Raw genomic sequence first — 126,055 nt, 5'->3', positions numbered from 1 at the left:
GTTAAAAGAAATTAAGAATTGAAATTCTTGAGACTGTAATATTGATATATATATGAATAGAATATGATAAATTCAACAGGATTTTGTTGAAATACTCAAAAATTTATGTTCAGGGATTTGATGTATTTACTGATAATAATGAAATATTGTAAATAGCTTAAATGCCTAACAGTGAAGACTGATTAAATTATGGTAAATCTATATGATGAAATACTACTTAATTATTTAAAAGCTCCTTATAACTAGAAGACTATATACCAAACTCTTAGGGGAAGTATAGTTATAGGACAATTTTACTAAGTAACGCAAAGAACAAAATACAATTTTCGTAATTTAAAAAATGTTTTAAATTATACGTTAATAAAGACATGGATATGTTTATTTATTAATTACCCAAATACTTCATTAATTTTCTAAGAAATATATTGAGTTTTAAGTTGACCATGCCTTGACTTATAGTTCACATGGCTGTGAATGTATATTTTTACAATTCCCTCACCCTAATCATGCTTTTCATATTTTAGAAGATTATTTGATGATAGAGGAAAAGGTAGATATAAAATGAGAAAAACAAGTATCAAAGTAGCATTCATAGCATACAAAACAACCCTAATTTTATATGTACAAAATGAATTGTACATACTATACATATAATCACATATATGTTGGAAGGCTGTAAACAAATGTTAACAATGGTTATCTCTGTATATTAGAATTAATTACTAGAGGTGATTAAGATATATAAATATACATTCTTTATACTCTTCTGAATGTTTCCAGCTTTCTATAATAAATCATAATGTATGTGATGAGGGCCCTGAGGGGAAGGGAGACATCAAGGTGGTTTAATGACAAGCCTTATAAGGACTTTTGTGAAGAGTTGGGGATGACCCTATAATCTGTTTTCATCTTTGCTCTGTATTATTCTGCTTATATCACTGTGTTATGCTGTTTATTTACTCCATTTATTTGGATTTGAAGTCTTTTTTTCTCATAATAATATATAAGATAGAGTGTAAACAGTACTAACCCCATTCTTATGTGTACTATTACTACCAAAAAACAAGCTTATTTCCCCCATTAAAAGATTAAGTGCTCAATTTTAAATGCTTCATTATAATATTACCTTTGTCAATAAGTATATACTTAATAGCATGCCAAAATCCAAGAGCTTAATAATACAGACATTGGTGAAGAGAAATGTAATACTAGTCAAAAAGCCACAATGGCAATGTCATTTTATGAATTCTTAAGAAAAGTTAACAAGAGCAATGTCATATTTAAAGTTTGTATTGAAGACCATTTTAAGAAAAGGAATAGAAGTTAATGAATGAATGAATTAAAGAATAGAAATAAATGAATTTAAAAAGATATGGACATTAAACTCATGAGAGTTTTGGTATACCTTTTGCCTCAATTTGTAGGTTTATTTTCCCAAATACAAAACTTCATATGTAATCAGACTGTTTTTTTAAAAAGTCATGAAACCACCTATGAATGCAAATGCTATCTGTTCTTATATTTAGTTGATATCTTTAGCACTTCATTATTCTAATTGTTGTATTATCAATGAGGAAATGCATGAGATGGTGTCTAAACTATGAAGCACTATTGAATTATTATTTCTATGAATAAAGAAAGCTCGATGAGGAAATCAGTATTAAAGCAAGAGTAAACTAAAACTAAGCTAAATACTAACTTTCAACATGAAACTCTGTTGTTTAACATTTCTAAAGAGAATTATACTGCAATTACAATTAATCTCCTAGTTAAAACATAAATTGTTTTTTAACCCAACAAAGTAAGTAAATGTTATCAAGACGCTAATTATGAAGGTGACTTTAAATGACCAGTTAATGCTGATGTTAGAATCTATGAGGATATAGAGATACTGGTTGCATAATATGATTTTTATTGCTGAGTAAGTGATGTTTTGTTTTTCCTGACATTCGATAGTTCCAAAATGTCATCCTTTTCCTTTGCCCTCTCCTTTCCTACCATAGAGGCCCAGGAGACCCATGATGTAATCTTCAGGGAAAACAAACAAACAAACAAACAACAGGAGAAAACGTCCAGAGAAAGAAAAAGGCAATCCAAGACCTGCATATGGGAACAGCTAAGGGAAATAGGTTTGTCTCCATGATGCTAAGAGTGTTTCTCATGTACTGAAGATGTCAAATTGTAGGAGATTTCTTAGTAATATGCCTTTTCATAGATGACTAAATAAAAGAGGTACCAAGTATCAGTACATTCTTAGAGGTTTTTTTTTTTTTTTTTCCTGCTGTATGTTTTGCTTATTCTTCACTGTAAATATGACAGCAACGAAAACCATAGATTTAGGTCAAAAAAAAAATCATAGCTGAAAATTTAGAAAGGTATTAAAAGCTTAATTTTGACTACAGAAGAAGTTGGGTCTGAGACTTCCTCAGTAACTTCCTAAAAGTAATACAGGGTTTTACCTCCCATTCCTTCTTCTTATTTCTTAAGTTAATTTTTCAACTCAGGAATTTTGTAATAAAAATATACTTTATTTCTCTTTTTCTTTCTGTTTCCATATTTTAAATCACCTCTGTGACTCATCAAAACTAATATCAGGCCAAAATCACCCATAGGAAATGATGAACTTTCATTGTTAAATGTTAAATTATGATCTAACTTGCATTATAGTATTTATAGAGATTGATAGTCTGAATTTTCTAAAGGAATACCAAAAAGCAACTCCCCAATTAATGTCTTCCTACTTTAGACAGTTTAACTTCTGTGGTAAGTCTCTCAAATCACCATCAGTATACAAAAAGGCCAGTGTAAAAGATGGTATTGAGTTCATAGGAGGAGAAGACTAAATACTACCCCTGAGATGATGAGACTCCAAGTAATTGTACTTATTTATTCCCCAAATTTTAATAAGTGTTACTGTGTATAACATTGTGCTAGCTGCTGGATACACAATGGTGAGAGAAACACATTGTTCTTGCTGCCTTGTGGGACCTATAGGCTAATAGAAGAGATACACAGTATCCAAGTAAACAGACAAATATAGAGAGAAAAATTTTAATACATAACTCAAAGGGTAAAAGCAAGATGTCACAACAGATGATAATAGTGTGGTGATAAAGGCATTTCTTTAGATAGTGTGGTCAGAGAAGCCTATTCCTGGTGGTGATATTTAAGGTGAGACCTGAAAGGTGAGACGAATAGCCCTGTGAAAAGCAGGGGAAGAGCCTCACCAGTAGTGGATATAGTATGTGTGAAGTCCCTAAGAAGAAAATAGCCTACCTAGCATGTCCCAGGAATTGAAAAAAGACCAAACCAACCATTTTTACTGAATTGACAATGTTTATAAAGTGATTTATGATTCAGTATTGCTGTTACCTGAATGTCAACTGTGAGCATGATTACCTAGCTCCATTTTTCTTCCTGTTTCCTCTGTGTTCTTTATTGTGCTACATTAAAGCTCACCATGGATAGCTCATGTCACATGGTTACATGGTATCCCCCATGGTCAGGTGTTTAGTTCTAAGAGGGTAGTAGCAAGCCAGAACTATTTCTCAAAAGGATGATATTTATCAATAGAAGAGAATGGACTTTTTTTTTAAAATCGAAACCCTAGAAGTATTGCCATGACATTAAAACAAACAAACAAACAAACAAACAAAACCTGCTTCCATTGAGTGTCCTAGGTCATGTGGCTCAAGATTGGCTTGCAAGGAAGCTGTAGGGTCCATTCGAAACTATGAGTTGCTCAGTAAATTACTCAAACTAGAACATTCAAATTGAGTATATCTTTCCTCTTGAATCCAAAGTGACCCATGTATCTCTTTCTCAGTGCTGGAGTGTACAGGATGAAACAACTTGCCCTTCACCTTGGTACAAATATTGTGACTCTTACAAACTTCACTATTGTGACAGGCTCCTGAATGTTTTAAGGGTTTATCTTCCATCTTCTGTCATGTATGTATTCTACCAAGGCATGTAGAGTATTTGCTTCTTCTTACACATAGAATCAAATACCTCAAAGGAAAAAAGGACTAAAACTTTCATTATATACTCATAGACTCCTATATTTTTTCCTTCTAGCATATATCAAATGTAATTAACAATTGTCTAATTAGTTGAATATTTTTTCTTGCTATAGAATGTAAACTCCACAAGGAATGGAACCCTATTTGTCCTGTGCAATGCTATGTTCCTGTACCTTGCCTTGCATTAGTGGGCTCTCAATTAATAGTTAAAGGAATTGGTAAATGGATAAAAGGAAAGGATGGGGAAAAAATAGGAAAGGAGAGAGAGAAAAGCCAACATGTAGTATAGGTGTAATAAAGAAGCATTAGTGGAAGTCACCTAGGAATTTAATCAGGGGCCTAATCATGAGCAAACTTGAAGCCATATTTTTGCAGCCGAAATTTTCCTGAAAGGTTGCAGGGAGCCATTGAACAGGTTTATGCTTCTTTGTTTAAATTCTACTCATTCTTCATGCATGCTCTCATTACTTTATACTTTGTTTCATTATACATGCATACATAAATGAGCATGCACATCTATATACATACATACTTTTGAGTTTAATCACGTAATAAAATGAGAGAATCCATTTCACTCTTTGTTTTTCTAGTACCTGGCATATTACCTAAACATAGTAAGCCCTTTAGCATTTGTCAAATGAATAAATAAACGTCCAATTAAAATGCCACCTCTACCATGAAGCCTTTGATCACCCCAGCTGGAAATGTTCTCCTACATTATTGAACTCCACTGTAGTCTGTATAGTCTTTGCTTAGCACTTTTCAAATAGTTTTTTTTATAGTTATTTATGTAAATCTTTTACTAAGTTGGAAGGCGTTGTCATCTTCATTATTGTATCCCAGCAACAGAGTATAATTTCTTCTGTGAGAAACACATTAAGTATACATTAATTGAATGGAAAAGAAGATATTTACTCTTTCAATGTTAAAGTTATAGATAGCGGGAAATTATACAATGGGCATCATAATTATTAAAGTTTATTATTCAGTTGTTTTAATTTCCATAGATACATTTTATTCTATAATTGGTGTAATTTTCACAAACTGGATGTGCATGATACAGAAAAACTTTTGGGAAAGTTACAAATCATGCAAGTCTTTTTTAAAACCATTTTTATTTGAGATATTCACATAATATAAAATTCACCCGTTAAAAGTATAAAATTTAGTTGTTTTTAGTTGTTTAAAATGTTATACAACTATTACCGCTATCTAATTCCAGGACATCTAATTCCACTGAATCTGGTTCTGATACTAGCTTTGTCATTCTGATTCTGTCATGTGTTTTTTTCTTTCCTTTTAGCATGTCTTGTAATCTTTTGTTGAAAATTGGACATAATATATAGGATAATAAAAACTGAGGTAAATAGGTCTTTAGTGAAAGGTTTTATTTTTATTTGGTTAGGAGCTTGGCTGTGTGTAATGTCTGTTATAGCTGCTGGTACCACAGGATTCAGTTTCCTCAGGTGTACTTATATTTTTTCCTTCTGTTTCTTAGATTTTCCTAAAAATTCCGTCTTAAATAGAAACTGTAACTTGTTACTCTTTCACTTGTAATTCACTGTTATTATACTAGAGTTCCTGTTGATACAGTGGTAAGGTATTGCAGGAAAAGAATTGTTCAATAATTTTATGATTAACTCTGAATCTTTTAGTGGGCTTGAGTCCTTGGACTGTGATCTTCACAAGTGCTTCTTGGCTCTCTTCTTCTTTTAGAAGAGGTAAGGAAGATAGATGGATGAGAGATGGGCTGGAGTTGTCTAATTGCCCTTCTCTTCTTGGTCATATAAGGTTCCAGTAACATCCTTTCACTTGAAGCGATGACCCTTAGCACAGAGAATATTTTAGGTGTATTTCAAAATGGTTACTTAACCCATACTCTGACTAAAATGGGAGAGTATTTGGGGGGAGGGTCATCACTGTGAGCACATAGACGGGTTCCTTGAGGTAAATCCCGTAAAAAGTGTTTGGATTTCCCTAAGATTGGGCCCCCAAGAAATTTCTCAGTCTTGAGCTAGTCCCCACTTAGCCTCCAGAAATTCAAGATTATCACTTCAGTGTTCGTAACAGTTTAAGGCTTTAGCATCTTTTGCTCCAAATAAGCAGATTTTAGCTGCGATCCTCTGTACTTGCCTTCCTCTCAAATTCCGGGTAACAGTTTTCTTTGTGATCTTAATTCCATAAAGGGCCTAAGAAAAGTCTTTTATTTCAGTTCATTTACCTTTTGGCTTCTTGTAAGGATGGGAGTGAAGACTCAAGTTCTTTACATGTTCTAGCTAAAACCAGAAGTCTTCCAAACTTTTATTATAAAGGGCTAAATAGGACATATTTTAGACTTTGCGGGTTATATGATCTCTATTTTGATGACTCAGCTCTACTATTGTAGCATGAAAACAGACATAAGTAATACATAAATGAATGGGAATCTATATTTTTCTATTATTTCATTTATTTCTACTTTAATTTTTCCTTTTTTCTTCTTTCTGCTTACTTTGGGTTTAGTTTTATCTACTTCTTCTAGTTTCTTAAAGTGGAAGGATAGGTTATAGATTTGGGATCTTGCTTTTTTATACAGATATGTACAGTTATACATTTCCCTCTAAGCACTGTTTTGGCTGAATCCTATAAGTTTTGGTATGTTGTGTTTTTATTTTCATTCATCCCAAGATATTTTTTACTTTCCCTTATGATATTTCCTTTGACATATTTGTTATTTGAGAGTGTGCTGTTTAATTTCCACATATTGTGAATTTCCCTAATTTCTCTGTGTTATTTATATCTTATTTTATTATTTTGGTCAGAAAACATATTTTTTATGATTTCAATAGTTTTAACTTTATCGAGGCCTCTTTTATGGCCTAATATATGGCCTATTTTGAAGAATGTTCCATGTGCTGTTGAGAAGAATATGTATTCTACTGTCGTTAGGTTGAGTGTTCTACAGATGTTCAGTTGCTTTATAGTGCGCAAGTCTTCTATTTCCTTGTTGATCTTTCTAGCTTTTTTCATTATCGAAAGTGGGATATTGGATTCTCCAACTACTATTATTGCTGAGTTGTCAATTTCTCTTTTTAATTCTGTCAGTTTTGCCTCATATTTTTGGGGGCTTTATTCATAAGTGCATATATGTTTATAATTGTTATATCTTCTTTATGAATCAATCCTTTTATCATTGTAAAATATCCTTTTTTGTCTCTAGTAACAAATTTTGTCTCAAAGTATATAATTTTCTGATATTGGTGTATAGCCACTCTATTTCTCTTTTGGATACAATTTGTGTGTTGCATCTTTTCCCCATCCTTTTCCTTACAAGCTATTTATGTTTTTGAATCTAAAGTATGTGTCTTGTAGACAGTATGTAGTTGGTTTGTGTCTTTATAAAAAAATAAAATTTATACTTCCAATCACCAACTTTTAATTAAAGATATTAATCTAATTGCTTTAATATAATTACTGATAAGGAATGATTCATATCTGTATTTTGCTATTTTTTCTATATGTCTGATTCTTTTTATTCTTTTATTCATCCATTACTGGCTTCTAATTGTATTAAATATCTTTTAGTACATCATTTTAATTACCTTGTCATTTTTATTTATTTATTTTTTAATTTGCAGTTTTATTTCAATGTTTGGTTTTTGGTATGTTTTGGGTTCCCTAGGGATTACAATTAAAATCTAACCTTAACAATCTAGTTCAAAATAAAAACAACTTAATTACAATAGTATGCAAAAACTTCAGTCTCATATATCTCCATTCCATCCTTCCCCGTTTGTGCTGTTACAGTCATACATATTACGTCTTTATATAGTCTATGCCCATTGACACTGCTCATAATAATTTTTATGCAGTTATTTTAAAAATGAGATAGGAGATATAATAAAGTTTTTAATGGAAAAGATACATTTATACTGCTTGTTAAATTTACCTATTTAGTTACTTTTACTAGTGCTCTTCATTTCTTCACATGAACTTGAGTTACTGTCTAGTGTCCTTTCATTTCAGCCTCAAGAAATCCCTTTAATATATCTCGTATGGCAGGTTTGCTTGTGACAAATTCAGTTTTTTTAATCTGAGAATGTCTTTTATTATTCCTTCATTTTAAAGGGTAGTTTTTCCAGATGTAGAATTCTTGCTCGATAATCTTTTTCTTTCAGTATTTTGGATATGTCATCCTATGGTGTCTAACCTCTATGTTTTTTGATAAAAAATTGATTTTTTAATTTTATTGAGATTCTATTGTATATAATGAGATGCTTCTCTTCTGCTGCCCTCCAGTTTTTCTCTGTTCTTTTGACAATTTGATTATAATATGTCTGGTTGTGGTTCTCTTTGAATTAATCCAACTTGAAATTTTGTTAAGATTCTTGCATGTATTAATAATTTCTATGAAATTTGAGAAGTTTTGCAGTCGATATTTCTTCAAATATTCTGTCTTCATGTTTCTCGCCTTTTCTTCTAAATCACTCTTCAGCAATGCTTAATATGCTTAGAATTTCATTTTTTATTTTTAAAAGATATTTTACAAATATACAATATTTCTTTTTAGCGTTACCTGTTTCTCTCAGAAACTTTCAGAGTCATCTTTTTATTTGTTTAAATAGAATAACCATTGTTATTTTATAATTATATGTAGTATTTCCAATATCTGAAGTCTTTGCATATCTATTTTGTTAAATTGTTGTTTTGGTTATTTCATTACTGTGTCCTTGTGTGCTTATTATCCCTGGAAAAAAATATATTTGGGGGGGATTCTTTAAAGCCTGGGATAAAGATTTCTTTCTCATGGAAGGATTTACTTTTTGCTTCTTCCAGGTGCCTGAATGTGATAAACCTTTAAAAAAAATCTATCTTAGGGCTATCGCTTGGCTTCAAGTAGGAGTGAGAGAGGTAGGAGTGCCTTTATGTATGCTTCATCTGTCTTTCTAATTAGTTTGTTTCTTTGAATTCCTGTTTGATTCCTCATTGGATTGGCTCCAGGCCTTGACATCTGTTTCTGTTGCCTGTGAGGCTGCCCACACCAAAAGACATTTACCTGGATCAGTAAATGTCCTCAGGACAAACATGACTCACGACTTCTGATGTTCTACTTAGCTCTCTGGGTTTCTCTTTCTCTTAGATTTTGACCTGTTTATTTCTAGTCTCTTGACAGCTCTTTAATGCTTCGAGGAGATTTTTTAAACTTTAACATTTTAGTTGTTTTCTAGTGGAAAATTAGATTGAGCAATCTAGCCTACCACATTAGAAATAGAAGTCTGCAAAGTTTCTTTAAGGATAAACCTATAATAATACTATCTGAAATCTTCTCTTATTATATGTCATAAGAGACAAAGATTAGCATGGGAAGTTAGAAAGACATTTTTTAGATTTTTGACTTAATCACCAAAAAGTCTTTCACTTACAAGTATCTGTTGAACTACTTGCTGTTTTACAGAAGACTGGGTATTGGAAGGGTACAAAGTTTTAAACAGTACAAATATTTTCATTAGGCATTTTTTTTTATTCCAGTAATTCTCAAAATGTAATGTCTCTTTAAATTACCTTTTACATTTACAGGAACGGTTATGCTATCTAGTCTCCTTAAAATCTCAAGGTGCTGGACCTGCTCTTAAAGGGATCTGTGGTAGAGGGTTGCATAATTATACTTATTTAAATGGGTTATTTTATTTAAAGAGTGGATTACTTAAAAGTATTAATTATTAAGCAGTATTTCATTTAAATACAAAATTTATTTATTGTTACTTTAAGATGGCTATAAATCAAGTTTCTTTAAAGTTTTGGTTTTGCATTATGTATAAGGAATTGACTTTTTTATTATGTTTTTTTAGGATAATATTGGTTAATACAATTATATAATTTTCAGGTGTACATTATAATTTGACATCTATATATTCTGTTATGCGTTTACCACCCAAAGTCCAGTTTCCTTCAGGTACCATATATTTGATCCCCTTTACCCACTTTACTCTTCCCGTACCCCCTTATATTTGATCCCCTTTAACCATCTACCTACCCCTTCTTCCTTCATCCCCTACCCTCTGGTAACCACTAGTCCATGTCCATGAGTCTCTGTTTGTTTGTCCTGTTCATTTGTGGCTTTTAGGTTTATATCCCACATGTAAGTGATATCATGTGATTTTCAACTTTTCCTATCTGGCTTATTTTGCTTAGCATTATTATCTCGAAGTCCATCCCATGTTGTCGCAAATGAGAGTATTTCATCTCTTCTTATGGCTGAGTAATATTCCATTGTATATATGTACCCCAGCTTCTTTAGCCAACCATCTATTGTAGGACACTTCAGTTGCTTCCATGTCCTGGCCACCATGAATAATGATGCTATGAACACTGGTGTGCAAATACCTTTTTGGATATGGGTTTTCAAGCCTTTAGAGTAAATACCCAGTAGAGACATTGCTGGATCATGTGGTAGATCAATTCTTAGTTTTTTGAGGAACCTCCATACTGTTTTCCATAGTGACTGTACCAATTTGCAGTCCCACTAGCAATATATGAGGGGTCCTTTTTCTCTGTATCCTCTCCAACATTTGTTATTACTTGTTCTGTTGATTATAGCTATTTTAACAGGTGCGAGATGTTATCTCATTGTGGTTTTGATTTACATTTCCCTAATAGCTAGCGATGTTGAGCATCTTTTCAAATATAGGAATCAACTTTTTACATGTTTTTAACTGACCCTACATCTTCTAGACAGAAGTAATGTTTTGGTTTCTTTGCTGGTCTTTACCCTCTTGTATGTTTGCCAAATTTATGAAGTCCTGTTGTCATTCAGCACAATGGTTCATTTGAAGTGTACATGAAAAAGAAACTTGGCATAAAGCCACAAATCACTAGTGGACAGATTTTCAACTTTAAGAAGAAAGATGTTTAACTCTAGGAAACCTCAACATATACCACGTTAAGACAGCAGAGATTTCTATCTATAATTCATACAGAGCCATTACCAAGGTGTTTTTTGATTAATTAAATATAATTCACCAATCACAAACTAAACACAAGTTGATTTTTATGTGTGCATTATGACAGCATATTTTATTTCCCAAAAAGATGTTCCATTCTTAACAAAGGATTATGCAAAAATCTTGGGCAAAATTAATAATGTTTCTTTGCTGTATAATTTAATAAATATAAGCAATGATTTAGCACTTGTAGAGTTTTTAAGCCAAGTAACTATTTATTATCTATCAATAACATATTATAAGAAGGAATAGTAATTCATTTATGTTCTTAAAATGTGTTGAAATATTTCATTTAAAGTATAATGAATCATTTAAAGGAAACTGAAATGTAGAATTCTGAGATTCTTATTCTCTTATTTCATTTTAGGCTGAATGACAAAAATTATCATCAATATAAGCAATGTTATTGGATGTTTTTAATTACACCATTTTGTTAATTTACTAAAATGATTATTTTATAGAAATCTAATTCATATGAGATGTATCATAAGATAGATTTTGAAGACATTCTTAACATTCTATTTTCTGTTTTATAAAAGCCTATATTTTCACCATGCTAAGTTGTATTATACAGTTATGGTTCCTTAGTGTTATAAAGAATGTAGTGAGGCTTAGCTGTCATATGGTGGCTTGGTGAAAATGGCAACATGGAAATGGTGTCAACATGGTTCTCAAATGAATAAGAGAAAAGGAACAGACAAAACTTTTCATAAGCCTATAGAATATTTTTCAATTATAGTTTACTGGAGAAATTCCATAATTTCTATAGTTATAATAATCAGGAATTATAAATATTTAATACAGTATGATTTTTCAAAAACTTTTCCATTTGTTATCTACTTGATAGCAAGGAAATGAATGTTGATATAAATACATAAGCTATTGTGTTCATGTGTATCTTATATTTTTAATATAAGATGAAAAGCTGGCTTACAGCTCCTTTTAATGCACAAAATAGTCTTAATGAATTCTAACAAAATCTTACAGTTTAATGAGTATCATTTGCTTGAAAACCTTCCTATATTTTGTAAACTCTAGACAAAATGACTTTATGTTACTTTAGCAAATTTAATCCTGTGCTAATATGTTCTTTATATGAAAGATTAAATTAAATATAAAAATGTATATCAGTTAAGATGGTTTTTTTATTCTATCATGAATTTTTTGACAAGATTTAATTTTAACCAAGAGTATTACTGTCCACATTACACTTCAGGACCCCCTAGTAGTCTACATTCATTTGTACCTGTGTCAGAGTAAGTTAGGTTTGTCATTGCCTTTAATAGCATATATTTGAGCCAACAGACCCTACCCCAATAATAGCACCAAGTAATATAAGCTATCTTTTAAGCATTTTTAACCATATTTTACATTGTTGAAATCTTTATGTAAGTCCACGAGACATTGCCAACTCAATACTACCAACATAGAGAAAAGATTGGCTCTTTATGACTGGCTGTAATAGGTGACAGTGCTCTTCATTTCAACAGGAAAACATTTCATAAATATGCATTTTCTTTCAGGAAAAAATGAGTGAAGCCATTTTAGAAATTAATTTTGTGTTCTCTTTAAACTGTAAAAAATAATTAGTTATCTAGAGAGAGTCACTTCGACTAGTGATATATCTAAATTGTAGAATTAATTTTAATGTAATTTTATATAATTTAAGTACTCTAGTTCATAGCTAGAACTATTAAGTAATATATTTACCTTGATGCAATATAAAGATGAGGTTCATTTATTGTTAGTAGCATCCACCTTTACACAATATATTTGATGAAGTATTTTAATTGAACAAACATTTATTTGGTATCTCCAAATATATGGCATGTCCAAAGAGGTGACAAAGATGACCAAAGCGTAGACCTAGTCTCAAGAAATTTGTTTTCTAAATCAGATGTAACTTGTTTAAACAAATTATATTTCAGATTTTTATTTCAGAAATTATATTTGGAACAATCCAAACTGCTCCCTAACACCTTTGTGATTATGTAAAGAAGACCTTTTCATTTTTAATTATAAACAACAATTAGAACTCAATTCCATACATTTTAATTTGTTTTTAGAGGAATTAATTGTATGTTATTAGCAGCCAAATGTAGATTTAAAATTAAGATAGCCTTTTTTAAAAAAATTAGGGTTTTATAAGTAAGCTCTCAGTCCATTCCTGTATATTTGCTTTTTAAGACAAGAACTTTTGTTAATAGAATATGTTATTTTCTATCCTAGGATATTTCAAGCTTTCAAAAACTGATAGAGGAGAAAGTTTCAAAACAATTTACATTATTCTAGATAGTTGTTTGCTTATAGATATGACATTGCAAACCATGAATTTTCTGGATAGGGAAAACATTCTCTTGAATTCTTAAATTTTTCCCTTTTCTAATGCATTTATATGGACTCTGCTACAATAAAAAGGTTGGAACTGACAAGCCCCATGTAGTATTTTGGGGCATCATTTCTGTGTATGTGTGTGTTTTAAGATCACTCATACAGGAAATAAGTCTGTTTCATGCCACTGGCCTTCATTCTTCCACGCTTGAATATGGAGAGAGAGTGGAAAGGGAAATTAGAGTTGAAAGTGTTTCTTTCTACATTCTATTTATTTAATTTTTCTTTTTGTTTCTAAAGTTTTCATACAAAACAGGCTATGCAAACACAAAACTGACAAAAACACAAAGTGAAGGCATGGGAAAATTTAATGAGCTGTTTTAAATAATAATCTTTATTTTTTCAGGTATTTGACCAAATAATTTAGTGGTGGTTATTGGATCTTCACATACATTAGGTTTTCAAATTCATGTATTAATTCGACAAATATTTGTTGAGCACCTGCTATGTTCCAGCCACCATTTTAGGGACTGGGGAAATATTTTAAAGGAACATAAAACAGAAAGCTGGGAACATAGTTCTTTGGAGCACAGAGTCTTTTAAGTTTTCTCACTTCAAAGTTTCTTCATTACTCTATTAGATACTCTCTACCTTTTTTTCACATTGATTCAGTTTATTTGTATCCACTTTCCCTTGTTAGGAGCCAATATAATTTTGTAGACAACATACAGTTGGGTCTTTTTATTCATTCTGACGGCTTCTGTTTTTTAATTGTATTTAGACCATTGAGCTTTAAAGTAATTATTGATATGGTTAGATTAATATCTACAATGTTTGTTATTGTTATTGTTTTCTAGTCATTGTTTTTTGGTTTTTTTTTTTTTTGCTCTTTTTTTGTCTTCTCTGATTTTAATGGAATATTTTATATAATTTGATTTTCTCTTCTCTCTTAGCATATTTTGCTAGGGCTGCCATAACAAAATGCCGCAGACTTGGAAACTTAAACAACAGAAATTTATTTTCTCACATTGGAGGCTAGGTCAAGATTTTGGCAGGTTTGGTTTTGTTCTAAGGCCTCTCTCCTTGACTTGCAGATGGCTGTCTTCTCGCTGTGTCCTTACATAGCCTTTTCTCTGTACGTGTATATCCTCATGTCTCTGTTTATTTTTCAAACTGGTATCTCTTTGTATGTGCAGATTTTCTCTTCTTAAAAGAACACCAGTCAGATTGAATTAGATCCTACCCTAACAGCCTCATTTTAACTTAATCACCTCTTTAAAGGCCTTATCTCCAAATATAGTCACATTCTGAGGTACGAGGGGTTAGGGATTCAACATATGAATCTGAATGGGGCATGGTACACAATTCAGCTCATAACAGGTATCAATTATACTTTTTTAAAAACTTTGTTCTGATGGCTTTATTAGATTTTACAATATATAATTACAACTAATCCAAGTTCACTTTCAAATAACACTATACTGCTTCAAGGGTAGTACAAGTACCTCATAACAGTGTATTCTCAATTCTCTCCTGTCCCTTGCAACATTGATGTTATTCATTTCACTTATCCATAAGTGATAATCAGCAGTATATTAACTATTGATATTATTGTTTTGAACAAATTGTTATTTGTTATCTCAAGTAGGAATTAGAGAAACAAAATTTTTTAATTTACTCTTATTATTATCTAAGGCTCATCCTTCTTTATGTAGATCTGAGTTTCTGACCTATATCATTATTCTTCTCTTTGAAGAACATTTTTTAACTTGACAAATTACCTCAATATCTGTTTATCTGAGAAAGTCTTTATTTCTCCTTCACTTCTGAAAGATAATTTCACCAGAAACAGAATTCTAGGTCAGTGGTATTTTCTTTCAACACCCGAAACATTTCATTTCACTCTCTTCTTGCTTCATGGTTTCCAAAGAGTAGTCCAATGTAATCCTATCTTTGCTTCTCTATAGGTAAGGTGGGTTTTTTTTTTTTTCCTCTGGCTTCTTTCAAGATTTTCTCTTTGTCTTTGATTTGCTGAAGTGTGAATGTGTTATACACATTGTGTGTGTGTGTGTGTTTCTGTGCGTATGTTTACATTTATCCTGCCTAGTGTTCTCTAAACTTCCTAGATCCTCTTTCTCCTCTTCCTGATAGTCCCATGGTGTGTATACTATTCCTTTTGTAGTTGTCTCAGATTCAACATAACATTCTAATATTTTGAAATGTTTAAAAAATACTTTTTCTCAAGAATAAAGGAAAATCAAAAGCTGGATTTAGGAACTTTGGTTCTAACTCATTTGTTTTTTCCTTTACTGATTCATTCAACATGTATTTTTATTGAATGCTTACTTATGTCACCTCTCTAAGTATCTTCCTTTCATGACATGGCCTTATATGCATTAAGTTCCTTAAGTATTTCCTAGCAGTGACAACTTCATGCAGTGACAACTGCATAGAGTACTTAGCACAATACCAGACTTAATACATGTTAATTACTCTCATTTGCCACATAGTTTGAAGTGAAAAATACAGACTGTAGAAAGTATTATCCCATTAGTATTTAACAATATGTATGAAATATATTTTTCTACTTTTATTTGTTTAGATTATAAAGCAACAACTTCTAATGGTACATATAAAATCAAATAAACTAGCACAGAAACTTTTAAATTCAAAGTAAAATCCCCTGCTAACAACATAGATAAATCTTGAACACATTTTGCTAAGTGAAAGAAGCCAGCTACAAAGGACTACATATTATGCGATTTCATTTATATCAAATATGTCCAAAGTACAGAAATCTGTATAGATGGGAAGTAGATTAGTGGTTGCCTAGAGTTGGGGAGGAGATAAGTGGGGTTAGAGGGTGATAACTAAAGGGCACAGGGTTTCTTTTTAGGGTGATGAAATGTTCTAAAATTGTGGTGATGATTGCACAACTCTGAAAGTATACTAAAATCCATTGATTTATATTCTTAAAAGGGTGAATTACATGGCATGTGAATTATATCCCAGTAAAGGTATATATTTTTTAAAAGTTGCATTTCTATGTACTAAAAATAAGTTTAAGAAAAGAAATAAAGAAAACAACTTCATTTATAATAACAACAAAAAAGTACTTAAGAATTTAATGAGGAAGATAAAAGATCTGTACACTGAAAACTATGACACTGATGAAAGGAATTAAAGAATATGCAAATAAATAGAAAGCTATCCTATGCTCATGGATTGGAAGAATTAATATTGTCAAATTGCCAATACTGCCCCCAAATTAATCCACAGATTCACTGTAATCCCTATCAAGATTCTACTGGTATTTTTTACAGAAATAGAAAAAACAATTCTAAAATTTCTGTGGAAACAAAAGACTTTGAATAGCCAAGCAATCCTGAGAAAGAATAACAGAGCCAGAGGCATCATATTTCCTGTTTTCAAACTATATTACAAAGCTATATTACAAAGTAACCAAAAAAGTCTGATACTGGTATAAAAACAAACAGAACAAGGGAACAGAATCAAGGGCCAAGAAATAAAACCATGCATATATGGTTAACTAATATTTGACCAAGCAGTCAAAAATACTAAATGGAGAAAAGATATAGTCTCTTCAATAAATAGTGTTGGGAAAACTGGATATTCACATGCAAAAGAATGAAACTGGACTTCTGTGTTATACCAATTATAAAAATTAACTAAATGGATTAAAGACAAATGTAAAATCTGAACCCATTAAAATCCTAGAAGAAAGCATAAGAGCAAAGCTCCTAGACATTGGTCTTGGCAATGATTTTCTGGATATGAAATACAAAGCAGCAAAAAGCAAAAATAAACAAGTGGGACTCCATAAGCAAAAGAAATGATCAACGAAATGAACAGGCAACCTACGGAATGAGAAAAAAATATTTGCGAACCACATATTTGATAAGAGGTTAATATCTTAAATATATAAGGAACTTATACAGTTCAATAGCAAAAAAACTAACAATTCAATTTTTTTTAAAAAAGGGGAAAGGACCTAAATAGACTTTTTTCCAAAAGAAGATGTTCAACCGATACACAAAAAGGTGCTCGACTTTACCAATTATCAAGAAAATGTAAACCAAAACCTTACTGAAATATCATCTCAAACCTGGTATAATGGCTGTTATCAAAAAGACAAGAGATAAGTATGGACAGGATGTGGAGGAAAGGTACCTTTGTGCACTGTTGGTAGAAATGTAAATTAATATAGCCACTGTGGAAAACAGTATTGAGGCTCCTCAAAAAATTAAAAATAGGGCTACCATATGATCCAGTAAAATCTGCTTCTAGGTACACATCTAAAGGAAATGAAATCACTGTCTTGAAGAGATATTTGCAGTCCTTTGTTTATTGCAGCATTCTTTATGATAGCCAAGATATAGAAACAACCTAAGTATCTATTGATATATGAATAAAGGAAATGTTACACACTCACACACACACTGGAATATTATTCAGACACAAAAAAGAAAGAAATCCTGCCATTAGTGACAATGTGGATGGACCTTGAGAGCATTATGCTAAGTGAAATAAGTCAGACAGAGAAAGAAAAATACTGTATTATTTCACTTATATGTGGAATCTAAAAACATCAAGCTCAGAAACAGAACAGTGGTTGACAAGTGGGGAAATGGATGAAGGTGGCCAAAGAGTATAGACTTAGAGTTATAAGCATGGTGAGTATAGTTAACAATACTGTACTGTATATTTGAAAGTAACTAAGAGAGTAGATTTTAAAAGTTCTCACCATACGAAAACAAAAATTGTAACTAAGTGAGATGATGGATGTGTTAACCTTATCGTGGTAATCAATTCACAGTATATACATATATAAAATCATTACATCATATACCTTAAGCTTACACAATGTTATATGTCAATTATATCTCAATAAAGCTACAAAAATATATTAAAAATGCACACAAAACAAACAAACAAAAGTAAAATCTGCCAATCTATATTCCAGTTCCATTCCCAGGCCCACTTCTCATAAGTATCCATTTTAGTTGTTCTGGAGATTTAGTTCTTCTTGATGTTTTTAACTTTAGATGGCATCTGTTGACCCTCTGTGAAAATGCTTTCTCTTATATACAATTTCTGTCCCTGGCTCCTCTTCCTGATATATTTTAATATTTTTATTTCTTTTCATGCCAGACTTCTTCCCCTCTCTTTTCTTTTCCCTCTCCATACATATAACACACACATATAAAAAAAAGTCTGAAAAGATTCATGTACTTCAAAATGTTGAAAGCATTTATCTCTGGGTGGAGAGTTGTAGATAATTATTTTCCTTTTATTTCTCTGTATTTTCTAATTTTTCAATACTGATTAGATATTGTGTAATTAAACAATTAAATTAAAATCTTAAGGATAAAGATTATTTTTAAAACTTGCCTTCCTTATTAGGTAAAATTCTTAGCATATTTCTTCTTTTCTTGATGATGTTGATTATGCAGGTCCTACCTCCAGGTTAAGTGTCCTGCTGACCTCTACACATCTTTCAAAATGAATTTTCAAATACGCACAAATGATAATGTAAATTCTGTTTATCAACTTTCAGTTACTCTTTATCACCCACTAAAGAAAAATACAGATTCTTGCTCATAACACAGAAGGCTTCAGTAGTCTGACCCAGCTTACCTTTACTGGACTTAATGTTAGATCCTATGCTAAGATTGCAAAGAGGAATACAAATTTGATCTTACAACTTTGAGGTGAAAACAAATTGTGAACTGGTGCTACTGCTCAGTATCTGTAATGGTCTAGTTAGAGCATAAGCAAGATTCACCATGGCATTTCAGAATCTTGGGTAATTATGTCCAATAAACAAACCTATTTCAGTCAAAATAAGAAAGCCTAGAATTTCCCTGGGAAGAGGACATGGGCGTCAAAAAATAAGCCTTGAAAAATAGCAGGAGGAGGAGGAGGAGGAGGCTCTGCTGATAGTAATGCCACTCCTATGTTTAGAGGCAGAGTGATGAATAATTGTATATATAAAATTGGGGGAGGGGGTTGAGTTTGTGAAAGGCTTTTTATGCAAAAATTCCATCTCTTACCCATCTATTTTATTTAGCCCTCAAAACAAATCTGTGAGATCTTATTAGTATCCTCAATTCACAGATAAGGAACAAGATACAAAGAGATGAAATCATTGATTTAAAATTACATGGGAAATTCAGACTTCTTCTTGTCTCCAGATTCTGTGATCATCATGGATAAAACATTAGGGTTTACTCTCTGATCTAAGAGCAAGGGAGTAGACAGAAGTGGGATTGCAGGTTCCGGAGCTGGTCTCTTCTTGGGCCACTGTGAAGCAGCCTCTTGGAGTCACTTGTGTTTCTTATTGTGAAAAAAAAAAAAAGCAAGAGATCTTTACTATGTTTACCTTGTACGTGGCAATGTGCTAAATGCTTTACGTATATTATTGCATTTAATCCTCAGCAACTCTATGAGGTAGCTGCTTTATTTTTCTCCATTGACTAGATGAGGAAAATGGGGCTTTAGATAAGTGGCTTAAATGAAGTCACACAATGAGTTAGTAGCAGAGCTGGGACTAGAACGCAGGTCACCTTCATGACAGAGCCCACATTCTTCTGTTGAGCTTTACAACCCAGTGCATGTCTTCCTCTAAGAGAATAGTTAGAAGATTTTTTTTTTTAATGTAGGATAGCTTTTTCTAGATTTTTGAGTGTCATACATCAGCTTATTACAAGGTGCTTCCTCTTCCCTCTTTGGCTCAAAGCCATGTTGATTAAATGAAAGGGTATGATGACAACTTGTTTTTTCTGTGATTCTCTTCCTTTCCTCAACCTATTTTCTTAGTGTTCTAATATTACCAAGCAATGCAATTGTTTCAAGTCAGCTTGTTATTTAGCCTTAGTATAAAATCCTAGAAAATTAGTAAATGGATCAGTGGAGTAGAAGCAACACCAAAATTAGAATCCGAAAACCTGATCTCCAGTCCTGATTCTGCTCCTTTCTGTGTGTTTTTGATTAAGGCTTTTCAATTTTTTAAAGGTGTCTAATTTTCTTAACTTTGAATTGTCAGTAAGAGTTTCCCCTGTGCCCCTCCTCACAGAACACATGGGAGATTAAACTGATCAGTTTAGTCAGCAATTCAGTAAAAAATAAAAAACAAAACACTTTTAAATCAACTTCAAAAAAAAAACCCTTAGAGTCCTATGCAAGAACATTTTAAGAATTTCACTGATTTATGTCAGGACTATCAAGCCCAACTGATACCTCAATTTTTTGATCTCCAGTTTTCAATTTGCAATGGAAGATAGTTTTTCTTTAAATAATGGTAAATGTACAAATCTCTTTATGTAAAAAGCAGATATTTAAGACATACTCAGAGGTAGTGACTCTTGAATACCTTTTTCTTCCCTTTTAGTTCATGGATTATGTCAGTTAAGTAGATGTATATTCTTTAGTAATTATGAAAGCTCCAATTGCTGATTTGAGAAGAAGCCGTGAATATTTTCATTCCTCAGCCTTCCCCACAGTTCTTTATTTTATGGTTCTAAAGAGTATCCATGTTTGTTGCAGCTGAAGATTATAGCTGGAATTACCATGACCTTGGCTAGAACAAACCAAAGATTAGTGAAATAGAGCTGACCTCTAACTTCTGAATGCCAGAGCCAGCACTACATTTACAACATTCACCTTTCTGTCAGTCCTTTTGCCCTGGATCTCAATTCTTTCCTCCCGACTCTGACTTTCTCCTACTTGTCCTGGGCTGGGAGGATTCCTTTACATTTTGGCCTGGAAATCTGGGTTTGGTGGCCATTAGTGTGGATGCAGTAGCTGTGAGTGATGATGTCAGCTAGGGGGAGGGAATAAATGTAAAAGAGAAGAATGCCATCAATAGGACAATGCCCTGCATCAAAGATGTCATTTATCACGCCAGCTTTAATATACTACCCCAGATTTTCTTGTTGATAATCGAAATGTTTTTATTAGCTAAATATATAATTATACACATAAATAAAATCTGACATTTACCATGTAATCAATGGCTTAGATCTTTGAAAAGAATGGGTGGATATACCTGATCTTAGAGTGGGAGGGCTCTTCCTAAACATGTCACCCAAGACAGAAAACATAAAAAAGTAAGGTTGAAAGACAAAAAATTAAATTAGAAAAGTAAAATAAGAAAAAGACTTGGTAATCGATATGACATATAATAAATATTCCTAACATATAAATAGCTCATATATCAATAGGCAAATTGGAAACAATACAATAACTGTCCAAGAAACATGTTGAGTATTATTGTTCAAAAGGGAAATATTTTTTAAAAGAGGAAAATGTATTATTGTTTAGTTATTATTGTTAAAGTGTATTTAATTGGTAACTAAAATTAAAATGTTATACAAAAACATATAAAGCATTTATTGTTACAATTCAAATTAATGGAGCTGATGGTCCAGCTAGATGAAACTGTGTGGATTCTGCTCAGTGGCATCAGTTGTTCCTCAAACTAATGATATTATAATAGAAAATACACAAGTAAACAAGTCAAAGAGTAACTGGAACTGAAGCAATGTGTAATCTAACTTATTATACCTTATGGAAGGTCTGGGAACAAGTTTGGGAGAGATCTGGGACATAGATTATAATATGAAATTACAAGGGAATGGTCTTGGGTTGTCAGTAAAATGTATAGATTATAATATGAAATTACAAGGGAATGGTCTTGGGTTGTCAGTAAAATGTAAGAACCTCCTTGGGAGCTGCAGTCCTATTCTCCTGCTAATGAAGATGTGGTTAGTACAAATAATGGATGTTTTGTGGATTCATATTGCCTTACCTGTTCTACAGAGCATTCAGTGTGCTTGGATGAAATTTATGGATTTAGGAACTGTAGAGGGAATTGTCCTAGAGTGGTGGCTCTTGAAAACTAGCTTAAGATTTTAATAATGTTATCAGCCTGCAACTTGGATTCTTTTTCCTTTATTTTTCTTTTCTTTTTTGCTGTGACCAAGAAGGGTTGAGCCCACCCAAAGGATTTAAAAAAGATAGAATAGAGAGTTTACAGAACATTTGAGATGCTAATGCAAATGAGTAGTCAAAACAATGCAATTTTAAATAATAATTGTCAAATATATGTGTATATATGTATATATATACACATACATATATGTATTTAATGTTAATACTCAGTATTATCAGATACTATTGATTGTCTACCAAAATCTACCCCACCTCAACTTCTTCCTTACTGGCACAATCCCCATGTTTACTCTAGGGTAAAATATAGATTAGTTTAAGGCTTAACTATAAACTCTTTCTGATAGTTTCATTCTTTTTATCAGTGACTGGTTTAAAAGAGGGCATGTCACCCATTTGCAATGAATTAGACCCAAGGGAAGTCTGCTATTGGGCTTCTGGGAAAGATATGATCCTTTATTACCTCTGGTTATAGTTTTGCTGGGATGTTCATCCCAGAACTGCTTTGACTATTTCATAACCCTGTGAACAAAGCAGAGAGAAGAAGAATGACATTATTGAGTCATTGAGTCAAGCAATCTTGAAAAGTGTTCTACCATTGGTCTTTTGTTAAATGAGATAGTTTCATTATTAGCCAATCTTCTAGGTTTTCTGTTCCTATTAGCTGAATGCAATCTTATGTATTGTAAGTACATAAGAATTTTAGTTTGCTGCCAACAGAGAATAAATTGACTTATTATTTTCAGAGGGAAATTTGATCAAAGATCTTGATCTAGAAAAGTCACTTGAGTAAGTAATAATTATATATTAACTTTGAATTTATATCTAGTAATCATGCTTATAATAAACATGGTAAAAACTAAATTTCCAATAGTAAGGGACAATAAATAGATTTTAGAATATTCAAACAGTGCCATACTCTTTTTCACTAAATTAAAAATTTCAAAACCAAGTAACTTCTTTATTATGGCTATAATAATCGTATGCTCATGTAAGAAAAGCTATTACCACAAAGGAAATATGGTTTTAGTTGATCATAAATATATTTTCCATTTATTCATCAAACATTTTTTGAGTGTTAACAATATGCCAAGCATTCTACTAGACGCTGTAGACACAGTGGTTCAATGAAAAGTAAGTCACGGGACTCATAGGAATTAAGTTCTTGAGAGGAAGGCAATAAACAAGTAGATAAAGAACTAAGGAAGGTACCTTTGGTTTTCCTACAAAGGAAAACAATAGGGTTGTGTGATGGGGTGTAAATAGGTTGGTGGTTTAGGGTCAACTTAGGGTAGCTGAGATGGGACATGATACATGAAGTTCTGTCCATGCAAAAAGTGAGGATAAGACTGATTGAGGAGGTAGAACAGCAAACACAAAAGTTCTGCTGTGGAAAAGAACTCAGCATGCTATAGAAGCAGAAATGATGCCAGTGTGGTCGGTGCAGTGATGGAAGGGAAGAGTGGTACCAAATGGAGGTGGAGGGGTAAACAGGATCACATTCATGTGTAAAGCCTTGTAAGCTGCAGAAGTCGTGATTTTATTCTGAGCCACAAGAAGCCAATAAATTATTTTAAGTTGGAATATGATGTGATCCTACTATCACTTCCTATTTGCTTTTGTAGACTGGATTGTAGTAGAAGCAGGCAGATCAGTTTAGAATCTATTGTCAGACATGGCAATAATGGCAGTAATTTGGAGAAAAATGGACCGAATCAAGATATATTTTGGACGTAGAATGAATGAGTTTTTCTAATGGACTGTATGCTGGTGATGTGGTAATAAGAGAAATAGCCAAACAATTATAAACCTCAAAATAGATCATTACATATGTAAGTCTAAAGTTCAGAGATAAAAGTCTAAGCTAGACATTGTATCCAGAAGATGGTGCAAAACATTGATTTACTTTCCCCACTGATTTACCTACCATTCTACTTAGAGTTTTTCTTAGATGCACATCAAGGATCAATTTTTGTTTTCCTCATTGTACCCCCTGACCTTTTCCTATTACTCTATCTTTTTCTCAAGGTCTCTGATCCTAGAGAGGCTGAGTCACATTCTTCAGATTCTGTGTATCACTGGTCTTTGGGATGCTTTGTGAAGAAAATTTTATGAGAAATGAACCTTCCTTTTAGCAAAACTCTGGTGCATTATTTTGTTAACAGTTGACAAGAGAGAAAAGAAAGAAAAGCCAACAATGGGGAAAATGGCCTCCTTAAGTATAATACTTATACAAAGAGAATATGGAAAATGAACACACTCATGCGCTGCTGGAGGAAATATAAATTCTTATTAACCTTTCTGAAGGGCTATTTGGTACAGAGATCAAAAGTCATAAAGATGTGCTTAGCTTTTTATTCATAAATTCAATTTTTGAATTTTTTCATGTAGCAATCATCATGTAGGCATGAAAACATTTAGTTACAGGATGTTAATGACAGCATTTCTTATGAAAAGTAGGAAACAATAAACATTTAACAATAGGGAACACTGTATGATTGCTGAAACAATGAAGTGTTCTGTCATTAACTTTTAATTATTGAATGTTAACATGTATGTTAACATATTACTGAGTAAAAAACATTACAAAATGGTGTGTATATTGTGATTACATTACAACAACAAAAAGACTGGAAAGTTTTTCCACCAAAATATTAAGTGGTATTGGTATTATGATCCTTCTTTCTTTCCCTCTTTTCATTCCCTCCTCTCTCTTTTTCTTCCTCAATTCTTTTTTTATTTCCCTTCTTTCTTATTTTCTACAATACACATACGATTTTTTAAAACCTTAAGAAAAAAGTAGCTGCTACTTGAATGATATATTGCTAATTGACAGATTTGGGAGCTCTATTACAGATGATGACATGATTATTAACAATCATGATTAATATCAAATAAAGGACTGGCAATGCAAAGAAAGAAGTAGACATTCATATTTAGCAAATAATTGTCTTACCTAACGTTTCCTCTGAAAATATTTGTTGACATATTTAGGTCTCAAATGATTGAAAATGGACATCTAGACTGACTCAAGGTCGCACTTAGGGTTAAATGTGACTGTGGTTCTTGTGCAATGGGAATGAAGGAGAACAACATCCAGATGTGGATGTCTTGGGAGTTCAGTGGAGCCTGTATGTGGATGTTGCTTATCTTCTTAATGCAAGAGAACCCCAAATAAATAGTCTTAAAAAGTTTTCCTCAGAGAAAAGCTAGTTACTTCAGAGTCTTTCCTTCCACTAATCTCTCTGATTGTAGAAGCTGGAAGTCTGCATTTGAAATTAGATGTAAACCATATGGCACATTTTGAAGGCCTGTGAGATTCACAATATTGCTCTGTGTGTTTCTGTCTCACCTTTGTTATACTACTTTCTCTGCTTATATTCCGTTTCTACCCTAAATGGTACCTAGACCCAACTTAAGAAATACTACCATAAGCAGTCATCTATAAATTCTAGCCTTGGACAGAAGAGAAAAATCTTTATATTCATCTCTGAAATATGTAACCCCTATCTATCCAATCTGAGAAGTGGGACGTATATATGACCATTGTATTACCAATGTCAGTTGTAAGCTCAGGCTGATGGAAACACCAGATACATGCTCCCTGGGTAGTTCGAATGAGATTTAAATATCTAAATGATATAAAAGGAAACACATTACAGAGGTTAGCAACATCATTCGGGACAGATGGAGGTTCCAGCTTCTGAAATCCTCACCACTGCAAAATTATGGATGATAACATCTGAGTAAGGGTTATATCAGTCTTTCTGGAGATTTAGTGGTCTTTATCTTTACATCTAAATTTAAATACACAAAACTGGACCAATTCTCCAAGTAGACTAGCCACTTCTTAAGAGCCAAGAGCACCTCCTTAAATCCAGCTTTATGCTACGAACAAACTAAACGAGGACCAACCAAATGAGAAGATGCAAAGGCTATTTATTCAGACCTTGCTATAGTAAGGGGGTCAACTACCATTGCTTGAGTTTGGGCAGGGATTCAAAGGCTCTTAGAGGAGTGGAAAAAAGAGAAGTCTTCAGGTATACCATGATTGGAGCCTGTTGACGTGAAGAAATAGTGGGTAGGCTAGGGACAGAAATTAGGAAAGCTGTCAGTTTTAATCAAGTCCTGGCCATTTGAGGTTTATCATTGTATGGTTTTTGTTTAACTTTATGACCATCACTAGAGATAGCAATCTAACTTTCTACAATTCTGACAAAGCAGGCTAGATTCTTGGGCTGGTTGACTTCCTGAACAAGTTATTGTAGGTTATGGGTCAGACTTCTATGATCTGGTCTGGTCATTGTTATTTGTATATTCGATCTCTCAGTACAACACATGTTATGATTATAGTGGACAGTACAATACTGTAAATCTGAGCATGAATAGTCCCCATTCATCCTTCTTGATTTCTTCAGACTGCTGCATCCTGATCCAAGTACATTATATTCTTAAATAGCACTGCAGAGCCAGAATAAAGGTTACTTTCCCAGAAGCCTCTGGGAGTCATGCTTACAAACCCTTAGATAAGCTATAAAGTGTAGCCTGCAATTGAGAAAATAATATGGGCAGGAAATGGAAGCCAAACAGAAGCTATGACTGTTCCCGCCGCCCCCCCCCCCCCCAAACCACTTTCATGGCCATCATGTTTTATCCATAAATCTTAATGCTACTACTGAATGGGTCTCTGAAATTGTTTCCCACTACTCTTTCTTGGATTTAGGAGATTTAGGACTGTGTCATCTAGACAGCGCTATTCATATACACTTGTAGTGACAAATAGGCTAGGCTTGTCGAAAGACTTGAAGATGATATATCCTAACAGCCAAATTGCCTGTGGACAGAATACCATGTCAGGTGCTCAGAGATTCATTCTGGGAATTGTGGAAGTACTGCTATACCCCTGGCATGGGAGTTTAGATTAGAAGGAAGCAAAGACCCTGGAAAGTAAACCAACCAATCTTTCTTCCTTGGGTTTTGTTTGAACAGGAAGAGAGGTTGATTGTCAGCTAAGGACTGGTTTTTGTATATATATTTAAAAAATGTAGCACTTAGATGGCTCTCAGCAAAGAGTAATAAACAATAATGATACTTACACAGTACTTTCTTACCATTCATTTAAAAACACTTCTGCTTGTACTACCAGAGGCAATAATGCTTTAACTCCCCTACCCCAAGTTGTCTGAGATGTTATATGAATCCCATGTCTCAAATAATTTCAAATGAGATTGAAGAACAAAGTAATTTAAACTCAGTCAATCAAATAAGCACTTGTTGATGGCATACTTTGTCATGTAAGCACTGTTATCTTACCTTATGTCAAAAGGTGACATTTCACTTCTGATTTTGAAAAATAGGGGAAATATAGGTTAAAGAATATGTTGGAAAAGCTTCATAGGAACCATGGGTAAAATTAAAAATAGAATGTGTACTTTTTGAAATCAATGAAAAATGTAATAGCAAGTAGGGCATAGTCCATAGACAGAAATAAAAAGAAAGGAAGAAAACATTGAAAAGAAGGGGGAGAAAAGGTAATGTAACTAGATAAAAAAAAGTTATGATAAGAAAATTGTTTTAAGTCCCTTTGGAAAAGCAAAGATTAACTATATTCTGACTATAAATGAACCCAATAATGTTAATGTTAGGTGCTAAGAATAGAAAGACGGGTGAAAATTCACCAGGAAAACACAAATAACCATAGTAGATGTTGCAATACCAATATCAAACTAGTACAAAGTCGAAAGAATTAAAATGGAACACAGGACATAGTTTTATAATAATGAAAAGAATAATCAAAATGTCCTCTTTTTAGCAGAGATTATCAGAACTAGGTTTATTGGAGAGCATAAATTAGCAGACTCATTTCAGCCCTCCTTTTCTACTTATGTCATTCATAAGGGGCCGCCCGATACCATTCACCTCACCTTCCCAGTCTATTAGGGATACTTTCTGTACCTCAAGATGTGCCTCATCATCTTTATGAATGTTTTTTTTTTAAATGGTACTTTCTGAAATATCACTTATTTTAGTTTTCTATTGTTATATAACAAATTACTACAAATTTAATGGCTTCAAACAACACTTATTAGTTTCTGGTTTTATAGGTCAGAAGTCGGGGCAAGCTTCAGTGGGTTCTCTGATTAGGATCTCACAGGCTGAGATCAAGGTTTTAGCTGGACTGGGCTCTTACCTGGAGTTTCTGGGGGAAGCAATCACTTCCAAGCTTATTCTGATTGTTTGCAGAATTCATTTCCTTGTAGTTGTAGGACTGACATCTCCATTTTCCTACTAGCTGTCAGCTACGGATCACCCTTACAGCTCCTAGAGGCCACTCTCCCACTCCTAATGTGAACCTTCCATTTTCAAAGCTAACAATGACACCTTAGATCTTTCTGTTTCAGGTCTCTGACTTTCACTTTTGCCACTAGCCAAGAGAAAACTCTCTGCTTTCAAAGGTCTTGTGATTAGATTAGGCCCACTGGATAATCTCCTTTTTGATTAACTCAAAGTCAACTGATCGGTGATTGCATCCACAAAATTCCATTTGTCATGTAATGTAAAACCGTAGGTGAGATACCGCATTCATCATTTCATACTTCCTATGATTAAAGCAGGAAACTTCGGTAGGGGGAGGGGCAGGGATTTTAGCGTTCTGCATACCACGTCGCTCTTAGGCTTCTCTCCACTTACTATCATGTGAATCCTAAAGGCTCAGTAGCCTTTACAAATATTTTGGAGTCTCTCTCTTAATTTTACCAAAATTTGAATTCCCCTCCCCGCACCCCACATTTCGGGTGGCTTTCAGATTTCTATGGTGAGAGGGAAACTACTGATTAATACATTCACATTCACACTGAAAATGTCTCTGATCACTTTTTATAGTGATTTATCCCTTGGTCATAATGTTTTATGATTTCAAGATTTCTTTCTTTAGAATTTCCATTTAGAGTTTTCTCGCATGCTCTATCTTATAATTTAAACAGCTGAGTTGGGTGGTGGTAGGGGACCCACATCTGTTCTTTGTTGTTTCGCTCATCCTAGCTTATTTCCTTCTATGTTTGCCAGTAGTTTCTTATGAGTTCACATTTGTTGAATTTAATCTGGGGGAATCCTGAGAGTTTAAATTGGGGATATTTTGCTTCAGAGAGGATTTGTATTTTCAAAGGCTCCTGGCTTAATGCAGGAGACTTGATATATTAACTCTCCATCCTTGCCAGATATCCAAAGCTAAGTCTCCAGATGATAGTTCTGATCTAATATTAGTGTCAGGGCATGCATGTATTTTGGATTTGTTTATTTTTCCCTGACCTGGTTTCACTTCGTCTGTATTATAACCCTCCCCGCCCCCGCCACCTCACTTCCTACCTCTCTTCCTTTCTCCTATCCTTTCTTATTTCTTTCCTCCCTGTTTAGGTTATGCAAATAAAAACACAAAATCAAATGTATGGGACACAGTAGCCCCACTGTATTGGGCTTTGGTCAGAGTGACTGACTGTGCTCTTTTCTGAGAAGTGTTTTTCAAGGGGATCATGATCAAAGTGATACTCATCCGGAGGTGTCAGCCATAATGAAGAACAGTTCTGGGAAAACAGAACTCATGTCAACCTTCTTCGAATATCTGAAAGGATCTCATGGTACGGGGAAATAAGACATCTTTTATCTTCCAGAAACAGAACAAACAAGTTCATCAAGAAAGAAGGTTCACGTAAGCTCAACATAAAATGGAATTTATGGTTACACTTTTACTCAATTGGAACAGGACACCTTTATGAAAAGTGAGCCTTTTTCTCTGAGCTCATAAAAGGTAGGAGAAGAAACCCAGCAGTATTTTAGAGTCTAGGGTTCCATTTCTACTTTGGCTAAGATACTACACCAAGTAACAGTTACTCTCCCTCCTAGAGAGCTCAGATTTTAGGCTTGTTTATTCCATGACTCTTATGAATTTAGATAGAAAATAAGCAAGTATAGCCATCTAGAAAACGTTCTGACTATAATGGAAGGAAATTTTGTGCCACAGTGTTGAGGAAACCTTCCAAATTGGTGAATCAGAGTAATCATTAATATTTTATTTCTAAAATAGTCTTTCTTGTAATGTGCCAAGAAAAAATAGGCAATTAATTTTTACACAAAATGTTCTCATGCATATCCATACTGAGAGAAAATACAATGCATTTTTTTCAATAATCATAAGATTCAGTCAGAAATAGAAACTTAGTTCATCTTAAACCACATAGAATAGACAATGGTAAATGAGAAGCAATGACACAGAATGAGCTATATAATTAAATTTAAAATATGTTTCCTTTAATATTAAAACTGTAATTCTTGACAGAACTGGATACAGGCTTTTTGAACATTTTAGAGTATATTGAGATGTTGGCAATTTTTTTCCTTACAATTTTATATGAAAATAAAATCACACTTGTTCTAAAATCGTATCTTTGGGTAAAAACAAAGCATTTAATCTTCTACTGTGGAATAAAAATTTACATTAAAATGTTTTAGAAATCTAGATACCTTTTTTCATTTTTGGAATCTAGAGTAATGAGAGAATTCTGAGGAAGAAAGATTCAAGTCCTCTAGTCCTCTCATGGGCCATGTGCATACCACAGCGGGATGGGGTTCTTTGAGAAAGGAAAATCAGTCCAAACACAGAAAGGATGAAAGCAAAAGAGGCAAAGTGTGAGCCAGATGTTCTTCAGAAAAGCTGATTCAAGTGACAAGGCAAAGGGACAAGAGACACAAATAATTTGATCATATTTTATGACAAACCCTGGGGTATTGAATTGTATAATTTCAGAGGAAATTAACAAAGGAGGACTTTGTAAACTTACTACTAATCAATCTAACATGCATCTACCTAATGCTTTAGTCATAACATACCTAGAGGAGAATATATATGTATGTATATATATATACATATATATGTATATATATATAATATATATATAATAAAATAAGGAATAAGACTGGCTTCTGATTTTGCATCTTACTAAATATGTGATTCAGTTTACTTATTTCAGAAAAAGAAATGACAATGTATATGCCACATAATTTTTGTAAGGGCCGAGTAAGAGAGTATATGTAGACATATTTATAAAATGTTATGTGGATGAATGTCTTATTGTTAGTATCTATAGTAGGTTTCTGTTGTTTTAGTCTACCAGGCATACTTTTCTCTTATTTTGGAAGTAGCATCCTATTTTTCTCTTTAATCTAATCCCATATTTTCAGTCTAAATTGCTCAATAGGGTCACTCTCATCCCTGGAGAGAAGTTCATGACAAAGACCAAGCTGAGGAGAGTACCATATCACCAATGGGCCTGGCTATGAATTTTTGAGAAGAGTCATATGAGTCAAGTCAGATCAATTGGTGTCTAGGACTTTTGTTGGAACTAGAGGAAAGAGGAACACTTTATGTTGTAAGAAAGTGGGGGAAGTGTAAGTTGGCGGCTTTTTGGGGAGAGCGTGCCTAAAAATAAGCTAACCCAAGAAAGAAAGCAGAATAATGAAATAGAGAAATAGTATCCCAAAGACAAGCCCTGGAGTTCAGATGTACTTGAAACCTGAAGTGTCCCTGGAACTTCCAATTACATGAGTCCAGAAATTCCTCTTTTTATCCTAACTGGTTTGATTTGGCTTTCTGTCATTTGTCATCAACATTGCACTTAGCCGAAGCCCCCATAATTAAGGAAAATTTAACTAGAAATTGTTAGTGTTACTTAGAAAATTACTGAACCTGGTTTATACTAAAGCAATTATGTGACTACATCAAATTCAAACCTTAAAAGCAGGGAAGTATTCATTTCCTTCTGTACATTTTTCCTTCTCAGACTTCATCTTTCAGAGTTAGTATAATAGGAAGGTCCTAAAGACATAATACATTTTCCTTTCGGTCAAATTCTAATGCTTCTTTCCAAATAGTTTGAATACCATAATTTCAGCCTATCTTCTATTAATACTAATCTGTCATAATATTTTTGGTTGATTAATGTTAATTTGTCTTCATAATATTTTGTTATTATTTATTTAAATTTTCATTCATCGAACATATATTCAAAGTCCTCTAAGCCAGGCCTTAATCTTTATTACTTTTTCTCTTGGTAGGAAAAAAGTAGATGCAGGAACAAATGTACAGCAGACTTTAAAAAAAAAAAACAAGTAACTGAGACTATAGCTAATATTAATAAATTATTTATATGTTTTAAAATCAAAACCAGGGGTTCTTAATTTATTTCAATATGTATGAAATGGACCTTTTGAGCATATATTGAAGTCTATGGACTCCTTTTTCGAATAATGATTTTTAAATGCATAAAACAACAGAATTACAAAGGGAACTAATCATTGTAACATGTAAATGCTAAAAAAGACAAATTTATGATATGTTTTTATAGGTGCTTTTTAAAAATTCATGCATTAGTTAAAAAGATCCAGCATGGATCTAATAACTAACAGGATTTCAAAGTAGTATGAGCGTAAATGTTATTTTGGGATATTTGCAACAGCAATAATATAATAGAAAGATACCTATGATTGCTATCTGTAACAAAGTCACAATTATCGCTAATGCCATTGTGGTCTGTTACCTACATTTGTAATTGGAGAAAATGTAAATCTCAATTAGAAATAAGAGAAAATAAAGCTATAATTTTTTTTGGATTCAGTTACGAATTCTGCGTTAATAAAAGCTATTCTAAATATTTTCATGTAAATGACACATGTTAAATAAAATGTTTGAAATAAACTTGGACTAAAAATTTATATTTTATATTATCGGTCAGATGATATTTAGAGGAAATTTTAAATTTACTTTGAATTAATTTAATTAATTTTTAATTAATTAGAAAATAAGCCACAACTTTAACTATAATTTTATTACACCGGGAGACACTATTGAGCAAAGATGGTTTTGTGAGACCAACTGTCCGCATTCAAATCTAATCTTTATTAGTTAGTAGCTGTATAATTTCAGAAAGTCATTTGAATTAAATAAGCCCTATTTTTTCATCTTTAAAAGAGTTCTAAAATAGTTCCAACTTCATAAGGCTGCCGTGAAAATTAAATGAGATAATTATATATGTTGGAATGCTTAGTATAGTGCGTAGCAACTAGAAAGTGCTAAATGAATGCTGGCTTTGCTTTTTCTTGATTAGCATCCAAGTTTTATGCATTGCGCTACATAGTGGGGATGCCAAAATGATGGTGTCCTCAAGTCACTCAAGCTGGGAAGATAGAGATATAAATAATTAGCTGGGAAGATAGAGATATAAATAATTAACTTTTGTACAATATGATGGGTGACATCATAAAACTTGTTCAAGATGCTGCAGGAGCAGAGAGAAGGGAGTGGTCAGTTCTAGCTGGAGAACGTGGTGTAGGCAGTATGGAGGTGGAGACACACCTTCATAGGGGAGTTGATGCTTGTGCTGAGTGTTGAGGGTGAAGTGCCAGACCAGCTTGGTTCATTTTGTTAATGATCCATCATCACGCAACCTCAGTTTGTATACATGAGACTGGTAGAGGGGAGGGAGAGCAGTAGTGAGAACTTCTTCAGAGAGGGTTGGCGTAATGCTGTAGTCTCCTCTTATCTTTTCCCCTTTTTCATTCAAGTGAGAGTGGTTTTAAAATACTCTCAGAGAGGTTGACATGCACTCCAGGGATTTGGAGCACTTGGTGAGTGGTGCCTATTTCTACTCTAGAAATGTTGAAAGGTCAGAGGCCTCCTGGAGCTACATAAAATGGCAGAGACAGGAGAGAAGCAGCCTGTGCTTCCAGGGTTTGGAGGACACGAAAAGTGCTGAGTGTTTCCTGTGGGCAGGAATGGACATTGGGGAGATTAGCTGGGCATGAGCCAATTTCAAAGGACTCTGCCCAAGAAGCATGACTGCTAGGGTGGGGTGACTTCGACAATAAGGGCGACACACAGCTTGCTCTTATCAATGACGGAGTCTTCTCGGGGGACCCTTGAGAAACTTGAAAAAGCTCCCTATGAGCAACATTGGGCATTGTCACCCAGACGGCCTTGACGCCAGATTCCAAATTCATCAAAGAAGACCTTCCCCCCATCCCCATTACCTTTCTTCCCTTCCACAATCCTAGCAGGGCCAGAAACTGCATAGTGAGCCCAGGAGGAAGACAATAGTAGTTAAGGTGGGGGAATAACAAAGCAGCTGACCCTGCTTCTCATTCTTCTAGGGGGTGGGCTCCATGGTGGGCTCACCTTTATAGCCTGCTCAGCAGTTTCTCAAAAACCCTCCTCTTCTGGCAAACACTATTTGTTGTACAGTACCCTTAGCTTCCTATGAAAAGAACCATTTCAATTCTTTTCCTCCACTTGAACCATGTTCCAAATTGTAAAGAATATACTAATTACTCATGGAATGGGTGACAAGAAAGTAAATGAACACTTGATGTTGCATATCTTTATATCCTATGTCTAAGTCTCTATTTCAATTATTTTTTAAAAAATGTTATCATACTTAACTTGCTTTAGCCCCCTCCTGGCTCTTCATAAGATGATCCATCTCCTAAAATTGCTTGAACTTCCCCACTTTAAAGCAACCTGAACACAATGCTATAGAAAGATATTTAATTAACAGAGGAAACAGCACCACAAGTTTGGCATATGCCAACTAAGTATGGTAAACTCAAAATCATGCAAAGCTCAGTCTTCCCTCAAGATTCAGAAAATTTTCTAGCTGCTTCCAGCTCCCCACCTCTACCCCAGACTGGGACTCTGGGCACCCTCAGTTACGTGCTTAGCTTAGTCAGCCAGAAATCTCTTGCATATACCTGACTTTCTGGGAGAAGCCTTTTGGTCAGTTCTTTATCAGCCTGCTCACCATGCACTGGAGGTGGGTCTTGGGTAGAATATGGGAAAATGTCCACCATCACCAGAGCAGGAAGGAGTCCAAATCCAACCTTTTTTCTCTGAGCTTCTTCCCTTTTATGCAGGTTAAAGACCATGAGGAACAAAGAAAGCCATAACAATATTGAATTCAATTTCAAGCACAAACTCCTTTCATGAGAACTGTTAACTGGTTGCAAAATTGTCTCATTCTTGTTGCTAATGAAAGTGAAGGTGTCAAAAAAAAATAAACAAACAAAACAAAACAAAGCAGTACATGGGAGAAAAGAAAATGATCCAAGGGCTTAGATCATTTCGAAAATGGATATTTAGTCTTTGACTAATTAAGGAAATCTGATTTTCAGATAGTAAAGAAATTCCTAATCTACATTTATGTTAGAACATGTCATTACTAATCCATGTTAAATTTTTATCATAATAGTTATGGACAATTCTGCCAAAGAATTTTACTTATTGGCTAGATTAGATATCAAAATAAGAGAAATGCTGAATTATAGAGTACTATACATTGAATATTTAATAAATTAACCTCCAATGCTGATAGTAGGAGTCACAGAAATAATGCCTGCTGTGTGACAGCACTTAATCAGTACTAGTTAATAAAAATGGCTCGAGAAAAGTTGAAGCTTAATAGGTTTGCAATCCAAATTAGAAGAACAGAGGAATCATTCTCAAGGTTAAAATCATTCTAAAAAAGATCATTGGTAGTTATGAATAGCTAAAGGAAAAGAAAGAAGATTGAAGCCTTTGCCAGAGTTGACTTCCTTTAAGAGTTCCTGGGTCATTAAACATGAGTTTATTCATACAAATTTTGGCCCCGGTTTCTAGATCTTATTTTTCTTTCATATTTTTTATATAACTTTGAATTATACCAGAATTTCAGCAACAGATTCTAACTGAAAAATACAAGTCACTTCTCAAAGGAGGAGGAAGAGGAGGAGGAACTAGATGGAGAGAAGGAAGGAAGAGGAAGAAGGAGAGGAAAAAAGAGAGGAAGTAGGGCATGGAAGAAGAAGGGATAACCAGACATTTCTCATTCATTTTGACATAACAGGTGGATGCTAACGTTTTTACATATAATAGTCAAAAGTGAACACCTAGATATATATATGATGGGTAATAGGCAGCCCCTATTCCTGGGGAACTAAAAAATAAAAAATAAATACTATACAGTCCCTGATTAGGATATAAGTACTTAGTTTTAAATTTAAATACAATATTTCAATATATTTAAACTGGATTCAACAGGGATAATACAAATTAATTTACTTACGTAATTTAAAATTTTGTCTCTCAGCTTAAATAAATGACATTACTAGTAGAGAGAAGAAATAGAACATACTGATGGTAACTTTGTAAGGTTTCTAAGCAGGGGCTTTTCTGGGAGATGAGCAGACTAATTATTAAGACACGAAGGGAAAAGAGATGAAGAGGTTTGCCTCTGTGGTCATTTACATCTGGTTTGTTTATATCTGTTTTAGGGTTGCTTTCCTGCTCAGACAGCAAACCTCTTTAAGTATCTGATAATGCTAATAAATACATGACTAGGCTCGGATGACAAATTCCCAAATTGGTTTGCTTGCATTTATCCTATAGAAAAGTCCTGTTCGAGTCACCTGAGCTGTAACTTTCTTACCACAAAGCTATTACAGTGAAAAAAAATTAATATAAATAGAAGGCATTGCTTAAGCCATACACTTCATTGGTTTGATGAAATCTGAGAAAAACAGGAATAAGTCATGTGTTGAGGCTCAGTGATTTCACATTTTTAAAGCATAAAGCTTATTAAAGTTTTGGAGTGAAACTATTCCATATGAATACATAACCATTGTTGTCACTGGTAATACACCAGGATATCTTGCCAGCATTTTTCTGATTCAGACTATAATGTTTAATATTAAAATATGACTTTAAAAAGATAGTCATTAAAAAGAACTTATAAATACACAAAGCTTGAAAAACAATAGCTATACTTAGGAAATTTCACACAAACAGTAGTTACATTTTAAGATGTTTTTCCCAAATGATAAGGACAAAGTTAGGAAGTAATAATAGCAGTATAGTTGAAATTTAATTGATGATTGACCATCTATGAGACAATGGTCCGCCTGCTTTCAATGTAGTTATTATCTTATGTAATTCTCATAAGTTCTCCTGAGATAAATACTGTTTTATTCCTATTTTATCGATAAGAAATCAACAAACCAAAAATTCTACAGAATGTACTAGTGTATACAAAAAGAATAAAAAGCATCTAAATTTGAGGGTGTCAGAGAGTGAATCTCCTACATCTCAACATGAGGACGTTGAAAAGTATTTAATAGACACAAGACAATAAAGCTTATAAAGTTCTTATAAAGAGGAAAGAGAATAGTATAACAAAAAAGGATATTCGTATATTAAAATAGGTTGTTAGCTTGGCGTAAAGAACTCTAAAATAACAAGCTATCTTTTTCTTATTTTTTAAACTTATTGCTACCTGGTGTGCTGAAAAGTTTTCAAATATCTGTAGCACCATAGCACCACAGAAATGTCTTGGGTCTGGGCAACTGCTGTCTCTGTGTCAAATTAGATGCACAGACTTGATATCTTGGTTGCACATGTATTAAGTTGCCAACACTTTAAGCATAAGTAAAAGAAACACACAAACCAACTGATGATAGAATGATGGTAAAATTTGGATCAATAGCAATATGCTATATTTTGTACGGAACTGAGCTTAACACAGATCTTATTTACCTTTTCAAAGTTAATTTCTATTTTTCTTTTCATTTCTTCAAGAAGGAAAGGGCTAAATAGCATTCAGCACTTTACTAACATTTAGCTGGTTTGGTTTCAAATAACGTGGCTTAACTGCAGTGTAATAGAGGTCTTAGGTACCACAGGCCACAGAGAAGCACTCAGTAGTTGTGTATAATCAAATTTGTGAAAATGATCCAGAAGAGCACCTCAGTATCAAGAAGAGTACTATAATAAATCTTTTGCAAACTAGAAAATCTATTTGTAATGTGAAATATCTCTTAATTTGTTTTTAAATTTGAATTTTTGTGTGCACACATGGTCCTCTTAAAGTAAGATACCTCTGGAAGTTATGGAATGCAGATAAATCTAAAACAATCTAAGGTAATATTTATTTATTCGCTCATTCAATACTCTGAGATGAAGCCATGTACTAAAAGCACTTTGCCCATAAGAATTGCCATGAGTAAGTCCATCAATTCCCTTAAGGTGTTCAGCTGAGGTCAGGGAGAATTCTTTACTTGGAAAGTCAAAAATAAAATAAGCATTTTTCTTCTATAAGACAGCTGTCCAACGATTTCTGGAAGGCAATGCTATAATCTTTTTGAAATCCTTTTCACATGACTCACAACACAGAAATGTGATGAATTTGTGTTGTTACAAAATATCAAATATTTAAATGATAAGAACTTGGCAAGTCTTAAGGAGCTGAATGCCCTGGAGCCCTAAACTGTACCCATGTGAAGCGACTTCAGATTCTTGTTTCCACCCCCCACATCCCGCCCCCAGTCCCACTCTCTCCTTGATTTTTCAGAGAAAGAAACTCGTGCTCAGAAAGGTTGAAATAGAAGCTGAAACTAGAAGCAGCCAGACCTTTTCATCCTCAGGCTTTCTAGCTGATTTGCAGAATGATTCTGCTCCTCCTCTTTCTTCTTAGAAAAGCTATATAGATAGAAATGAGATAATTTAGGGTTTGATGGGTGTTCTCTTGCTCCCTTTCGGTCAAACTTGTAAGCAGAAGGTGTGATGGCAACAGGTAGATGATGGATGGTAAGAACCTGCAAGGGTAGCGGAAAAGACCCCTCTCCCGGCTCAGGTCTCATTGCCCTTAACTGACCAGCGACTACCCCTTAACTCTGCTCCCAGCCGCTCCGGGGATTTGGCCGGTGGGCGGGCGAAACTACAGGTCCCAAGATGCAGATCTCTCTCCCTCCTGCTATGAAGTCCCAACACGCCCTGCATTGCATTCTGGGAAATGCGGTCTCCTTTGAATCAGCAGCCGTACTGTCTAGGAAACCAAAGTAATTAAGTTTGAGGGATCCGCCCCTCCATTGACCCCGCCCTAGGTTGCTTAGGAGATGAGAGACGCCGAGTCTTGGTGGACGTCGGCGCTGCGCAGAACAAGTGAAGGGGGAAATCCTCTGAGGTGTGTACCTCGAGGATGGCCATGGACGGCTCCTGCCAGGATATGTGCAGCAGTGGGCAATACCGGTATGAGCTCGGACCTACGGATTTGCTGGAGCGCAAGGGCTCTCTGACCCTCCGCTCCCATCACAAGATATACTCGAAGCCGGTGTTGGTGTATTCCTGGTGAGCAAGTTCTCCAAATTTCCCCATTTCCCTGTGCTGGGACGGGGAGAAGGGGAGGAATGGGAGAAAGAGGGAATGAGAGTAACAGAGAGAGGACGAGGTGGAGAGGAGAGAATAAACAGAAGAATGAAAATAGAGGAAAGGAGCAGAGAAATAGGGAAAGAAGGAAGAGGTGAAAAAGAAAGACGAAAGAGAAGTGGGAGAGCAGAGGAGAGGGAGAAAAGAAAGGGAAACATCTTCAAAAGAGAGACGGAGAGGGTAGGAGTGCAAGTCGGGGAAACGGGGAGGGCACAGGAGAGCCCCTCAAGAGTTGCTGCCCAGAACTGAGACCTGCTGCAGCCAGCTTCCTGGCCACCAGAGGTCATAGATCACGCACATGCAGGATATTTAGGAGGGTGTTTTCAGAGCCTGGAAATCACATTTCTGGGATAAGTACTCATAAAAGACAGGGTCCATTAGGAGGTCAAGGCCACAACAGGAGGGAGGTATTTTTCAGAGGATGGGCTCCAAGACTGCCTTTTCTTGGGGTCAGTGAGGCACATTGAATAATTTGAAAGAAGTCTCTAAACATCCCTTAGACTACTAGGACTTTCTGGTCAGAAATTGCAAACTGGTATTTCTCACTGGGTAAGGCCAACAGTTTTTGGCATGTACTGTGTTTCCATTTCCTTTTTGCTTTTAAATTAATTGCCCACATATAAAATCAGAAGATCACACATAAAAATCAAGGATTATGTCTTTTTTTTATTCCTCCTGGCAATTATGAATGTACTGGAGCTGAGTATTGGCTACTCAAGATGAGAGTTCTCTCTGGTAACATAACTCCTACACATTCTTACCTGGGCCCTAAGGCGTTTGCTTTACTTCCTCTGCTTTAAACCTTGGACTTGGAATTCACTTAGAGATTATCTTGTTTTATTAAAGATTGCACTAACCAATATCAAAACCATGACATATCACTGGGAGAAAAATGGGAACTTTTAGGGCAATTAGGATTCCGTCCTTTGGGTCAATTTTGCTGGCTATGCTGTTGACAATACTTTTGGAGTATTTAGAATATTCTGGGGAAGAGAGCAGAATGAGAGAAATGAGAAGAGATCTCAAATCTTGTGGACTTTAATCTTTTGTCATTGAAAGATGATGAATGATTTTGACTCTATCCCTAAGGTTAAGCCCTCCTTAATCCCATTTATTTATGAGAGCTCTGCAGTTTCTTGCAAACTTTCTATAGCCTACTTTCCCACTAGCCTACTCCCTTACTTTTACTTCTCATCCCTAAAACTGACTGCTTTGAATTCAGCATGAGAGGTTATATAAATTTGAAATCCAAAGTTATATTGAGAAACAGAAAATCCTTTAGCCTCATATAAGGCTTGCCTAATGGGCTCTCAAGCAAAACACTTAGATCTTCCATGATTCTGTTACTCCATAAGGATTCATGTCATAATATAAATCACTACTAGAAATTATTGTTAAAGAGAAAGATCTTTTTCAAGTGGATCGTGCTTCTGTTCTTTTCTCCATTGCTTTGAAAGTTGCCTTGTGAGTATTGCTGACATCAATAGCAAAACCACAGAAGAACATAAATGAGAAGGAGGTGAGGAACTTGGTTGGGGAGAAGGGCGGTGTAACATTGAAAGTCATTCTGGCTGCTGCTGGAAATGTATAAAGTGTTCGTGCTTAGTTTTAGAAAGAAGGTTTGGGAGCACGAAGAAATAAATTTAATCCAACTAACATTTGTGTGTCACACACTTTACCACGTGTTGGAGACACAGAGAGGGATGAAGGGGATTCAATGAAATAATTTGTGTAAATTATCTCACCATTTAGCACCATGCCTGGCACATAATAAGCAGTCAATAATATGTGGTACCTAATACTATTTCTTTAGGATAACATAATGGTTAAAAGGTTGGGCTCTAGGTTTGACATCAGCTCTGCAGCTTGTGATATGGCAAGTGACATGACTGGTCTGGGCCTCTGTCTCTGAAACTGTAAAATGGGAACAATAGGATTACTATAAGATTAAACAAGGTATTGTATGTGAAACACCTTTTAACATACAGCCTGACACAGGGTAATCATAATAACGGTTATATATGTATATAGAACATGGTTATTGACTTCAAGGAGTTTCATAGACCAGTAAAAGAGAATGTCAATAATCTGGTTTGTGCAGATAGAGATGAGTATAAGAGGCCAACGGGAACGGGAAGAGGAGGGGTGTGTATGTGTGTGATTTTCTGAGAAGGATTTAAAAAGAAGAAAAGGAGCTTCATAGGTATACAAAAGAGAATAGGCAAGTACAATTGAATAGTAGGAAGCAGCATCATAAGGAAATAAAAGTAGTTCTCTATAGATGGCAAATACAGTTGATTCTCATTATTTGTGGGTTGTGTATTTACGAATTCGTCTACTTGCTAAAATTTATTTGTAACCCCAAATCAATACTTGCAACACTTTCATGGTCATTTATGGACATATGCAGAAAGGCAAACATATTTCTAGTTGAGGTCAGACAGTTACATGCTGTCTTCATTTCAGTGCTCATACTGCGAACAAGTATTATTTTCAAAGTCTATTAGTGCCGCTTTTTTGTTTTGTTTTGCATTTTTGTGCTTTTTGCTGGTGATTGCATTGTAAAAATGGCCCTACCTTTAATAACTCAGGCTCTTAATCAAAAACTTATTAACTCTTATTTTGTGCACATTTTAAATAAGTTTGGTAATGTGGTTTCCATGTACACAGCATAGAATTTGCAGCAGGGACAGAAGAGACTTTAAAGGGGCTTTTTTGGGTCAATAATGAGAAGTGAGAAGAATAAACCTCAAAACAAGTGGTAAGAACAGAGTGGATGCTCAATTGATGTTTATCAAAGAAACGAACAAATGAGAGGGTAGAAAGAACACACACAGAAACCCAAAAGGTAATGCAGGCTGGGGCCCTCTATTTTATACTTTAAAAAGGCGCCGAGGCAAAAGACTACAGGATAGCATGAATATTTTATTATCCATAATAAAAGCAGAGTTGATTCTCAGAGCCATAATCCTGATGCAATAGAATGACATCAAAACATGCTTGGTCACCGCTGTATAAGTGAACTTAGGTATAATGCATTGGACTTCCAATTAGAATGGTAAAGAATTTAAAATGGGAGCTAAGCTATTCTCTTCCTAGTTGTAGTGCATGACTTACAAGGGATCAACAAGTACTAAGGAGATTTTGAGTTAATATAGGGACAAATGATATTTGTCCTTTAAAGAGAACTTTTTTCCTTAACTCATACTTTAAAAAAAAAATCTAAATTATAATATGTGACCATTTAAGATGATGTAATAGTAGACCAAAGACATGGAAATATATTCACTATCTAGTGGGTAGCAGAATAGAAATTTTCATACAACTTAGATGCACATATAAAATTTATTTTCTAAAACTGATCCTTATGGCTTTTCAACTCTTGTTTACTAGACAAAAATTCAAACATGCCATTAAAGGACATCTCTGTCTCTTTGAGTTAGATTGAAATAGTCTCTTTCAGAACAGCACCCACTTTTTCTCTACTTCCCCCAGTGGCAGCTGTGTATGTATGAGGTACTGAGGTTATGTGATACTTTGGTGGTGATGGAGTGAGGCCCTCGGATCCATGTGTAGGACCTTGTTCTTCCTCTCCTCATCCTTTCTTCAACTTGTGTGCCCGCTGCTGGTGAATTTGTAACTAATCCACTTGGTTTGTTGAAGACCTGATATCTCTGCTTATGGACTCAGTTCCACTTTGGCTCTTGCTGACACTACAGATCCCCATGCCAGGCTTGTTCTTCCCCAGCCACTGAGTTAGGCTGGTCACCCCACAGCCACTGTGGTAGATGCACCTCCATCCCTCAACATGACAGTCCTGCAACTGGTCCACCGACACTCAACTCAGCTTCCATCAAATGCTCTGTAGAGAGGGTGTATGTATACTGTGGTTTGCTCCCATTGGCCTGAGATTTATGAAGAGTTCTTTCGTTTTCTAAAGTGATCTGCTTTAAAACATAAATTTTAAGATCACCCTATCTGTCCCATGTTCGGGAGCTTCTGGGTCTTGTTGTTAATAGAAACTTAAGAAATTTAAATCTTTTATTTCTCAACAATGCCTGACTTTCAAGAAAAATATCTCCCTCAGCACTGAAAAAGTCCATGTTGTTAGTCAGAAGTTAATCAGCAACACATTATTTTTCTTCATACTCCTGGCACAACCGTCCTAGATCTTCCCAAGGCAAATGTGGATGCCTCTGGTTCGTTAGAGCAAATGTTATTTTAAAGTTAAGCAAAAACAGTACAAAGATTAAGATTTAAAAGTATAACCTCACGATAAGTGAGAAAAAAAAGGCAGTGTGTAACATTCTTTTGTTAAAAAATATGTCTATGCATTGAAAAGAGACTGAAATATTATTCACCATATAATGCAAAATATTTACTACTGAATGGTAGATTTACGAATTATTTGTCCTTTTCTTTTTTCCTCTTTGCCACTTTTACATTTTGTACAATTAACATGTATTATTTTCATAATAAGAATAAAATTACTTTAAAAAATTGATATCATTTTCTATAACTTTCCCCTGAAGCAAACATTCTCTAAATGATCAGAATTTAGACACAATACTTCATTGCTTTCAGAGTCTGAGTCATTCTTCACGGTTTATTGTGAGTCTTTTTAAAATATCTTTTTAATTGCTAGTTTATGTTGGATAAAAAGGATGTTGCTATTCACATTCATTTGGTTTAACCACCCTTTCATTCTGTCTGTGTTCTATAATGGTAGATCCTACGCCATGGTTATTTTTAATCTAGTCCTACGTTCTTATTCCTCAACATACGCACATACCCACAAATGCTTTTGAATGTAGTAGTTTTGGAGAAGACGTTCCTTATTTTTTGTTTTTCAAGATGACATCCAAGAGATTCTGCATCCTTTTGCCCTGACTACTTTTTTCTTTCAATGCTATTTTCTTTTATAAAGTTCCATTCAAATTATTATTTTGAATATGTGTGATTACAGAATTGTTGTACTTAGACATTTGTGTGAGGTTTTGCTCAAATTAACTGGCATTGGCCGAAATAAAACAGTTTTGCTTATAAGGTGAACCCTTGTAAGGCAGAGTATTCCAGAACATGTGGGTGCACTTCGATTAGGAAAGTCATTGCTGTATACAAGTACCTCTGCCTGAGCCAAACCCCTACACTTGGGACCATTTCTTACCAGGACCACAGGAGCCTCTAAAGCCCCTTCCTCATTGTAATTCTCCTTTATTTTTTCCTTCACAGACAATCACAAGTACTTTTGCACCAAGCTTTCCCTATCTTACCATGCTGATGATCCCTTTCTACTTAAGGGTGTGAGGTTTGCAGTGGGATGTAAGAAGAAGATGGGGCTTAGTGACATTTTGATAAGGAGAGGTTTGGCCTATGAACACCAGGATACTCAGACTCCAGATTTTTAATAGCACCAGAACTAATATTCTTAGATAAATTTTTCTGAGTTGGCATGGGAAGCCACCTAGTGCTACCATTTTCTGTGTGTGCTGGTCAGTCTTTTGGTTGCAAGCAACATGCTCAGTTTGCAGTAGTCTAAGAAAAGCAAGAGATTAAATTAGCTCACGATATTCATAAATGGCTGATCATCAGATAGGAGGGCAGGGGTGCAGCTCAACCTTGGGGATAGCTGGAGCAAGGAATGCAAATGCATCCAGATCTTGCTTTATTTTTCCTTTCTCCTCTGTGTGTTTGCTTCATCTTATCATTGAAAACTATGGGAAAATGGCTGCTGCACTTCTGGAATTTATACTTGACATCCTTATCCCACAAAGAAAGGTTGGTTTTAAGGTATTTTTGGTTCCGAATCCAAAAATTCCAGGCCAGACATCCATTCCTGGCCCAGATATCTGCTTGGGCTCATCTGATTGGGCAAGGTTAGATAGAAATATGGTAGCTCTCCAATAGCCATGGGGCGAGGTGGATCAATCCAGGAGAAAGAAGAGCTAGGCTGGCAATCCTATAGATATCTACTATATTCCATCTTAGCCAATAGTAGATATCTACAACATCTACTATAGAAAGAGATCACTACTATAGTGGAGAATGAATTCTAAATTCCAAAAACTCAATTTTACAGTAAAAGTTTAGAATACAACCCATTAATATATTGAGCATTTTCTACATTTGCTGTTATTTTGACTTCAAACTACATTCCACCAACCCCTACCACTCATGCCCCAAACAAATATCAACCCAATTCAGTTTTTAAAAATTGACCTTAGATGTAATGAGCAGGAAACAGATATCTTGTGTAGAGATTAGATGAACAGATCTTTGTGATGCTTCAGAAAAGTCAATTCTGAATAAATTTGAATATTATGTTACTGTTTTTGATAGACACTAATTTTTTATTACTATTTGCTTTATTCTACTTGAAATACAAATTCATTTTAATTGTTATTAGTCATACAGTGTATTTTATTTTTGATTTAACTGAGTTTTCATGCATTAACAAAAAAATTAATTGGCAGAAAAATTGTTTCTTTTTTAAGATGTTAGATTCCCAATCAGGTTGTTCCAGGTTTAATCAATGGAATAATTAATATAATTTTATTTATTTATTGCAAAGAATTTAGTCTCCTTTTATAGAAATTATTAGGAAAAGTGTTTTGAAATTAAAATATATGAATGACTTGTCACAAGTTTTTAAACACTTGGAAAAACACAGATGCTCAGCCAGAAGCCAGAAATATTAATTGAGCTTTTACAATAGAATAAAATCAAATACAATATAAAATCACTTTTAAAAAGTTTGTGCTAAAGAAAGAACTCTTTTTTGAATACTATTTGTTAAAAAGAAATTATTGAATCATTGTCATGTTACAGGAACTCTGCTGGGCATCCTCCCTGCCCTAGGGGGTCATGATTACAGTGAGAAGGAAGTGAGGAAGGCTAATGGGGCAATCACTATGCCACTATGCTCTGTGATATGTGCTAGGATTAGGGTAAGCAGGGTGCTCTGGGAACATTCAAGAGGCACAGTTAGGTCTGTTGGACCAGGCAAAGTTTTCTAGAGGAGGTTATCTTAGCTCCTAGGATTCACATTAAGAATAAAGGTGTCGTATTAGTCTTTAACTGAGGGCCTTACTATCCCTTTCCCCAGAATGTTCGAAAATATGTGTGGGCATTTTTGATAAGTCATTCATACATTATAATTTCAAGATATTCTTCCTAGTGCTTTCTGTAAAAGGAGATTAAATTCTTTGCAATAAATAAATAGCATGTATATTATGGGAATTATTAGAAAAATTTAGTCTAGATAGATTGTATGATTTTTACTGGATTTTTTTGTGTGTATTAAACCATCCTATAATAAATAAAAATTATTTGAAAAGGCTATACCTCCAGTTAGTTTACACTCATGTTAAAGTTAGTGTAGTGAATGTAATGTGATCCACTATGGGTCTTACTATCCCCACTCATGCCTGCATACCCCTGACAGGTGAGCAGGTCAAGGCACGCCAAATGTCCTGCAAACATTCAGGCACAAGTAAGATATTTCCTCCCACAATAAAAACACCTGGGCCTAGTACTATTTTGAGGGGGGTAACTCTTTTTTCTTTGACAACTTCCTCCGTTTCTTCTTTGGAAATTGTCTGTTTAGACTTTTGTTTCTACTGGGGACAATTTTGGTAAATTGTTTCTTAGAAAGTTCGCGTGTCATCTAGCATTCCAAATATATTTGCATAGAGTTAGGGAAAGTAGTTTCATTATTTAAAATTTTTTCTTCTATTTTGAGGGTTATATCCTTTTAGGGGGGGGGATGTCATTGAAATATAATAGACAATTACTTGCTCGTATTTACATTATACAATTCAATGAGTTTTTTTTTTCCAATTATAGTTGGCATACAATAATATACTAGTTTCAATTGTACAGTGTGGTGAGTGGTTATATCTTATTTTTAACAACTTTATCAAGATACAGTTCACATGTTATACAAATCACCTTTTTAAAGTGTATTGGCTTTTAGTAGAGTTGTACACCTATCAACACAATTGATTTTAGGACATTTTCATTAACCCCAAAAGAAGTGCTGTTTCTTTTAGCTATTGCTCCCAAACAACTACTAATCTACTTTCTATCTCTGTAGATTTGGCTATACTAGCCATTTAATATGGGTGAAATTGTGTAATATATGATAGTATATGATCCTATGTGGCTGGCTTCTTTTACTTGGCATAATATAATGTTCATCCATGTTGTAGCATACCTGAGTACTTCATTTATTTTAATTGCCTAGTAATATTCTTTGGTATGGATATTATACCCCTCTATTGCCCTTTTTTCTTGATTTTTCAAATAGGGGTTTATCTCTTTTGTTTACATACTCATTTGTTCTGTCTTCTACTTCATTTCATTCTGCTTTTATCTTGTATCATTCTATCATTCTGATTTCTTTTGGCTTGCTTATTCTTTTTCTGTTTTTAAATTAGATGTTTTATTTATTTATTTCTATTGTTTCATTTTTATTGATATAAGTACTTAGAAGATTTGGATTTTTCTCTAGGTACTGCTTTAGCTATATTCTACGGATTCTTATAAGTAGCATTTCTATTTATTGGAATTTTTGAGAAATTCAGCTATTTAAGTTTATATTGATCTTTAAGAGTTGTTTGATAAAGTATTTAAATATTTCTAGACTGAAGACAGATTTCTTTAAAAATGTGTTATGGATTTCTGGATTATTATGGATACTATGGATTATTGCATTGTTATTTGTATCTTTTAAACAGATTGAAATATTTTTTTCTTAATTTCTGTGAAAGTTCCATGTGCACTTGAAGATGTACCCTTAGGCAGGTCACCATATTTTGGTCTCACTCTTCACACATGAAGACCATGTTCACCCAGTTAATTAAGGAAAATGACCCAGATTCCATCCAGTCACAGGCCAAAAGTCCAAAATCTCCACACGTTATGCTGTATGGTCTTTCTACTAAATCTAGCTGTGGCATCTCATCGGTGCAAAAACCTATAAAGCAACAATATACAATGATGGGACGGGGAAAAGATAACTTCAGTAAGTATTCCTGCTTAGAAAGAGGAAGGATGGAAGTGGCAGGACTGTGATTTGTCCGCAGACCTTCTTAAATCCTGTCAGGCAAACTTTGTTAGGGAACCCTACACTGATGCCAGCAATGTTCTTTGACTAGTTCCTTATTCTGTTTTCTGTCAGTGGCTTCTCTTTCCTTCCTATTTCTCTCTGTGGCCCTTGGCTCTATCCTTGTGATCTTTTCTATTACTCTCCTTGACCACACCTGCAAAGGGTGTTATGGAATATACCCTCCTGTGGGTTGTTTGGCTGTCTCAGTTCATTTTCTGTTTGCAGAAGTTTGGGGGGCCAAAAGATATTTTAAATGTTGAACGGATAAAGGATTTTAAAATGTAAACTCTTGGTTCTTTTGGAAGGATGAGTCTTAAAACTTAGTTTCTTATTTGTTTGAACCCAGTTAATTCCAATTGCTAGTAACCTCACTCTCAATTCTTTCTAGACAAACTTCTCAGACTTGTTGTATTTCTTTATTTTTTCTCCTCATAACATTTTAAATGTCACTTCGAGACTGTTGTAATTACAGAAATCAGAAACCCTGGGAATTTCCATTTGACCAACTCCTTAAGCTGATATCTACTTTAATGTAACTTAATTTACTGGGAAGCTCTGGCAATAAGAAGAACCTTGCTATAAGCATAAGCTTTAATGGAACTCTGTCTCAAAAAGTCTTTCTCAGTTTTCTCTCTTACTGTATGAGACCTAAAGTTCGTTGGCTTTTCTAACATTTCAAGGATCCAAATTTCTGGATTCTCTCATTTCCCTTTATCTTGTCAACCAGCCAGTTTCTGAATTTATCTCCCTCTCTCTCTCCCTTTTTTAAATATTTTGGCAAAATCAGTTGTCAATAGCAATTCACACACAGAACTGTTTTCTAATTCTTTCCCGTTCTTGCTAGGTACATGATTTGACTTTTCATCTACTGTGGCTATCAAATGTTTAGTCTTTCCAGCCTGTGAAATCAGTTTCCAATTTCCTGTTCTGCCTGGCTTTTCGCCAATGTCGTATATTTTAGATTTTATTAAGATAGCACCCATCCCATTTCCAGTACTAATTTCTATGTTAGAATAGGCTAGGCTTAATCTATGATAACAAATAGCTCTAAAAAATCTCAGTGGCTTAATACATAAAGGTTTATTTCCTGCTCACACAAAGTCTGTTATAGGTTTTTAGTGGTGGGTGGGCATGACTCCACAGAGATGCTCTGGACAGGGGTCCCCAACTCCCAGGCTGTGGACTGGACAGGTCTATGGCCTGTTAGAAACTGTGCCACACAGCAGAAGATGAGTGGCAGGTGAAGCTTCAGCTGTATTTTCAGCTGCTCCCTGGCGCTAGCATCACTGCTCCGCCTCAGATCATCAAGCATTAGATTCTCATGGGAGCATGGGTCCTTGATGCCAAAAAGGTTGGGGACTGCTGCTCTGGGATGCAGGCCAACTGAGGCTCCATCATCCAGAAAGTCATCAATTGCTCTGGTAGGGGAAGAAAAAGTTAAGAATTGTACAGGTGCTTTCACTGTCTTAGCCCAGAAATGGCACATTATCATTTCTGGTCATATTTATTTTGTTGGCCAGAATTAGGCAAGAGACCACACTGACTTCATGGGATCTGGGAATTTTAACCTCTTGCATTCCCAGGAAAGAAGGAGAAATAGTATCTGAGAGCACAATGTATATGATCTATGAAAGACTTCTTGTGAAACTCCCTCCCATGTGGGCTCTAGGACTAGACTTTTGTTTCTCTAGCCCTGAAGCCATTGCTCTAGTACAATGTTGACAAACACCCTGAGAGCACCAGTAGATTTGGTATTTGGGGATTCTACTTATTCCACTGTTTACAGGCTTTCATCCAAAATTGGCCTAGAAATTTCCATTGGATTTTCTGCTCTTAAATACTTTCAATGTGTTGAAATTAAAATACATATATATTTTTTTATCTAACATTTTCCATTGTGTTCAGTGAAAGAGTTTATCTGCATAATCACAGAAATGTAGTTTGGTTGGTATTGTGAGAGTTCCTACCTCTGGCAATCTCATTACTGAGAGTGCCTGCTAATACCTCTTATCTCCATTTCTTCTAGTTGTCTTAGAGAGGAACTTAGCTGCTTGTGGTAACCCTTGCACATGATGTAATCTGGGGATTATAACTTCTGATTTTACCAAAAATTTAGTTTTCTTACTATTTCTTTCATTTCCTTTGCTGCTTTTGAGTGATTTCTAGGAAGAAAATGGAAAAATATTTATTTGTGTTAAGAGAAGAGAGGAGGCATCTGAAAAATGCAAAGGGAAGGGCTTGCAGAAATGACCAACTAAGCCAGTTGTAGATTAGCCACATCCTGTAAATCTCTAAATGGCCTTCTGGAAACTCTTGCAACATCTACAAGACAGGCGACCTGTAAATAGATAAGACCAGTGGTCTGGAAATTCCTTACCCTTTGTATCCCTCCCCCCAAAACTCCCCCTCCCCATCCTGAGTCAAGAGGTACACTTAAAACCTCAGACAAAGGAATCACACATCCCTTGCATGAACACTACAAAGGTATATAAACTAAGAAATTTAACCAAGGTGAGCTCTTGCTCTGGTGCTGTTAAGCCCCAGGCACTTCTCTGGCTAATAAATTCTCCTTCCTCTAACAAAGTTGTCTGAGCTCTGATTACCTCTGTAGGGTGTAACTTTCTGCAACAGTGTAGCTATGTTTGTAATGGAAGTCTGTTTTAACTCTAGATTCTATTCATGAAGAAAGGCTTGTTCATTTGTTTCTAATGTGAATGAAATGCTTAACTTTGAAAACAAAGAAGTTTGCATTATTTATTTAATATGCAGTTGTTCCTGCATTTACAGAAGTGTGCATTAAAATGGGCCTTAAACTCATGTAATATAATCCTTCAATGTTATTCCAGAGTAACTAATTCAAATTATTTAAGCCAGTAATATTAAGACTATAGAGATAGGAGCTTACACAGGTAATCAAGTGTTTGCTTTTTGTTTTGGAGTGGGGCAAACTGGTCTTCATGTCACTCATGCTGGATATACTGTCAAGGTATTCTTGAGACTACAATAATTACTAATATATAATACACTTAAAAATTCTGACTCTCAAGATCCATTCATGTTGTTGCAAATGGCAATATTTTATCTTTCCTTATGGCTGAAGTAGTATTCCATTGTATACATGTGTCATGTCTTCCCAGTGAAATGTCATGTGGAAAAGAATCAGAACCATATGATTTCACTCATATGTGGCATATAAAACAGAAAGCAACAAACAAACAAAACAAACAAAACAACAAAAAAACTAATAAACACAGGCAATAGTATGGTGGTTACCAGAGGGGGAAGCGGGAGGTAAAAGAAGGTAAAATATATATGGTGACAAATATATGGTGTCAAATATATGGTGACAATAGGAGACTTGACTTTGGGAGTGAACACATAATGCAATATATAAATGATGTATTATAGAATTATACACTTGAAACTTTATATAATCTTATTAACCAATATCATCCCAAAACATTTAATAAAATTTTTAAAAAATGTTGAATCTCTTTAGTCCAACTCTTCCATCACTCAGAGTTTCTTTGATCAGTTAATATAAGCTGTTTCTGGATAGGGGGTGGGATCAAAGAAACCCTAAGAAGTATCCTAGGATTTGAAGATAATTGAGATCCAGTTGTCTGAAGATAGGATAAGAAAGTTTTGATGCTGGTTTGACAAGAACAGTCCAAGTTTTTACCACTGCAAGCTTACTTAGTACCTCATTTTCCTCTAAAAGTGTGGGATAATCAATTATAGTATCACCCTATTTAATATATGTCTGTTCAGTTGATTTCATAGTCATGTCTTTGGCAGTTAATCAGACTGAACATTTATTTAATGTTTAAACTATTAAGATAGGGGTAGACTCCAACTGCAGAATTTCTTTTGTTTCTTTCCAATATTCTCCACAGAGCCTTCTGTTTTTGATGATTGTGTGTGTGTGTGTGTGTGTGTGTGTGTGTGTGTGTGTGTGTGTGTAGAAAATTCATAATAATGATGAGTCTTATTTACATGCCACTCAATATATGTTGAGAGAAGAAAATGACTTGACTTATCTGCCTCCATCAAATGGTCTTTCTTTTGAGTGCATTTTAAGCTTCAAATTCTGTGGTTTCATGGTTATAGATGCACAAAACATATACACCATGAGAAACACTGAGAACGAAATATGTCTTCATAACTTGGAAATGTTGCAGTTATCTCCCAAGGACATAAGATTTTCCTTATAATTCTGCAAGTTCATCTAAAAGTCTTCATTTGTCAGTTTGATGAATGTGCCACCAGATAACACTACTTTAGGATGGAAATCAATTGTCTATGAAATCTTTAAAGAAGATTGCCAAACGTTTCTTTGCAGTCTTTGATTTTATTGGTTTTGTGCTCTAACGTATCAGGAAATATAGCTGATTCTTGAGGGTAATTTTCTTTGAAGTACTAGATGGATAATTATAAAACCTAATAGAAAAGGTATCTTTCTATTCTCATTTGAGTTAGATTTACATCAGAGAGTATAATGGCTGAGAGTAGTTGTGAACTAAATTAATAATTCTGAAATTTAAAATTAATGTATTCTGCCATCTGGAGTCTTAACTAAACATTTTTTCACATCTTTGAAATTCACAAAGAAAATGTATCTCTTGTCAAGAAACCAGAAGCTAGAATTCAGCTTGGATTTTTATTGTTCTTATGTCAGATATTGCTCAAATTCAAACCCCCTTTGCAATAAATGTTATGCATATGTATGTTGACAGTTTTCCCATTCAGCAAGTAGATTTATAATTCCTCCTGAGACAAGTTTTTGCTGCAAAGGACTAGCATTTCTATATGCATAATCATTCCCTCTTTATGTGTGCTTTTGCAGAGTGAGCTGGGATACTCGTTATTTTTATGAACACGTTTGAAAGCTGTTGCTCTCAGCATTTATATTAAGATGACAGTAACAAAATGTAAGAACATTCATTCAATCAATCAATCATTTAAGATTTAATAAGCATTTACAATGTGTTAGACTATGCTAGGCATTGAGATCACAAAGATGAATAGAAAAGAAACCCTGTGTCTAAGAAGCTCTTAGCTAATGAGAAGGCAGATTCATTAATGGATAATTATAAAACAATGTGAAATGCAGAGCAGTAATAAAGATATTGGTTTCTTTGCAACCTCTCACCTTGCCTCCCCTACATAGACATGGGGCCACAAGAACCTTAGAGTGTAACTTGGGTCCCTTTCCTTTGAGAAGTATCCTATGGCCTAACCCCACCCTGTCCTCCACTGACTGCTGGGGAAGCCTCAGGGAAACTGAAGATCCCTGCCTGAGTACACTATGGACTCAAATTTGTTCAGCCCTGCAACTCACTTGAGGACTTGAATGTATTTATTCAAAGGGGACTTATAGATCTGATTTGATGTGGAATCATTCAACTCTTATGGTAGGAAACTCAAGCTTCCAAAGGACCCCAGAAATAGACCCAGAAGGTCCACTTGACAAGGCATGACTTAGGAATATGTTAAGCCTGAAGAGATAGGAAGAACACAATCTAGGGGTTTGAGGTGATTGTAAAGTTGGTGGCAGGAAGTTATATATCAACTGGATATGTTGGGCATTGGTCCAGAATGTGACCCACTCAAGCTTTCTTTGCCCTACTAGATTCTAGTGACCTTGATCCTCTTTACATCGATCTAAATGGCATTTTTGGCAACAGGGTCATGATTCCAAGCTCCTTTTTTATACAGTTGGCAGCTCTGATCCCATTCAGTCAGCCCTTTCCCTATTCCTAATTCTATTCCTATTCATACTATTATTCACACAGTAGAGAAAGCAAATTTCATCTGTTGTAAGTTAAGATGTCTTTCATAGAGATTTATAATATGAAAATAGAGCATTCAGCTCTGGGCTTGATAGAGCAAAGTTCTCAGCAGACGCAAAGCTGCTTGTTAAGAAAGATTCTGACCCTGCTGGCAGGAAGACCTGTGAGCCCTCCTCCCAGCAAGAATGTCAGCCTGTACCCAAATACCTGGCATCAAAGACATAGTTCTTCATTCAGTCACCAGCATGCTATACCCATATTCGAGCTACATTGGCCTTGAACTGACTACTGACCAGTTCCTGTCAAATTCATGTCTGGGCAAATTAACATCTGCAGAAGCCAGTCTGTAGACTAGACCAGTGCTGGTCAACAATGACCTTTTTACTAATCCAAAGTGATGTACAAGCTGTAAAGACAATGTAGCAAATTTTTTGTATAGCTAAATTTATTTCTTTTAGTGGACTCAGATTGTTTTTACTTATCTTTGGCATTAGAAGTCTTTTTCTTAAAGGTGATAGATGGTTATTTTATTTTTAATGTTTCTGTCAAGACAAAAAGTTGGCAATTTTTTTTTGGTTCTACAAATTTTGAGGGAAAGTTTTGCTGCTACATGAAACACTCAGGTTTGGGAACCACTGACCTAAGAGTCTGGTATGCAACCGTTCTCTAGAGCTTTCTCAACTTTAGCACTATTGACATTTTAGGTTCAATATTTCTTTGTTGTAGGGGCTGTCCTGTGCATTGTAGGGTGCTAGCAGCATCACTTGCCTTTACCTACTAGATGCCAGTAACAACCCACCCGCCCCACCCAGGTACAACAACAGACATTTTTAGTTGTTGCATCTGGGAGTGGCGGATTATTACACTGGCAGTGTCTTAGGTTGGGTAGATGTGGGTAAGGGGGGGCTGTGATCAAAAAGTTTGAAAGTTACTGTTCCAGAGACATTGTAAATTTCATCTTATTATATTTGTTTTTTCCTCATAAAAATTTGTATTGCAATAAATGACATCATAGCAAGTTGTATGGTGACTGTAAATAAATGCAGGTAGCAAGGAGAACAAGGCTATATAAAGTATGTATTTATTATACCTTGATTATTTTTATCTCACAAAGATGCTGTGAAGTTAATTAGTATTGACAAAGTATTAAAAATACCCCCAAAAAGCATTTGCAGACAGGCACAATATTATTACACAATAAGATTTTGCATGTATATGTCACTTTTCACTTGAGACCCTCAATCCATTGATTCATTTGTTTCCTCAGTGTATGATTTTCAGTTCATCTTGGGGAAATTGAGGCACAATGTTCACTTGATATAAAGTCAGGAAATTAATTAGGTCACCATGTGCTTTATAGTACCCTAGTCATTTTTACTATATTTTTATATGCAGTAAATATACATGTAGTATATGGTAAATGTGTTATATTTAAAAATACAAAATATAAAAATTATTTAGTATATAGTAAAATTTGTATATTTTATATATTACTCTATATATTTAAGAAACTTTAAACATGTTCGTTTATCTATGCTAGGCTGGTAGCCTCTTAGATGTTCGGGCAGATCTTCAGTGGGATATCTCTCAGAGCCTGCAGACTGTGGGCATGTCATCTGTGGATGGCCTACAGGCATTGGGGAATGCCAGTTGCATTAGCTCAGTCCTCCAAAGAAACATTTTCATTATAGATTCATGTTTTCAATGCTGCGCTTTTGGCTGCTATCTGAGATTGCTATAAGAAAAAAAGACATATCTGTATCCTTTTTAATAATGTGGTTATAAAATAACTTAAAATACATGGTGGGGTAGTCAGAGCTGCAATCTGACTCCCATGGGTACTAATTATCTTTGCCTTTATGGCCCCCTCCCTCCATTGAAAAAAAAGGTTAAAAATGACAGTTTATGACTGTTTTGGTATAAAGAAAAATATAATCCTAGATAAATTATATTCTTCTTTTTCCGAAAATACGCTTCCAGCCCATTAGAATATCACGAGCCCTGGGCTCTGTGCCTATAGTGCCCAATAAAGAGGCGAGCCCCGGGGATAAAGCACTGAAATGTTAACTGGTGTTCTTCTTCATCGTTATGCTCTTAAGGAGATATTCTGATTTTATTGCCTCAGGGAAGAATTACCTAGCAGGCAACAGGAGCCATATTCTTGGCTTTGGGATTCAAAAGTTTGGACCTTAAGATGACACCATAGATTTGGAAGAACAGATAAAGAGCAGGGCTACCACAGAAGAAGAGTTCATGGACTGAAGATGGAGGAGGCCAGAAAAGTTGAGAATATGTGGATTTGACCAGGATCCCAAATTTGAATTAAGACTATGGAAATCCTAGAGTAGATGGTACCTATCACTCACTGCCTAGCCCTCTATTTCCTGGGTAATGTCTGTGGAGCTGTTGAAGGGCAAGGGCCCCTATGTGTCCCCCAAATCTGGTATGATGAGGATATGAAACACACGTCTACTCGATGGGCCAGGCAAATAGCCCAGGGACAGCACCTGGGTTTTCAGGAACCCTGGGCTATTTGGCTTCTTGTGTTCACAAGAAGATTTTTGGTGGGCTAGAGAGTGGCACCCTTGTGGCGCCCCGCAGTCTACACAAGCATATGTGCGGCAGGACCAGGAGAGAATAGCAGAGATCTGCATAGGTTCGCAGTGGGAAAACCACAATGGAAAACCACAAGGGAATGAAAATGTTTCCCAGGATGCCACCACAGAAAGACGACAACAATAGATTCTTGTCATTGCGGCACCACACAAACCCTTCACAGCTGGAAGGAATCGAGAATTGACCACGGTTAAGGTTTTTCTACCTGGAAAATGAGAACTTGGAAAAAATTAAGTTAAATAATAGAAAAATTGTTACAATTCTTGTATACCAGAATTTTTTGAAGCCCAATTAGTATTCAGTATATACAGATGTTTATGGTGCTTTACAGTACTTGAAGGAACTTCTGCCTCTATTTTTTTTTTTCATTTTAATTCTTATATATCTCTTATTTTACACACGTGAAAATGGAAGCACAGAAAGGTTAAATAACATGCCTACGGTCACACAACTAGCACTTGGCTTAGCAATGACTCAAACCGATGGCCTTATTCATTCTACCACTTCTGGTTCTTGATATTGTTCAGTATCCCCGCCAAGGACTTAAGTGAGAGCTTCCTGTCAGAGTCTCAAAAGAGGCTGGTATGGTACCAAAATGTTTTTGGTGTTTTGAAATTTAGTGCTCTGACGTGAGGAAGGCAAGAGGGCTCCAGTGCCGGAACTCTGCCGCTCCACCCTCCACTCCCTAGCTGCGGTGTTGTGTGCAGAGCTCCGCTCCCATGCTCAGAGGTGGGGAGGCCAGGGTGCAACCTGAATGCAGCGCAGGGGCCAAGATGAGGTAGTGAGGCGTCAGGTCCTAAAGAGCCACCTAACTTGGACAATGGGTGCCCCATCCAGGTGAACGGTGGTGGTTCTGCCTCCATCACCCTGTGACCACAACCAGCATGTTGTATATTTTTCTCATTTAATTGTGTCTCTTGTCACACCGTAAACAACTGAAGGTAGGGGACAGCATTAGGCTTGCTCCCCATTGCATCCCTTGCACCTAGCAAAATGCTTGGCATACAGTAGGTACTTAAAAATACACATGAAGGGACAGATGGACAGATGGATTCTTGGGTATTTCAGTGTCTCTTACACAATCCTAGCCCCATATGCCTTAATAGCAAGGCCCGTTCTGAGGGATGCTTGGGTTCGGCTTCTTTTATGTCACCCAAGAAAGCTTTATGAAAAATAGCTACTCCTGCCGCAGGCTACCTCACCTCCTTTTCCCTTCCCTATCCCCAAATGCCTCTTTTATTATTATTCTAACCAGTCTTTTAGTCAAGATGTTTGGAATATTTTTTTTCTCTTCCATCTACATGTTTTAAGAACTGGGTTTTTTTTTTTCCAGCTTATGTTTAATTGTCAATTTTCTTTAGACCCTCTTTAGAAGCAAGAACACATGTTATAAATTCATGAGCAAATACTGCTGCTCTCTCATTTTGAAAAAAAAATATAATTAAAATTCATGATAGAAAAAAATTTATAAAGTGGCAAGTTGCCTTTCTAAGATATTACCATGTCTTATTTTAGAATTTACTTTCAGTAACTAATCATTATTAAATAAGATTCACTCCATTGAAATCATTGAATAATTGCTGTTTTTACTTTGTTTCTGTGATATTATTAGTTTTACCGCTTGTGCCAAGTTGTTTTTAGGAAGTAGCCTCAGCCATTAGTCAAAAAGAGATGGAAATATGTTATATGTCACAAATTCAGTAAATTTATTATTAAAATAATGTCACAAATATAGTAAAATGTCATTGTAATTAAAAAAATTAAAAGCAACGCATGATAAATAAGCTTTATCTCTTAACGATTTCTTAATTTTTTCTTAAGGCACCATGACAGAGAAGCTTATCCCAAAGATTATGATATAGGGAGTCCTGAGAAAGTAAAAAAACTGTGTTATTCTACATATCGGAGACTTGGAACTGATGAACCCCCAGTAAGTAGTTGCTACTAATTTCTTTAAGTCTGGAATCTTCTTCCTTGTGAAAATGAAAAGGCAAAAAGGAGGAGCACTTTGTCAGTGCCTCCCCTCTTAGCTCCTAGCGACTTCGCTAGGCAGATGACTTAGGTATTGTGGCCTTCAGCAACCTTGCTTGTACAATGTACACACTTTATAAAGTCATCAGGAAAAATAAATGAGATAAAGCAAGTAAAGTGCTTAACTCAGTGCCTGGCACATAGCAAGTGCTCAAGAAATTATTACTATTGTTAGGATGCTGTTGCTGCAGCTGCAGCATCTTGCTAGATGTCTCCTTTAACCTTCACAACAACCCTGTGAAGTAGGTATTATTATCTCTACTTTATAGATGGGTAGAAGCTCCTAGAGGTTAAGCAACTTAAAATCATACAGCTTAGGAATGGGGGAGTGAGCAGGTCTTTGATTTCAAGTCTTTTGTACTTGTCTTAAGGTGGTAGAATTGTAAGTAATTAAAACATGCTACTAATAACTTCATAACACTTGGATGACCCAGTTACAAAAATAATATTGATTGCATAATTCAAATTCCTATCCTTGGATTCCACTTGGTTATTTAGTTTCCTTCCCAATCAGGAGGAGGTAGGAATTCAACTCTCCAAAGACCTCCAAATTATGTCCTAATTTGTTAAGAGCTTTAGGACTAGTTTGAAGACTCACTTCAGCCTTATAGGATGGCCTTGGGACCTGAGGAACTAGTAATTTGACAAAGGCATATATGAATGTGTTTGTATCACATTCTGCCCCCAAAGATCCATAATTTTATATTAAAAATGGATCTGGATCTAGAAGAGTCTCCATTCTCCAGGGTGATGGGGATAAATTAGTTTAGTAGGGCCTGTTCCATTTCCTTTCTTCCTCTTGTAGTTGCAATAGTCAGAAAGAAATAAGGGTAGTCTGAAAAATAGGGATTTATTATAAAGATACAGCTGCCTGGATATGGAACCAAGAAACTTATAAGAACCAAAACAGCAAGGTGATTCTCTCTCTCTCTCTCTCTCTCTCTCTCTCTCTCTCCTCTCTCTCTCTCTCTGACACACACACACACACACACACACACACACACACACACACACACAGAGTCTCTCTTGGCATCTCTATTTGCTTTTGCTTAGTTACTCTCTTGCCCCATAGCTTAAATCTCAGGGGTATTCTGATAGTTTCCTCAGTTTCCACCCTACCCTCTTGGCTCTATACCAAGCATCCTCATTGGTCATTAGCCAGCACATGACGGAGCTCTCAAGTCTGATGCCCAACTCAACCAATAGTCACCGTGCCCCACTACCCCAAATCTAGCTTAACCTTTCTGTCTTGAGCACAGGGCTGTGGTCAGGACAAGAACAAGTTAGGCAAGGCAGGAATTACCTGGCATGCCCTTAGAGTTTTTGCTCCTTAAAAAATATTCATTTTTTAATTCCTAAATGAAAATATTCTTGGTCTCTGTGTTGTTAGAGGAGTGAGATGAAGTGAAATATGAGGTGTAGGAACCTCAAACATTTGTTTCTTATGTTCTATGCATTACAGTAGCCAAGCCTCAGATTTAATAGAGGTTGTATAAATAAGACATAAGCTTCTCTATGACTTTTGTTCATGGTCATTGAAATCTTGTCCTTCCTCTACTAGGTTTGCAGTATGTATTAGATAGGAAGGAAAATAGACCAAGGGTTACTATTTCAGATGAAACTGCTATTCTCATATCTTAGTAGTAAGTTACATTTTTCTCTATAGATTTTGTGTGTGTGTGTGTGTGTGTGTGTGTGTGTGTGTGTGTGTGTGTGTGTGTAAAGCGTTCGTTTATCCATCTTTTTTCTTGCTCCTTCAACCAAGTTTTAAATTTGTCAGGAAAGATACCATCCCAGTTCTAAACTTAGATGCACTTATTTTAAATGACTCACTCAAGGTCCCAGGTGTAAAAAGGAGAGAATATAGGAGCCTCCATACCTTCATATATCAGGTGGGATGCTGGATGTGGCAGGAGGATGGATGCATCTCCTTGTTATAACAGTTTTGATAGAGGCCTAAATACTAGAACACCCTTGCTATTTGGAAAGAACCATATGTCCTAAAGCAAGTTACTGGACCATCTAAGCAGGACCTGCAAGAGATTCTAAACTAGGTACAAGTGGTTATGTTCTTGAAGACCAGAGTTGAAAGATGATTTATTTAGTTGTGGGCTGCATGTCCCTCCTTCCGTAGTTGAGAAGCATTTCAAAGGAACCACTCAGAGAGCTTAATAGGTGTGCCCTTGAATTTAGAGAGCATAGGGTCCAGGTATATGACACGTGCCTGAGAACCTAAAGGTGAGAGGTCATGCCTGGTATGGCAAAGCAGAGAGGGAGAGGGAACAAGCAGCCTGTGGAGGAGGGATGGTGGTCAGGGTGTATGAGTGTGTGTGTTTACCTGTGGACCCACTGGAGAGAATTTGCTGGAGCACTCTTAAAACGGCTACCTAGGGTAGGAGCAGAGGGTAAAGAGACCTAGCATGGGAGACCCACTAGATACCCACAGCTGAGGAAGAGGTGTTACAATCAACCAGGAAGAGAAGCTTTGCCTGCTTCTAGCAAGCTGCAGTAGAAGGTCCTTGTAAGACAGTCTCTAGAAATAATTACAAGTGTGGCCCATGAGAAAAGTCAATTTTGAATGTCCTTCAAGCCCAAGGCTGCCAGCAGAGGTCAAGAGAATAAGGGCCAGTTAACACTATGCCTCTTCACCCGATCTCTCCCCATCAGCCAGACCTGGGAGGGGCCTGTGGGTTGGGGGAAGTAGAAGAGAGAGAGGCCTGGAAGGGAAACAGCAGCAGAGCAAGGTCCAACCCACTGCGGGCTTCCAGGCCTAAAGCAGCACTAAACGGGAAAGGTGAGAACCTTGAATCTTATACAGTCAGAGGTTTTGATTTCTTCACTGGACTGGAACGTTTCATAACTAAAATGAAATCGTTCTTGAAATTGAGAGCCCCAGAAAAAAACTAGGGGACTTGCTTAAAATTTCAATTAAGCCAAAGGAAAAAACTAGCCTTGCATGTGGCATGGAACAGACAGCTTGATTAAAATAAAGTTGCTTCACGATGCACACTATTGATGAAATAGGATCAGTTCAATAGGACAGTTACGTGAACAGTACCTCATTTCATCCTCTAGACAATTCTCCTGGCAGGTATCACATGTGACCCACATTGTACAGATGAGGACACTGAGGTCAAGTGAAGCTTTATCAAACAAGTTGAAAGTGTATTAACAATTAAAATTTACTTATCTCCACTGGTTTTAAAGTTTAAGATCTTAAATAATTTCCCAAACTGCCTCTTGGAGTGCCAAGTTGCTCCACTCTTAGTCCAGTGGTCTTTTAAACATCCAACATTGCATCCTCCTTGCAGGAAGTTAGCTTGATTATTATTAGGATTTATTATTATTTGCTCTGGCTTGGGTATTGTATACATTTCACTGGATATGTCTTGGGCCTTTGATTTCTTATGTCTTAGCTAACCTTTGTCCCGTTTCCCAAATTATGTCCACACATGTGTTAGTAGGTCCTATTCCCATGTGTTTCTCCTCCTGAATGCCTTCTTAGCATTTTTTTTTTCTGTAAGATTACTGCTAAGTGGTTCCTTGTTAGGACTACCAGCATTTCTATTTAGCTGACTGAAATTTTCCTTGCCCTTATATACTGCTGCTGGGGCTAATGTAATCATTGTTTATTTGTAAAGAGATTTAAGATGGGACTCGCTTTGTCTACATTTTGGCTAGGAATCCAAAAAGTCAAGAATAAAACCATAGTCTCAGGTGCCAAAATGAAATCTTAGGCCACTATGTGAGACCCTTAAAGAAAATGATACTCTTAGGCCAACATGCAGGCTATAAGAGGACTGATATCCAAGAAGCCAAATGAGGAATCTGAGAGCAAAGACAGGGTTTTGGAAAAGGTGTGCTATAAGTCTCATCTGCATATCCCTTGGGTGCCTGCTGAAGTTACAGATATGAGAGGCCCTAGGGGTCTGTTTGAAGCAGCAGAGCAGAAAGATGTGGCACAGGGCCAGATGCGGCTTTTGGAGATCAGGTGTTGGCCATGTGGAACAGAAAGATGACATGAGACATTTCTGAGCCTGCCTAAGAGCACCTCATGTTGGGTTGGAGGCAGGGACTGGCTGAATATTGCAGGGGCTGAAGCGGGATTTTTAAGTCCACCCAGTGGGATCCTGTGTTATGGTACATCCAGTTGAATGTTGCCAGAAAGGATCTCAGCATCTACTAGAACACCCCAAGAAGGTCAGCTGCGAACGTCCACCAATGCCAGAGAGGAGCAAAAATAGACACGCCCAGAGGAAACCAAACCAAGATCCCTGTGATACTGTGATTTATAAGAAAAATATATATGTTGTCATTTGGATGACCAAAATATCTTTCTCATATATATTTGGTCTTCATGGATCCTGCCTCACAGTTCCCAAAACCTTTGGAATTTCCTACGTGTCAAGATTAATAAAGGTGTCTTTTCTAATATTAATGAAGTGATTTTTAGAAACACCTAAGGATGGGGGCTGGTTGCTAGTGGACCCAACCATGTGATTAGAAGTTTGAAACATTAATATCCCTTCCCACCACCACCTCTTCGGAAGGCAGAGGTGTTGAAGATTGAGTTCAGTTACCCATGGTCAATAATTTAACTAATCACGTGTATGTAATGAAGCCTCCATAAAACCCAAAAGGACAGGATTCGGAGAACTTCTAGGATGGCAAACACATGGAGGAGTAAGGGGTCTGGTGCACTTGAAGAAGGCATGAAAGTTCCACACCCTTTTCTCATACCCTGCCCTAAGCATCTCTTCCATCTCACTGTTCCAGAGTTATATCCTCTTGATAATAAACCAGTAATCTATCTAGTAAGCAAAATGTTTCTCACAGTTCTTTGAACTACTCTTAGCAAATTAATGGAATCCAAGGAGGAGGTCATGGGGATCTCTGATCTATAAGCTAGTTAGTCAGAAGCACAGGTAATAACCTGGGCTTGCAACTGCCATCCGAAGTTGTTGGGGTGGGAACAGTGGTGTGGAACTGAGTCCTTCACCTGTAGAATTCAATGCTATCTCCCAGTAAATAGTGTCAGAATTGAGTTAAATTGCAGGACACCCAATTGGTGTCCAGAGAATTGCTTGATGGTGTGGTGAGCCCCAACACCTGGAATTGGGTGAGCAGAACATCAAAGAATTACACTTGTGCCTTTACTGCATTTACCATTGTTCTTCCTCATATCCCCATACTCAGGGAAGAAATCCAAGGGGTACAAGGGAGAAGAAGCCAACTATGCCTCATTTTTCCATGGAGGCCAAAGCAGGCCCAAGGTGAAGGAGTGAAAATCTTACATTTTAGATGAAGTGTGAAATTTTGACTAGTACATGGGACTTATTTAGTTGTTACTTGTCTGTCTCCCCCTAATAGTATACAAGCTTCATGACAGAAGGGACTTTGGTTTGTTTTATTTTCTACTATATCTCTAGTTCCTAGAATGGTGCCTGGTACATAGCGAGTGCTCAACAAATGTTTGTTGAAAGAAGAATGAGAGGAAGGATAGAAAGAAGAGAGGAAGGGAGAGAAGGAGGGAGGAAAAATGGAAGAAAGGAAGAAAGGATAAAAGTAAAAGAAAAAGAAAAAAAAGGAAGTAAAGAATAAAGGAAGGGAGGAAGGAAGAAAGGGAGGACTACATTCGATAAATGTATGTTGAGGACCTATTATTTTGCCAAATGCTGGGGTAAGAAACATTATGCCAAGTTATTATGTTAAATGCTAGGGCAAGAAACATAATAATTCAAAACAATATCCCTGTATATAAGGAACTCAAAGGCTCGTGGGGGAAGTGGGGTGAACAACCACAGTGGCAAAGTGTATGATGGATTCCATGACAAGGAGGAGAAGAGGATGCCGTGAGAGGCATCCAAACTGAAATGGGTTGAGTAGAGGGAAGACATAGCTTCCTACTGGAAGTGGCCGCTTTGAAGCTCCTGAGCAGATTTTTAAAGGAATAATCTCTTGAAGGAATCTGGAAACATACCACTCAGGTTTCAGTGGTGGCATGATGGATTTCCTATCCTGGTGGTCCCTCAGGCTCCAGGAGAATGACTGAATGAGGCCATGGGTGATCCAAATTCACAGGGGAGCAGTAATTCAAGCCACTGGAATTTCTATGGTTGTGTTATTAGTCTAAGTGTCTATGGGAAATAGCATTTTAAACTACAGTATTTTTTAAGTAAAATTATTGAAGTGACATTGGTTAATAAAATCAAATAGATTTCAAGTGTATAATTCAATAATGTCATATGTATATTGCATTATGTGTTCACCATCCAAAGTTAAGTTTCCTTCTGTGACCAAATATTTGACTCCTTTACCCCATCTACCTCCTCCGTCACTTGTTTTATATCCCACATATGAGTGAAATCATATGGTTCTCAGCTTTTTCTGTCTGACTTATTTCACTTAGCATGGTTATCTCAAGATCCATCCATGTTGTCACAAATGGCAGTATTTCATCTTTTCTTATGGCTGAGTAATATTCCATTGTATATATGTACTATATCTTCTTTATACAATCATCTATCAATGGACACTTTGGTTGTTTCCATGTTTGGCCACTGTGAACAATGGTGCTATGAACAATGGGGTGCATATATCTTTGAGGATAAATGTTTTCAAGTTTTTTGGGTAAGCACCCAAAAGAGGGATTGTTTTAAATTTTTATTTGAACTTTATTCAGGGGTTACTTAGGTATACTAGAGTGAGTCCCAGGCAAATTAAAATGATCAGGAGTACGTCTATTATTTTTTGTGCATTTGTAAAGTCTCTCACCCAAGGATCCTCACCAAACTACAAAAGGCCTTATCATAATCACAATCACAATCACTTCTGAGGAAGTGATACATGCTGAATCCTATAAACTTAGGAGGGTTAAGTACAGAGCACATTTGATGCTGTACTATAGAGGGTGAGAAATTTACAGACATAAAAGAACAAAGAAAAGAGAGTCATTTTATTTAACAGATTTTTCTTATACAGCTAATGAATCAATGCCAAGACATTTTTGGAACTAAGAGGACATTATTGATGAGCAAATTAGGCTAATATTAGTATTAACAGCATCACAGTAATTTTAGACTTTAAAATGGCAAATGAATAATACAAAAGTTTTCTAATATTCATTTTATGAATAGATGAAGAAGAGCTAAGTAGGCTTCATAGATGATCTGTTAGTGGATGAAAATATGATTTTTAAGTTAATGACCATAAAGGGGATATAAAGGGATATAATTATATCAGATCTGAGAAATTCAATTATCATTTACTTACTTGGTTCAAGTATTTTCTTTCTTTGTTTGACATAGTAAAATGGTATTTTGATCACTATAGTCTTAGAGAGACTTCTTGCATTCAGATCTAAGTACCTGAAAGAGGCATATAGATCAAATTTTTGTAAATGGAATTATTTTAAATGCCATCATAGGAGAACCACTTAAACCAGGAAAAAGGAAGGTGTTTGGGGGTAGTGGACTGTTGAGTCAGGGCCCCCTCATGCTTTCTGTCTCCATAATCTCTGAGCTTGGAGTTGATGCCATCAGTTCCAGCATCCTCTCCTGGTACTACTTTGGATCATATTTTCCAATATTAGCACAATCGAGTCCACCTTTCCAGGTTGAGGAATTGAGTATAAATTTTGGCCCACTAAGTGTACCTTCCTTGTTTTGTGCTGTAGCTATGGTTTTATTCTAGCAAATAACATCTCTGTCATCTCTAGGAATTTGGGACAGGAATGGAAGTAGGCATCTGCCATTTTGATTCCATCACTGTCTTTTGCAACTCCTTCTATATCAATAATTAGGCCCTAAATTTAAATTTTAGAGAAACTTGATTTTAATTTTTCATGTATATCAGTTTACATAAGCAAGCGCAACTGTTATTGTTGAACTAATGGAACTCACAATGAGCAATCACACACACACACACACACACACACACCCCCCTACACACCCCTATATTCTTGGCCTCTACTGTCTATTTGATCTGCTTTGTAGAGTTAATTCTTTCTTTACTCTTGGATAAAATCTTGTGTAGTTTCCAATATTTTTATGGTCACTCTCAGATAATGAAAAGTCTATCAGTTTCATTTCAATAATTAAAATATCTCATCAAAATTATGAATTTTATTTAAGATTAAAGCTCTTCCCCTCCCCCAGTTAGAGTTTGCTCCAGGCCAGAGAAGTCAGCAGTTGAAAGTATATGAGGTGTATGGGGATTAGCTAATTTTCTATTTCTTCACTTGCTCTGCTCCTCCTTTCCCTCAGACAACTAGACAGTTGAAAAGCTGTCTTGTGATTATTTTATTAATATTAATTATTTGCCTGAGATTGTTTTTGTTTCTGTGACATGCCTATTTTGTTATCTGAAAATGATCAGAAAAAATATAATACTCGTCCAAGATTTATTTCTTGTAGGACTGAGGAATGAACTACCCCACAAAGGCTCGCATAGATAGGCAGTGGAGAAAAACAACAAAACTGTTTTTCTGATTGTACCCCATGAGTCCCAGTTGTTCAAAATAATAATGGAAACAGGTCTCTGCTTCTCTGGCACTACTGTAAATAATCTGTATATGGCACTACTGAGTTCAACTAGACATGAAAACAGCCATAATTTTCAAGGGGAAAACTACTGCTGAGAAATTAGCATAGCTTTTTGGATGATTTTAGAAGATAAAGATGTTTAACAAAGTCTCAGTATTTACTTGTTGATGATAATGACTTTTTTGGCAATGGTGCATAAAAGCTACAGTTGATAGGGGAGTGCTGTTTGACAGGTTAAAATAAAACTCTTCCTCAGTTACAATTGAAAATAATGGATGCCAACTTCTTCGTTACAAAGTGAGGTGCCGAATCACTCATGCAGCATGTGCAAAGCATTTAAGCAGTAACTGATTTTGAGCCTCTTGGTTTCTCATCCCCCTTAAAAATTAAAAAAAAAAAAAAAAGTTGAAATTGAAGAGACTTGGCCAAGAGTATTTGAAATTTGGAGGAGTCATTTGGAGATGGTATGCATGCCGAGTCCCATCCCTTTTTTCCCCAAGGGGTAAGGGTCCTAAGTATCTCCTGTTCACTTCAAGCCTTTGAGTAAGGCCTCAAAGATACTAGGCAGGGAACTTGATTAGTGTTTTCTTGAAGGCGGGGAGCACAATGGACTGGAGTCCGACTCATTCCTGAAGCAGCCCGTGGCAAGAGGAGAAAGTTGACTTGGAAAATACCTGTACTTCCTTCAGTATAGGTCAGAGGAGTATACTTTCTGGGGACCTCATGAGAAACCCAAGAAATAAATGTCAATTGAGTATTATCTTAAATGACTCTTGCCAAGAGAGATTCTACCAGGGGGTAAGTCATCCTCAAAAGAAAGAGGCTGGTTACCCTCCAATGTGGAATTTCAGAGTAAGTCTTAAGTGACCTGCTTGCTCCCTGTACCAGTCACCCAGGTTATATGTCTTCTGGGTTTTCTTGAATGCAGCACATATGGGAAGAGTTTGTCTTGGAAGATTGGAAATGAGGACTTAAAAAAGAACTGATGCTAAGGAATACAAGGAACAAGAATGATATTATGAAGTGATCTTCCTGTATACATGCTAGATATTTTTTATATTACCATTTGACTCAAGCTAGATTTTATTATGCAAATTAAATGGAAATTTTAGTGATTATCCTGAGTTTGTGCTGTGTTAATTTAGCTATCATACCAAATTGCCAATCTCCAGTTCATGATATAACATATATATTATATATAAAGCCCAAAACATATGGAAGTGCCTTTATAAAATTACTCCTCCTTATGTCAGGTTATGAACATTTCTATACCAAAGTGATTTTTCACATTAAGATGGTGTTGGATTAGATTTGCCTACATGCAACAGAAACCACAAATCAACAGTGGCTGTTCACATAAGATTTTATTCTTTTATGTAAAAAGTCTGAAGGATAGCAAGCCAGGACTGGTATGGAAGGTCCACAAATTATCAGAGACCTACTCCTTCCAGCTTTCTGCATTTCCATCTTTTGGGTATGACCCAAGACAGCTGCTGGAACTCTGTCATGTCTGCATTCCATGAAGCAAGAAAAAAAAAAATAGAAGAGGGACCTTTCCCAGAGTTTGTATAAATTACTTCCACTTATGTCCCTCTGTCCAGAACTGGTCACTGGCCATATCTAGGTATAAGGGAGACTAGAAAATATAATCTGAAACAATATGAGTCTAGCTAAAATTTGCGGTTCTATTACTGTTAAAGATGGGAGGTCTAATATTGGGGGATAACATCTGCCTCTGAAAATGCAGAAATTAAGAGCAGGCTCTAGGGTCAGATGGCTTCTCTTTGATTCTTGGCTCCACTACTTATCAGGTTGTAACTTTGGTCAAGAGTCTAAAGCATTCCACATCTATTTCCTCAGGTATAAAGTGAGAATAGTAGAGTTTTCATGAACATTTAATGTGAAGATATTTTGAGTGGTGTCTGGCCATGTGCTATTGTTATTACCATTATCCCCATGATTACTGTAACTCACTAAGCTACAGTCCGTATAGCCTCTGGATTTTACTACTCTAGCCATAGAACGTAGTAGGATGCCTGGAATTTCATGGACATGAATGGATGAATGAATGAATAAGTCAGACTGAATGAGTTTTGAATTGTAGAACTTCTACTTTCTCATGGCTTACATGAGCATGAATTAATCCCTTTCAACATTATTTTCCCTTTAAAATGAAAATAAACTATTCCAAGTGTTAGTTCTTTCTCCTTTAAGATCCATTTTCCACCTCCTCAACCTTGCTCTTTGCCAAGGAAGCCGATTTTTCTGGGTTACATCAGTGAGCTCCCTTACCCTCTGGCTTCCCGTTGAGATTGGCCAGTGGAAGGCACTGACAGGCAATCGGAGGTGGGAGGAGAGTTAGCTTGGACATTTATTTCTATGGTTTCTCCCTGCAGGGCCATGGCTTGGCAGTGGCTGTGTGCTATAGACTAAAAGTTTGAGTTGCCCCCAAAATTATAATTCTGAAATCCTAACCCCTCAGTGTGGTGGTATTAAGAAATGGGTCATTTGGGAGCCCTCATAAATGGGATTAGCGCCCTTATAAAAGATTTCAGAGAGCTCCCTCCTTTTTCTGCCATGTGAGGAGAGGGTGGAAAATAGCCTTTACCAAACATGGAATCTATTGGCACCTTGATCTTGGCCTTCTCAGCTTCCAAAACTATGAGAAATAAATTTCTGTTGTTTATAAGCCACCTAATTTGTAGTATTTGTAACCAGCAATGGACTAAGACACTGTGCGTCTGTTCTGACAGCCACAGCTATCAAGTGGCCCTCTCTTTGCAGCTGTAGGTCTTTTAGGGTTCCAGTAGCTGCTCCTACCTTATGGCTTCGCACTATTGCTTTCCTCATGGCATTTCAATATTGTTTGTGATTTTCTGAATGCTGGCTACACTTTTATAAGTGCATCCTTCATTGAACTTTCTTCATTTCCCCCATTTGATCTTTTCATTCTGTGACCATGATTGATACACAACTCGCATTAGGTTGCTTTGAATATTTAATGAAATAGTGCATACAAGATGTTTGAAGCAGTGTCTGACACAGAATAAGCACTCAACAAACTTAAGTTCCACTAATGCTAATATTATCTGTTCTCTTTCACTTCTCATTATTTCATGTTTGGCAATATTTTTGTTTCATATAATTTTCAAAGGCGTTTATTGATTTGTTAAAGTATTTTACTACCAAAAATGATCAGAACATTCCTGAGGTTAATTTTAGGGTCAAACTTACACCTTAAAATAAAATGTGGCTAGTAGTTTTCCCCCCAAAAGATATGTCTTCTTTTTTGTTAACATATAAAATGCGTAGCCCAATACTGTGTCCTCTCCCATTGACTTGAGAACTTGGGAATCTAAGAAGAGTAGTAGTTGAGCTAAAGGTATAGGAATCAGAGCTGGGAAATTGGGCTGAGAGACTGGTGATTTAAGAGGTTGAGGTCTTAAGGACTAGTAATGAGAGAAGCCAAGGCTCTATTTAGCCATGGAGTAGACTGGAAAAGTAGGACCACAGACCATAGTTAAAATTACTTTGAGCAGGGTAGATTCCTAGTTATTACAGAGCCTTATTATACTGAACCAAAGGGGAACAAAGGCATATGACTGTAGCTATGATACTCTTGCAGTTGAAGTCTCCAAATTTCTAAACAGTGATTTCTCATTTTTAAAGGAAAATTTAATGGGATTAATATGAGCTGGGGCTTCGTTGCATGTGTTGGGGAACCTAATCTTCAGGCCTAGGGAAAATAATGGGTTCTTTTGGTGATGGTGAGTTCTGGTTTTCTGCTGTTAACCTCCACATTCATGATCTCCTAGAGTTTTGTATGAAACTATTCAATCCTTAGCATCCATTTTTGTTTCTAAGATCCCCTAGGTGTTACCCCATGATGCATCTGCAATTGATTTGAGTACATTTTGCAATCTTCAGATTTTCCTCATAATAATTACTTGATTGAATTATCATATAATAGAGAATAAATGATGATGATGCCATTGATGGTGATGATGATTGCATCTGAAGTCTAATATGATTTACAAAGTGGTCGCTACAAAAATTTTCTTACTCATGGAAGTTAAAATGTATTAACCTTGAGAAGAAAATAGAAAGAAGATATAATTAGTATTTAATGGAATGCAACACTTTCTAGTTCATAGAAACAATAATTTGATTTTTACTTTCCAATAACGCATAGTAAGGAATTGCCATTTTTACATATTTATGATGAAATAGTTAACTGCTATGAGATATCACTTATTTTTTAATGCCAATGGAATCAATAATTGAAATCAGAATGTACTTCAATAGAAACATATTTTAGTAACTCATCATTTCTTATAATTAATTTATTTTTCTTATATATGACTTCTATTTTTCTAGATCTGGATATCAGAAACACATGAACAAATGGCACAAGTTTTTTTGAACACAGAATTGGCTGAAATAAAAAGCAAACCTTTATTGAATGCGGAAACAATGAGCTCTGGGATTATTGAAAGGTATTCTCAATATTTTCCTTTGCTTACAGAACAGGCACATGCAGGAAAGGATGTATTTAAGTACTGAAGAGGTATAGTGACCCCAGCTGCACATTACAGGAAACATCAAGCACAGAAACACATTAAGCTTCCATGCTTTCTGCTGACGCCATTCCCTTTGTTTGAAATTCCCTTCCCTCACTTGTTTGCCAGTCAGCACTACTTAGTCTGGGGCCAGTTAAAATGTCATTTCCTCTTTACATGTTTTTCCTGTAGGAGTTCTGACCATCTAGGTTTGAATCCCAGCTCCATGATTTACTTGTGAAAGTTATTTGGTGTCTATAAGCCTCAGGTTGTTCACCTGTAAAATGGGAATTATAAAAGTATCTGCCTCATAGAGTTTTTCTGAAGTTTGGAGGAAATAAAGTATGTAATGTGCATAGAAATATTGCCTGAAGTGCATTAAGAATCAGGTAGGTGGTTATTAATCAGAATTAATTGTTCTTGTATCCTTGCCCTCTGAACATTTTATGTTACACATAACAGTTGTACATATGTACATCTCGTTATTTTTATGTATGTATGTTTCCCCTGAGATAGAGTTCCTTGAGGGTAGGAACTACTTCTTAGTTATATCTGTAGTCCTGCTACCTGATACAGTACCTTCCTGTGGAGGTGTGACTTTGTCTTATATTGTAATTATTGGAAAATGCAGTCAAAGTAATGACAAAATACTGAACTTTCCATTTATGCATTAGAACATTTTATTTTGGAAAGTGCATAAAAGTCACAAGCATGAAAATTCTTTAAAAGTAATTATCATGAAAATACAGCCCCAAGTAAGTTTTCTATGGCTTCGATAGTTTATAAATGTCAGTCTGACATGTTTCTAAAAATTGATATCTTGTTTCCAGGGACACTGGATTGCCTGTGACAGGCTTTGGAGCTCTCTTTGCTAGACACCCACCAGATCGGCGCAAAATGTGAGTACTCCTTAAACTGCTGCAGATTGCACAAAATGTTTTGTAATGATTCAGGAGGTTTGTTTGCAGGGATGCTTAAAGTGCTGTCTAATGTTCCTAAGCAGCCCTATGGAGAAAATTTGTGTGTGAGATATGCTTCCTTCAAGTATAAGTTATAGGACTGTTGGCTATTTTGTAGAATCTGCCTGAGGTGGGGACGGGGGGTGCAGGGGGTGGCTGCCCTAAATGATAATGCCCTACCTCATTTCACAATCACCTGTTATAATTCTGGCCAGGTAGTATAACCCTCCAGGTCTTAGCCTTGATTGTTTCAGCAAGGCTGGCCTGGCCTTCATCCCCCACAGCCTTACTGTATTACCTCTGAGTTGGCTGGAAGGTCCACAGGGAACATCCCCAGGCTGGTCCTTAAGGAGGTTGGGCTTCTGGCTTCCATCAAGGTGATGAACTAAAAACATTCCACTGGCTCCCTTGCCTGTGCGAAAATCTAGAATTTCCAGCAAAGACATGGAAAGGCAGAATGAATCCAGAGGCAGACTTTGAAAACTGTATCAAAATTCTGAGAAACTCCAAACAAAATAAAGGGCTAGAACAGGAGAAAACTAGGGAGGGGAAAAGGGATAAAGCAAGAGATAAAGTCTCTAGATGACGTCTTGGGCCAATCTAGGGTGGGAGCTGTGATCTCGGAGGGCCTGGCATAGATGGGAACTGAATGAGTCTTATCTATTAAGTTTAGATTATAGCTCAAAGTTGGATCTTCTGCAGTGACTTTGATTACCGTTTTTAGTCCAAGGCAGAAAATGAGACAGCCAGGGCTCTACATAATAGAGGATTTGATGCCAACAGCCTACTTCCCTGAAGCTGAGATCTCAGCATTGAGATCTGTAATGCCAGGCACGGATAGCCAGTAGGACCCTGAATTGTCTTCCCCAACTCTAGTTAGAGAAAATTATCTCAGTTATAGAAAAATTGGGCACTGCATCTTAAGGAGAAAGAAATGTCAGGGAAAACAAGTGGAGTTAAGCCCAGCAAACTGCAGTAGAGGCACTCAACTCATATTTCCCACACTCACAGTGAAGACACCAGCTGAGCCACACTTTTCAATAGATTATCATATAGTCATCAAAAGTGGAGGCAGCTGATAGTCTTAGGAATAATACAGATGAAGCTCAGTAAAAAAAAAAAATTATGACACATTTAAAGAACAAAACCACCATGAAGAATGAGATATAGGCAACCCCTCCTAGAGTAAGCAGACCCCATGGAAAAAATGGAACAGGAATTTAAAATCAGTGGAACAGAAAGTTAAAGTTTATTATTTAGGGAAATAAAGGAAACAACAGCAGCAAACATAAGGCAAAATAATAATAATAAAAATCATATTGACATTAATTTCCCAACGGCAGCATAGGATACAAGAGTATAACATTAAAGTATCAAAGGAAAAGAATTTTGAACTCAAAATTATTTAAATGTGAGGGCCAAATAAAGATATTTTTTGGTAGAAAAGGGCTAATTTTAGACTTACTATACTGCCATGAATAACTATAGAACTGGACAAAATATATTAAACAACTATTTTCAAGTGTTGGATAACAACCAGTGAGGCTCTGTGCTCCTTGAGATGAGAGGCGAGCATCCCATTCTCCCCTGACTCACCGTGAAGGTTTCCTGGCTGTGGTGCAGGCAGGCAAACCCAAGTGTACAGCAGTGTTCTTGTTGAACTTGGAGGTAGAAATAGGAATTTAGAGCTTCTGACATGACTGGAATTTGTAGGGCAGGGATTGGAGAGAAGGAAGTTTTGCGTGGAAGTGGGAATAGAAATCTGCATGGAGTTCCCCTCAAATGATTGATCAGGTGCTGGGCTCTGCATGCACTATCAAAATAGTACATATCCCTGGCTTTAAAAAATCAGCTAGAGCCGTCTGTAGTGGATTCTGAAATTTCACAATAGTATTCCCTCCTGTGTGGTAATATTGTGTAGTGGACTCCAGGGCTATGTTACCTGCCTTCACATCCTGGCCCTGCCACTTACTAGCTACGTAATCTTGGGCAAGTTGTATAACCATTTTATAGTTCAGTTTCTTCATCTGTAAAATTGAGATGATAATTACATAGGAACCCATGTTATAAGTTTGTCGTGATAATTAAGCAAGTAAATATATTTAAAACAACTGAAACAGCAACTGATGCATACATGGTAAGTGCTACGTGTAAGTCAGCTGGGCCAGATACTTGTCAAGCCCGCAGTCTAGAATTCATATCTATCAGCTCAGGGAAATGATCTTGATTTATTTAACTGATGATTTATACCTTCCATTTTCTCTGTTCTTTCTTTGTGGAAATTATTTGGATGTTAGATTGGTTGGCCTGGTCTTTTAATTGTCCTGTCTTTTCTATTTTATTTTTATCTTTACTTTACTTCACTCTGTTTCTTCAACCCTATTATTGAGTTCTGTTTTTTCTGAATCCTCCTATTCTTTTTTTTTAATAATTTTTAATTTTTAAATTATAGATGGCATATAACATATTAGTTTCAGAGATTAGACATTTATATAACTTATTAAGTGATTTCACCAGTAAATCTAGTACCCATCTGACCCCATACATAGTTATAACAGTACTAATGACTACATTCCTTATGCTATACCTTATATCCCCATGGCTATTTTGTAACTACCAATTTGTACTTCTTAATTCCTTTCCTTCTTTAACTTACCCCTCTAACCATCCTCCCATGTGGCAACCCTCAAAATGTTCTCTGTATCTATAAGTTTGTTTCTGAATCCCATTCTTTTTATAAGAATCTTTTTGTTTGTTTGTTTTATGACTGCAATATCTTTTCTTATCTATCTGAGATGTTAATGATACTTAGTTTTTCTTTAATTTTTTTTTTTAAATCCACACATAATCTCTATTTTCTCCAAGATCTTTCTCGTTTCTGTTTGTTTTATTCATTGGTAGGTATCCATTTTCTAATCCAGAGATTTTCTTTAGGCAATCTATCCTTGGTTTTCTCTTCATGATTAAAAGATGAGGCTTGGAGCCTGTGAGTGAGGCTTGTTGACTTGGAGCTTCACTGGAGGGGTCTATGTGGGTCTTTTTTTTTTTTTTTTTGCAGATGCCCAGTGTCAGTATTTTAGTCTTTCCTTGTGGGTTGGTCATATTTCCCAGAGGAAGCTCCCTGAATCACCCATCTGAAGGGTGAGGGGCTGGTACCTGTGTAATTGGAGTGAGGAGGACAATTGGCTGGGACATCAATATTAATCTTTCATTGTTAATGGTCACTGAACCATGCCGTTGATCTAGGTCTTTCTTTTACCCTTTGTAGTGAATAAATTCTTAGCTTCCTGCTGGAGTAGGGGAAGGACAGTAACACAGCAGTAGGAAGTGGAATTGGGGCTTGGATTTCTAAGTGCTTCTCAAACAGCTCTCCCTAAGTCATCCTTTGCTGATTTAGGACTCAGCTTTCTCCTAAATCAGAGGCCACTTCTCCATCTTCTCTTTAGCTTTTAATATTTGTTTTCCTTGTTCCTTTTCCTGTTTTTCCTATTCTTATGGATTTATTATTTTTTAAAAGTCTCTTTAATGTGGTTTTAGTGGAACTTTCTGAGTAAACATGATGCCACATGTACATTCATTCTTAACTCTGAAGTCATCAAATCTCATCTGAAATGTCACCTCCTCCAGAGGAGCTTCCCTTCCTACTGTCACCTCCAACCGTGTGGTAGGTCCCTTGGGTGTTCATAGCACTATGTATTTCTTTTACTCTAATACCATCCCTCTTGGTTGCAATTAATTGCATTCTTGTTTGTCTTTCTTGCTAAAGTCAGTACTCTGAAGAGCAAGACTGTCTTAGCTCTATTCCTAGTGCCTAACAGAGAGCTTGACCTTCAGCAGATGCACAATAATTATTTCTTGAATGAATAAATTATTTCTGATCTTGAACAGCAAATTAAAATGGAAAAGGGGTATGGATAATTCTTATCTCATTTGATTTAGGGCTTCGAGGCCTGAGGAACCAAAAATTATTCTAAATTCCATTCTGGTTAATGCATTGGAAGACATGGTCTCTTAGAAAATTAGCCCTTATTGGTTTGAATTACCAAAATTACTTGTTTATTTTGTTTGATTCATGAGTATTAACAAGGAAATAAAAACATGAGCACCTTCAACTATTCTCTGCTAATTTTATATGCAATTCTTTCTTTCAGTTGATGTACATTAATTACAGGACATTCCATACAATAGACTGTTGTGATATTTTAGAATCTGCTCTCTCAAATATTAAATATTCTTCTGCTTCTTGCCAACTGTACAGCTGTGGAAGTTAAATGTCAACTTTAAAAGGCAATGAATAAAAATGACCTTGTTCAATAGACCAAAATAATGTGCTTCCAGCTTATAAAAGAAAAGCTGTAATCATAATGTAAATTTAAACTTCAAGTTACCCCTTAACAAAAAAAAATTCAGAATACAGATATAGCTTTGTTATTAAAGGAACATTAGTCGGATGCATTTTTCTTAATTTTTAGATAACATCCATTATGTTGTGATGACATTTGGCAGTCTGTTTCTTTTCTCACAACTTAAACAATAGCCTACTAGTTTATTTTGAACCAATATGAAGAAGACACAACACGTTTACTCAAACTGGCAGCAAACATCTCAGTGGAACATATTGAAAAGCAGAACCACTAGAATCCTGGGTACCACTGGACTTATCACTCCTGACCTTAACTAGAGAATAAGGCTCTGTGGATAATTACTTCCATAGAAGTCACAGATGGAGAAGTTTTTAAAATTATAATCTAGTCATGTTGAGACTAAAAGTGATATCAATGACTTAAACTTAAAAATGAGATTTATATAGTTCGAAATTATTTAACTCAGTTAGAAGTAGAACCATCATTTCTCTTGAGAGTTGATTGCTTTGCAAAAATGAGTTTCCAAGGAATTACACTGGACAGAGATGTAAGGGGTGAGAGGCAAGGAGGCTTAAAGACATCTTAGACATTAACAGCGTTCTTATGGTCTCAAACAGTTACAGTTACATGCTTAGGAGTGTCTAACATTCCTTACTTTTACTACCTGGATAGAGCCATTAAAGGTGTAGAAAAGTAATAAGAGACACATTTCCTTTAAGGTTCATAGGAAGAGTGGATGAGAACATGAATATAATTAGTGAGTTAAGAGTCTTTCTTGCCCTCCTTTCACTTAATTTGGAAGTATACTTTGAGAAACAGAAAACTAATTCACTCATTATAAGAAGACTCCTGGATATGTGATAATCTAATACAAAATCATTTTACAATTTGTCTATATAACCAGACAGTTATAGCTGATTCCTTCTAGGAAGTAAGGTTTTTCACATGTAATGTCTGTACTGCATCTATAACCATTAAACAAACAACCAGAAACTAAAACAATAGAACAACAACAATGACAAAAACAAAACAAAACAAAACATAAAAACATATCAAGCAGATACAATTTTGTAAAGGAAGTGTACTATAAATATAATTTTAAGATCTTATTTCTCAGAAGCGCTTATTTAAATATGCATAAGCAACCATGTGTGATCCTGGGGTAATGGTTTACAGAGAAGTTAGTTTTTCTGACAGGGAAAAGCCAGCTCTGCCATAGACTATTTTCTGGGTGAGAAGTAGGCCCATAGGAGTCTGTGTCAATTTGAGGGTAGTCCAGGAGTACTGACCACCTACTGGAGGACGGAGAGGTACTCAAGGTAGACCTCTTACAAAGTCAGCCCTAACTAACATGTCTTGACATTTTTAACAAATTCATTGTCTCCTGGTGGTAGTGATTAGCATATATTGTTGGAGTTTTATGATAAATGTGTCATTTCCAGAATTCGTCAAAACATTTATTACAATCCACATGACTGGAGGAGAAAGAAATTGTGTTTTGGATCACTGGGTAGCTTTTTGGACATGATGTGGGTTTTCAGAAAGGGTATGGTATGAGAAAATAAGAAGACATGGGTTCTACTCCTGGACCTGCACTGAAACTGCACTGTGACCTTGTGCTCACTTATAACCCTCCCTGGGCTTCAGTTGTTTCCATCTGGAAAATGAGAGTATTGATCCAAATAACCTGTGAAGTCCTTTCCTGCTCTAAAATTTTATGATTCTAAGGAGAAAGGAATCTGTAGTCACATAGATGGACAAGTTAAATCAGGCAAAAAATAATTCAGGCAGTTAAGTTTTCACTGTTGGCATAGAGCACTTATCCACATGTGTGTGGAATGATTACTTCACTGTAGCAGTAGCAAGCTTAAGCCACAGTTTAAACTCTTTCAATTTATTCTTTCCATGGGGGCATGCAGCATCTCTAAAACCTTTGGCACCCTTCAGAGTGATGAGACTGCATATGAAAAGGAAGAGAACTTACTTTCTTTTATTTTTTTCTTTTCTCAAAGTACAGTGGAAGGCTTTTACTTTTGTTTCTGCTCAGGCACTTGTGTGGTGGGTTCTCTCTTGGTAAAATACAACATTTTTCCAAAAGAAAAAAAAAGGTTTAAAAAGTTGCCTTGTCGTGACAATGATGAGGGTAATGACGTAGAAAATGTGAAGAGGAGAGTGGTATGGTGGTGAAAAGACCACAGAATGGGAATGAGACAGACTGGAATTCAGTTCTTGATTCCCCATCTCAATCATTGTTACACCTTTTGTCTTTCTTCTTTTGTACAACGTTGTCTCTCCCATTCAATGTAATCTAATTAGGCCATAAAATGGGTGGGCTGATTGTGTTCCCTACTCCTACCTCCCCACAAGCCCAAGAATTGGTACCCAGGTCAGGACAATCAGAAAGCACTCTAGGATAATAACTGGAGTTTGGAGCAAGATGCTCTCTCATGCTCCAGGTAGCAAGTTTACAGAGGGTACCTTGCAGCTGGGGGAGCATCTATTTGTAAGTGAAGTGAAGCAGAAATATGGAAACAAACAGAGTTCTGATAACATTTTTTAATGTGTGCTGGAATTTTCCTTTTTTTTCTTTATGGAGTTTGAATTGAGTTTCTATAACTTATAACCTTAAGGGTAATACTAAAAATAGCAAACACTTATATGCTTGCTTATTATGTGCTTGACACTATTCTAAGCATTTTACACATGCTAATCATTTACTCTCTACAAAAACTGTGAGTTGACTCCATCATTATTTGCATTCTATGGAGGGAAAAACAAAGGCATAAAGAAGTCAAATAACATGTTCAAATTCTCACAGCTGGTAAGTGATAATGACCCAGGATTTTAACTGAGACCGTCTAATTCCAAAGCTCATGGTCTTAGCCATTTTTCTATGATGCCTTTTTGAATAACAAGCCAACCAGGAGAACTCTGAACATCACTTTCCTCTGTAAATATGGAGATGATAATTGCTACTTGTAGTCAGGCTGGGCCTTGACCACTAAGCTCATAAAGGAATTACTGGGGAAGAGTTCTCTTTTGAAATTTCTGGAATCAAATTTTCATTTTTCAAACAACCTAGGCTACTCATTCCTCAGATAATCCTTGGTCTTGACCTGACACTTTTCCTCATCGAGGCAGAAATCCTGCTTGAGGACATATCACTTATTTGGGCTCCCAGGAATGGGTGGGTGGCTTGGCGAGTACTGAGTAATTGATAGCTTTTCTAGTTCTCCAAATTTGCTGAAATGATTTCAGAGCCAACCAAAATGCTATTGCTCTTTGCATTACTCCTTCAAATACAGTGTCCTTCCTTAGCTGGTGTATTTTGAAGCCATATGGCTAAGTGGGACACTTTTCCATTCTTTAATATTCAGAGTTTTGACTCAGGTCCTGACTTGAGCTGTATGCCTTGGCACAGGAGTATTTTAATGGTGGGTAACAATAACCTATTCTATTGCTATTCTTGCTGGGTAATTCAAATAATTTGATAAGAAAATTTGTGTGAATGTACTTCGTATGTACCTGCTAGAGTGTGGGCATTACAATAGATTAATGGCTGCCCATTTTTATGTCTTTATTGAATCTAACTTCATTGAGTCGTTATTCAAGTTATACCTATCAAGTTGAAGGTTTAGGTTTTTTTTTTGCATATTCAGGTGGGCTCAATGTGACTCTTGAAATAAAATTTTGAAGCTAGGCTTATTTGATTTACTTATTGTTCTCACTAGTATCTAGAGCTGGCCTTGAATAATTCCTTCCTTCTCTATACAAGAATACCACCTCTCCCATCAAGTAGCAGAGGTTATTTGCCTGCCCTCTGAATCTGGGCTGGTCTTGTGACTGATTTTGATCAGTAGAATGTGACAGAAGTGATGTTCTGGCACTTCTGGAAGCAGACCCACTGAAGTGGACTGGTAGATTCTATTTTTTGATTCTTAGATTCCAGCTGACATACTGTGAGAAGTCTAAGACATATGGAGAGGGCATGTGTAGGAGAATCAAGCCACTGTATTTGATAGCTCCAACTGAGCTCACAGACAATAGGCAAAATAAATTGCCAGCCACGTGTATGAGCGATCTCTGACATTCTAGTAGTCAAGTCCCTAGATGCCTGTGGCTCTAACTGATATCACCTGGAGCACAAAAATCACCCAGCTAAATCCAGTCATCCAACAGAATAATCAGAGATAATAAAATTATAGTTATTTTAAGCTACTAACTTTTAAGCCATAGCAATAGGTACTCGAAATAATCTTCATGTCTCTAACTACCATAATTATATGACTATTTCTACCATTGTTTAAGCTATATGATAGGCCTATGTATAATGGCCTATTTGTCATTGCTAACTCATCAAAGGTGCAAACAGTTCAAACTTTTGGGACTGATGAGCTAATAAAATGAGTGTGTGGTAAAGATTTTCAAAATGTCATGGTTGTGTAATTTATATTTAATTTTCACATTTTCTTATATCCCATGTACAAAATGATGAGTTGGCACTACAGTATTTCTTTTTATATAGTATTGAAAATGTATGTGCTTGTAATAAAAATATTATTTGTTATAATTACTTAAAGTCTTCATTGGATGCCAGTGGATAGTACAGTACTATGAGTCTTTGATCCATGGTGGTGGTTTCACAGGAATAAGTAGTTTCCAGAATCACAGAAATCTTGCTTCTACCCATATTTAACTTGATTCCATATAAGGCACTTATATAGTTCAATTATTACCCTAACATGTAATCTTTATATCGTTCTTTCAAATGGCTTCCAAACTTATTAAGCTAAAGAAATTACATTTGTCCAACATATCTGAATTCATTCTTTTGATATAAACTTTTAATGAGTGCCTATTATGTACTAAGAACGATTAAAAACTAGGAATATAGAGACAAAAGACACCCACGATTTTGAAGTAGCTCATTTGTCTAATATATGAGAGAAAAATAAGCAGTCAATAATTGTGTATCAGTCAGGAATATGCTCAGTTGAAAGTCATAGAAAACTTAACTAATAACAACTTGAAAATTAAGGAATTTGGTCACCTGGCATAAAATATAAGGGAATTTAAGACTGGAATGGCAGCTAAATATTGCCATTAATGATTCAGGGTATTTTTTGTTTTTCTTCTCTGTGAGTTTTGTAGGTAGCTCTCAAGCTTATAGTCTCAAGATGGTTGTTTTGCCTCCCAAAATCAATCTGTTCAGAAGGGAAGAAGTGGGAAAAGGAAACTCTCTTTGGGAACTTCATTCTTCATTTATTAGATAGACTGACATAGCTGCTCTTGGCTACAACAGTGTTTTTAGCTTCTGCTTAGAGAAATACAAGGAAAGGGAGATTGCAATAGCTGTTGGATGAGCCAATCTATACTCCACAACATTCTAGGGTGAACACGGGATGTAGGAGGACATAACTTGGATTTTAAAGGTTAGGAAAGGCTTCCAGACAGAAGTAATACCTGAGCTGAGTCATGAAGTATGAGTTGGACTTGGCCAGTTCAATAGGCAGAAGATACAGGAAATAGCAAGGCAGGGAGGAGTGGGACCTATGTTGGCCATGCCAGACTCAAAGGGTACAAGTTTGCAGTGATAACAGCTAAAGTTGGAGAGACATGTAGGGAACAAAGCAAGCAGGGCCTGAAAACTATGTTAAGGAATTTGGACTTTATTATGCAGGCTACAGTGAAAGCTTTTCAAGCAATGTGTGAAGATGATCAGATTTGTATTTAGAAAGCAGAAAACAAATTGGTAGACAACTGAGACTACAGTCAGAAGACTATTGAACTAATCAAAGAAAGACATAATAAGGACTTGACCTTTGATGGTGGTGTGGAAGGAGAGAAGGGTTCAGATTTTAGACATATTAAGGGAGAGGAATAGACATTTACTTGATACATGATTAATTGTGAAGGTAAAGAAGACTCAAGGTTGATGTCTAGGCTTCTGGCTTAGCCAACTGGGGGTTAATGGAGCCATTTATTGAAGTAGTAAAGATGAGAGGAAGAGCATGCTAGATTATTAATAGGTGGATTTTTGAGACTGGAGCAAGAGGGAACTCCTCGATCCAGACCCAATTGCTAATATAGTGCCTCCGCCTCCAATTTCCACTCTTTCAATCCATTCTCCACCCTGCGGCTTGAATAATCCAATTAAAATGCAAAAAGAACCATGTCCTTTCACTGTTTGATTAGAATCCTTACAGCACTGCCTTTTCTTCTAATGTTAATGGGCACATACTATATGTCTGGCAATGAGCTAAGGGCTTTATGTGCCTAACTTCATTTAATTCTCGTTCTCTGAGATAGATGCTACAACCAACTCCAGAGAAAAGGGGCTCAGAGCGGTAGAGTGACTTTCCAAAAGGTCCTTACCTAGAAAGCACCAGAGCCGGGTTTCAAATTTTTATCTGGTCTGTTTGACTGCAGAGCATATGTCCTTACCCACTGTAGTACATTGTTATTCATGCCTAAATGTATATAATGCTCCATATCCTTCAAAATACTTTTACATACATTATCCACCGCTGCCTTCCTCCTAACAATCATATAAGGTCATTTGGGTAGGTGTTTTCTTAACTGTATAGAGGAGGAAATCAAAGCACTGAGATCCAATTCCTCATTAATTAATAAATCCAACCATCTATTCTATAATTATTTATGGAACAAATACTAATGGAGGTTTTAAGATACAGAGGGTTCAAGTGACTTGCTGAAGGCCTCGTGACTACTTAGTGGTAAAGCAGAGACTAAGTTCTTTGAATTCACAGTTCTATTTTTGATGGGAAGGGAGAAATGCTTCCCAAACTGCTAGGGAACTTAGCAAGGACTTGGCTTTGATTAGGAGCTAAAGAAGATTCAAATTGTCCTCCATTTTATCTTTCCTCTCTGTCTCTTGCCCATTAGCTTCTTAGAAGTTGATTTCTAAAACATAGGCCTAGCATGCAGCAGCTGTGGAAGAACTATCAGATTTGGTGCGTGTGGCTTCATTTAGTAGGTAGAGGAGGAGGAAGTGACAGGGATGTTCATTTCAGCACATTATGAGATTTAAAAAAAAAATGATTATTGCTGTTAAGAATGAGACAGAATTTCTCAGAATGGTTGTAAGCTCCCTACTTCCCTCCTACCACAGAGTCAAGTAGATACCATGCCCCTCTGTGGTTATAGTCGTCCTGAGTAATGAATGTTGCTTCTGCTGCCAGCGATGGGATTAATTTCAAATTAATTCTCTGCTACTGTAAGTCACTTACTCAGATTCAGACTCTGAGGAGGGACCATATGATATGCTAAGTAGATGTAGCATGCACTTCTTCTGGCTACCAGGAAGCTAGGAATGCAAATATCTGCCCCTCCTCCAGAAAAACAAAAAACAAAAAAACAAAAAAAAACAGAAAGGAAGCAGTTGATCTTTAAAGTTCTTGCATATTTAAAAAACTGATCTCATGAGTTTTGGTGCATCATGCTGTCATAGATCCACAAAAGGTACCACTGATGTTAGTGCAGGTGAAGGTATTTTAACTAGTACCATGGCTTTAATGATAACTTTAGTATCAGACTTCTTTTCCTTTCTCATCTTACAAAACATCTCTACCTTATAGCCATTAAAAGTTAAAGATGACATGTGTGGCAAAATGTGGGTGGTGCTGGGTGAAAGCTGTCAACTTCCAACAGTGTTTACAGCATGGCATTACCCTAGTGAGTGTACCAGAATCCTGTTTTCAATTTTACATTTTAAGAAAAACCCTTTTATCCATGCTTCAGAATTTGTCTGACTCATGAAGACTGACTTGTGGTCATTAAACTTATACAAAAAGCCAGAATTCTAATTAATTAAATAAAATGTTCAAGCACACCAGTCATATCAGCCTAATAAAGGCAATCTTTCTCTTGGTTAAAAAACAAAAACACATATAAGAAGCCAAACTATAATCTGAATGTTGTTGTTCAGAGTGTTTGGATAGAGCAAGGTAGTTATATGGTTACCATGATCAATGGCCTTGGACTTTGATTGCCTGATTATAATAGTCAGGACTCTTTTCAGCTGTTACACAATTAAAATGAGCTAAAAGGAGGAGTTCATTAAAAGAGTACTAGAGTACCATATGGAACTCCGGGAAATTCTATGATGAGTTGAGCTTCAGAAACTACTGGAATCGGGACTAGAAAACCTCCAGGACTCTCTTCCTGTTGTCTTTGTTTGCTCCCTCTGAGGGTAGGGATGTTACACCACGTGGTTCTCATCACCAGAGGGTGGCCCTTTCCCATTGGTCTCTCTCAAGAAATCCCACGGGAAAGCCCTGACCAGAGACGGGCTGGAAGCTGATATTTGGACTTACCAGCAGTGGTAGGGGTGGAGTGGTAAACAGGGGCATGAGGCACAGGCTTGTTCCTGGTGATTCCAGTTTTTGTTGGCTGCCATAGGTCTGAGTGCAGCACTGACATTGATAAACTCCATCTCGGCCTCTAGAACTAGAGAGGCCTACTTATGAGCTAGAGGACCTCTTCCCCAGGTTGATGCCTAGAATCAATACCTCTCTTATCTGTCTCACCTCTTGTTTTCTTGAATTTCTTTGAAGGCCAATTCTGTTCTGATAGATTGTTCTTTCCTTATGTTCTTTATTCAATTACAGCCTTAAGCTTTCATCTAAGAGGAGGATTTATGTTGATTTTCATATCTTTTTTCTCAAATGACTATCTTATTTCAAATTTGATGAACTATATCACTTAAAGATTGTTGTCCAGTTCTTCAGATTTAAAAAAAGTATGTGTGTGTTGGGGGAGCAATCACAAAAAGTTTATAAGTAACTGAAAGTCATGTTTCAGTATTATAAAAGTTTCCGTTCTGTTGATCCACAATGCCTTTTCAAAAAGATAACTGAATATTTTAATTTCTACTTGAGTTACTTTAAGTTCTCATAAATCTCTGTCTCTTTATACCTAATTTTATTTTTATTGCTTTATTCAGTCAATCAATATTTTTCATTACCTACCTTATAACAGACTCCCTGCTGAGAGGTGATAATAAAGAGAGAGAAGGGCCCGAACATGTGTAGAAAGGGTTTCTGACTGCTTTAGGTGAATAAAGAGATGCCCAAAGCTGACTTGCAAGGTCGGCCTGCCCAAAGCAATACTCTGATATTTGACTGATAATCTTATCATTTGAGTCATAACTTTAGGTGAGAATAAGGCAGGAAAACTAGTTCATTGTCATCTATTAACACTTAAATGTCTTAAGATTGTAGAAAATTTCCATTATATTTCCCATTTTAAGATTATTGAATGTTTTTATATAAACACTACTCAAACACCCATCTATCTACTCATTACCTGGTTATAATGTAAGTTAATATTTTTACTAAATTTGCTTCACATTTTTTGGAGAAATGATTTATCATGACTTTTGTAAGCATCCAATATCTACCCTATTGATGGACATTAGCTTCCAAATTTTCACTCTTATACATAAGGTTGCAGTGAGTATCCTCCTACATATCACCTTTAGTATATATGCAAGGGTTTCTTTACACTCAGAAATAAAATGGCTGGGTATTAAGATGTGTGCAACTTCAATTTGGCAAGATATTGCTACCAGTAATGGTAGCAGTAATGAGTATGGATATACCCATTCTTTCATATCCTTATAAATATTATAGAGATTTAAAATTTTTATCTATCTAATTGATTTAAAGTGGTACCTCATTGACAATATTTTACTTTGCCCTTTACTAAGTACTGAATTTAAGACTAAATTTTACGCCTGAATGTATCTTAAAATATTTATTAACTATCTGATTTCTTCTACTGTGAATTGACTGTTTATAGGCTTTGTCCATTTTTCCATAGGATTTTGTCTTTTATTGATTTGTAAGAATGTTTTATCTTGGGTACTAATCTTGTTTTGATTAATTTTATGGTATCTTCTACTCTATGGCTTCTCTTATAACTGTTTATGGTGTCTTTTGATCAATAAAAGTTTTAAACATGGATGGACCTCAAGATAATCATGTAAGCGAACTAAGCCAGACAGAAAAAGTCAAAAATCACATGATATCACTTATATGTGGGTTATAAACCTAAAAGGGGTGGGAGGGAAGGTAGATGGGGTAAAAGGGGTCAAATATGTGGTGACAGAAAGAAATCTAACTACAGGAGGTGAACACACAATGTAAATAGATAGATAGAGATATAGATATATGTCTTACTGTTTAAATGTATCTCTAAAACTTATAGGATTTCATTAACCAATGTCACCATAAAAATTAATTAACTTAAATAAATAAATAAGATTTAACTGATAATTTAATTAAGACCTATATTATAAAATGTCAGACTGTAAATTTTTAGAAATTATATATGTATGTATATACACATACACACATATATGTATTTGTAGCATTTATTGAGTCATCCATCTATAAACAATGGAGTTATTTTATATCCTTCTACAAATTTTATAATTTTCTCCATAAATATCTTATAAATCTTCTTAGATGTATTCCCGTAGGAACCTTAGAGATTTTATTGCAATTATAAATGGAATTTTTTCCACTTTAATTATGCTATCTAATTTCTTGTTACTGGTATATGGATATACTATTTTTGTATACTGATCTTGTATCCAACAACCTTCTGAAACTTGCCTGTTTTTATGATTTGAAGAGTCTTTTGGAGTTTTTAATGTAGACAAATCTTATCATCTGTGGAAGATGAAACTTTTGTTTCTTCCATTCTAATTATATAGTTATGCTTCTTTTTCACGTTTTATTGCATTTGCTAGAATCTGCAGTACATCATTGAATAGAAATGCTGATAGAAGACTTCTCTGACTGGGAATGTTTCTGGAGGAATTTTCATCAGTTTAGTTTCGATTCTTATTTACTGTTTTCTTCTCATAGTAATGTTCCCCTTTTCTATACATTTTAAGTGTGTTGAATTTTCCTGGACTAGCAGCAGTCAGGTAATTCTATGGAGGGGGAATGAGAGATTTGGAGAGTTTCCTTAATATCTTAGTTAAAGAGTGCCCTCTTCAGTTAGAACAGTGAAGTGGACTTTATTTCGTTAATGGAATCTTTTTTGGAAAAGTGGTGGTTCTAGGTAGGACCCTTAATTTCTGGGCTTGATTTCTTATTTTTCTTTACTTTGCTAGTTGCCCCCCGACTTTCCTAGAGGCAGTGCCTTACCAAGAGGGCCACTGTGGTCTTACATACTTTCCAAGCCTCTTTCTTGGAAAGCCAATTTCAAATCCTCTGGTCTTTGACTTGTTCTCAGATGTTCCTCACCAGGGAATGATGCTCTCTTTCTGGGTCCATGTCCTATGTGTTTCATCCCCACTAGTGACTTGCTGCTATCTCCTCTCTCCCATGTAATCCCCACTCAATTTTATTCCAGCTTGGGCTCTGAATCTGGTTCTACTGATTCTGGATTGTTCTCCTACCTACATGAAAACAAGTGTGTAGTCTTCTATAGCCCCTATTATTCTCTATGCATGGGCTATTATGTGATTTTATTTGCTTTGCTGTTTGTCTGTGTGGTTTTGGTGGATGTATGTAGAAATTTGGATTTAAGGAACTAAAGGATCTAGGAATGTTTTACAATTTTTCTCCATGACTGTAGAATTGTCCTTCTGTCTATGACTGGATTTCTATCTTTATGATTTTGTTGTTTTTTGACTTACATATTCCATATGTTGTTAGGTTTCTTGGCCTAGGATTTTTATATTTTCTTGGTGACTTGTTCCTTTAATGGTATGATTAGTAAATTCTTGTAACAATTTTTTACTCAAAGTCAATTATACATGATATTAATAAAAGAACACTAACTTGCTTTTGGTTAATATTTTTGAGATATATCTTTTTATATCCTTTTGCTTTTAAACTTTATTTGAAAATAATTTTATTTTAGGTATAAAAGCATAGAGTTGGACTATATATACAATTTGATTTTCAATTTAACTCTGAGAAAATACCTTCACTGATGAGTTTAAGCCCTTTACTTTCTTTGTGATTACACAAAGATATTTAATTTTATTTTTATGATTTTAATTTGTCTAGTGAGCATAAATGATTTTCTTTCCTTTTCTTTCTCTTTCCCTGATTTCTATTAAGTTGGTTTTTTGTTTGAAAAAAATTTATTTGCTGGTTTGAAAGTTACAGTTATAATATTTGTTCTCTTAATTGTCAGTTTTCAAACTTTAGTGTGCATCAAAATCACCTAAAGTCCTTGTTAAAAACACATTGCTGGACCCCACCCTCAGAGTTTCTAATTCAGTAGATTTGGGGTGGGACGCATGTACAGTAGTACAGTCATGCACTGCTTAATGACACTCTGGGAAACATTTTGTCATTGTGTGAACATGGTAGAATTTTCTTACATATACCTAAATGGTATAGCCAACTACACACCTAGGCTATATGGTATAGCCTACTGCTTCTAGGCAAACCTGTTGCTGTACAAAATAACATGAGATTAAATCAAGCACAAGAGACAATGACACAACCCAGAGAAATGGTAAACATGACATATGAGTCTGCTGCTAGCATTAGCATGGCATACAGTTAGTTACACGACAAACTTTTTTTTTTTTTAGTAGAAAGAGTATACTCCTAAATAGTGATAAAAAGTATAGCAAATACATAAATTAGTAACATAGTTTTTTATTATCATTACCAAGTATTATGTACTATACATAATCTTATGTGCTATACTCTTATACGACCACTAGTACAGTAGGTTTGTTTATACCAACATTACCACAAAAACATGAGTAATGCACTGCACAACATTACAACGACTACTATGCCACTAGGCAATAGGAAATTTTCAGCTCCATTATAGTCGTATGAAACCAGTTGTATATTTATTTGGTCCACTGTTGACTGAAACACCTTAAATGCGGTATATGACTTTATTTGCATTTCTAACAAGTTCCCGGGTAATGCTAATGCTGGTACTCTGGAAACCACACCTTGAAAACTTCTCAGGAATTGGTTACTACCAGGGAAATAGTAGCACCTGTATCCAAATAACCATTATGAGCTGAACTTTCTTGTCTTTTTGGAGTTCTTTTACTTGTTGAATTCTCTTATGCTCCCACCAGCTCAGCTATTATTAAAATATTTAAATTTCCTTGTAACCAATATTTTTAGTTGTTGGCCTTGGAAACTCCCAGAGGAGTTTCTTTGATTATCTTGTCAAAGAAACACTGCCAGGAACAGAATTAGGGCTTTAATTTCTCACAGGAGAATAATCCCCTCCCCCACCCCCAACCCGAGTTCCAAACACAGAAACTTTCTTTTAAGTTCCACTGAATTGGTAACTGGAATTTTTCCGGTCTCTTTTTTATGGAGATGCAGCTTTTACCGACTCCTCACTGCAAGTAGGAGTTTAGCTCTGTGCCTTTGGTGAACCCATTCAAGACTGTTTTCTGCCCTTGATATGCAGTCCAAACTTCAACCCTTATCCATGGGACATCAGCTTATGGCTTCCCATTTAATGAGTATACTCTTCATTTCTAGCACTTCAGGGTTTCCCTTTTGAACCTGGTTCTGCCTGTACACATTGCAGAGGGAGCATGTATTTCATCCAGCATTTCTGTGTGCTTAATGAGGTGGAAGAAGCTATGCTATCTCAGGCCTCCTGGTTGTTTTCTATTGTCTTTTTAATTGTCATCTAGCAGAGAACATGGGGCATAGGATCAAAAAGTTTTGAGAGGCAGAATGTGGGTAGTAAATAGAATCCATAAAGTCTGGAATGGACCTGAGCTCAGGGACTCGGGCTGGTAGCATACCATTAGCAGAGGCGAGTAGTAGATGGTGCTGAGTTGGCAGTATTGAAGGAAGGGCACTCAGCTAGCAGAAGTTAACACGATAAACAAGGCCTGGGGCAGTTGTGGGTTTTAAATTTTTTATTTCACACAAAATGTTATTTATTTCACATAGAATATATACCACTAAAATTTTTAAATATGTTTTCTTTCGGAGTCATTCTTTTCTCAAACGTCGACTTATCCATCCCTCTTAGGTGTGCATTGACAACATATGCTGAAAACTACACTCCACCGTATGATTATCAGCCACTTGTGAGTATAAGAGGACTGAAAAGCCATATTCTAATACTTATTTATGTACTTAAAATGATTCTTTATATCTAGTGTAAATAGTCAAGCTTGGGAAGAAAGGACAGATTGCTGAGATTTATGATGTTTTTATATTTATTTAGAGGTATAGCTATTTGGAGTCAATAGAGTGTTTTATGGTTATGATTTATTTTAGGATTTTTATAGATTTCAGGGAGAAAATATTGCAATGTCCAAAATATATTAGCTACTTTGTTCTTCATCTTGTTTTATTATCCCTATCCCTGAATTCAATTTATCTGAAATAAGAACCTACCTTTCTATTTATTTGTATTGCGTTAACACATAAAAGTGGCTTAATTTATCTCTGGGAAATGTGTATGTTGATAAAATATGTCCAGTTTACAACTTTAATATACTTTTACTTAAAAAATTAAACAACAGAAACAAAACAAGGGTGTGTCCTATTAGCCTTGTTCTGGAAGACTTAACCAGTGCAATTGGTAAGAGATTTGATCATTGACAAAGAGAAGAAAACAAGTTATCTTTATTTTCAGATAATATGATTATCTTCTTAGGAGAACCAATGTATTAAACTGAGAAGTAGAATAGAATAAGACCATTTAGTAAGGTGGGTAAATACAAAATAAGCATATCAAAGATAGTATCTTTCCTTCATATCATCACTAATGGTTAGTAAACTATAAAAGAAAAAGCATAAAAATTACTATAGCAACACAGATTTAAAATACTTTAATGAGGAAAAATCTAGATCAATAAAGACCAATATATAAGATATGGCAGTTTGTCTCCAAAGACAGGGGACCTTCCTATTTGCACAGGCCACTTTCCCAGCATGATGTGAATGTTTCTTTTCCTTTTGAATCTGGCCTGTCAGGTCCTCAATTTGATCAACAGAATATGGGAAAAGTGACCCTGTGCCAGATCTAGGTCTAGCTTTTAAAAAGACTATTTTTGACTTTTGGGGCCCTGAGACACCATGTAAGAAATCCAGGCTACCATGCTAGAAGGAGAGACCATGAGGAGAAACATTGCTGAGCTTGATTTATGAGTGAGGAAGGCATCTTGGACATCTAGCCTAGCTGAGCCTGGACTCCAACTGCAGCTGCCATCTGACTGACAGATTCCAAAACAAAGATAATAATTTGTTTTTCGTAACCATTTTTTAAAAAATATACACCCAAGAGATAAATGGGACAGAAATATCAAATAAAAAGGAATAATTTAATAAATTGAATTTATAAATTTAATACTCAGTGGGATAAAGATGGGGTAAGATGGGTTCTTTTTTACATATATATATTTTTATATTTTTTAATTATAATTGACATTCAATATTATACTTGTTTCAGGTGAAGAGCATAGTGGCTAGACAATTTATGAAGTGACACCACCCCCGCCATTAAGTACAGTACCCACCTGGCACCATACATAATTATTATAACATTATTGACTATATTCTCTATGGTGTACTTTAAATTCCTAAGACTATTTTGTAACTGCCAATTTGTACTTCTCAATCTCTTCAACTTTTTCTCTCAGCCCCTGCAACCCTTCATGAGATGGGTTCTTTTACCTATTGCCAGGCAAATTATTAATTGTTTTAATTTTCCTGGAAAGGAATTTGGCAGTGTATATCAAGATATTATTTGATTTAATAATTCTCCTTCTAAAAAATTTCCTCAAAGAAAAATAATTTAAACTAGGGATAAAATTTCTATCCAAAGATACTCATCACAGGATTATTTATAATGGCAAAAGTCAGAAAATACCTAATGTTTTACTCTTAAGAATAGTCCTAATTAAATATGTTATAATAATATGATGCAATATTTTGCAGCTTTTGTGATGTTCACAAGTAGTTCTTAGCATCATGATAAATCTTCGTTTAAGGTTACGAAAAACATTAAAATACAAAATAGAACATATGTTTTATCTAAAAATATAAAAAATATAGAAGAAAAATCCTGAAGAAACTGTCAAAATGCTAGTGAAGCTGGCCATTGAAATAGTGGGATTATAGTTGATTTTCTTCATCTTTACATTTTTGGTCATGGTCATTTATAAAGCTATATAACCAGAAAACAACACAAAGGAACAAATATATTATTTTCAAATGCAATTCAGACCCATTTTCTTATGTGCACGGAATTTGGCTCCAACTCTGAACAAAAGGAAATTGAAGACATATAATTAAAAACTCACAAAATTTGAAGGACTAATTTCCCCATAGGCAGAAATATAAAGAAAGTGGGATGTATTCTCAGAGTGTATAAATCTTTAGCCATTGTGTTATATGTTTATGGTTTTAATTTTTTCAGCATTATTTCTAATATTTCTCCATTGCTTCTTTTTACATTAACAGCACAGCCTGCCATGGCAGTTGCTTGGCTTTATTTAAAGTTTTCTTCATTCACTTCCAACTTCCATACCAAAGTAATTGATTTTGAGACATGTTTTTATCACTGCTTTCCAGCACTCCTATTTAATGAATGCTTGCATTGTATCTTTATAAGATACAAACATTATTTTAAATTATAAGTGGATGGGAACGTAAACAAGTGTATATGTCATAAAATATTAACAAATCAAGGAGGATTTTTTTTTTTTACTTGCTAGATACTACATGATATGATCTTAGCATAAATAGTTCACCACTCATTCAGGCTACCACTTTTGCAATAATGCAATCCTTGATGAAACCTTAAAATATTTGGATTCATATTATTGCAAATTTGGTGCATGACTTGAGACTTTGTTAATTGTTATGATGTCTCTTATATATGCTTTATTCATATTTTCATTAGATGGGACAGCATTATAGGAAGTTTAAAGGGAGTACAAGTTATCGCACCAGGGCTCTAGATGTAAGTAAGGAAATACAGAGTATTAGAAAGCTATAAAATTGTTTCCAAGGAGAGAAATGAAACAATTGCAAACTACTTCTTCAGAGCTCCATGTCTTCCTCTGGGTGCTTATTATACCTCACTCCAATTTCAGTGAAAGATACTTTCTTTTAAAAGCTTCCCTATCTTTCTCCCAAAGAATCAAAATAAAGGAAAAATTGCAGAGAAGGCAAATTAGAGGACTGGTCCAAGGTTGGTTGTATGTAGGGTACATGAGCCTTTAGGACAGGGGACAAGTAAGTTGAGGATAATGGTAGAAAGTTCACTGAACACACTCAGGGTGAGTAAGGAAAAGAATTAGTTCAAGCAGGGACTAGCAAACTCAGGAAGTCTAAGGGCCAAGGGAATGAAAATGTTGAGAAAAAAAGAACAGAAAGCATAGTAGTAGTGAAGGAGTGAGAGAGCTACAAGAATTAGAGGTAATGAGCAAAGGGGATTTATTGGAATTTTAAAAGTAGAACAATTCTGAGGAATGACAGAGTCCAGGATGGAGCCATTAGAGTGAATATATACAGTGGAACAAAAGTCATTGACCTGAGACGGTAAGACAGAGTGTAGGCTACCTTCTAACATGGGTGTTGAGAATCAGTCTACAAGACAGCAGGAAGAAAGGGTGGGGCCAAGCCCTCACTGAACTTTGAGGAGCATTTTGAAGGTTAATGGCTCTTCCCAGCCATGCGCCTGCCATTTGGATACATCCAGTTGGTCAGTATCATGTGTGAAGTACCATTTTGTTTTCCTAAAGAGAGCTGCCTATTGAATTATCTTTACAGGCATAAGAGTATCTTTAAATAAGAAAAAAAAAATGTTTTGCATACCCAAGTTCATCCATGGATAGAAAGATGAGAAAGTTTTTAAAAGAGAATTATGTTTTATAGTTGGCATGCATTCCAAATTGACCACATGGAGTCCATACAGTGTTTCATAGTAGGTAAGAAAAGAAGCTGCATCTGTTTAAGAATTATTCCCAGTAACAGCTTGGCCTATCCTGCCACCGGGCCTTTATGTACCAGAATAGGTATAGCATTGTTAAAATATTGATATTTCTGTATTAAGTAGATATTAGCTATGGCCTTGAATCCCTCAGAATCCTGCCACCTGAGCAGCCCCAGCTCCTCCTCTAGACTCTGTGGACCCAGGACTGTATGGTGACTTTCCCAGGCCCTAAGCACTTTTGCCTTTGTGGGCTCCTTCTTCCATTAAAAAAACAAACAAACAAGCAAAACAACAGCAACAAAAACAAAAGAAAACTAAACAATGTTTTACAACCGCATTGATATAAAGACAAATATAACCCAAACCAGATTATATTCAGTTTTTGATTTAAAAGATTATTAAAGAAATACATTTTTAAACTATATTTCCCATTGGTATTTTATAAAGATTACCCATCTTTTCTCCTTCCTTTCCTATTTTTGACTATGCTATTTTATTTTATGGCCATGTTATGTGACTGTGTTAATGTTAACATCTTGAAATTACCAATAACCAAATGAGTGTTATTACACGAAACTAAAGCATACAATACTCATTTGGGGGGGGGCGGTAATACTGTCAGACTTCTATACCCTATTTTAAGCAAAATTTTCTGTATGGTAGGTGCCATTGGTTTCTGCTGTGAGATGTTTATGGCTGTTATATTACCAGCATCATTTCTTGGCTTAGCTATGAGATTCTATCACTTAATAAAATTGTTTTTTTTTTTTCAAAATGGCACCTGCATTGTTATTGTATTAAAATATACATAATAAACAATACTATTTTAACCCTTTTTTAGTGTACAATTTAGTGGTATAAGTATATTCATATTGTTGTTATATTAATTTTTTAAATTCTGATTATAAAAGAAATGAAAACATTTTTGTCAGTCCCCAAAAGTACTGCGGGCCTTAGGCAGTGGGCTTTCCTGTGCCTCATGGCTGAGTGGGCCCAGACTGAACCCTCTGGAATTTTAACACCTGACTGGCCAGGGGCTTCTAGAATTTGCTCAATTGAGTTGGCTGGTGCTTCACTGGTTAATAAGTACTTTGTATTGTACCAGACCAAAATCCATCTTAGCCGTGAGTTAGAGGTGGGCAACATCATTAAGAGCCCTTTGTTGTCCAGTTATGCTCATTCACATGAAAGAAACTCCCCAAAGCCTGGAATTACCCTTAATTTTATGCCTCCTAAGAAGGGATGTCTACTGGGGCCTTTAAAAAGAAGGTGAAAGAAATACTGATTGCTGAGAAACACTAAAATTTGGGACAGAAAGTAAATCTAGAACAGGGTGGGGGTTCTGTGGGAAGCATCACTTGTGTCAATTAAATTAGCTTTCAGTTCCCACTTCTGCAATTTCAATTTCATTCCAATATAGACAGCCCTTTTGTGTGTGTTCTTTTCTTTTTCAGTCTAGAATAATGTGTAGTTTTGACAAACTTCTACCCAGAAAATTAAGGCTGATCTTTAACTAGGTAGTGTTCTGGGTTCCATGATGTATTTACATGACTTTTATTTTAGTTCTACTTGTCTTTGACTGTATTTTAGTGTATCTGTTGTTTAGTTCTCTAGTTCTCTACTTTTTGTCCTTGGTAATGTTCTGACTCAATATCTGCTAACAAAAGAATAATGACCATTTATTGAAAATACTTGTCCCTCTTATTATGTATTATTAACTGAAACAAATGAGAGAGAGTTTTAGAGTCTTCTGCAAATGAAGTAGTGGTGTGGGATGAAATTGGAAAAGAGAGACGGGGTCATGTGGTTTCACCTAATATCTTTTGGTTGATGTCAGTGTATCCCCAAATGCTGCTGCTAGTTAACATGGAAATAGCCTTCTATTACTTGGGTTCAGAAGACCATGATGGCCTTCCTGAACTGAAATTCTATCCCTGAAAGATCTCAATACACGTCGTACATATGTATGCTGACCTTGTACATATATATGTAGGGTTGATTTTGTAGCATTTAGGCAAACAGTTCTCATTCTGAGTCTCCTGCCATTCTGCCAGCGCCAAGGAACCATACTTCCTAGGCCCCAGCTTTAACATCAGGATCTACTGGCTGTTGCTTATATAGTTACACAGCTTCTCCAGTTAATTGGGATACAATGGAATTTGCCCAATTGATTACCCTCAATAACCCAAGGTTTCTCAAAGAAGGGGGAGTTCTGCCTCAATATCTGTAACATAGAAATCCTGCCTGAGATTCCAGTCTTACATTCATGTGAGCCAGTTCCTTAAAAATCTTGGTTTCTCTGATATTTTTTCTCTTTCTTTCTCTCTCTCTGGAGAGACTTCACTGATATAGACAGAAAGATATTCATGAGCTCTGGCTCTCAAATTCTACTATTTGATCTGATTCTCTTTTATTGATCATGTGCCATCCTAACAGTCATTTATTTATGACCAAGTAATCTTTTCGATTAAGGACTTTGGCAGGCATTTAATTCAAACCTACTTAAAAATTAGGAAATAAATATTATAACTTCTGCTCATCTGGTATAATACCAGTGATTGAGAAATTGTGGGTCTCTATTCTCAAGAAACTCAGATTCTTAAGTATTTTTAGTATTGTCTTTAGTAGAAAGAACATATTTTTTTTCTGAAATTATACTTTCATCTTATATTACCTTCTGAAGATAAGTTATCATGATCTCCTTTTTGTTCCTAGGTTAAGTCATACAGCTTAGTTCTACTTCAGGGAACTTGAGATTGTGGGAGATTTCATTTTCTTCTTTTGGATTACATTTAATTTCTACAGTGAACATATTTGACTTTTGTAATGGAGAAAAATTAAAGAATTTTAAAATCGAGAACCTTAACTCTCAAGTTTATACTTGAGATGTCTATCTTTTGTGGTTCCCAGGGTTGAAAAAGGAGATTTGGCTGTGGGGGAAGTGTTCTTTCCCTCCCACAGCACACTACACTGCATGTGTGCTCAGGAGACAGCCTTATTAGGGTAATACAGGTCTTCAGTTAAGTGCATATAAGTGCTAAAGAATTTTATGTATGATGTATACTGAAAATAATGAAACAAAATAGCACAGCAATCTACTTTTATGTCTACTTTCATTTTATCCAATGTGACATTCACATTAATAACCTTGCTGCCTAAAATACCCTTTTAAGAGGAAATGGAGTACCCAAAGAACGTGCTTATACAGGCATGCTACGGTAGAATGGTCTTTGCTGTATGAATGCCAGGTGGCTAATAGCTATCCAGTGGACACAAGGTTAGTTCTCAGAGACTGATTTGGCCAGGAAACATAACCCATTATGCATTTTTATGGCTGATCTGGATGAGGGAATTAAACTATGCTTTCAAATTATCTTACAATATTAAATTAGGCAGTTACTGATGTTCCAGAAGGCAGGCCGAAACCTGAAAATGACCTTGAAAAATAAAACTATCAAAAATAAAAGGTCCTAAGAAAAAGGATGAAATCAAATATGAATAACCATAGAACAGTTTCCCGGATGAATGGGAAAAACTGGTGAGGACTGGGTATACGGTTGACTAAAAAACAGCAATATCATTTTATTCTGTAAAAAAGTTCAGGAGATAATGGTGTTAGAGTAAGAATATAACACTCAAGAGATAGTAGGGATAAAGTGGGGAGGGGATGGTGATCTAAGAGTAGGATACATTGATATATTTTACTGATTTAAGTGGTAAAACCATATTGTTTATCCTTCATACTAAAGGAAGGTTGATTGGGGGCCCCATTCACAAAGAGGACCCTCCTGTAACATCCTAACCTTCCTTTCTATGACATGTGAAAAGGAGAAAGAAGAGGAAGATCTTCCCTAAAGCGATTCTTCTACTGCATCTTTAAGAGGTCCTGCTCCTACCGGGCCTGTTGCCCTCAGTCTTCCTTTACCTGACACTCTCCATTTTTCCATCTTTTATCAGGATGTTTCAACTCTTCCTTGAAACAGCACCCTCAAAGATGATGAGAGATTGATTCTTACTGTTGGTTGTGTTTTGTCAGGTCTTGCCCTCTATGATGTTTTTTTGGAAGTGAGTAGTTGTCCACCACCATGCATTCTTTTTCATCCCTCTCTTTACAGAATCTATGACATTGCAGCATTCTCTCCATCACCCTTCTTTGTTCTTCATTGTTTCCTTATGGATCCACCCACAGGTATCCCTAAGATATGGGCCCCAGAACCCTACTTTTCTCATTTTACACAATCTCCCAAAATTCATCTACTCCCATGGCTCCCCAACCATCGCTTTCTTGGGGGAATATATTTTTATCTACTTTCAAACTTACAGGAAATTTGCAAGAATAGCACAAGGAGCGCCCATATAATCTTTAACCAGAGTCACTAATTGTTGACTACTTGAGAGTAGGCTGGAGACATTGGACCCTATTACTTCTATGTGTATTTTCTAAGAACATGGACTAGTAGCTATCGTAAAGTTTTCAACCTCAGGAAAATTGATACAGTTTAATTATGTAATGCGCAGCCCATATTTCCATATTCCAATATAATTAATGGTCCTAGTAATGTTCTTTATAGCTACCGTTCCCAGCCAGTGATCACTGCTATGCTTATGGCACTGACCTCTCTCCAAGCCATCTGTCCCATAGTACTACCTTCCAAATAAACATTTGTATTGATGTCATCTCTTATTCGTTGTAATGGTGTTCAAACTCTCTCAGCCATCCAGGTTGGAACACCTTTGGTTCTTTCTCACTGTTAGCTAGGTAAATCCTCTAAGTTCTTCCTGTGAAATGCCTTCACCAGTGTGGCCCTGCATAAGCCGTTGTTTGCTGATGCCCACCCATTCCATACCTCAGACAAAGCCTTCCGGTTACCCTCCTCTACCAGAAGGACTCAGAAAAAGTTTGCGGTGATTGTCCTATCTTAATGGAACTTGGTCAGAACTCAGGGTCTGTGTCACACCAGAATAGTGAACTAGCCCAAAGCAACATGATTAAATTGATGTTGAATATTAGCCATTATACCCATCCTCTGAAAAAGCTGCTTTTTGTCTCCATGGACATGCCTATTTTGGACATTTCATACAAGGAATCATACAATGTGTGGTGTTTTGGTTTAGCTTCTTTTACTTAGCATAATGTTTTCAAGGTTCATCTACGATATAGCCTCTATCTGTTATTTTATTCCTTTTATTGCCCAGTGACATTTCATCGTGTAGACAGACTGCATTTTGTTTATCCACCAGTTGATGACATGTTAGTTGTTGAGATCCAATTCTAATCACAGTTCCTGAATCCATTCTTTTCTCCTTCAGTCTTTATAGTACCTTCTGCTGCCAGAATCCTTTTCCTAAAACATCACATTTAATCTTGTCACTCACCTCATCAAGATGAATCGTTTTCTCTGCCTAGGAGCTGCTAAAAGAACAAACTGACCTTGCATTTGAAACTCTTTTCACTTCAATCACAGCTGCAGTAGAAATTAACAAATCCTGCTTTTCTCTGAGAGGGAAGTCTGGACCATTGATGCTCAAATGTCATTTAAAGGACTTCTACCTGACCAAAACAAACAGACAGACAAACAAATAAACAAACCCAAAGAAATATACCCCAATGACAAATATACCCCAAATTATATGGAAACTGACATGGATATTATGTAGTTTTAGATTTTTTTGTGTATATTCTTTTTCATCTCTTAATTATTAAGATGTTCATGAGGGTCCTGGAGGGATAATAAATCTTATAGTTAGTTGGTTAATTTTAAGTCCTGGATGAGTCACTTAATATTGTTATTCTTTAAATTCTCTCCTTTTAAAATTTTAAGCAAATCATCTTTTCTTATATAGAAAGTGGAAGTAGTAATTATTTTCAATAAAGCCAACCTAAGATTAGAACTATATTTTGGCATTCTTTCATTGTTCTGTAGTTTTAGTGATTTAATATCAATATTATCCTAGCACTTTAAAATTAATACCAATTTAAGGCAGAAATTAGATAATTAGTTCAATGGCTTTATGTTCCTTATCTACCATTACCCTTGAAATAATCTGAAAGAATCAGTATTTCCTTTGGGAAGTCAATGATAGTGGCTTCCTTCATTACAATAGAAGCTTTAATGAAGTGATCTCAGAATAAATACGTTAAACATTATACTGGGTTATGCTGAGGTAAATTTCTCGTGGGAATGAATCTTTGAGCTTGGTATTTACTGGCAAGTGTGACTCATTAGTAATTATTAAAGCTATACAAAGCTGTTGTCCTTTAGAATGATTATAACATATTGTTTTAAAAAGTGTTGAATGGTAGATAAATTGTAATTGTTTGGGTCTTATATAGATGATCATAAAATTTCAATTGTTCTTTATGCTGTATATTTATGTAGAACAATTTTAAATGTATAATAATTTATTTTTTTAGTTTTATAAATAAAACGACCATGAAAAGTTTCTTTCTTCAGAATTATAAGTACTTATAAATGCAATAGCCTTTTTTTTTTCATCGAGGCATTTGTAATTTGAGAGGTTAAAATAATCAATTGTTTGAAAATTAATCTTTGATCATAATAAGATTAACACATTGAAGTTCAAACTTTAGAAATCATTCCTTTTTACATATTTCAGTCATTCAATATCATTTCTCTTTCTCCTTCTTATAGGGTTATCCTTGTCAAGATGATTATTCAATAGTCCACAGAAAGTGCCGTTCTCAGTTCACAGATCTAAATGGTTCCAAGAGATTTGGTATCAACACTTGGCATGATGAGAGTGGAATCTATGCTAATTCATATGTAAAACAAAAACTCTTCCCATTAACTGGTGGTCCTATAGTCCCATTTAAAAAATAATGTATGAAATCAGATTTTCTAACGAATGAAAAAATGAGGAATTTAACAGTTATGAATTTCTATCCTAATAAATGCAGTAGAAATATTACTATAGTAGGTTTCTTTAAAAACAAAATTTTATATTCTAGACCACTGTGTACATCCTTCTTTTCGTAAGCTACTCTGGTATTTTCCAAAGTTTAGTATGTGTACCACTGAGAGAATATAACATAATTGTAACTAGTACTTGGTGGAATTGTATTTTATTTTATTTTATTTATGGACTCTATTTATTTGATTTTTTTTTTTTTAGAAAAAATGAATAAAGATAACACAACCAAGCTTATGATTGCTTAGAGTATGGCTAATTTAAAAAACATGAACTAACTTAAATTCCACTTTTAAGTGAATAAAAATATGGGTGGTATTCAGATTGACATGAAATTCCAATAGTGGAAGTTTGGGTAACACCAGTACTATAATAATAATGAGTCTCTGTATGTGTGTGTGTGTGTGTGTGTGTGTATTGGGAGGAGAGTCTGTTTAGAAACTTTGATTTATCCAGCACCCAAGAACTAACACTCATTAACATATCTAGAGTGGACAGCTGTTTGAAGTCTGCAAATCAGGATTTCAAGTTACTCATCATTTTTAAAATTTCTGTAAGGAAAACATCTGAATTGGCATATCATTACTTTTGAAGAATGCCTGGTACCTGGAAAATAAAATAAAATTCACCTCTTTGGCAGTAATTCTATATTGTCACAATGACTAATATCACATTTTGCATAAATGACCTAGGACTGCCTTGAGGTAGTCAACTTAGAAATTAATTTTGGTTTGGTTAGAAGGAGAATGTATAAGAGAGATTTTATTTAAATTAGTCTAATAAAATGGTGCATTGAAATAAAGATTACAGCAGGGGTTTGCCTCGTTCCAAGTATTCAGTTGCCATCTATGAGTCAACAAATGTTGGACCAAATGAACCCTGCAACATTTCTCTGAAACCTAGTTCTTTAGGTGTAAGTATTTTGTATTGATTTGGATTCCTTTAGAATGATTCATTTCACCAGTGTCAAAGACAATTTGAACAAGAAAAACTGGAACTCAGATCTATTCTTTGGAGAATGTCTTCTTTAGGAAGTGACCACATTGCCTCCTGATGGGTCCACATGTATACTTAATAGGATTTCACTGAGACACCAAAATAACACTGTTTCTTGTGTTTATAAAATTAGCTTTTTCTTCTCTCTCTCTCTCTCTCTCTCTCTCTTTCTCGCTCTCTCTCTCTCTCTCTCTCTCTCGTAAATATATGTATTAGTAAATATATGTATATTATTTAATATTTTTCTTTCAGCCTTTTGGCATTGTAATGTCAGAACTGTTGCTATGAGCCCACTACGGCAGAATGAAGACCAGACTGCTATTGAGAGAGCGAGAGATTGGTTGGGAAAATTCTAAGCGCTATATCACAATGCAGACCCTTTAGTTAAATTTGGCCCACATATAGATTTTATTTAGTCTGTACAATTTGTTCTTTTTTCATTAATCAAAAAAAAATCAAATAACATTTTCTAATTTACATTTTATTTAAAAATCTGGATTTCTTTGTCCTTGACACATTGGCATATCTAGCGGTACTAGTCCTCATTTTGATACAATAACAATCGGCAGGGGTATTATGGTAGGTCCTCTTTAGATGGGCCTAAGTTCATTATTCTGTTGCAGTTCTCACCTGGTATACTTCACTCATTTATGGAGATATTATAACCCTTTACCTAAGAAGAAGCAGAACAAATATGAAGTAATATGTTGTATGATGGAGGTGAAGTAGTAGAAAACTGGCAAACATATATATATATACACACATATATATGTGCATATATATGTATATATTTATACATATATGTGTATATATAGATATATATATATATACACATATAGATAGATTCTGTTTCTCTGGAATGCTCTAATAGTGCATAGATGCTTTTGTGGGGTGGAAGAATGTGGGCATGACATTCATAAAAGAATTTAATAAAGGTGTGGCATAGATTAGACTGGCTGCAGATTATAAAATATTTAGGTTGGGCTGGGTTTATCTGCACTGCTTTCTCTTCCACCTAGGAAAGCTTTTCAGAATGTGGGTTAGCGAAAGTAATATTGTTATAAGTGTACATTAGTTCACATACTTTTGCCTGCCAGAAATGAAAGTTTTAAACTGGCTTAAACAACAAACACATGTATGATCTCATGTAACAAGAAGTCCAGAGGGAGGGCAGGTCCCCAGTGTGTTATGTTCGGGTTCTGAGGTTCTCTTGCCTCTGCCCTCTTCACACTGGCTGCATCGTGAATGAAGTTGTTCCAGGCTTCATGTCCAGACATGAAAATGTTCAGAAGAACAAGAATGGTGTCTTCTTGAACGTGTTGCTCAGGAGCTGGGAAAACCTTCCCAGAAGCCTCCTCCACACAATCTTAGTGGCCAGGATTGGATCACATGCACATTCCTAAAACAATTGCTGGCAAAGGGAATGCCGTGATTGGCTTAAACACCAGTCTCCTGCTGAGCTGAGAATGGAGTTAGCTGCCTCGGGATCCCCTTGCGTGATTGATTACCTGAGGCAAAGCAGGGTCCTGTCAGGAAGAAAGAAGGGGGCAAGTAGATGTTGAGTAGGAAGCCAAAAAAATCTACCAAAAGGATTACATGGAAGTTGGCTGTCCCTTTTATTCATGCAAGCAATGGAATATTACTAAGCCATTAAAAAAAATGAAATCCTACCATTTGCAATGACATGTACGGACCTAGAGGTTATTATGCTGAGTGAAATAAGTCAGACAGAGAGAAAGGCAGATGCTGTTTTTGTTCTCTGCCAAATGAAGCATTGGTTTCTAAAAAAAAATAAAATAAAAATAAATAAAATCAAACCACACAGAGCATATTGTTTTTAGAGAAATTCAGTTACTGAGGCGTGAGGATGAGTTTATCACACAGCACATGACAATTTACTTGAAAATTTCCATTAAATGTCTTTATTCTCACATCTCTTCCTCCTCCCCCTTCTCTTGCATCTTTCCATTCACCCAAACCTTCACACCCAAAGCTCATAGCTTCTCTCCCCTTCCCTGTTTCAGGAGCTGACCTCACACTCTTTTCTTGACTATTTTTACTCCTAATTTGAGGAGTCCAGTCTTGAAGTCCAGCCTCCAATCTCAGAGGATTATCAAAGTATCCATTCACTCACCAGTTGCTAAGAAATTTTCTCTGTATCATTACATAGAGATATGTTTATAGCACACTATTTTCTTTAAAAGTGTAAATCGTTTGAAAACTTGCTATTTTAACTGATATTAGTAAAAGGCTACTTGTAACCTATCTCATAAGTGATTGTAATGGATCAGAGTCCTGAGACTGTGTGATGGAGGCCTTCTAATCAATAATAGTCAATAACCTCAGCCCTGACTTCATTCCTAAACTTAAGTCTGATATATATTGCTCAACTCTACCAGGCAGGAAAGGAAACTTCTTATGTTCAGAATTAAGTAATCTCACATTGCAAACTTTTCTCTCCTATTTCCTATTGCTATTAATAGCATCACCATTCTCCCAACAATCATTTAAAATTTTTCTTCCTTGTTCTTTATATTAAGCTAGCACTTCCCAAATTTGGGGTAGTGTTCTGTGATTAAATGCCTTTGGGGAGTGCTATCTGCCATATTCTTGTCTTAGAGCATTACAATGCACATTCAAATATTAAAGATCTTGAAAAGTTCTATAGAACAGAAGATAGTCAAGCCCTATTAAATTCATCATTTCCCAGGCTTATTTCATCACAGAATCATTTTTGCTGGAAATATCTGTGGCTATATCCTGTGATAATAGTGTTTTGTGGAAAATAGTAAGGAAAATATTGTTCTAAGCAATTTCTAAATAAGGGTAAGGGACAAATTTAATATTTAATATTTATTGAATAGTAAGTACCACATACATAGGTGAAGTAGATTCATTTTATACTGGTTTGATTAAAAGGGGGAAAAGTCCAAGTAACTTTTTTAATAAGCTAACTTAGAAATCCAACTTCATGATGATGAAATAAGTATAGATTTATCTTACATGTTATGGTGATTGGCATATACATGTTTTATACTTTCTTTCTATACAAAGGATGATGGCCAACTCCTGCTCTACATTCTCAGAACTACTTGTGTCACATTTCACTTTGAGATTTCATTAAATACCACTAGAGCTTGTAGCCTACGGTTTCAAGTGTCATTTTAAGAAAAGCAGAACTGAGTATTTGTTAGTAACAAATATTTTATTCTACATTGTATTACCAGACTAATGACTTAACAAGCATCTTTTTACCTTAATGCTTAATATATTGAATTCATATAGGTGCCTAATAAGTGTTCATTTATGAGAATGTAAGACTCTAGAGGTTCTTAGCCCAATCTCAAATATTATCAGAAAAAAATTGCATTTAAACTTAAGTCTATACAAATGGGTAGAGTTGCCTAGAAGAAAACAAATTGAAAGGAATAACCTGAAGCAAATTTGGAAATATTCGGGAGAGGAGAAATTCAAGTTGTGACAAGAGAATGAGAAGAAATAAAGAATGGATTAAAGGAAGAGTATTTTTTAATAATGTATACTTTTAAAACATTTAATTCAAATTTTTGTTAAAAATTTATACAGACTCCCAGTAGATTTAATTTAGGGTGGTATGTTGATAAGGTAGTTGATATAACATTGGCAATTAAAAAGCTGATTGGACTTTTTAATGTAAGACCCTAGAGAGGGTGGCCACAGAAAAGCCCTTGGTCACTACTTAAAAAATCAAACTGCACACTGTATGCAGTGTTTTTTTTTTTTAAATTAAAGTACATCAAATGAGGAAATATTTCTAAAGGCTCAAGCAAATATAGGAATCTGAAAATGCTTTTCTGTTCAAGACAGCTGAAGAAAAGAACATAGGAAAATCATAAAGCAAAGAGCATTTCTTTTCAGGTTGTCTCTTTCTTGTAAGTAGTTTAAAGTCCAGTGGAGTGTGCAAGGAAAGCTCTTTCATAAAGCAAGAAAATAGAAAAAGAAGCTGTTGGCATTTCTGATTTTATTGATTAACTACAAAACACTGACCGTGAAATAGGTAGCCGAAAGGCATGATAAGACAATTTTTAAAAAGCAGATGTAGTGAGTGGGGAGGCAAATTAAATGCCTCTCACTTCAAAGAAATTAGACAGAGAAAATTATCTCAAGAGATTGCCAAACAGATGGCATGCTGAAGAATCTTGAAGTTCTCTGAAGATGGCTGTGCCTCAGCTGAAGTCCTGGAATAGGAGAAAGAGTTTTTCTGTGCAGAGGATGAGTGGATTGCCTCACTTCTCAATTTCTGCTACCGAGAGGTGGAGGTAGTGATTATTCACAAAAAAAAAATATCAAAGATGAAATTTTAAAACATTTTTAGACTTTTAGAACCAAACTGTAGAAAATGTACATTGTCTACTCACCTTGAGGTGAAGTTTGACACAAAGCGTTTGTGGCACTAGGACTCCTTAGAGATATAATTGGTTCGAAGGTGCAGCAGGGAATATACAAGATGAGTCTGGAGTATCTTGTAGTTCTAGAAAGTAAGAAAGTTCACAGCTCAGGTTTTCCAATTAATATGCGCGCGCACACACACGCACACACACAAACACACTATCATGGAGATACGTCAAAGGGACACAGGAGTCAACTGAGAGAGCTCCAAATAGTCATAGCTAAAACGTAATTTTAAGCAATGTCACTGAAGTAGACAGAAGGAGAAGTTAATGGAGCGAATGTGGTCAAGGAAGTCTGTTGAAACTATTAGACAATTTGAATAGGTTACTTTGATTTGTGTTTGCTTCCCTTGTGGCAAGCAAATTAATAGGTATAGTCAGAGGGTTTCTATTTCTTGGGATATAATCAAATTTGGAAAACATATTTTATTTCTGCTTTTGAGAAAACACATTTCTATAATGTGTAAATGTCTAGCCAACACATTCTGTTTTGAGGATTTCACCAGACTACCATTTAAAAAATGTTTCATATAAAATATTTACTATCACCTATGATATAGTCTAGCTAAAGAACCTAAGTGTCCATCAATGAATGAATAAAGAAAATGTGGTATGTACACACACACACACACACACACACACACACACACACACACACTGGAATGTTATTCAGCCATTAAAAAAAAAGGAAATCCTGTAAACATGTGAGTGAGCCTTGAAGGCATTATGCTAAGTGAAATAAATCAAACAGAGAAAGACAAATACTATATGATCTTACTGATAGGTACAATTAAAAACAAACAAACGAACATAACTTATAGATACAAAGAACAGATTGGTGGTTGCCAGAGGAGGGTGCAGGGAGATAGGTAAAATTGGTGAAGGTGATCAAAAGGTACAAACTTCCAGTTATAAATTAGTGCTTGGGATGTACAGCATGGTGAGTATAATGAACAACGCAGTATTGTATATTTGAAAGTTGCTAAGAGGGTAAATCCTAAAGTCTTCATCACAAGAAAAAATTATAATTGTGCGTGGTAATAGATGTGAACTAAACTTATTGTGGTGATTATTTTGCAATGTATATACATGCCAAAATCAATTATATCTCAGTAAAAAAGAAAAAGACTTTTTCCTTTACCCATAAAAAAATAGAGTCCCCACTATAAAACAATGACCAAGATGTAGTGATATCATCATAGTGTAAGTTTTAGCTGAACTTGAAATCAGATACCCGTAAGATGAACATGTTTGTAAAAATCCTACCACTTCTAATGAAATTGCTAGAGAACGGTTAAAAAAAGAAACATTTATTACTAGGAAAATCCCTGTCTTTTGTAGAATTAGTGTTGGTCTCTATGATATAGTTTCTGCTGTTTTATATAAGACCTAGAAATGAGAATTCAGTGTTACAATACTTGCTTTCTTTTTCTCCATCAGGCAGTCATTGCTATGGAATTGTGATCTGGTTAATGCTTGAAATCTGGCTCCCTCTACTGGAGGACGTAAAAGAAGGCCCTCCCTTCTTTTAACTTGAAATCCAAGAAGCACTTAAAGGAAAAGTGTTCACAGTTCAGGTTTTCCAATTTTAATGCATATATGGAAATTGCCTCATTGACCAACTTGAGGTTAATAATGGGGAAAAACTTGTAAATTTCACTATAAATCAGCCACCTACTGCCACACCCTTCGAACAGAGTCAATGTTTAATTCAGTCCTTAAAGTAAATGAGAAATGGCCCTGACGTTCCATCATTCCTTCATGGAGACTTGGGCTACTGGTCTGCATTTAGGTTTTTGGAGACAGAAGAAACCCCAGGGGTCCTCCGATCTAACTCTTCGTTTTCCTGGTGGGCAAGCACGTGCAGAGAAAGGGATGGTTTCCCCAAATCATTCAGCATATATAACGAATTATGCACGATGCACTTCTCTAACATTTTACAGAGATTAGTGCGTCAAATCAAGTTAATAAATATTTCTTGATTGCCTACTATGTGTCAAACACCAAGAAGTGTGCACAGATGTGTGAGACATGATCTTTGCTCCACAAAGAGCTTATAGTTAATTAAATTGTATGAATGATGATCCAGGTTAGACACAGCCACCAGGTTTGCAATTCCAAATGGCCAATTAAATGACCTTTTCACATTAAGAAGCACTACTTCTTGACAGATAATTGATAACTTCTTTGCCCAGCAAGTTAATCTCCTTCATTAGGCATTGGCTCCTATACAGTTAGCTTTGGGGGTTGACTGCCTTTCTGAACTAGAAATTGTGTCTTTGGTGGGGAACAATATGTGAGTTGGGGTGGAGTCACAACATTTTGTTTTTTCTTGTTAATGTAGAAAATGACTTTAGATTATCCTGGTGAATGATCTAAAGTTGCTTTGCAACAGAAAGTCAGAATCTCTGTAAGTTTATTCATTCTTTGGAAAGTACATCTGCATATTCAGTTCTATTTATTGGTCCAACAGCCTGGGCTTAATCCGTTTTGCAATGCTAAGATGCCCATGTAAGTCTTTTTCAGCAGTTCAGTATTTTACTTTTATCTGCCCACTGTAACTTCACATCAGTTATAGTAACACCATTTCTATGCACCTGTATGCATATATAGGCCCTGGCCTAAAAGTGAACTAGTAAGCAGACAGAGAATGGAGCCCTAAAGCCATTCTGACTTCGTTTGGACCACTCCACTGCTCATTTATTCTGCTGCCCCAAGAAACAATATTACAATTACTTATACAGAGTCAGTACATTGTAGCGATTGCCAGAGCTTCAAACTCCAGCTTTGCGGTTTGCCAGCTGTGTCACCCTAGTAAAGTTACTTAACCTCTTTGTGCTTCACATTCCATATGAGGTTGCTGTGATGATTTATAAATTAGTATACATAAAATCATTAGAAGAGACCCTGGTACATAGTGGGCATGTATATGTATTGGCTTGTATTATTATTACTTGCATATGCAAGGAAAACTAACATGGTGTTATAAATTCTAAAAATGACTCGAACGGTGATTTACAATATGAGACCCAACTAAATAAATACCATTTCATGCTGACTCTGGACACAGATGTAGGGGGAATTATTCTCTGGGGAGAGTGAGCCTTTTCGCTGACCACAAGCACCAGAGTAAGAAACCTCAGTTCTAAACTGATGAACTAAATGTCAAACTCCTGGTGTTGCTATATCTTCTACTTAGAAGATATAAAAACATCATGAAAATTGTTTTTTAAATCCATTTATTCTGTGTGTGGGGGAGACCTCTAGAGTCAAATAATACATATTTAAGCATACCACATCTCTCTTCTGCCTGAAATTTTAGAAAACATAGGCTTTTCTATTGCAAACTCTTTGGTAGTGCTTGGGTGCTGGATTTTAACATCAAAAGAAAGATACAGCTATAACAAAAGGACTCTGCCTTCTTAATACTCACAATGCAACATCAGGGGCTTCCCTCAGCACCTCTCTGAAGACTTTAGACAAAGTGAAATACCTTCCACAGCTGAGAATCATTTTGAGGATGCTCCGTACCTCATATTCATCAAGGCAGGTGTAAACATGATTATTGCAAATGACTAGAACTTTTCCAAGCATTTAGCTTTTCAAATTCAGATGATACGTAATCAACTGTTTCCTCTTTTGTATCACAGATACCTCTTATTCTGTATAGCCCAGATATCAAGCTGAACTTGAATTAAGATCCTGTTTTCCAGGAATCTTGAAAGACGAAAAGACATGGGTTTTCAGCTTCTTCAAAGCCCATACGACGGGTTGAGTTTTAGATATGTAATCATTTGTGTTACTCGATAGTGTCTATCCAATCACTGACAAACTCATGCCATCTACCAGCTGTTTTCTCTTAGTGGCTGTGATCTCACCAAGATAATGCACGGTTTCGCCACAAGCATCTTGTCACTGTTAATTGGAGATCTCATACCATGTCCCTAGTTGCATTTGGCATTAATGAGTGGACAGCCTATACTCCTTTGCCATTCTGCTCTAAGTTAGCAACGAATAAAACTATTGAAATGAAGGGTTGCTGGACTTGCCGCATTACAGTGTGAGGAGCTCTGCTGATGCGCTTCATAGAGAAACTGGTGAAAATTATTGTAAAAAAATGCTAAAGCTTCTAGAAATGGTCCTAAGGGCAAGCAGCAAGTGAAGAAACATCTATTCAAGAAAATATACAAGAACTTGGTAAGAAAAGTGAAAGTCTCTTATCTGAACCAAGACTATTCTCTCCTTCTCCTCTCCCAGGTCCATGAGGCGGAGACCTCACACCAGACTGCCGCAGCCAGGAAGACAAAGAAGACAAGATCCTGTCCCCCCAGCTTCAGTTGGAGAGACTTCTTCCCAGGAGCAAGACTTCGGTGTTTCTCATCCTGCCCCCAGCTATCTGTTGCTGAAGCTAAGTCCTGGGTGAGTACAATCGATAAATGAGGGTGCCCTTCCCCTCAGGCCCCGTTCATGGACTGGGGACTGTACATTGGGTGTGATACGCTATGAGTACTGCGGCCCCATCACCTTCCCTCAGCTCATGAGTTGGTGGCTCCATGCCAGGAGAAGCAAACTCAGACTGCTCCTTTCTCCTTCACCAAAGGCTCAGCATGTAAAGCACTCAGCACATAAAGCACAGAATCACTCAGACAGGAGCTCACCTTTGTCCCCACCCCCAGATACAGAGCCCTAGCTCAGAGATTTTGCCTTGTGGGAAGACGCAGGCCATAAAACAGATAGCTCTCAATCTCTTCCCAAGAGAACTAACTTCATTTGCAACAGCCCATAGAGAAGTTCAAGCTAAAGGGCATTCTCAAGAATAGTGGGCCTAGTGGTGAAATGCAATTGGGAGGCGAATTTGTGGATTTAATAAAGGTAGCCAAGATAATAGGTAGATTACTGGAAAGAACTAGAATAGGACAGTTGGGAACTTCCCTTCTGGGTGAAAACAAATACTGACATCAGAAGCTATTCTTTCAAAGGAGACACGATTTGATTGGATTAGTGTGTAGAGCTATTTATGACCCAAGGTGTTGTTGAAAACAACAGAGCAATTAACTGGCTATTAGTGAAATTTAACAGCTTTGCAACAATGGGGCCTTAATACTGTGGGAGGAGGAGGATATAGACTTTAATAAAATAATCCATCAAGTTGATTTAGAAAAAAAAAAATAACAATAACAGCTCTGGAGAGGAGAGTCTAAACCCAGAATTGCTCCAATATACTCTCTAATATATCTAGTTTTCAATGAAAAATTACGAGATGTACAAAAAAATGGGAAGGTATGATCATACACAGGAAAAAAAGCAGGCAACACATGCTGCCTATGAAAGTGAACAGATGTCATGTATAACAGAAAAAAACTTTGACATAGTCATTAAAACATGTTCACAGAACTAAAAAGCATGATTTAAAAAAGTATGAGGACAATGCTGAATCAGAAAGAGAATATCAATACAGAGATAGGAATTATTTTAAAAAGAAGTGAAAATTCTAAAGTTGAGAAGTACAATTGACATACAAAAGTTAATAGAGGTGCTCAACTGTAGATTTGAACTGGCAGAGAAAAGAATTAGCAAACTTGAAGATGCATATTTAGAGAGTAAGCAACCTGAAAAACAGAGAGAAACCAGTTCATTTTATGAGGCCAGTATCATGCTAATATAAAAACTAGACAAAGATATCAAAAGAAAGCTACAGATTAATTTTTTATGAATATAGATGCAAAACAGCCTCAACAAAATACTAGCAAACAGAACCCAACAACATATAAAAAGAATTATACACCATGATCAAGCAAGAATTATACCAGTGATGCAAGGTTGGTTTGGCATCTGAAAATCAATGAATGTAATAGTTCGTATTAACAGAAATATATATGTATATATATATATATATATATATATATATATATATATATATATATATGGTCACCTCAATTGATGCAGAAAAAACATTTGATAAAATCCAACATCCTTTCAGGATGAAAAAAAAAACATTTAACAAATGAGAAATAGAAAGAAACTTCCTCAACCTGAAAAAGGGCATTTTATGGAAACCTCACAGATAACATTGTACTTAATGGTAAAAGAGCGGATACTTTTTTTTAAATATCAGAAACAAGACAAGGATGTCAGTTCTCACCATTCCTATTCAACTTATACTGAAGGTTCTAGCCAGGGCAATTTGGCAAAACAATATTATTATTAAAAGGGATTTGGACTGGAAAGGAAAAAGTAAAACTATTTCTATTTGCAGATGATATGATTTTATATGTAGAAAATCCTAAGGAATCCACTAAAAACTATTAGAACTCATAAACAAGTTCACAGGATACAAATCAATTGTATTTTTATACACATTGCAATAAATAATCCAAAAATAAAATTAAGAAAGCAATTCCATTATTTTAAGGACTACAGTCTTCTCAGGGTTCCAAAATATTTGCACATCCTGCTTAAAATTCATGGTATCTTTCTAAAGCTGATAGTAATTAAGAGTTATTATCTTTGCTGTGTATTTAGAGAAAGGAAGCACAGGAAATTTATGACTTTACCTTGCATATATTCCTAAATATTATTTTATTTTCGAAACCTATGTTTTGTCCCTTGCTAAAAAGTGAACTCCATGATTCATTCATAACAAATGTTTATTGAATCCCACAGTGTTCCAAGCACTGCTCTGGGGACAGTTTTTCCCAGGAAGGAAGACACAAAATTCTATCAACTCATGGAATTTACATTCTGTTAAGAGGAGATAGACAATAATCAATAAGCTTAATAAATAAATAAATCATAGGGCGTGTTTGAGTGGCCAATCCTGTGGAGAATATAGACCATGAGAGCAACCGTTTAAGGTGTTTTTACATGAAAACCCTGATGCTCAAAAGAATACATGGCTCAGAATGGCACAATGAATATTTGTTAAATAAATGAATCAATGAATAGATGTTCAAACTGTATGTTTGGCTTCTAAAGCTTTACAGTTTGCACTTTTGGACTGGTTTTCTTTTTCTTTTTTATTAAATCACCACATCTATAGAAAAATTTCGTATCCATCCTCCTTTCCTCTTCTGCTTTGCTCTAAAAGGTTGCATTGTACGGTATTTAAGTACAAAAATCTCTGGAGCCAGAATGCATGGATTCAAAGCCTAATTTTACCACTAGTTTCTGAGAACTTTAATTATATTTATAGCAAGTTTTAAATTGCATTCGTTTTATTAAATAAAAGTTGAGGCTTTGTGTTTTGAAAACCATGTTACAAATAATTTTGTTATTGTTTGTTAGCTTCATCTCGATCATTCCCTTGAGTTTTTATATTCAGTCAAATTTTGTGTTCATTGTTTGCAAGAAACTGTCCTGGTTCTCAAAGGTATTATATTAATGATGTGCCCATCATAAGTGGATGTTAATGATCCTCTTCTGCTATTAATAAGAAATTTGCTATATCTAGATTCAATGCAAGATGCGAATGTCTTATCCCCTGGGACTGTATTATTCATATCTAACATCCTCAGAACCTTATGTGGTGATTGGTATGAACAAACATGCAGCAAATGTTTAATGAATGAAACAAATGTTATTATACTGTAACAGCAATCAGTTATATATACAAAAAGCACACACTTGCCACTAGTTGGACATTCTATTTAGAATAACTTTGGTCTGTCTGAAGTTGACTGGCTTGGGTCTGGACTCCTTTTTAAACTAACAGAGTCTGCATGGATAGAAGACCAGCATAGAACACACTTGTCCAGCTTGGACATCAACCACCCTAGGGCCAAGTTCAGAGAGTAACTCCTACCCTCCTTGGATGTACTATTGCAGCTCTCCCCTGTGAGCTGACTTTTCACTCCTGTGTTTTGGTACTTGTTCTTTTTTCTCTTTTGGGGGGTACTATTTCAAAAGTAAAGCAACAGTAGAGTGTGTTAAGATGTATCAGTCATATTGTAATTTATTAGCTGTGTATAATGATACCAGGAAATAGCAAGCTCTTTGGCTGTTTATTTCCTTCTCTGTGGATGGAAAGAGTAAGCATAGAGATGACTCATTTGCAATGGATACTGAGTTTTGGAGATAATAGAATCCTTTGAACATAATCCAGTTCAGTAAGATTGGCTTTTCTCTTAAATGTTATGTTTACCCAACATACTTTTCCTAATATATATAAAAAAATTATATCTCTTTCTCCCAATACCAGAAAGTGTACTTTATTTTTTCCTCCATTTTTTCCCTATATCTTCTCTTTCCTACACTAGAAAAGATGACATAGAGAAATAAATGATATCTCTGGCTTTCCTTCTATCTAAGCAGAAAAACTGATTTCATTGGTTCCACATAATTACACACAAATATGGCAACATGATTGACCCAGTCGTGATGTTTAAATTTTTAAACTCAATCTTTAAAATCCAAGTTGATTATAAAAAGATATGAACCATTTCCTCAGCATTCCGTTGGTTCACTGAGTCAGAATTCTTTGAAATAGAATCCATTTAGGATGAATAATTTTGAATATAGCTTTAAGTTAGTTGATTGTTGCACAGAGAAAAGGCTACCGTGTCTTCAAAATAAAACTCGAGAATTGGCAATTCACAGTTCAGGAGTGTGCAAAAAAGTCTATTCTCATGCATAAAAGTAGTCAGACACCAAGCTAGGAACATACATTTTTAAAGGCTTAAAATGCCTCATTCATCTATTTTTCAAAAGGAATTCTTAGAGTGAATTTACCAAAACCCTGTACTTATTGAACTCCTATTTTTGTCTCTTGTTCCTCATTTTAACTTGTATTTTTCTTTAGAAAGGGGTTAGGTTCATTATATAAATTTTAAAAATGTGCAATAAACGGAATATCCTCATTGCATATTTGCATATTTATATTCGGTTGGGAAAAAAGTCGAAAGGCATAATAACTCTAGGTTGTAGTTAGTAAATTTTGCCATCAATTACAAAATATTTTCAAGTTCAGTCAGTGGAAGACATTTAGACTCCACAAATGCTTCTTTAAATGAAGCGCTTTTTTACCAGTTGTGTCATACATGACTAAAACAATGGTTATTTTTTAGTCTCTGGCTAAAGTGACATAGAATAAATTGTATCTATTGATAGTCAACTTGAAATTCATTAAGATTCATTGTTCAACACAGATTGAGCTGTGTGGTGAGCACCAGATCTTTTAGTCTGGGGTTCAGAATTCCAACCCAAGGCATTTAGAAATTCCCTTTTGAATAACTCTTCGATATCCTGGTGCTATTTTTGAGGCCTTAAAATTTCATTTCCCCCCAAACATGTTAATTTAGTTCAGAACAGATGTGTGTGGCATCTGTGCACATATGTTGCTGAAGAACTCTTGGGAGCGAAGGATTAGTCCTCCAACTTTGAAGCAGGTCCTTACGATGAACATACTTGAAATTGCTATTTCTGGATCTGAGAAATTAAACTTCCTCTCTATCTCTAAATCTATCTGTGTTTTATGTGGCGAGCAGGCAACTTAATGAGTTGCTTCTTTTTTCCCCTAGCACATTCCAGTTTTCCAGCTGGGGTCAGGCTTGGGATGCACTAACTTCTGGGCCTGGAAGTCAGCCTGGCAGGCCCAGCCCCAGAGCTATGGCCCCCTTACAAAGCCAGCTTTGTAACCGGGCTCCTTGACTATGGAGAAACCGAGAAGAGCACGAAGTGTCTTTCGTCAACTCTTGGAAGCTCTGACAAATGTTCTGAGCATTTCACCAGGCATTCTGACTTCTCTATGAGGTTTCTATGGCTCCACAGTCAACATTTTCCAATACCAACTTTGGAGCACTCAGGAGAGAACGCCAAGAAATAACATATGTTCTACATGAAAAAAAAAAAAACTCACTTATTTTAGAAATGGTTAAAAATGCCAGTTATATTTGAGGATGCACTGAATGTCTCTGCCATGGGCAAGCATACAATCCTGGAGGAGGGAGCCCCACAGTCAAGGGTTCACACTTACTGATACTGGTGGTCTAAGCGTGAGTGATGCTCACCACACCAGAGTCCTCAAAGTGCTCATGATATCTGTCAGATGACCATCGAAAGGTAAGTGTAGCATACTAGATTATGCCGTCTTAAATATGCCTCTTTGATATAAGGAGTATTTTGAGAAACAGTAGACAGAGGAGAAGCTCTAAAAACAGTAGAAGTTGCCCTTTTGTAAGGAAAATTCACATTTATTTTAAAAATCACTATTTGTGTGGTATTTCCCTGTCTGTATCAGGAAGAAAACGATGACTGTAAATCTGAACAAACTCTTATTAATGGAGAATTCACTCAAATTTGCATAATAAATCTTAAATCTGCATAATAAAACTTACCCTTGTTTACTGTACTTTTCCTGGTCACTTTCTCATGACTTGTCTTCCCAACACCATTCTTCCTTTGTTTAACTGAAAAGGACATTTTAGCTCAAGTTCTAGCCACCTCTTTGAGTTCCCTGAGTGTGTGTGTGTCTCTCTCTCTCTCTCTCTCTCTCTCTCTCTCTCTCTCTCTCTCTCTCTCTTACATATACGTGCATGCACACACACAAACACACACACACACACACGAATGATATACATGTTAATAAATTTCTGTTTGTTTTGCTTTTGTTGATCTGTTTTTCATAACAGAGGCTGCAGCCAAGAATCTAGGAGGGTAGAAGGAAAAGATTTTTTCCTCTCCCGTATAGGGATGTGACAAACCTGAGCCCAGTTGTCACCTACAAAATGGTTTTTTTTTTTTTTCCTTCGCAAATTTTACAACACCTGGATGTTTTTCTACTGCTCCCATCTGGGGAATCAATCAGGTTTTTAAAAAATCTTCAAAGATGATTCTGACAAAATCCAAGTCAATAATTTTCTGCATCTCTCTCAAACCTCTCCTACGACGTCTATTGTATCTCCGTGATTTATTGCAGGGCCAGGTAATCTTGGAACCATGGACAAATCACTGGATTACAGTTCAACAGGCATTTGTTTTTAAAGGTAGATCAACACTAACTTAATCACAATTAAGATTTTACTAATGAATTCCATAAGTTATTATAGCTGAGATGATATATTACGAATATTTAAGAATCACTGAGCTTACCCAATGGAAAAGCATGTACAAAGTGCATTGATTGTATTATCTTTATGAACTATGATAGGTGCTATCTATGCCTATTTTACAGACGAAAACAGAGATTCAGAGAAGGTAACAGGTCTTGTTGGTAAGTGGTAAAACTAGATCCTGAACTTGAGAATATCTAAGACCAAAATATGTGATTTTAACTACCATGCTATGTTTTTCCTCACTGCCCTTATCTGTTTTGTTTTTACTTTCCAGTCAAAATCTGAGCTATTTTTCTCTATTTCCCAGATCTTTGGAAAATTTTTAACCTTTGTCTTGGACCCCAAGTTCATCCATTTCTTTGAGTTTCAAGCAATTGCTGGGAAAATATAATTAAAAACAAAATCTCTCAACTCAGAAAACTGTCCCACAAAGGTGCAAGAGGAAGAAAGCAATTTTAATATTGAGTAAGCATTAAACCAGAATGTGATGTGCATCACAGGCAGTCCACTGAAAGAAAGGATTGCAAAGACAGAGAGAAATCTCACTTTTTTATATAGCTGAGTGGAGGATACATTAGGCAGGTTTTGTAATTTGCATTCGGGTGACAAGTTATACCCAGTTCCTTCCAGGATATGGGGGGGATGGGCCTTATTTTTCTTAGTGATTATATTCCATAAAAATGGCTGCTAGGTTCTCAAGGAAATTTTTCTGAGTCATGGGACTGGCAAGAGGCTTATTTAGTCATTTAAAAGATTTACATACATTTGAAAAGGATAGAGAAAGAATTCCTGAAAAAAAAGGGGGGTGGAGAGAAGAAAGTCTCTTCCTTTATTTTCCATGGGGAGAATTAAGCCTCTTATTTTTAATTTGTATTTGCCTCTTACACTATATAAGCCCTAACTCTTCAGGATTACATTGAGCTTGACCCACTGTTCACTATACCAGCTTTGGGCTCAGTGCCTCTTCACTGCTCCTGCTCTGACAATTTCATAAAAAGCTCTCCCTACTCCACTATGCCTAGGATTTCACTTCTCTGGTCTCTTAACTCTCATTAAAAAGCTACTACTATCAGAGACAAGTCCCCAAGTCTATTTCCTTTCCTTAGGAGCAACATTAAAGAAATTATTTGCTTCTCTTCGATTGAATTTCCATTTCACTTACTCTGGAGGCTGGACTACAGAAAGTCCCAAGTCGCAGCAGCAGAGAACCCTGCCCCTGGAACTGAGCGACTCAGAATATACTTTCTGGAAGCAGTTAGCTGGGAAGAGTTAGGGGAAAGATAATAGTGGCCTGTCAGGTATAAGTCTATCTTCCAGTTAGTAACCAGAAAAAACACTTAACTTACTGCCTGAACATGATACAAATCAAGTAGAATCTTGGCTTACGAAGGGGAGGAAGGTTTTTCTCCACCTTTCTTGGGTCCCTGGCCAGGTCCAAAAATTAAACGGATAAAGTTTAACAGCAGAAAAGCATACAAATTTATTTAATATTAGTTTTATGAGACACGAGAGCCTTCATAAGAAAACGCAGATCCAAATAAATGGTTATAACTCATTTTTTTTTTGACACTAGGTTTGATAAAGAATGGACAGCCATGGAGAAATATGATAGGACAAAGGATATAAGGCAAGTGTAGTAAACTGGGGAAACTGAACAATTCAAATTGCTACCTGTGTCCCTCTGTCTTGGAGATAAGGATGTTCCTTTCCTGTGGGTATAGGGAGAGCACCTCTTACATGAGGGTCTTATGACCTGTTTCAGGGGAGAAAAGCAAGGGAAGGTCCAACGGAGAGACCTTCTTGCTTCTGCCATTTTCTCAGCCTCCTTCAGCTTAAAATATTTAATATGCCAAGGCGCCATATTTGGGGGAAGCGAATTCTGAAGCTATCACTTGCCATAAATTGCATTTAACACTGAAGTGTATTTCCTGAGGGATCCTCCCCTCTAGTTCTCCTTCAGACAATTCTTGTCCTTCTAATATCTCTTTTATATAGAGAGCTGCCTTTTAAAAAGCACCTGGTTTCATCCATGGATGAAGTGATATAATGGTGAAGGTGATCAAGATATGCCATCCTAAAATATGCCACTTTGTCATAAGAATTATTTTTAGCCGAAAGCATTTGAGTTCTTGAAATCCCTAATCTGCTTAAAAGCAGCGCCTCCCAGAACAACTTAGTTGTCATAAATCCCACCCCTGGAGCAACTCTAATCTTCTGGGAGATGAGAAGTCAACTCCACATTCAGGTGGCATTGTCACTAACTACACATCTCCCATCTATTCTCCTAAGAGCCCACTTATCTTTCCCAAAAGTCGTTCGTATTTCCATAAGTACCCATTCTTCTCACCTTTTAGGAAGTCATTTGTTTTCCCCAAAATGCCCCTCTCCTCCCCTTCAACCCTTTTCCACTTTTCCAGCCTGTAAACTAATAACTATTGTATATTGAAGACCTATAATATGCTACATACCTTATACAGTACTTTATAAACACTATTTTGAATCTTCACAAAAACCCTCCTTGGTAGGTGTTATTTTCTCCATTTCATAAGTGTGGAAACAACTGAGACTGATAATTAAGTTGGACAAAGTCACCCAGCTAGTAAATGACAGAGCTGTGATTTAAACCAAGTTATGTCTCTCTCACCTATGTGCTCTTTCATTCATATATTTGACAAATGTTTATTGAATGCTTGTCATTCACCAGGCATTGTTCAGAGTCATGAACTTGGAAAATGCCATCTTTGTAGAAAACTGATCGGTATGCAGATGTTCTGGCCCATAACAAGAACGTAGACGAAAGATGGAATCATACCAAACATTACGTTTTAGTACTTGATGTGATATTACCCAGATTTGCTTCCTGATTGCCAATGACTGGTTTGGAGAAGCCAGACAGGCCAGATCATGGTAGGCCTTGCAGACTGTGGGGAGGAGTCTGGACTGTACTGAAAGCGTGATGTGAAACTGAGAAGACGAGGCGTGATTTATCCTCCATAAGGAGCGCTCAGGCTTCAGGGTGTTCTGGAGTCAGATAGACATAAAGCTTTAGGAAAATTGTTCCATCTCTTTTTCCCACAGATTCTTCATATTTAAAGTGACTAAACTGGCAACTGCAGTGCAAGTTTGTTGTGAAGATTACGCGAGACTGGACACATGCATGCCTCCGCTCTCCTGATGTAAATCATCACTCACTTAGATGGGTGTGTCTGCATTAGGTCTGGCAAGGCTGACTTAGCCACTAGAAGTATCCAGATGGCATCTTCTAAATGATCCTTACTTCATTTCCTAGGGGAGAAAGAGGTCATGCAGGTAGAGTTAAGTTAGGTAGGGGGCAGGGATGAGCCAGGAATACGAATTTAAAGACATGCTTTATGAGCCCTGGCAAATCTAGATTGAATAAAGAACACTTGATCAGGGTTTTTATTTTGTTTTGTCTTAGTGGACAAATGTGAAATATTATTTATTATTCTTGTGAAAGCCAGAAAGAAAGGCAAGAAATTGTTCTACATGGCACATAAGTTTGGGTTGAAGAAATTGATCTTCCTTTCTGAAGGTCCCTGAGTAATGACTTTCTATCCCTCCTTCTTGGGGAAGTTCTTTAGGCTTAATTATAGGAAAAGCAAGCCTGGCCTAGAAAATACTCAGAGGAGAGAGAGGAAAAGAAAGAACCTTAGGTTTGCCAGAATGTCTGAAGGTTCTCCTTACCCTTTTCTGATAAGATGTCAGGTGGAGTGCCTGGTGTGGCAAAAACTCCATGAGGCTGACTGTCTCCTTCTTGGTACAGATGCTAAAACTGAGGCCCAGAAAGCTTAAATTATGCACAGCTGGTAAGTAGTGCAGCTAGTATTGAAAGAAAGTCCTACATTTCTCTAAATCCCACACTTGTAAACCTCATGGTATGTACGTACCAGCATTTTGATATGGTTTGACCTACACCAAGTTTTTGAATTCAAAGTATTTGAATTTTGAATGCTTTTGAATTAAATATTCCACTTTTATATTCCCTGCCCTTATAAATTCTTTACCTCTTTAGGTAGTAAAGAGCTCATAGATTTAAGATATTTTGAATTTGGATCTATAATCTTCAGTTCTTCTAGAGACTAAATAAATATACCTGACACATTTTTTTAAAAAATCAAATTCCTTTCATTTCTTATTAAAAATACAATATGTTATTAAAATTGTGCAGGAGAATAGATTTGTTTCATGTAGAATACATTCATTAGGATAGTTAAAGCAGATACATTTCAGACTAATTTTTGTTGATTAAGAGAACTGACCAGAATTAGATGGTAAAGAAGCTGCATGTGCCCAGGGAGTGTTTCCAGTCTGGAACAGTGCCAGAAATCAACAGTTAAGAAGGTGCACCTTGGCTATCTGCCCTGTATTAGCTCAGGTTAGATTTATATCACATTGAGTCTAACAGCCATTTCTCTGCCATGTGATCATTTCTGTGCTGTCAGAAAAGACTGTCTTTTTGCCACTGAATTGATGGAGTGGGACATGAGGCATGAAGACTGAGTAAGGAATTGTGTGTGTGTGAGAGAGAGGGGGTGGGGGTGGGGGAACAGACTATGTGATTTGGAGGGGAGGAGAACACGCATATTTTAAGTTTTGGAGACACAATGCACTAATTCATTATCATATAAATCTGGTCTGTGGCAGCCCTTTGTGGCATTTAGCCCGCTGGTAAGAGTTTCTGCCTTCATTTGTTCCAATGCTAGACATTTTTGTAAACTACAAAAGCAATTGGCTCCTTGGTATATTTCTTCTCTGAGATGTATATAGGAGAAAGTAGAGTGAAATAGAGAGAGCTATTTTTGAGACTAACAGGAGGATCTCGGACCTTCCTCTTTACATTTTAAAAGAGGCGTTTAAAAGCAGCCTTCTCTTCTGGTTAGTTCTTGCATATTTGCTGACAGAAGAGAAGCGCAAAGGGTGCTGGGTAGTGGTGGGTGGGAGAGTGGGTTGCTAAGGCCCTGTCCCACGGAAAATCATGCCATCACATCTCAGACTTGCTCTTCAGCACTGGGTCTTATTCTTCAGGACTCATTTGTTGTATGTGAATGAAACCCACTAAATTCTGCCTCGGCAGGATAACTTATTAAAAAGGCAAGAAGGGAGTTCAGAATACTCCGGGGCTAGGATGTAGCTGAACCGGGAGCAGATGGGAACCAGGGCCTGAAACATAGTCAAGAGTGTGTCTCTTTGTGTCTACTTCATTCTTCTTGTTCAGAAAGACAGCCTCACTTCCTCTGCTTTTCTCATTCACTCCACAGAAAAAATCTAGTCTTCCAACAGCTTTTGCATTTAAATATTATAGTTGTGACTCTTTAGAACTAGTTTTTTTCTGTCTGTTTCTGCCCATCTCTCTCTGTCCTCTCTCTCCCTCTCTCTTTCTCTCTCTCTCTCCCTCCCTCCCTTCCTCCCCTCTTCCTTTCTCTCCTTCTCCCCCTTTCTCCCTCTCTCCTTCCCACCCCCTTCACTCTCTCTCACTCTCTTTTTCTCCAGTTCTAAAATCTTAGAACAGAGACTCTGACTTACCAGTCTGGGTCAATTGGCCACTCTCAGACCAATCAGCTGGGTAGATTTTGATATAAAAGATAGATTCTAGGCAAAGTTTAGTTTGGGGGAAAAAATGGGCTGAGAAGAGGCCCTCATGATGTAGAGAAATGAACCTGGGCTTAGGGCTCAGGGTACTACAATGCTGCCAGCTTGGCCTCTAGCTGACTGCATGAGACTTTTTCAGGATCTCCATTTCCCAGGGAAGGAGGTGGATTAGATAGTCTCTATGACCATTTAAGGTTTTTACAAATTGCTTTTCCTGTTGTAGTAAAAAATGGAATTGGTTTAATAGAGGAGTAAAGTCTTGGCAAGAGAACTATAAAGCTTATTAGCAAAATCCAACCCTGATTAGGGCCCATTATCAATATCTAAAAGGGATGTTTTACAGGTTTATTCTCATGGATGGTTGCAGGATTGGTGGATGCTTATGTACATGGCTGGGGAAGGAGAAATGCAATTCTACATATGTCATGGGTATTTGGCTAAGTGATCCAGTTCCTCTCAGCAAGTGCCTAGATACAATATGTTTGTGCCCGTGCCTAAGACTGAAACTGAGGCCATGGAAGCAGGGAAAGGGAGGTTGCGTTGGGAGGAAATATGACATTGTGAAAGAATAATTCCTGTACTTCCTGTAGTGTGCACAGAGGCAAGGCAGAGAGCAGAAAATAAAGATGCCCTTAAGTGCTTAGAAGTCACAGCTGACTTGCTGACCATCCACTGTTCCCTCCAACCCTTCATTCCTTCATCCCTGCCAGGCTCACCTTTCCTCTTCACGCCTCTCATCCCTGAGTCATTCGTTATTCTTTTAGACTTTCGGTCCTCTTTTGACTTCACTTGACTCTATAATCTCTGAACTCCCAGTCAGTTGTTGCCCCACCCCTAAGAGTCCTCCAATCAGTTGCCCCTTGGACCTCCCACTCTGTCTCCCATACCAGTGAGAACTCCCTCAATCTCTCCACCCCTGACACAGGTCATCCATCTTCCCTTTAGAGCTTTGTCTGCTGGGAATTTCTCTGTACCTTCTCAAACCTCCTTTCCATCTCAGCCAAATTCTGCCACATCATCTAGCCAAGACTAGTTCCTGACACCTGTCCCTGTAATTATACTGTGTATGCTGCAACTTAATTTTGTTCCTCTCCACTGGCATTTCCTAATTGACAAACAAACAATCAAACCACTTCTTTTTGCTTAGGCTTAATACACAGAAATACTAGAAATTAACAAAAATAAATAAAGGAAACTTAATATTTTAACCCAGTCTCCTCATTATTGTTGAAACTCGGTGGAACAGAACTTCAGATTAGGCTGTGGGACAGAAGAACACATTTTGAATAGAAACCCATACAGGCTGAAACTTTAAAAGAAACTGAAAAGTGTAAAGAGGAGCCACGGGCTTGATTTCATGGTTCAATGATGTCATCGATAACCTGATTTCTTTCCTTTTATCTATTTTTCCTTTCATAGTATCAACTTCACCTAAAATTTGGTTTCCTTGTGGTTCCAAGATGGCTACAAACAGCTCTCAGTCCTATGAGCTTCCTAGGTCACCTCTATAGTCAAGAGAAACTTCATCTCAACATACCCAGCCAAAGTTC

At 35.9% G+C, this 126,055-nt stretch overlaps 1 protein-coding gene across 4 annotated transcripts; it reads left to right on the top strand.

The window, feature by feature from the left end:
* Window positions 1-38,811: 38,811 nt before the first annotated feature.
* CUNH9orf135 (chromosome unknown C9orf135 homolog) lies at window positions 38,812-122,314 on the top strand. Of its 4 annotated transcripts, XM_016135525.2 has the most exons (8): window positions 38,812-38,963; window positions 39,060-39,503; window positions 58,920-59,028; window positions 72,050-72,168; window positions 73,062-73,130; window positions 91,574-91,631; window positions 112,105-112,266; window positions 117,363-118,311. In XM_016135525.2, the coding sequence occupies exons 2-8, from the start codon at window positions 39,355-39,357 to the stop codon at window positions 117,477-117,479; spliced, it is 783 nt and encodes a 260-aa protein (XP_015991011.2). In that variant the 5' UTR covers window positions 38,812-38,963; window positions 39,060-39,354; the 3' UTR covers window positions 117,480-118,311. The 4 variants fall into 4 exon arrangements, with proteins under 4 accessions (XP_015991011.2, XP_036073522.1, XP_036073523.1 ...); XM_036217629.1 differs by lacking the exon at window positions 117,363-118,311 and adding an exon at window positions 118,760-122,314 and having other exon boundaries at window positions 38,813-39,503; XM_016135527.2 differs by lacking the exons at window positions 38,812-38,963; window positions 112,105-112,266; window positions 117,363-118,311 and adding an exon at window positions 102,145-102,558 and having other exon boundaries at window positions 39,103-39,503.
* Window positions 122,315-126,055: the final 3,741 nt, after the last annotated feature.

This window comes from Rousettus aegyptiacus, unplaced genomic scaffold (genome assembly GCF_014176215.1).
Source record: "Rousettus aegyptiacus isolate mRouAeg1 unplaced genomic scaffold, mRouAeg1.p scaffold_m13_p_3, whole genome shotgun sequence".
Lineage (NCBI taxonomy): Eukaryota > Metazoa > Chordata > Mammalia > Chiroptera > Pteropodidae > Rousettus > Rousettus aegyptiacus.
The sequence above is the reverse complement of the archived record's forward strand: the minus strand, read 5'-3'. Positions and strand labels throughout refer to the sequence as shown.

Coding starts and splice junctions, on each gene's coding strand:
- CUNH9orf135 (XM_016135525.2), top strand. CDS start 39,355: ATGGCCATGGACGGCTCCTGCCAGGATATGTGCAGCAGTGGGCAATAC. Junction 39,504..58,919: donor CCGGTGTTGGTGTATTCCTG/GTGAGCAAGTTC, acceptor TTTTTTCTTAAG/GCACCATGACAGAGAAGCTT. Junction 91,632..112,104: donor CGTATGATTATCAGCCACTT/GTGAGTATAAGA, acceptor CTCCTCTCCCAG/GTCCATGAGGCGGAGACCTC.